Consider the following 144,179-nt stretch of genomic DNA (forward strand, 5'->3'; position numbering starts at 1 on the left):
TTTGTTTGTTAATTTATTGAGGAGAATTCATAAAGTAGTGAATGGGTTTTGCTGGAAGCTGACGTTTATGATTTTTTTATTTTTAAGCCTAGAAAACAGATATGTTAATTAAATGATATGGAGGTTTTATGATATGGAAAAACAATTCTTTTTATTGTAAAATTTTATTCATTTTATCAGGCTGATGAGCTATAAAATAATTTTGTCTAGAATTTTGGATCATTGTTCCATTATTTTTCAGCATGAGTTGCTTAACTTCTACTAAACAATGATATCATGCTTTCTAAATTCCATTCTTTACAATGTCTGAATCATTCCTTCAACAGGATGTTGTTTCCTTTCTTTTGCTGCTTATCCTAAGTTTGTGTATTATAGTCTAGTTTACACTATAACAAAGTGTTTTTAGTTACTTTGTGAAATAAGGTTTTAGAATTCTCTTTCTCTCTCCTAAATATCTTCTTTGTCTGTATAGAGTAACATGAGATTGAGAAATAGGGAGTTACATTTACATTTTAATACCTGCTTGAGCCTGAGTCATGATCATCAACAACCCTAATCAATTTCCTTTTGTTTTTCAAACACAATGGACAGGCAACCACACTGTCACTAAGGGAGCACACACCTGCCGACAGAAGCCGGTTTTCCACAGAGGCCTGCCTTTGCATGGCCTCCGGTTGTGCAGGGGTAGCTCCTCATGCTGCCTTCTCAGTTACGTCTGTAACAGAGAGTTGTGCTGTGACCTATTTTATGTCATGCAAAAATGCATAAAACTCTGGGCACACTGGGAAATTAGAATTTAGTTGTACCTGCAATATGCAAAGAAAACAAAGCCCAGATTCCCCTCTCTCACACTGACTTAGTCTATTTTTCACATAATGTCTAAAAGTATTTATTTTGTGAATATGTTTAATTAAAAGTAAGATTCAACAGTCCACTAGAGCTACGGTTCTATGAAGGATCTAATGAAATAAGCATCCAATTAGATAAACCATATATAAATTTTATTTGAAATTTTTGCTTTTATAAAAAATATTTTCTGAAGAAAGTCACCCTGAATGAGAATAAAAATTGATGCCTAGGATAGTTTTCAAGATAAAGTATTTCTACAAATCTGTTTTAAAAATACGAATAGAGTCAACTAACCTAGGCCCATGGAGGCTCACAGAGACTGAAGCACCAACCAAAAAGCATGCATGGCCTGGGTCTAGGTCCCTACACTTAGGTAGCTGATGCCCAGCTTGGTCTTCTAGCTGAGTCTGCTAGCCCCATGTGAGTCTTCTAGGAAGTGGAGTGGGAGAGGGGTTGTGGGGCTTTGTTGGATTAGGTTGAAGTGCAGTCTCCAGATAGCCATTTATTTTTGTTCAGTATTGTATGGTAGACTCCCTTTTCTCAGGGAGGTTCTAAAAGACCCTCTGACCTGGGTGACCCCAGATTTTGTAATGAGCATCGCATAGCCCTCAGGGAATATGACTGACCAGACCCTTTCCTGGTAAGCAGGGAAGCTCAGTTAGCTATCTGTTACTAGAGATACATACCCTATGCTAATATGCCTTAGTGCCTTGGCCTTCCAAATGACCATTGACTTTACCTGGAGATTTTTCCCTTGCCCCTAAGACAGTTAAGGATTATGTTCTCCTTGTAAGAGGGCCATGCTACTGCATGGAAAAGGAGGCATTCTGTCATTGCATGCATATCAAGTATCCTTAACCCCCTGACCCTGGTAAATTCAAACATGTTTACCTCTGAAATCCCTCCCACTGTCCAGGGATTATAAATGCCTGATTTTAAATAAACGTGTTGGGGCTGCATACATGCTTTGGGGGTTGCATGCTGCATGATATCATCAGCCTTCAATCATGGCTGCCTGAGAGTCTTCACTTACTCCCTGCCAGGCTATGTCTCACTCTTCCTGCCCTGTGCCCACCAAGCATGGGCTTCACCAGGCCTGGGTCTTGAATGCTAGCCTATACTTTCACCAGTACTTTCACTATGCTCAGCACAGCGGCTTAAGGAGGAACTGTAACACTTTGGTATTGGCACAGGCTTTGGAACCCCGGGGTTTCCACTGCCACTGGTGATCTCATTTTAAAGGGCTGAACTCATAGCCAAACTTTGGGCAGAGTGCAGAGAACTTTACAGAAGAAGCAGAAGATAGAAAGACCTAGAGGGGACAGGAGCTCCACAAAGAGACCAACCAAGCCAAAATACATGAGCCCAGGGGTGCCTGCTGAGACCAATACTCCAACCAAGGACCATGTGTGGAGAGGACCCAGAATCCCTGCTCTAAGGAAGCCCACAGGCTGCTCAGTTTCCAAGTGGGTGTCCTAGTAAGGAGATCAGGGGTTGTTTCTGACATTATCTCAGTGGTCTGCTCTTTGATCACCTCCCCCTGGGGATGGCGGTTGCAGCCTTGCCAGACCACAAAGGAAGATGATTCAGCAAGCCCTGATGAGACCTGATATGCTAGGGTCAGACAGAAGGGGAGGAGGATCTCCCCTATCAGTGGACTAGGAGAAGAGCATAGGAGAAGAAGAAGGAGGGAGGGTGGGAATGAGAGGAAATGCATGGGGGCTACAGAGGGGATACAAAGTGAATAAATTGTAATAATAACAATAACAACAACAACAATAATAATAAAATGAAAGGCTCTTCATAAAAAATAAAAGCTGAACTGTAACACTGTGGAAAATTTCCACATCCCCGATTAGCACGTGGGCCTTATCTTAAAGTGCTCTAGATGCTCCTTAGAGAAACAGAACCCCGACTCTCAGCCAGGAAGTAAGTTCCAGGTCCCCGCCAAAATTCAGGACCCATCCAAACAAAGAACAAGTTGGGTGAGCATGGACTCTGTTGGCTGCTATTGGAGCACTTTGGCCTAGCTGGGCTTCCTTACCTGGCCTCAGGAAAACAGGATGCACTTAGTCCTGATGAGACCTGATGTGCAGGGAGAGACTCCATTTTTGGTAAGGGGGAGACTCCATTTTTCTGAGGAGAAGGAGAGGGAGAAAAGGGGAGAGAGGGTGGAACTGGGAGGAGAGGAAGGAAGGGGCTGCAATGTAAAGTGAATAAATAAATAAATTAGTTAATAAAACAAAAATAAAATGTGAAATTGACTTTGTCTTTTATTCAGCAGAATTGACATTTGCTAACTTCCTAAAACTGCAATAAAAAACTTTATACATTAAAAATACATTCTCTGCATGAATAAATCAATGAATGGTCATCAATTCCAAGCCTGAAATAAAATATTCAATAATGAATATGCAAAATACTAAATTTGCAAAACTATGATAATTAAATTTATACATCCATGTGGCTAGGATATAGTACGTGGTTAAACTCTAGTCTAGACATTGCTGTAAATAAGTTTTAGGTACATGATTAACATTTGTTATTATTTAATATCAATATTTTCTGGTTGGTTAAATAGCTCATGATTCTATATGTTCATATGTGTGGATACACATATTCATAGAGTTCATGAAAAAATTTGCTTCTCCCTTTGACAGTGTGGATCACAGTGCTTCGAAGGATTAAAAGGTTGAGATTTAAGTACTCCTATGATTTTACCTTTTGAGCAATCTTACCAGCTCCTTTACATGAAAAAAATCATTATTGTTCCCAATGATACAGATAAGACTCATCCAATAGTGTAAAGGTTTTAAATTTCAAAACTGTTGTCAACAAGAAAAGCATTCTACCCCAGATTACACATAGAAATTTTAAACAAATTTCTTTTTCTCTTTATTTCTTTATTTTTTCTTTTTAAAATTTATTATAATTTATTCACTTTGTATCCCAACTGTAGCCTCTCCCTCATACCCTTCTTCTTCCCTTACCATGTTCCGCCCCAGTCCACTGATAGGGAAGGTCCTCCTCCCCTTCCACCTGACCCTAGCCTATCAGGTTTCATCAGGACTGGCTGCATTATCTTCCTCTGTGGCCTGGTAAGGCTGCTTTCACCTCAGGGAAAGGTTATCAAAGAGCCAGCCACTGAGTTTATGTCAGAGACAGGCCCTATTCCTCTTACTAGGCGACCCGCTTGGACACTGAGCTGCTATGAGCTACATCTGTACGGTGTTCTAGGTTATCTCTATTCATGGTCCTTGGTTGGAGTATCAGTCTCAGAAAAGACCTCCTTGCCCAGATTATTTGGTTCTGTTGCTCTCCTTGTGGAGTTCCTGACCCCTCCAGGTCTTCCTATCTTCTCCTTTCATAAGAGTTTCTGTACTCTGTCCAAAGTTTGGCCATGAGTCTTAGCATCTGTTTTGATACCTTGCTGGATAGAGTCTTTATAGAGGAAAAAGAATATACTTCAATAGGCAGAGAGGGAGATGAAGGACTCCTGGAGGACAAATAATACATGTCACTGTATGGGTCTGTTTCTAAATAATTTTACACTATAGATGTCCAGTGAATTTTATACATTATTTAAGGGCTGACTCTAAACCTATTGGAATATTTTTATCAGCTGATGGCCAATGCTGCAGCTGAAAACAGAAACTAAGCTGATTCAGTTTTCTGTTGATATAGAATTTGCATACTGAGCTTAAAAAGAAAATAATAAAATGTGTGCTCTACTGAATAGTTAGTATTAAAAATATTCTATAAGAATAATATGTAGAAACAGCTTAAGTTGATAAAATGTAAGAATATGAAGAAGTGTTTTGATAGAAATTAGATGTTTCCTATTTATATCTGAACATGAGAAATGTCTCTTCTCATTACTCCTATATACTGTTATCCATAAAGACTCAGGTTATTTTTAAAAGACAACAAAATTAAATAAAATATATAAAGATTCTGAAGAAAGATGTAATACCCTTGTACAGTTGCTGTGAAGAGGCATCATGGTTAAGAAAAAGCATTTAGTTGGATGCTTGTTTATAGTTTTAGAAGGTGAGTCCATGACCAACATGGGAGGGAGGATGGCAGAAAATAATCCAGGCAAATCACTAGATAAGTATCTAAGAGCTTATGTGATCCACAGGCATGAGGCAGAGCAAGGGCGAAGCTAGCTAGGAATAGCAAGAACTTTTTAAATCTCAAAGCCCACCCTCACTGAAAGACCATCTCCAACAATGCCACACCTCTTGATATTTCTCAAACAACTGCAAGACAGCCATTTTTAGGAGTCTATAGGACCATTCTCTTTCAAACCACCACTCCATCAATTCTTCAAAAGTGACAATCCTATGTTGTTGGACATTCAGAATGTTCAACATTCTGAATCACTGCTTGATCCATCAAGTTTACAAAACATAATTTTATTATAGAACTTGGAATTATTTTCTCTATGGCAGCAGCTGTCAGTTGGAATTTGGAACTGCAGCCAAGTCATATGAGCATACTCATGAAATGAAACACTTAGGTATGAGGTTAGAAAAGCTCTGAAGAAGAAAGCTACAGAAGTATGAAAGAACAAGAGGAGGTATAAATAGATCTGATATGGATGACTGAATATTATTGAAATGTTACATTAAATGAAACAGGATAATTTTAGACTGGTGACAGAGTGCTAGCTCCTTGTAGATCCTAAAGAATCACCCTCCTTTTCTATTCTTTCCCTAATTACCTGATGAATATAAAAGCTACTACAACAGATTCACTATAAGAACTTTAGAAGGACACAACCTTAGAAAGTTGGATCTTAGCAGGGAACTAAATGTCTTAATTTTTAGTATTTATTTTACATTGTGCTTGACTGTCACTCCCACCAGGATATCAAGACCAAGCATATATATTGTTCTATACCTTAATTTAATGCACAACATAGAAAAAATTGTGAGCAGGGTGATAAATATCGATCTATATGCATTTTTATATACGTAGACATCTAGTTAGACGAACACCTTTAGTTTAAAAAGCTTTCTTTTTTTCTGTTTTGTATTTCTGGCTTCTTTATAAAAAATCAGATGTCTGTTGGTGTGCAGATTTATATCTGAGTTCTCAATTTTTATTTCATTGATCAATATGTATGTTTTATGCCAATATCATGTACTTTTTACTACTATAGCTCTGCAATACAGCTTGAAATCAGGGATGGTGATAACTCTGGAAGTTCTTTTTTAATTATTATTATGATTTATAATGTATTCACTTTGTAGCCCAGTTGTAGGCCTCTCCCTCAAGTCCTCCTGGCCCCACCAGCCCTCCTTTTTCTTCTCTTATTCCTCTTCCCTCGTCCGCTGGTATGGGAAGGTCCTCCACCCTGACCGTCTGAATCTAGCCTATCAGGTCCCATCAGGACTCCTCGCTTAAAAGACTACAACCAGCAGGAGATTTAATCAGATGCAGAAACTTTGAACCAAACTTTGAACAGAGCACAAGAAGTCTTTCAGGGAAGTGGGATATAAAAGGACCAGAAGGGGAGAGGAGCCACACAAGGAAAGCAACACACACACACACACACACACACACACACCACAAACAAACAAAGGCCCAGTGCGGAGACTGATGCATCAGCCAAAGAACATGCACAGAGAGGACCTAGATACCCTGCTCAGATGTAGCTAACAGACTGCTCAGTCTCTATGTGGGTAGTAAGGGCAGAAAAGGCAGTCTGTCACAAGAACTAGGTTGCCTGCTCCTTGCTCACTTTTCCCTGGTCGGTGGTATAACCAGCAAAAGGAGGAAGAAGATCCAGGCAGTCCTGATGGAAGTTCTTTCATTATTCAGGATTGTTTTAACTATCTTGTATTTTTATAGTTTTATAAATACGAAGTTGGGTGTTGTCCTTTAAATGCCTGTAAAGAATTATATAAGAATTCTTTCATTGTTCACAATTCTTTTAGCTATTCTGTTTTTTGTTTGTTTGCTTTTTCCAAATGAAACTGGAAATTGTTCTTCCAAGATCAATTGGAATTGATCTTGTAAAGAATTGTGTTGGTATTTTGATGTATTTGCATTGTCTCTGTAGATTGCTTTTGGTAAGATGGCCATTTTAGTACGTTGATCCTACCAATCTATGAACACGGGGGATCTTTCCATCTTCTGATAACTTCAATTTCTTTTTTCAGAGACTTGAAGTTCTTGTCATACAGGCATTTCATTTGCTTGGTAAGAATTATCCCAAGATATTTCATATTATCTGTGCACATTGTGAAGGTGAAGGTTGATGCTTCCCTGTTTTTTGTTTGTTTGTTTGTTTTTTCTCAGCACATTTGTCATTGGTCCCTTAAAAGGTCCCTTGATTTTTTTTTTGACTTAACCTTTTATCCATCCACTTCATCAAAGGTGTTTAACAGCTGTAGGAGTTTCTTGATAGATTTCTTGGGATTATGTATTCTGTCATATCATCTGCTAATAGCAGTACTTTGAAATCTTTCCAATATGTATCCCCTGATCTCCTCCCATTGTCTTATTGTTCTACATAGAACTTCAAGTCCTATACCATATAGATAAGGAAAGAGAGGATAGCCTAGTCTTGTTATTGATTTTAATTAAAGTGCCTTGAGTTTTTTTCCATTTAATTTGATGTTGGCTATAAGCTTGTTGTAAATTGCCTTTATTATGTTTAGGTATGTTCCTGGTATCTCTACTCTCCTTAAGGTTTTCATCCTGAAAAGGTGTTAAATTTTGGGAAAGGCTTTTATTTTTTTATATCTCTGAGATGATAATATTATTTGTTTTTTTTTCTTTCAGTTTGTTTATATGCTGGGTTACATTGATTGATTACAGTATGTTGAATCATCTCTGCATCATGAAGTACTGAGTCATGTTGTATGATCTTTTTGATATGTTCTTAGATTCCACTTGTATGTTTCCTGTTGAGTATTTTTGAATCTATGTTCATAATGAAAATTGATCTGTAATTCTCTTTCTTAAATCTTGTGTTGTTTGGCTGTCAGGGTGGCTGAGATCTTAAAAATAAATTCGGCAATGTTCTTTTTATATTTTGCCAAGTAATTAGACAATAAATAAAGAACATATGTAAACAAAATATAACCACTGAGTGTTGGGGAAATAAAAGATCTTAAAGGTCAGAGAATATCATGAAAGAATGGACAGAAACAATGGAAAAGCCAGAGAAATAAGATGACTCCTATGAGGGTGCATCCCTTAGACATAACAGGGAAACTATATGAATGAAGTCACAACAACATGGATACATAAATAAGACCTGGATGAAGATGACCCCAATAGGCATGTTAAAACACAAGAAAAACTCTAAGGGTCCAAACTTTGGGAAGAAGAAACTATAATCAACTAAAGAATGTTGAGATTCAGAGAAATAGTAAGAATCTTCTCCAGGAAAAAGGTCCCTAACTGGTTATCCAATACCAAAAGAACAAACTGGAAATTATATACAAACAAGCATACATACAGAGAGAAGGTTGTATTTATTTATTTAAGAATCTTTTACTCATATGATATTCATATGGATGATGTCAGGGCTGATCACTTTGTCACAAAGACTGTCTTGTATGCCTCCAGTGAGCTGCTCCTTTGGTGAGCTTAGTGTGGATTTAAGAATGTAATACATATATGAAAATTTGATATTTGAATTCTCGGAATAGATCTCCCGAGGTTCATTTGCTATTAAAAGTAATAGATGAAAAGTATTAGAGTCAGTAAATCTCTTCTCTAATATTAATATTATAATTTATCTGGTAGTTTTGATCATTAATATATAAATGATTTTTTTGTATCTCAGTAGACAGGAGAGAGAGAGGGCTCAAAGAATTGAGTATTTACCTATATGTAATTGTTGCCTTCTTTAAATAAGATGGTACCAGAACTTGCCCCCAAATCTTTTGACTCAGAAGTAGATTTCCCTAACAAGTGACTAAGAGGGGATTTGTCTTCTGCAGAGTCAGAAAAGACAGCATGATAGCCTTCAAATAATTCAGAGCAACTTAAAATTCAAACCAGAAAGGAAAATATAAGTGACTTGGGGAGGGGCATGCATGAAGAAGGGGGTGGAAAGGTGGGACTGGGAGGGGAAGAGGGGGGGCTTATGGGGAGGATACAAATTGAATAAAGTGTAATTAATAAAAGTTAAAAAACAGTGAAAAAAATCTAAAATGAAATGCCATAAAAACTCTCATCTGCATTCTTGGTTTAGATAATTCAATAATGACTAGTGGAGTCTCTGGCACAATAATTTTCCATTTCCAGTGACATAAATCCCAATTGCACACATACTTGGACTTTTATAGGAGTAAGGTCCACATTTATTTCTGAAGGGAGACTAGCTTGAAGTGCGCCCTAACACCTAGGTTCTCTCCTGTGTCACCATCCGGCTGCTCCTTTGGTGATCTTAATGTGGTTTTGAAGATTATAACTTACATTTTTATTATAATTTGTTTATATGAAAATTTGAAATTTGAACTTAGGAAAAGATTTCCTGAACTTCATTCATTATTAAATATAAAAGCGAAAAAAGCCCCTTTGAGCATAAACATTGTAGTATAGGAATGGAAAAGCTAGTGTGTTTGTTTGATTTTTTAAGTTTTCAAAGGAAAATTAAAGCTAAGGAAAGGGAAACATTGTTTTCTCATTGGACAGAAATAAAAACAATGATAGCTTAATAGTATTGTCTGACCCAGCTAAAACAATAAGCTAAATAAATACTTTCACCATTTGAAATTAAACAAAATATAACCATTTGAAATTAATTGTAACACCTTAACTGCTACAAGTTTCTACAGTTCTCTAAGAACTATAAGTAATGCATTTGATATTAGTTGTAACTATATAAAGAATCAGAACAGCTGAAATAAATGCTATTGGTATTTTCTAGTCCCACTTTAGGGCTGAAATTAAATAATATACAAAATATGTCTCTAGGATATGTAAATATTAAATTCTCTAGAATGGTGAACCTTTCAGGGTGCAGTGTTTTGCACTGATATTAAATTATTTTCTTATTACAAATTTTTTTGTCTGAAAGTGGCAATGCATTGGATTTTTTCTTAAATAATAAATATAATCACAAATTCTAAGTAAAGTTGTGCATGATAGTCCGTATCTGGGGTTCTAGCCCTTGGGCTACATAGAGAAGAAGATACTCCACACATTGAAACCCCCCTGGGATACACAGTTCCCAGCCTGTTAGGGAATATAGTAAGACGCTTTGCCACAAAAATAAATAGACATTAAATTAATAAAACTTTATTACATGTTCATAATATTATACAAGACATTTTAAAGGTTACATCAGTTGAAAGTAGAGGAGTTAGTCCAAGTTTAAGGTGAACGGTGCTCAGTGTACTGTTGGTATAATGTTCTTTTGAAGGATCATCCTGAGTGAGTTGTCCCAGAAGCAAAAAGACACACACGGTATATATTCACTCATAAAAACATACAACATAGAATAAACCCACTAAAATCTGTACATCTAAACATACTAAGCAAAAGAGAGGACCCTAACTAAAATGTTCAATCCCTATCCTGAAAGGCAAAGAGGATGGACACAGAAGAAGAAGAAAACAGGAAACAACCTAGGAACCTGCTACAGAGGGCCTCTGAAAGCCAGAAGAAAAAAAGAGGAAACAACCTAGGAACCTGCGACAGAGGGCATCTGAAAGCCTCTGCCCTGCAGACTATCAAAACAGATGCTGAGCCTGATGGCCAACTGGCAGGCAGAGTGAATGGAATTTTATGTAAGAAGTGGGAAATAGCAAGAGCTGGAGAAGACAGGTTCTCCACAAGGAGAGCAACAGAACAAGAAAATTTGAACACAGGGAACTTCCCAGAGACTCATACTCCAACCAAGGACTATTCATGGAGATAACCTAGAACCCTGACAATGCAGCCACTTCTGATGAGAACTGATAGACTAAGATCAGAAAGAAGGAGAGGAGGACCTCCGAATCAGTGGACATGGGGAGGGGCATGCATGCAGAAAGGGGGGGGGACCAGGAGGGGAGGAGGGAGGGGCTTATGGGAGGATACAAAATGAATAAAGTGTAATTAATAAAAGTTAAATAAAAAATAAAATAAAATAAAAAGAAATGTATAAAATTTACCCTTGTTCATTCAAATGCTGATTTCTCTACCCCACTATCTGGTTTCAATCCAGACATTGCATTGTGATGCTTATTCTTAGCATCACCTGTCTCAAGTTTGTGTAAACATGTCACTATTTGTTCTCTATATTGTCAATTAAACAACCAGCCCCAATGCTGAGCAATGGAGACATCCTGGTCCAGAGGGAGAGAAAAGAAGCAGGAGGGAGGGGCAGAAGTCAGTAGGAGAGGTCTTAGAACCATGTGGTGAGATTAATGGGACCTAAGATATGACTAAAAGCAAGTATAATGGGTGAAATCTGAATGGTAGAAAATGATGCAGGCTTGGAGGTTTAGGATGGAGTAACTATTGCCCAGCATTGTGCTCTAGGTTAATTAAATAAATCCTAGTCTCTGTGTGGTGATTTGGGTATACAGCTTGTTTAGGAATAATCGCTGCTTAACTGAAAGATAAATCAATAATAAACATTAATTACCAACAACAGTGTACTGTGCCTGCAATGAGAACACTGAAAAATACTCTCACACTTATTTGGTCATCTTTTTCCCATGAAAAACTAGGCTATAATGCAATTAAAGTCTTGGTTTTTTTTTTTTTTTTTTTTTTTGTACCACATTTTACTTTGCATTTATCTGCTGTCAAGCAAAAGAAGACAACATATATAGTGATAAATTACATTAGATTATAAATCTTTTATTAATGACAACAGTGTAGAAGAATTTTAATCCAGCAACCTGGCTGCTCTGATCACATCCAAAGACCTTCTAGGTCTGTGTGATCTAGCTGGAATGCAGACACACCCCTAGCACACATCTTTAATCTCAAACAATGACATATAATTGAGTGACAGACGAAGTGAGAAATCAGAAAAAGATTTGGCAATATAGGATATGCCCAACTCTCAAGAGAATAGCACAGGAAAGAGGTGACTGTGGAGCACAAGGAGAGGTGATGAGTCCACAGCAGCTTACATCTGTTCAGTCAGTTAACTGGGTGTCAGTTTAGTGACTACAGTGCAGTGGAGATGAGTTCTTTTGTGAGTTTATGCAGTACAGGTCAGCAGATACAGGTGAAGCTACAGAATAAGAAGCAGCTGTGTCACCAGCTAGCAGTGACACCTGAATACCACCTGAGAGAGGGCTGGGCAGAGAGAGACAGAGCGACACAGAGAAGGACACCAAGTCTACATGCTGATCAAAGTGTCAATTTAATGGACGTCAGGTTAACACTTAAGTAGGCAAAAAAGTACAAGCAGTTTCTCACTTAGGAGCTTTACTTAGCCAGAACCTATGAGGGCTCACTCAAGGTTACACAGAGCCTGCTGTCTGGTTACTATGGTTGCACAAAGTTTCTCAGGGTCAGAGCAGTCTGCTGTAGGACCAAGGTCAGTTTATGAGAGACTGGACTTTGGAAAATAGCCAAGAGGCCAAATTCCACTGCTCAGATGCTATTAACTCCAAATTTGCCCTTAACTCCAAAAAGGCTGCCACAATTCCTCCTTTTAGAATTAAAACAAAGGGACCATGCCTGTCTTAGTTGGGGGTGATTCCCAATAAATATCTTACCTGTCATTGGAGAATCCCGGTTATAGGGGGATTTCCGTGTCTTAGGTTGGCAAATATCTGATCACCCAGAACCCATCATTGACTAACCGGCCCATCACATAGGAAAGGAGAGGTTAAAGCTGAAGTTAGAGCAGGGCAAGCAAGCCCCTACCTGGGGTGAGGGAGTCACAGCATGCTGCTGTTTCAATGGCATTAAATCTAGCTTGGCGCTGTTGAGCTAAGTGGACACATCTGTCAATAACAAAGATGAATAGTACCAGACCAGCCAAACAAAGGTGTGCTAACAGGTACAGGGAGAACAAGAGGGGGATTGGGTACCAGGGCCTAAAGGTGTAATTTAGCCTTCACTGGATGAGTAAGCTGCAGCAGGATCAGCAAAATCATCACTTGGGGAATGATCTTGTTCCTTGATGTAATCCACTTGTTGCACCAGTCTCTTTGGCAGCCATCAAGCAGCATCTTTAACCTGCAAAAAAACACAAACATATCCTCCTCCTCAAATTAAAATGGGGTTGGAGCCATGCCATGTATTATTCAAGGGGTTCCTCTATTTAACCATGGAGGTTTTAGGGTGCCAAAAATGTTTAGCTGCAGATTTGCCATGTTTGTCCAAAGTTAAAAAATTTAAATTGAGCTCTGGATGAAGGAGGAGGACATAATTCCCTCTTTTATGTCTTTTGTAAATATGTCTTAATGGTGGCATAGGCATGTTTAACCATGCCTTGGCCCATAGGATTATAAGGAATACTTGTTACATGCTTAATATTTAATTTTTTACAAAAAATTGAAAGGGTTTGTTGGTATAAGCTGTTCCATTATCAGTCTTAATTTGGTGTGGCATGCCAAGAACAGCGAATGCATCCACACAATGATGTATAATATGGCGTGCAGCTTCTCTAGAATGCAAGGTAGTAAAAATAAATCTTGTACAGGTATTAATTGTTACATGAATAAATTTTAATTTTTTAAATTTTATAAAATGAGTCACATCCATTTGCTTAGCTGACCTGGGTTCAGCCCTCCAGGGGCTAACCCCAAAATGAGGTACTGGATAGAAAACATCACAATTGTTACATTTTTTAACAAAAATTTTTTGGCTCGTTTTTTGGTAAGGCTGTAAGTTATACGTAAGTAGTGACTATTAAGATGATGCAATTCATGAGCCAATTGAGCTTTTTGTATAGGTGTTTCTTGAGCCAAGGTTATTAAGGCTTTATCAATAGTCTGGTTACCTGAAGCAAGAGGTCCAGGATGGCCAGAATGGGCTCTAACATGAATAATAGCAAAAGGATTAAGACGAGCCTGAATAAGTCTTTGAATCTGAACAAACATTTGACTAGCTCGAGTGATAGAAAGAATCTGGCCTGCTGTTTTAGCTTAGGAATAGCTTGAGCAATATCAGTATTATCAGTACTTAAGTACTATCAGTAAACAAATTAAAAGGCTTAGAAAAATGTTGTAAAACTGCGTGGATAGCCATCAATTCTGTAAGTTGAGCAGATAACCCTGGAACTTGAAAAAGAACTTTTTGTCTATTAACAGTATAGCCAGCTTTTCCTTTAGCATTACCATCAGAAATAATAGAACAAGCATTTTTTTAAAGGTTCATTTTTAACTGTGATAGGAAAAACAACACTACGTAAAGTAAAAAAGTGAATAATCTTATTGGAAAGATAATGATTATCTAGTTGTAGCCAAAGAAAGTAACCATTTATCTGAATTGGCATAAAGCCAATTAATTTAAATTTTACTATATGGTATAATAATCTTGGAAGGCTCAAATCCAAAGTAAGCCCTTGCCTGGTTGCGTCCCAACACAATGACTTGGGCAATAGCCTCATAATAAGGCAAAATTACTTTACTGGGACTAGCTGACAAGTGTATCCACAATAGAGGATTAGATTGCCCTAACAAGCCAATAGAAGTTGACTGTGTTTGAAATACGAGTAATAGGAGAGGAGTATTTGGATCCCAATATGTTATAATTTGATTTTTTTAAAGCCTTTTCCACTAACAATAATGCATCTTGAGCCTCTGGAGTCAATTTTTTGGGGAGAGGTAGGAGCTGTATCCCCTTTAAGAATATTAAACAATGGCATAAGTTGTCCAGTGTTTAATTTTAGATATGGCCTAAGCCAATTTATATTTTTTAATAATTTTTGAAATTTATTAAGGGTCCTTAAATTATCTTTTTTAATTTGTACTTTTTGATGTTTAAAGCCAGAGGAAATAAATTAAAACCTAAGTAACTATATGGATCTCTAGTTTGTACCTTTTATGGAAAAAATTTTAATCCTGCTTGGGACAAAGTCTTAGATAGATCTGTAAAGCAAGCCATAACATCTTGAGCTATAGGAAAGGCTAATAAAATATCATCCATATAATGAATGATATAAATTTTTTTTGTACTGGATTAATGGCATTAACTACAAATTGTTGACATAAAGTAGAACTATTTGCCATGCCCTGTAGCAGCATACTCCAATGATAACATTTCATAGGTTTTTTGAAATTAATAGAAGGGAGACTAAATGCAAATCTATGGCAATCCTCAGGATGCAAAAGAATGGGGAAAAAAAGCAGTCTTCTAAATCTAAAATAATTTTTAATTGTTTTGAGGAATCCCACTAGGTGATAGGAGTCCTGGTTGCAATGTTTTCATAATTATTATAGTCTCATTCACCTTTTTAAAATCTTGTAATAATCTAAATTTGTTAGATCTTTTTTAATTATAAATATGGGTGTGTTTCACGGTGAGTTAGAGGTAACTATATGCCCTATATTGGTTAACAATGATCTGAATATAACCCTGTATAACCCTGGGCTAATATGGAGCTGCAATCCTTTTTTTTTTTTTCCTTTAAAAGAGCATAAGCAAACACTTTGCATTGAAGAATCTCCAGCCTTTTTAAACGAAGAACAACATATTTTATAGTTTTTTCTGACATGATACATTGTAATAACTGCAGGCTTTTTTTAATTGGCTCAAACAGCATGGCTTGGTTTTACTTTGTAAAATTAATAAAAATAAATTAATAAAAAAATTAATAAAAAACGTCTTTTGACCTCCCCCAAAGGGTTGAGAAACTGTTTCAAGTTCTTTGTTAGACTGCCCAATGGTTATTATTTTAAAATACCTGATAAATTTTAAAATGTTTTATAGAATTTAACTCTGATGGTCCAGGACAAAACTCAGAGGTGCTGATTTAAACTGTTTCATATTCAAAAATGTCAATATCGTTAGTCCAAGTCTACAGATAAACATACATACACAGATAAACATACACACATACACATACATAAAGAACATAGAAATCTAGCATTGCCACCTTGGAGTAACCAGAATACCCAAATACCAGGACTTGACCAGCCCCTACCAGACACAAGTCTCACAGATTACAGAAGGAGTGGACCCCCTCAGGGGCCCCACCGCCCATACATAGATTCCAGAAGGAGCAGAGCCCCCATGGCCCTCTCTACAGCTTCCAGATGGAGAGCGAGCTCCAATAGCCTCTCCATCATGAGTAGGAGCCCAGTGACCCTCTCTCCTGGTCCCAAAAGAAGTAGCGCCTTTCCAGGCCCCTGGGGCCCTCTCTTGGCCCCCTCCCCAGAAACTGGAGCATCTGCCAGATTTGCTCGACCAGATTGGAAACTCTCGGAGCTTCCCCAGACCTTGCAAGCAAACTAAAACCAAAAACCAAAACAGACAGCCGGCAGACAAAAAAAAAAAAAAAAAAAAAAAGAGAGAGAGAGAGAGAGAGACAAAGAGAAGAAACAACCTCGGTACCTGCTTTTTAAATATATTTTTTTAAACCTGTTTTTGCAATATTAAAACAAAGCAACCTCTTTAGGAGTGAAATCATAAAGCATGTCAATAATTTTAAAAGTCAAAACCAAACTTCAAAATTTACCAGTGCAAACAATCCAATTTTTTAAAACCAACACCAATTTAAAATGAAACTTGTCTTTTCAGTTTAAAAGGAAACAAAATTTATGTTAACTAAGAGGTTTTATAATAATTTTTTAATCCATATCATATAGCAAAGATGACAGAGTTATATCATAAGGTTGCCTTTTAAACATATGTATTTACAGACCTTATAAACATATATGCATATATATATTCTAAACAACTGTTTGAATATAACTTTAAAATATATTTAATTACTTTTGATCTATAATCTAGATATACATTAACCATTTAAGATGACCATATATTTAAACAGACAAATAAAACTCTCTTTATTGGAATCAGCTGTAATTTTAACATGGTAGTTGAGAGTGGCCCAATATCAGCACCAAGTTTAATATATCCAGTTAAGTTTGCTTTAGCTGGATAGGGTCTGATAGCTGAATTAACATTCTCAAAAGCCAACTGTTGCACAAAAGGAAGTCCACTCTGAGTGAATATTCCTTTTGTGTTACATTAAAATTATTATTATTTATTATTATATATTTTTAATATTTCACTTTTTCAATTCTTTAAAATTGATTCTGTTCTCTTTTTAATTGGACTTTCTCTCAGAGAACAGTTATATCTTCCTGCAGTGATCCCGTGCCACCCGCAACCATGAGGGTGGGGGGGAAGGCCCAGGAGGTCAGTCTGAATTATGAGACTTGGCAGCTTTTTTTTTTTTTTTTTACTCCGTTTGATCTTCACTATCTAGCTCCTAAATTATTTTCTGCTCTCAAATTACACAAATCTGTTTGAGCTCCTTTATGAACATTTGAAATAACCTTAGAAGTACTTTTTTCTGCCTGTTTGCTGCTCTAATTTTTCAAGTAACTTTTTAGTTTTACAAAGTAAAAGGATTAGGGAGTTTTATTCTAATTCTCTGTGTCTTAAAAACCTATTTAAGGGATCTGATAGATCCCATCTTACTAGTTCCCTGCCCCTGATGGCCACCCGACTTTACCTTAGTCAGTTGCTTTGCTCGCACTCCTGTGGTCCATATAACTTGCCTCAGCTGGTCCTCCTTCTCAGGTTCCTGGGTTTTGGCACCATCTGTCACCGGCTAGCAGTGACACCTGAATACCACCTGAGAGAGGGCTGGGGAGAGAGAGAGACAGAGCGACACAGAGAAGGACACCAAGTCTACATGTTGATCAAAGTGTCAATTTAATGGACGTCAGGTTAACACGTAAGTAAGCAAAAAAGTACAAGCAGTTTCTCACATAGGAGCTTTACTTGGTCAAAACATAGGAGAGCTCACTCAAGGTTACACAGAGCCTGCTGTCTGGTTACTATGGTTGCACAGAGTTTTTCAGGGTCAGAGCAGTCTGCTGTAGGACCACCAAGGTCAGTTTATGAGAGACTGGACTTTGGAAAATAGCCAAGAGGCCGAATTGCTCAGATGCCATTAACTCCAAATTTGCCATTAACTCCAAAAAGGCTGCCACACAGCTGGAAGATTAGAAGAGATTGCCAGGGTTTGTTTGAGACTATTCAGAACAATTCCATGAGAATGGCTAGAATTTCTAGAATTCTCAGTTTTAGAAAGTGAGCAACGTATTCAAGGGAATTATGAGCAGGTATCTAAATGCCTTCAGGTAACCTAAGCCTTAGCTCATATTAATTGAGCATTATCCTAAGATAAGGTATATATAAACTTAAAACCCCATATATCTTCTGGCCTCATTCATGACTAAGTAGGTGATGGATAGATGGATATACAGTTAGAAGCTCTTACTACCTTTGCACAGGGCCTATTGCAGATTGTCAACATCTGCTCACAATTGCTTGCACCCATACCTTCAGGAGATCAAAAGTCTTCTCTGGCCTCCACAGCAGCTACAGACAACATAGTGTAAATGCATACACACAGATAAATACACATAAATGACAACAATAAATTTTAAAAACTACATGATTTAATAGTCTTGTTTATCTCTCATTCAATTGTGGTTACAAAATGATCTTGTCTGACAACCAATTTTTTCTTTTTTCTTTATTATTTTTTATATTAATTACAGTTTATTTACCATGTACCCCAGCTGTAGTCCCCATCCCTCATTCCCTTCCAATCCCACCTCCCTCCCTCATCTCCTTCCTGCCCCTCTCTAAGTCCACTGATGGGGGAGGTGGTCCTCCTCTTCCATCTGATCGTACCTTACCAACCTTACCAGATTTTTTCAGGGCTGGCTACAATGTCCTCTTCTGTGGCCTAGCAAGGCTGTTCCTCCCTTGGGGGAGAGGGGGTCAAAGAGCCAGCCATTGAGTTCATGTCTGAGACAGTCCCTGTTCTCCTAACTAGGAAACCCACTTGGATAAGGAGCTGAAATGGGCTATATCTGGGCAGGGATGGTAGGTTATAAATGATCATGGTCCTTGGTTGAAGAAACAGTCTCATAGAAGACCCCTGTGCCCTGATATGTTTTGTCCTTATGGAGCTCCTGTCCTCTCCAGGTCATATTAACCCCCCCCTTCTTTCATATAATTCCCTGCATTCTGCCCAAGGTTTGGTTATGAGTTGCAGCATCTGTTTTGATACACTGCTAGAAGAGTCTTTCAGAGGCCCTCTGTGAGAGGCTCCTGTCCTGTTATTGTTTTCTCCTATTTACAATGTCTATCCCATTTGTCTTTCTAAGTGAGGATTGATCATCTTACCCTGGGTCCTTTCCTGTTTATCTTCTTTAGGTGTACAGATTTTAGTATGTTTATCCTTTCTTATAAGTCTAGTACCCACTTATAAGTGAGTATATGCCATGTGTGTCTTTCTGCTTCTGGGATACCTCAATCAGGATTATCTTTTCAAGGTCCCACCATTTGCATGCAAAGCTCATAATTTCTAAAACCATTCAATGGAAAAAAGATAGCATCTTCAACAAATGGTGCTGGTCCAACTGGATGTCTACATGCAGAAAAATGACAATAGATCCATATTTATCACCCTGCACAGAACTAAAGTCCAAATGGATCAAAGACTTCAACATGAAACCAGACACACTAAATCGGTTAGAAGAAAAAGTGGGAAGAGCCTTGAACTCATTGGCACAGGAGACAACTTCCTGAACAGAACACCAACAGCACCGGCTCTAAGATCAACTATCAATAAATGGGACCTCATGAAACTGAAAAGCTTCTGTGAAGCAAAGAACACTGTTGTCATAACAAAACAACTGCCTACAGACTGGGAAAGGATCTTTGCCAACCCTATATCTGACAGAGGGCTGATATGCAGAATATATAAAGAACTAAAGAAGTTAAGAAGCAACAAATCAAGCAACCCAATTACAAAATGGGGTACAGAGCTAGAGAATTCTCTGTAGAGGAATATAGAATGGCAGAGAAACTCTTAAAGAAATGTTCAACATCCTTAGCCATCAGAGAGATGCAAATCAAAAGGAACCTGAGATTTCACCTGACACCCATCAGAATGGTTAAGATCAAAAACTCAAGTGAAAACACATGCTGGAGAGGTTGTGGAGAAAGGGGAACCCTCCTCCACTGCTGGTGGGAATGTAAACTGGTACAACCACTTTCGAAATCAATCTGGCGCTTTCTCAGACAATTAGGAATAGTGCTACCTCAAGATCCAGCTATAGTACTCCTAGGCATATATCCACAAGATGCTCAAGTACACAACAAGAACATTTGCTCAACCATGTTCAGAGCAGCGTTATTCATAATAGTCAGAACCTGGAAATAACCTAGATGCCCCTCAGTTGAGGAATGGATACAGAAATTGTGGTACTTTTACACAATGGAATACTACTCAGCAATTAAAAACAAGAATAGCTAATTTCTCTTTTCTGCCTAGATAACAGGCTGACACTGTAAGTACATTTATATGCTGAGGTAGGGCATCTCAAAGATAAAAGTTAGGAAAAAGAAGGAATGCATGTTTTAGTAACTCCATAGGCAATGTCTGTGAATTCTTTGTCCTGGTTTATTGTCTACTATTTGTTAATTCCTTTTAATTAGAAATAAAGTATTATGAAAATCAACTGAATATCATATTTATTCTTACTGTTTACTCTGTGGTACCTGTATTTTGAGTTACTGTCTTAAATATTATATTACCTTTCTAATTATAGAAGAAAAGGCCAAGTCACACATAATTACTTTTGCTTTGTTCAGAATATCCATGAATGAGTAACATCATAAAGGTATACTTTGACACAAGCACAGCCTGTGAAAGTTGGCCTGTGAAAGAATCCAAGAACAATTGGCCAATGGGAAATTGGCAAAGGTCAAGAAGGATGGCAAAGTTTTCCTCTGGAGTCCAAGTATGAATTGATTAGTGTGTACAAAGACTAACAACCGAGGCCTGCTCCTCCTGGATGTCTATCCCTGGAAACTGCTGTCCTACTTAGACTGCTGTCCTGTGCAGACCGCCTACCACGATGAGCTAAAGCCTCCACCCCATGCTGAACCTCCAAAACCACTGAGGTGTCAGATTGTGGTATTTTACCACCTTCAAAAAACAACGAAAAATGTTGAACCAAGGTTTTTGTTGTTTTGTTTTGTTTTGTTTTTGTTTCTGGATTTTGTATCAATATACTCTCTAAGTATTTACCCACAGATAATGCTGCTCAACGGCTTACTTTTTAAAAAAGGGGGGACGAAGGGAACATGAGAAGAAGAAAGTATTTGATGTGACAGGTTTGAAGATAAAGCAGCAGAATTAAGTGGACCCTGATAAGAAAATTATACACATATATACATATACAAACACACATGAATTTTTTTTTTTAATGGGGCAGATGAAGTGGAAGGAGAGAGCACAGGGAGAAATGTCTGGAATTGTGGGGCATTTGGGGCTGGTGTGGAAGCCTCCTGCAGTGGAAACTTTCTGGAATGTAGGTGGGTGATCCTAAGAAAGATTTATCCAAAATAGGGAACGAAGAGTCTCAACTGGCCTTCTCTTATAGCGATGGGGTGCACTCAACTGAGTTGTTGGCCAAGGGAGTGCCACGTAAATCCTCAAACAACCCAGGTTGCTGCTTTTACAAATGTACATCAGGGTCCCATTGCTGAGGACAACCACCACCCAACTCTTTGAACATGGAAAAGATGAGCTAGTTCCTACACAGAGCCATCACCTCTATATTCTCATCGATTTGGTGCCAGAAGGTACTCGGGAGGCTACTGAAAGAGAAATGTGGACACTACCCCAGCCACAAGATCTTACCAACAATCTGTCCTGCCTGAAAAATATGCTAGGGCAATAGTAGTACAGGGTTTGTGGGAGTGGCCCACAAATGTCTGATTTGATATAAGGCCCCTTCAAAGAGAAAGGAATCCATGCTTGGCACTGCTTGGGTAACCAAGCACCAGAGACTAGATAGGCAGAGAAAGAGGGTAAACCCAAATAATACTAATCTAAAAGAAAATCAATAAAATATCCTAATGATATTCTGCTATACTCACAGACCAATGTCTTATCTAATTTTCTTTTTTTTTTAATTTTATTTTTTTCTTATCAGTTATATTTTATTAACTCTGTATCCCAGCCATGTCCTGATCCCTCATTCCCTCCCAGTCCCTCCCTCCCTCCCTCATCTCCACCGTGCCCCTTTCCAAGTCCACTGATGGGGGGGGACCTCCTCCCCATTCATCTGATCCTGTTTTATCAGGTATCTTCAGGACTGGCTGCAAAGCCCTCCTCTGTGGCCTAAGGGGAGGCCAAAGAGCCAGTCATTGAGTTCCTGTTAGAAATAGTCCTTGTTCCCCTCACTTTGGGAAACCAATTGGTTACTGAGCTACCACAGGCTACATCTGAGCAGAGGTTCTAGGTTATATGCATACATGGTCCTTGGTTGAATGTCAGTCTCAGAAAAGACCCTGTGCCCAGATATATTTGGTCCTTGTGGAGTTCGTATCCTTTCCCCATCAGACTAACTCCCCTTCTTTCTTATGATTCCCTGTACTCTGCCAAAGGTTTGGTCATGAGTCTTTGCTTTGAAAACACTGCTAGTTAGAGTCTTTCAGATGCGCTCAGTAGACTCCTGTCATACATTCAATGCACATCCCATCTGTCTTTCCAAATGAGGATTGATCATCCTACCCCATGTCCGCTCTCTTGATTATCTTTTTTAGGTGTACAGATTTCATTATGCTTATCATATCTTATACGTCTATATAAGTGAGCATATACCGTGTTTGTCTTTCTCCTTCTGGGATATTTCACTCAGAATGATCTTTTCTAGATCCCACCATTTGCCTGCAAATTTTATGATTTCCTCCTTTTTGATTGCTGAGTAGTATTCCATTGTGTAGAAATACCACAATTTGTGTACCCATTCTTCCGTTGATGGACATTTGGGTTGTTTCCAGGTTCCAGCTATTACAAATAAAGCTGCTATAAACATGGTTGAGCAAGTATCCCTTTTGTGTATTTGAGCAAACTTTGGGTATATACCTAGCAGTGGTATAGCTGGGTCTTGAGAAAGCACTATTCCTAATTGTCTGAGAAAGCGCCAAATAGCTTTCCAGAGTGGTTGTACCAGTTTACATTCCCACCAGCAGTGGAGGAGGGTTCCCCTTTCTCCACAACCTCTCCAGCATGTGTTGTCACTTGAGTTTTTCATCTTGGCCATTCTGATGGGTCTAAGGTGATATCTCAGGGTCATTTTGATTTGCATTTCCCTGATGGCTAATGAGGGTGAACATTTCTGTAAGTGTTTCTCTGCCATTAAATATTCCTCTGTCGAGAATTCTCTGTTTAGCTCTGTTCCCCATTTTTTAATTGGATTACTTGGTTTGCTGCTTTTCAGCTTCTTTAGTTCTTTTTATATACTGGATATTAGTCCTCTGTCAGATAAAGGGTTAGTGAAGATTCTTTCCCAATCTGTAGGCAGTCGTTTTGTTTTGATGATGGTGTCCTTTGCTTTACAGAAGCTTTTCAGTTTCATGAGGTCCCATTTGTCTTATCTAATTTTCATCAGAGAGGTTTACTCTGGCAGAAGATGAGAATATATGCAGAGACCCAGAGCCAGGCCTTCTGCAGAGAGAAGGGCTAAATTTCAAGTCTCCATCAAATCCCTCCAATTAGAGCTCAGAGAATCTGGAAGAAAGATTGTAAGATAAAGAGGATGTGGAGGACACCGGAAGAACAAGGCCCTCTGAACAAACTAAGCAAGGCACACATCAGCTCAGCAATTGAAGCAGCAAGAACAAGGCCTATATGGGTCTATACCAGGTCCTCCAAATACATCATAGCTTTTTTTTTATTGACCTTGCTTTTTATTTTTATTTTTTTCTTTTCTTTTTATTATTATTAATTACACTTTATTCATTTTGTATCCCCCCATAAGACATCATAGCTTTTAGCTTAGTATTTGTGTCTGACTCCTGTCTATGAGAAGGAGTGTGTCTCTAAGTTTTGTGACTATTCTAGGGACTATTTTTTTCCTGTTGAGTTGCCATGTCCAACTTCAATTTTACAGTTTTTTATTCATATTATTGTATTTATTTAGTCATGTTTGATTGTTATTTATTAGAAGCCATTCTTTTCTAATAAGAGAGAAAGAAAAAGAATGGATCTGGAGGAGAAGGGACAAGGGAAAAACTGTAGGAGTGGAGGAAAGGGAAACTACCATTGAGGGTGAGATTGGGAAGGAATGAGGAAGAGGGCTACATCTTGGATACAAAGTGAATAAATGTAATTAATATAAAAAATTTAAAAATTTAAAATACAAATATATATATATGAAAAAAGAATCTATTATTAATAAAAGAAAAATAGCCTTAACTTCTTAAATTTATAAACCAATTTCCATTCCTTGAATTCTAAGAAATAATAATTTATTAGAATTAGGTAACATGTTTCTAAAGATCACATGTTAGATAAAACAAGTCATAATTTCAGGTATAGGTTTTTATTTTTAACAACAAATGGATCTGGAGGAGAAGGGACAAGGGAAATACTGTAGGAGTTGAGGAAAGGGAAAGTACCATTGAGGATGAGATTGGGAAGGAATGAGGAAGAGGGCTACAACTTGGATACAAACTGAAACATTATCCAAGTTGTTTTTCTAATATTTTCAGATTTCTGTGATATTTTTGCATTCTGTTCCACTGACTCAAGTGCTTATCCTTTTAATTTCAGTCTTGATGTTGATTACTGTAGCTATATTAAAATCTTAATACTCAAAAACATAAGGTTTTCTAAGAATAGACAATACTATTTTCCCTTTTATGTGAAGTGAAATTAAAAAAAGGACTTTTATTAAACACATGAGTTATGATATGTTTGTACTCCAAACACCAATGTGATGACATTTGGAAATGGTTCTTTTGGAAGTAATTGGGTCATGAGCATGGTGTTCTCATACAAATATTAATGCCCGTTAAAGAAGAGCTATGAGTGCTCTTCACTCCTTCTCTGCCATCTGTCAATGCAAACCACCTTACACTGCAAGATCTGCAGGCACCTAGTTCTTAGACTCAAGAACTGTAAATGTTAAATGTTCTTGATTAAAATGCCACGTTATATTAATTCATTTAGCATCCTAAACTGAATGAAGAACGCTCTTTAAAATAAAGGAGCTTTTTCGCTTGGAAGAGCCCTCATGGACAGAGCTCTGGCAATGAAAGCTTTCCTCAAAACAATACAGCTCTTAACATTGTAATGTGCACACATCCTATTGATAGGCAGTTCTGAGCTGACTGCTTGTAGATGGCAGATAATGGGTCTCTGAGCCTCTAGCTGCAAGGGACTCACAAGACAGATTCTTTCCCTAATGATTAACAGGCTTTTGTATGCATATATTCTATTGTATTGAGTTTATGTGGTAAAAATTTGCTGAATAGGTACCTAAAACCCGTTGCCTGCCATTCAAAAGAGGCCTGTGTGAGGCCCCAGCGGTATTTGGTACAGAGGCAGATACCTCTCTGCCTATTCTCTACCTGCCTGATCCACCTGGGGCACAGCCAACAGAGGTGAGCTACATGCTGTTCCAACCCCATTATCCACCATCCCAAGGAGGCCTGGGGCAGGACAAGGACATTCAGCATAGAACCCCCTGTAACTGAAGCACCCGGGCACAGCCAGCAGAGCAGATGCCTGAGGGTCCCTGGAAACGTTCAGATCCATGCACAGCTACCAGGAGTGAGCAGCAGGTGCTTCCCTGGGCTCCATCGTCAGGCCCAGGGCTCTGCTTGACTCCACGAAGAGTCGTACATCAGGAACATTTGACCAACACCAAGGACAGCCAGATGGCTAAAGGCCCACATAAGAACACAACAAGAGCCAGGGCAGTATGTCACCACCAGAACCCAGCTATCCTTCTATAGCAAGCTCTGGATGTCCCAGCACAGCTGATGCATAAAAAGGTGACCTTAAATTCCGCCTTATCAAGATGACAGAGGCCTTTAAGAAGGAAATAAATAAATTCCTTAAAGAAATACAGGAATATACAATCAAACAGGTAGAGGCCTTTAAAGTAGAGATAAATCTCTTAAAGGAATAGAAAACAACAACAACAACTAAACAGGTGAAGGAAAGGAATAAGATTGTTAAAGACCTGAAAGTGGAAGTAAAAGCAATAAAGAAGATAGAAACTGAGGGAATCCTGGAGATGAAAAGCCAAGAGAATAGAATAGGAACCAGCAAGCATCACCAACAGAACTAAAGAGATGGAAGAAATAATGTCAAGTATTGAAGAAATCAATACAGCAGTCAAAGAAAATGTTAAATCTAAAAAGTTTTCTGACACAAAACATCTAGGAAATCTGGGATACAATTAAAAGTCCTAAAATACAAATAATAGGAAGAGAAGAAAGTGAAGAGACTCAGCTCCAAGGATCAGAAAATATTTTCAGCAAAATCATAGAAGAAAAATTTCCCAATCTAATCAGAGATGCCTATACACATACTTTAAGCATACTAAATACCAATTGAATTGGACTAGAAAAGAACAATACCTTGACTGCTCAAAAGAGACTAAAAGCTAGAAGGGCCTGGACAGGACTTTCAGCCTCTAAGAGTAATAAGACAACTAAAGGAGAGGAAGGAGATTCGACTTGGAAAGGAAAAAGTCAAAATAGCACTCACAGATGATATGATAATATACATAAGTGATCCCCAAAATTCTACCAAGAACTTCCACAGCTGATAACAACACCTATAGCAAAATGGTTGGATAAAAAAATTAACTCAAAAGAAATCATTAGCTCCTTTTCATACAAATGAGAATCAGGCTGAGAAAGAAATTAGAGAAACAACACACTTCACAACAACCACACAAAAAAAGATAAATTATATTACTGTAACTCTAACCAAGTAAGTAAAAGACTTGTATGACAAGAAATTCAAGTCTTTAAAAAAAAAAGTGATCAGAAGATGGATAGATCTACCAGACTCATGGATCAGTAGCATTAACATAGTAAAAATGGCTATCTTACCAAAAGCAATCTACAGATTCAATGCAGTTCCATCAAAATTTCAACACAATTATTTACAGACCTTGAAAGAGCAATCCACAATTCATATGAAAAAGTGCAAAACCTGGGATAGCTACAAGAATTCTGTACAATAAGATAACTTCTGGAAGTATTGTCATCCCTGATTTCAAGCTGTGCTACAGAGCAATAGTAACAATAACAGCATGGTATTTGCAGAAAGACATACAGGCTGATCGAGAGAATTGAATCAAAAACACAGAAATAAATCTATAAACCTATGGACATCTGATTTTTGACAAAAAATAAAAAATAAGCCCAAACCACAGAACTGCACAAAGAGCATTTTCAACAAATGGTGCTGGTGTATTAGTATGTTTACATGTAGAAGAATGCAAATAGATCCATATTTATCCTCCTGAGCAAAACTCAAGTCAAGTGTATCAAAGACCTTCACATAAAACCAGATACACTAAATCTAACAGGAGAGCAAGCAGGGAAAAGCTTTGATTGTGTTGGTATAGAAGACAACTTCCTGAACAAAAGACCAACAGCTCAGGCATTAAGATCAAAAATTAATAAACAAGGCTTTATGAAGCTGAAAATCTTCTGTAGGGCAAAGAACACTGTCAACAGAACAAAGGGGCAACCTACATATTGGGGAAAAAAGATCTTCACCAACCCTAATACTTACAGAGGAGAAATACTCAGAAATACTAAAAAAGAACTCAAGGAAATAAACACCAACATATCAAATAATTCCATTAAAAATGGAGTATAGAGCTAAGCCAAAAATTCTCAATAGAGGAATCTGTAATGGCTGAGGAACACTTAAAGAAATCAATCAGTGTACTTGGAAACAGGCAGGGAGGAGATAAATGAGGGAGAATGGGATTGGGAGGGAATGAGGAAACAGAATACAGCTGGGATACAGAGTTAATAAAATGTAACTAATAATTAAAAAAAGACTGTATGTAAATAAATATATATCTATGCTTTTAAAAAAAAGAAATGCTCAAAGTCCTTAGATATAAGGGAAATACAAATCAAATGACTCTGAGATTGCATCTTATACCCTTAAGATCAAAAACTCAAGCAACAGTTCCTGCTGGTAAGGATGTGGAACAAGGAGAACACTTCGCTGTTGCTGGTAACGCTGCACACTAGTACACACCACTTTGGAAATCAATCTGGCGCTTTCTCAGAAAATTAGGAATAGATCTTCCTTAAGACACAGCTATACCAGTCCTCGGATTATACCCAAAATATGTTCCACAAAGATTCCTGCTCAGCTATGTTCATAGAGCTTTATTCAGAAACAAGAAACAATCCAGATGTCCCTCAATGGAAGAATGGATACAGAAACTGTGCTACACACAGGGCCTCTGAAAGACTCGACCCAGCAGGGCATGAAAGCAGATGCTGAGACTCATAGCCAAACTTTGGGCAGAGTGCAGGGAATATTATGAAAGAAGGGAAGATAGAAAGTCCTGGAGGTTACAGGAACTCCACAAGGAGAGCAACAGAACCAAAAAATCTGGGTGCAGGGGTCTTTTCTGAGATTGATACTCCAACCAAGGACCATGCATGGAGATAACCTAGAACTCCTGCACAGAAGTAGCCCATGGTAGCTCAGTATCCAAGTGGGTGCCCTAGTAATAGGAGCAGGGACTGTCTTTGACATGAACTCAGTGGATGCCTCTTTGATCACCTCCTCCTGAGGGGCCTGGGCTGCCTTACCAGGTCACAGAGGAATACAATGCAACCAGTCCTGATGAGACCTGATAGGCTAGGGTCAGATGGAAGGGGAGGAGGACCTCCCCTATCAGTGACCTTGGAGAGAAGCATGGGAGAAGATGAGAGGGGGAGCATGGGATCAGGAGGAAATGAGGAAGGGGACTACAGCTGGGATACAAAGTAAATAAACTGTAATTAATATAAAAAATTAAAAAAGAAAAATATTCTGAGTCAGGTAACCCAGGCCCAGAAAGTCATATATGGTATGTTCTCATGTATAAGCAGATATTAGCCTTATAGTATAGGAAAACCACTCTACAATCCACAGATCCAAAGACACTAAGTAACAAGACAAGCCTAAATGAGGATGCTTAATTCTCTGTCAGAAGGAGAAATAAAATAGAGATCTGAAGTGGATGGAGAGAGAACTATGAGAGTGGGGGTAGGAACAGGAACAAAGGTGGGGATTAGGTAGGAGGAAATTGGGCGTGGCAGATGGAATGACTGAGAGATGGAAACAGATGGGTGGGGCAGCTCTGGGACAAGCTGGAGAACCACAACGAGGTAGGCTTCTGGGCAGATATTGGTGGAACTCTAGCTGAGCCTCTTAGCAGCAGAGGGGATATGGAGACTGAAGTAGCTCCCTCCTATAGCCAGGCAGGGCTTTCAGCGGAAGGAGGGAGACACCAACTTTCCCACAAAATCTTCAACCGCAGCCCTACAAGGATAAAGATGCCTGCAGGGATTGCAGGGATAAAGACAGAGCAGAGATTGAGGGAAGGACCAGGCAATAATTGACCGAACTTGACACCCACCACAAGGGAGAGAGCCAATCCCTGTCACTCTGCGTTACTTGGAGGGCAGTTGCCAAGCGTAACAACCCTTTTACAGCCTCCACACATCAGGGGAATTAAACAGGCGTAGAGAAACACAGAATTAGCCAGAGCACAGAAAGTCTTGTGGAAGAGTCCGGTTAAGGACAGAGGGACCCAGAGGAGACAAAGCGCCACAAGAAGACCAACAAAGGTAAGTAGCCTAGCCCCGTGGGGAATCACAGAGACTGGACCCCCAACCGAAGAGCATGGAATGGACCTACGCCTCGCATACATATGTAGCTGTTGGGCATCTTAGTCTTCAAGAGTGTCCCTTAGAAATTAGGGTGGGCGCTATCTGTGACATGGATTCTGTTGCCTGCTCTTGGATCACTTTTCTCTCCCTAGCTGCTGGGCCTTGTTGGACCTCAGGGGAAGAGGATGCACTTAATTCTGATGCAAATTGATGTGTTGGTAGTGGGGAGCTCCCCTTTTCTGAGGAGAAGAAAAGGGACAGAAAGGGGCATAGGGTCGGAACAAGAGGAGAGGAAGGAGGAGGCTGTGATATGCATGTAATGTGAACAAATACATTTAATTTTTTTAAAAATAAACAAACATTTTGCTATATAAATAAAGAAAAAAGACACATCTTAATGTAGTTATACACCTTTTATTTTCTGTTTTGTAATGTAATAATGTAATATACATTGTACAAAATGATTAAATTTGTGATTTGTTAAATAAGTTAAGTCTACACAATTGAATATATTATCACATATAATGTGCCATTACAAATATTGTTATTTTAAAAATCACTTCCTTTAAGCATATTCTAGTTATATGCATACGAGTTTACAGGTCTAGCTATTGCATAAAACATATTATAATTATTCAAATGCTGTTAAACCTGCTGAGCAGACGCCTCCAGGTTGCATTCATAGAATGAGATTAACATTTCTTTGTATGTACATAATAGAGAAGTATTTAGAAAAAGACTGTGATAACTCTATTTTAAAGAACGTAAGAGGTCAGGAAAGATGGAAGCAGAGGAAGGTGAACCATGGATCTGATATCAGTTCCTCCTCAGAAATTCAAACTTATGACCAGCTGATTTCTATTGGTTCATCAAGAGTAACATTCTTATTTTTCAGGTCAATTATTAGTATCTAAAAACAGAAAGTAAAGTTGCAATTAATTTAGGGTAGCTTAGTACCAAAGTAGTAGAAAGACTATATTCTAAGTTGCAAGGTAAATCCAACATGCAGAATAGACTTCAGTGCTAGCACAGCAAGTGTTCAGACTGAAGTAAAAGAACTTACACTCTGGGCTCTCTTGGACTCTAACATCCTGGGGAATTCATTAGAACCTAATCTTTTCAAAAGTTTTCTTTAAAACTGAATTTGAGCAACCTGTTATTCTGTGAAAACAATGTTTCCTCACAGGTATAGTCACAAACACATGGCCTACTCAGAGGAAATACTGGTAGCTGATTTCTTAAGTATATATTGTATTAAGTCCAAACTTATTGGTTATAAATTCACAGAACTTGGATGCAAAGTAACTTAAAGGTCAAATACCTGTATATATTTACTAACTTTGGAGGAAAGGCCTAAAATTATAGTGGAAAATAAAAAGCCCTTTCGGGCAGTGGTGTGCCTCACACACAAGAATCCTGAATGTCTGGCTCAGGGTCTTGCCACTCTCATGTCAATATTCATGGTGCTAAGAGGAGCTACATTGACTTTGAAACAATTTTCAGAGGCTTTTTATGTAAGATATATTCGACTCTCAAAAGTAAATCTTACTATTGAAAAGAGTATTTGAGAAATTGTTCCAGGTGAGAGAAATTTAGAATTTTAATCTAAATTAATATTGCTTATTTTATGTAAGGAAAATTATAAAATAGCTGCCGTTAAATTGATTGGTATGACAAGTTACTGAGGATATTAATACATAAATAAATATATGAGCGTAAAACATTAAATAAATGACAAACACCACAGTTACTTTGAAATTCTGTTTCTTTAGTCATGGCAATGACCATGAAGAATCATGTATTTTGCAGTCATGTTGAATAAAGCACATTCTTATGTCACTCACCTCCTTGGCTTCATCTTGAGTAAATGTAACTTGTTGTGTATTTCCACCATAAATCAAATTAACCTCATTGACTCTGGCTGTTCCTTTTCCCCAGACATTAATGTTTCCAAGTATCATCTCGTTTTTGTTTCTATACCCATATTTCAATACAGTGCTTGTTAAAGTTGTCTATAAAGTCAAAGAAAGAGAAACAAAGTCTCCATTAAAGTTTCAAGTAAATAGAAAAAATACATAGCTGTGAACCAGTATGAATCTCACTGAAAAACAAATAAGTGACTCAAGTATATTAAGTAATGTGTTTTATATGATGGACAAATAATAAAACTTCATACATCATTTAGTAAAATTGATGATAAAAGATATTACATACCTTATTTAAATTGAATTGTATCAAGGTATATAGATCTTTTTCATAAGTGTCTGTAGAAAGAGAAAAATGGTACCATATTTTATTGATACTTTCTTGTTAAAGTCAAACAAACACACAAAACAAATAAAAATGTTATTTACATCCATGACTTTATCTAAAGTCTATCTTGCCATAATCATAATATTGCTAACACTCACAAAAGCCTATGTAGCAAATTTTAGGTACAAGAAGAGAAATATTATAGAAAATGTATATTGCCATTATCATAATTGTCATTATTATTGTAGCTATTCTCATTGTACAGTGAAGAAATCTATTGTGAGACAATTAAACAAATGAATTTTTTTAAATATTCTTTTCCTTGTACTTATACAAGAACTGAGGATTTATAAAATGGCAGAATTAAAATATAGTCATATATATCATAAAGACAGGGACTAGTGTAATGTCTAAAAATTGATATCTCTCAATTCCACATCTATTCACACATGTCAGAATGTGCAAATTATGGTCTATTCATGTCATCAATTTTCTGAAAATTACTTTTCTGCTAATTTTTCAGATTCTAAATCTTATATTCTGCCACAAACACTTTTCTTTCTGCTTATGCACATAGACATGTAGGTTCTTATGTACGTGTCTTCATACAGGTATGTGTGTATATGTGTATTTCATGTGTTTGTGAAAGGTGAGTGATTCCAACTGTTTTTGGAGACGTTCTCCCACTAGCCCAGAGCTTGTCATATAAACTAAACTGCTTACACCTCACCCCAAAGTTAAGTCTGTCTCCAGTTCCTCAGTGTAGAATTGCCAGGGCACACTACTACAAAACAAGGTGAGGTATGTTCTTGGGTATGTTTTCAAGGCAAGCTCTTGAGTAGCTGTTTTCCCTACTCTCACATTATATGCTCTTAACAAAGCCTATAGATGTGCCTGATGCCAGTGTAGAGCAAAGCATATATTTTGAGAGACTTAGCTATTTATTCCAGCTATTTATGTTGAGACACCATTATGCGAACAATTAAAATAATGTAACTTTAAGATAGTTTACCATGGTAAGGTAAAAATAAGAAGCAAAAACACCAGCAACAAGGACAACATGGAATGTTAAAAGGAAAAGCAAAATCAGTAGCAACACAGTAAGGTGATTGAACTTATTTCAGCATGCTCTGCAGAATATATGCTGGACTTAGAGTATGTTGTTTTGTTTTGTTTGTTTGTTTGTAAATAACTTCTGCCACATCGGATGTGGCATGGTCAGCCCATTGACCTATCAGGTCAACCTAAATATCACGGTGCTGGATTCTGCTAAAGGTAAGCCATGCCAGCACAACTCACCTAGCTTATCCTTTAAAGCAAGCACTAAACATCTTTAAAGCAAGAAAGGAGCCTTTGCTTTTTAAATTTTTTATGTGTGCTGTTTCCAGCAATAATTATACTGTTTTCACATTAAGTGATATGTCTAGGCTTTTGCTCCGCTTTCAAAGGACAATAGTTAACACCGGGTGATTACGTCAACTCCGTGCGACGTAAGGCAGGCTGTCAGTGCACCCACCTATGGTCTCTCCATCATCCCAGAACAGAGTTCCTTGTGCCATTTGGTTATCGTCTGCAGCAACGATGAGCTTCATGGGATTCTTTCGACTACAAGAAAGAAATATGTAACCATATCTAATTTTTGGAGAATATTTGATATGATATATAGGAATATTAATTATAACGGAAGTTAAGAAAACAAACAAATATCTAAACAGAGAAAATGAGGAAGTTTCCTTCTATAAAATGAGAAGAGATACAGAAAAGAAATTCATCATACTCAATGTAAAATACCTCAAATATCATTTGCTTTAAGAGTTCACCTATTGCCATTAATCAGAAGAGGACTCAGTCACAGTAATTAACGACATTAAGCGTATGGGTACCCTTACTTTTATGCATCATTTCTTTAATCATTCTCTCTTTTCCTCCCTTCTTCCCTCCTTTCCTCCATTGCTCTCTCATAGTACCAGTGTCAAACACAGGTGTGTCCAGTATTCTACCGTTAACCTGTAGCCTCAGCCTTATTATAGAATTTTTATTACCTCATGCTTAACGTTTCTTCACATTTCTACATATAAATCATTCAAATATAAATTGCATATTAAAATAATGAAAAGAATAATCAGATAGTTCTAGATTTTTAATTGATAATGTCTTTCAGTTTATGCTTATTAATCTTATACTTATTTCAGTTTATCCTTACTTATGAACCAAGTCCAGCTCACTCTACAGCACTGTGTGAGAAATAACTTGGTTTGACAGCATCGAATTGTTAAAAAGGTATTCTCTAAACAAACTATTCTTTTCTGTCTTGGTATGGTAATCACAGATATTGAAAGACACACTGTTCTGAAGTTTCCTAACAAAATCAGAATTTTAAAACTCACATTTTCAGTAATTTCTTATTTAATTTTTAGGTAAGCATGGCAATGCACAAATATTTACACATGTAATAATTAATATTTACTTAGATAAGATAAATTATCTCTTATAAATATCCAAATATCTGGTTTAGTTATATGCATAGTAGCTTGTATATTTAATTCCATGTTCCCAGAATTTGAAAGACTGAGGCAGGAATATCATAGATTCAACATTCAGTTCTGCTGCATATAGATACTGTTCTGAAAACAAATACAAAAATCTAGTTAAAGCCACAGTTTAAAAAACAATCTGGGCACAGGGGTCTTTTCTGAGACTGATACTCTAACCAAGGACCATGCATGGAGATAATCTAGAACCCTTGCTCACATGTAGCCCATGGCAGCTCAGTATCGAAGTGGGTTCCCTAGTAAGGAGAAGAGGGACTGTCTCTCACATGAACTCAGTGGCTGGATCTTTGATCACCTCCTCCTGAGGGAGAAACAGCCTTACCAGGCCACAGAAGAAGACAATGTAGCCAGTCCTTTTGATAGTTGATAAGCTAGGGTCAGATGGAAGAGGAAGAAGACCTCCAGTATCAGGAGTTGGGAGGACATGAGGGAGGGAGGAAGGGAGTGATTGGGATGGAATGAGGGAGGGGTGTACAGCTGGGATACAAGGTGAACAAAAACAAAAGAAACACAAAAAATACTAATGAAAATTATATTAAAATGTATTATAGGTTACACTCTACTCCGTGTAAATATAATGTTAGTCCCACATCTAACTTGTTGACTTGTGACCCTCAGCACATAAATAAATAAAAAATAAAAAAGGAACAGTGAGTTTTATCCTCCTGTACCTACTTCCTGAGTGCTGCTCAGATTTCAGTTATGTTCCATCTTTGCTTAGTTCATGTAGGACTAGAGTTCATACACTCAGAGTTTCATGCTTGCTAGGAAACCTGTCTGAGGGTTCTTCATGGCACAAATTATATATTCATGTGTATAAATGGAGAGATGGCCCAAGCAGGTAAGGTGTCTGCTCATGGCCTCTGGGGTGCCATCATGTATCTTTTCAGGAAAGTGACCAAAGGAAAGAATGAGAAGTGAAAGGAAAGAGTCACTGTTACATCAGCCACGTGCCACAGAATGTACTCATGATCCTTGGAGGTTGACATATTAGTAGGGGTCCTTATAAATTTTATTAACTTATGAATATAAACAGTAAAATTCAAAACAGCTACGTCTCCCTTATTGTTCACAAAGGATAAGGCTTTAGGAAGATGGAAGATACCTCCACACACGGGGAGACAGTGCATGAATGAACTGTTGTTAACTATATTGCTAAGTGATATCAACAATATCTATTATTAACAGTCAATTAACTCTGTTAATGGATTCTGGATTTTCACAGAGATAAGTCAGAAAATATCTCACAGAACAGAAATGAAGAGATAGAGGAAGTGAAATAAAATGGAAGGCAAACTGAAATCTCCCAAATAAGCTTCATAAAATTGAATATTATTCAGTGATATAAATAAATAAATAAGATAAAATGTTAAGAGATGCAGGGAGTATGAATGAAAGTAAACCAAAAAGGCTACAGGCTGTGTAATTCCAAAAACATGTCATTCTATGACATGCAAATGGTGAATGCTAAAGGCTCAGTTCATTGCCATGAGTTCTATGAGGTTGAGTGGGTAGAAAATAAAGGCTATTTAGAGTGATGAACGTGCTCTGTGTGATATTACTCACTTGCTTAAAACCACAGATCATAAAAGAGCAGACACAAACCCTGGTATAAACTATTGACACTGGATGATATTGCTGGGTCCAAGCAGGTTCACCAAATATGGTGGGACTGTTTTTAAAAAAGAGGCTATGAAAATGACAAAGACCGTAGCTTTTCAGGTCTCATCAAGACTGGCTGTGCCATCTTCCTCTGAAGGCTAGGGGCAGATAGATAGGGAGGACGTCCTCCTCTGTCAGGGGACTAGAGAAAGGGCATAGAAGGAGAAGAGGGAGGGCATGTGGGACTAGGAGGAGAGAAGGGAGGGGGCTGCAGAGGGGATACAAAGTGAATAAAATGTGATAAATAAATTAATTTAATTATTTTTTTAAGAAAAGAAAATGGCAAAGGCACTGAAACCTCTATACCTTCCTATCAGCTTTCTACAATACAGATTTGTATTCTAGAAAGTCTTTATAAAATATAGTTTTCAGTTGCTAGACTGAAAATTTGCTCAGCATTATGAAATCCTGGATGTGTGAGCTCTAGTCCTACATGATCTAAGTAAAGGTGGAACACACCTACAATCTGAGCAGCACTCAGGAAGTAGAGACAGGAGGATCAAAAATTCAAGGTCATCCTTTGCTTCATAGGGAGTTCAAAACATGTTTATACTATATAAGACAGTGCCTCAAAAATTAATAATGCTTTTTAAAAGTTGTAGTTATTTCCATGTCATAGTTAAAAATAAAAAAAAGATGATGGCCTTGCTTAAGCAGCCACTCAAAAGGCAGAGTATTCATTGTGCATACTGATGCATATTAGAGAGGTCATTACGTTTTGGCCTGTACTCAGGAAAGCCTTACTTCTGAAGGGCATGTAACACTGGAAGACAATTTTACATGAGTCTTCATGCTCACTTCATGTTGAGAGATACTAGCAACTTTTCTTTTGAAATTACATTTTAAACAAATAAGTCAGGTGATATTGAAAGAAAGGATCTTAAAATTCTATGAATTACTACTAATGGTTATTATGTTTACTGTTCACTATAATAAAGTGACAGTGTGTCTACTTCCAAGCTGAGGATGAGTGGGATGGCTTGAGTCTCATAACAAAATATTCATTTCACCTAGGTTAGTGCATGCTTAACTGATTCTAAGCTCCAAGTGTGACATCTACCAGGATGGCTCTCTGTTATCCCAGGGGAATGAGGTAGCAGGGGAAACTGAAGTTCATCAAAAGTCTCATTTTCTGCCATCTCTTCTATTTATGACTAAGCACCCACGTTTGCACAGAAGGATCGCAGGCAGAAAAGCTCAGGTCATTTCTAACCACTGACTTTTAGAGCTGGACATATTACAACGAGGAATTGCAGTTCTAAAAGGAGTTAATGTACCTGAGATGTGTGTTCCGACTGGGTTCTTGACATGGTAGAATATAACCTCCTCGGACATGTAGACTGATTTCATCAAAAGGAGCTGGAAAGACTTGATATTGTCCTCTGACCTTTATATCTTCCCCCTGGTAACGAGAAAAAGAAGAGGAACGAGATATAACAATCAGTAATGCAAAAATGTAAGAAGGCACACTTATGAAATTAAGTGTTAGAATTTTTCACTTTAAAAACTGACAGAACTATTACAAATAAAGCTGCTACAAACATAGTTGAGCAAATGTCCTTATTATGTACTTGAGTATCTTTTGGATAAATGCCTAGGAGTGGTACAGCTGGATCTAGAGGAAGCACTATTCCTAATTGTCTGAGAAAGCGCCAGATTGATTTCCAAAGTGGTTGTATAAGTTTACATTCCCACCAGCAGTGGAGAAGGGTTCCCCTTTCTCCACAACCTCTCCAGCATGTGTAGTCACTTGAGTTTTTCATCTTAGCCATTCTGGTGGGTCGTTTTGATTTGCATCTCTCTGATGGCTAAGGACATTGAGCATCTCTTTAAGTATTTCTCTGCCATTCTATATTCCTCTACAGAGAATTTTCTGTTTAGCTCCGTACCCCATTTTTTAATTGCATTGCTTGTGTTATTGCTTTTTAACTTCTTTAGTTCTTATCCCAGATGTCCATCAATGGAGGAATAGATACAGAAATTGTGGTACTTTTACACAATGGAATACTACTCCATAATTAATAACAGGGGAACCATGAAATTTGCAGGCAAATGGGGGGATCTAGAAAAGATCATTCTGAGTGAGGTATCCCAGAAGGAGAAAGACACACATGGTATATACTCACTTATATAGACCTATAAGATATGATAAACATAATGAAATCTATACACCTAAAGAAGATAAACAAGAAAGAGAACGTGGGGTAAGATGATCAATCCTCACTTAGAAAGACAAATGGGATGGGCATTGGATGTAGGAGAAAACAAGTAACAGGACAGGAACCTACTGCAGAGGGCCTCTGAAAGACTTTACCTAGCAGTGTACCAAAGCAGATACTGAGACTCATAACCAAAATGTGGGCAGAGTGCAGGGAATCATATGAAAGAAGGGGGAGTCAATATGACCTGGAGAGGACAGGAGCTCCACAAGGATCAAATATATTTGGGTATATTTTTTATGAGACTGTTTCTCCAACCAAGGACCATGTATGGATATAACCTAAAACCCCTGCTCGGAGGTAGCCCATGGGAGCTCAGTATCCAAGTGGGTACCCTAGTAAGGGGAACCGGGACTATTTCTGACATGAACTTGGAATTGGAAGGGAATGAGGGAGTGGGATACAGCTGGGATACAAATTTAATAAAATGTAACTAATAATAATAAATAAATAAAAAGAAAGGAAGGAAGAAAAGGGAGAAGGAATCTGGAAGATTAGGGTTGAATACATTCTCTGTGTGTTTGAAAGTGTAATGAAACTCATTAATGTGCACAATTAATATAGACTAATTAAAAGGCTGAGGAAATCTAAAAAAGGCAGCAGATATTTGTAATATAGTACACCTTTCTGTTTCTTTGCTAGAACAAAACATGACTGCATAAGACACTAAAGGAGACTATATTAATTGTATCAGGGAATGTTAATTTGATTCAACTATAATTAAATGCACATAACTCATTCTGAATTTTTAAGTGGGAAATAAACAAATGCATAAATTACTTTATGAATAAATCAACCAAATATGATATATTTGTGTTTATTTAATTCTCAAAATTCTTTCAAAACTCACCGTATGGTAGTTAAACCACCGAGCATTGGGGACATAGCCATTCACACTGTCCCTGAACTGGAAATGAAAAAGAAAGTCATTGAGATCATCTGAAATAAAATTATATCATTTAGATAATACAAAACATGTTTATACATACAGGCTCAAGGACGGGGGTCACCATAAAAGCTGGACCCCACAGGAACTGCTTGTATATTTCCCAGGTTGTCTTATCATCAAAGAACCTTCACAAAAGAGTAACAAAGTATTCAATTAAACTTAAGAATTTAATCTCTTCTTCTAAAAAATTAATTTATATTTTTGTTAATTACAATTTATTAATTTTGTATCCCAACTGTAGCCCCCTCCCTCATACCCTTCCAATACCATCCTTCTTTCCCTTTTTCCTCCCAAGCCACTTCCCCATTCCACTGATATGGGAGTTCCTTCTCTCCTCCTATCTGAACCTAGCCTATAAGGTCTCATTAGGACTGGCTTCATTGTCTTCCTTTGTGACCTGGTAAGGTAGTGCCACCCCCCCTCCCCCGGTGGGGCAGGTGGTCAAAGAGCACTTGGACACTGAGCTGCCATGGGCTACATCTGTGTAAGGGTTCAAGGTTATCTCCATGCATGGTCCTTTGTTGGAGTATCACTCTCTGTGCCCAATTTATTTGGTTCTGTTGCTCTCTTTGTGGAGCTCCTATTCCCTGCAGGTCTTTCATCTCACCTTTCTTTCATATGATTCCCTGCACTCTGCCCAAAGTTTAGCTATTAGTCTCAGCATTTGCTTTGATACCCTGCTGGGTAGAGTCCTTCAGAGGACCTCTGTGTTGGGCTCCTGTCCTGTTCCCTGTTTTCTCCCTCTTCTGATGTCCATCCAGTTTGCTTTGCTGAGTGAGGACTGATCATCTTACCCAGGGTCTTCCTCCTTGATTAACTTCTTTAGGTGTACACAATTTAGTATCTATATTACTAATATAGATATATTACTAGTATAGATATAGATATATATATGTGTGTGTTTCTATTTCTGGGATACTTCACTTAGGATAATCTTTTCTAGTTCCCACCATTTGCCTGCAAATTTCATGATTCCCTTGTTTTTAAATGCTGAGTAGTATTCCACAATTTCTGCATCCATTCCTCTGCTGAGGGACATCTGGGCTGTTTCCAGCTTCTGGCTATTGTGAATAAAGCTGCTACAAACATGCTTTGAGCAAATGTCTTTGTTGTGTACTTGAGCATATTTTCGATATATGTCTAGAAGTGGTATAGCTGGATCTTGCGGAAGCACTATTCCTAATTTTCTGAGAAAATGCCAAATTGATTTCTAAAATGGATGTGCAAGTTTACATTTCCACCATCAATGGAGGAGAATTCCCCTTTCTCCACATCCTCTCTGTCATGTGTTGTCACTTGAGTTTTTGATCTAAGCCATTCTGATAGGTGTAAGGTGAAATCTTAGGGTCGCTTTAGTTTGCATTTCGTTGATGACTAGGGATGTTGAGCATCTCTTTAAGTGTTTCTCTGCCATTCAGTATTCCTCTATTGAGAATTCTCTGTTTAGCTCTCTACCCCCTTTTATCGGTCATCAGAACAAAATGCCAGGGTACAGGCTGGGGAAGGATCTTCACCAACCCTACATCTGCGAGAGGGCTAATATCCAGAATATATAAAGAATTCAAGAAGTTAAACAGCAACAAACCAAACAAATTCAAAAACAATAAAAAAATAGGGCACAGAGATAAACAGTGAACTTAATCTCTTTTCAACACCATAAAAGGCTTTGTGAGATCCAAGTTACCTGTAAAGTTGTTTTATTTTGATTTCTTTGTGTAGTCAAATGAAAACCATGCTCAAAAGTATTTAAAACAAAAATCTGTTCTATTACTTGGAACACAGTGTGGAACAGTGCAAACTTTATTTGTAAAACCAAATTTTGTCTAAATAATCTAAGAAAAAAGATTGTTAATAAATATTTTAACAGTTTAGTGACAGATCAGCATGGGCGAGACTTTATAGAGAAGAGTTGATACACCTGCCTAGATATCAACTTTGTCTAGTGAAGATCAACAACATTGAAAGGAGCAATGACAAACATCCTGCAAAGAGATTGGAAAACTCTCACTGTGTGGATGTTTGTTTATTTTAACCAAAGAGTTTTTAAGAGAAGATGTATGTTTACACCTGCAATCCTAACACATGAAAGCTGAGGCAGAAGAATGTGAGATAAAGAGCACCTGATTGCATGAGTTCAAAGTATACAAAGTCAAGTCGTGTTTCAAGAAACAACTAATCAAGAAAGTAAAAAAACAAACAAATGAACATGTTAAACAGGTAAAGGACTAAGAAAATAGAAATATATATATATTTTAACTTATTTATATGAGTTAAACTTTTATATATATTAATTTATATATGCTACATATATCTATAATTAAACATATTACATATATACAACTATAGTTCAAAATATAAAAAAACTAAAAATTAAGAAATTAATAAAAATCACAGTGGAGAGAGGAAAAATTGCCTTAGAGCATTTTGTAATGACTGACGTATTGTTATGACAACAAAGATGTAAGTTGGTTTCTAATATTGAAAATAATCATAAAAAATTTAATGTAAATTAGAAAATAGTTGTTATCAAATGTTCCTGTTTCTTATGCTATTGAAATTAAACAATTGATCATTTTTAAAATTAGTTTTAGTTTTGCTTTTGTTTCATTAGCAACCAGGAATAGTGGTAAGGTGGCCCTTGGGGGTTAGCCCTCAGTGAACTCCTCATGAGAGTCTTAATGTTTCTGGTTAATCTCTTGCATTTCTAACCTTTGAGAGTTTGATTATGGACTTAGAACGTTTTTCTGTCCTGCTGAGAGGCAGGGATACAGCTGGGACACAGAGTTAACAAAATGTAACTAATAACAAAAATAAAATAAAAAAAAAAACAAGAAATAAGGGAGGGAATAGTTAAGATGAGAGAGGGAGGGTGGGACCCCGAGGAGAAGGGGGAGGGAGCTATGATCAGAATATAAAGTGAATAAACAAACAAACAAAAAAGAATCAGGGCGCCAATACGGTGTAGAGAGAAACAGCAGGATGGCAGTGGCTGACCTAAGAATGCGACCTCAAAGGAATGGAGGCGTGCACTCTCTGCTATAACCTTGATTCTCTTTTTATTATTATTATAGTTTTCCTGAGAATTTATTTTGTATTTTAATCATATCCACAACTACTAGCTCCTCTTATTTCCACATCTTTTAATTTTTTACTTACTAATTTTATTCCCCTCGTTTTTCTTATAACAACCTTTTGGCTGCAAAAAGTTCTGCCTGAGTCTTGAGCCTATGGCTAAGCACTGGAGTATGTTTAGGCCACCAGGAGAGAAACACTTAATTGATACCCCAACCAAGGACCATGCATGGAGAGGACCTAAAACCCCTGCTATGTAGCCATAGACTCAGTCTTCAAGTGGTCTCCCTAGTAATGGGAACAGGGACTGTCTCTGACATAAATTCAGTGCCCTGCTCTTTGGTCATCTCCCACTGTGGGGTGCAGCCTTGCCAGGCCACAGAGGAAGACAATGCCACCAGTCCTGATGAGATCTGATAGACTAAGGTCAAATAGAAGGGGAGTTGGTTCTTCTCTATCAGTGGACTAGGGGAGGGGCATAGGGAGAAGAGGGAGAGATCGGGAGGAGTAGAGGGGTTCACAGCCGGGATGCAAAGTAAACAAATTGTAATAAATAATAAATAGAAAATTTAAAAAGAAACTTTAGATAAAAATTAGAATAAAAACAATTTTAAACTAAAAACAACAACAACAAAAAATGTCTCTCAGTTTCTTTTCTGTCATGAATAGCTCCTAAGCTGAAAAAAAGTCTAATTTCCCATTCCATGTTTGGATTTTTCCTGGCTTGAGCTTGCAAGTGTTTTGTGCACAGTCACAACACTGTGAGTTTACATGTGCAGCTGCCCTGCTGTGTACAAAACCGTGTTGTCATCTTCAGCCTGTAGCTCTTCAAACCTTCCTCCCTCTCATGTACTGATTGTCGGGCCTCGAGAGAAGGAGATACTGTAGGTGTCCCATTTAGAGCTGAGCTCACTGCAGTTATTTTTATTTGCTACACTTTTTAAATCTTTAATCCAAAGTGAAGGTATACAATTGATATTTATTATTTTGATGATTTTATTTTGAGTACTAGTTCTTAAGGTATGCAGCTGTGAGTTTTATTAGTTTATCATAAGGGAAATCTGACAGGACACCTCATTCCATTACTCAGTAAATATTGGAGAGTTGAGAAGCAAAGTGCCTTATGACTAAGTTAAAGAGATATTTCTAAAGTAAGTATTATATTTTAATAATTAAAGCATCTTATATACTGACTACATTAGTGGGCTTATTAGGCTTGTTTATGTAAACGTTTATTAATTCAAAATATACCATACAGCACCCACAAAATATTGTATAACAATATATACTAGATTAAAGTAAATAAAGCTACTTGAGGAAGAAAATAAAATCTTGCACTTACTCGTGCATTAGGGGTCTGATCACAGTGCCACCATGAGCATGGACTTCATGCATCTGTGTGTAGAAATAGGGCAGCAAAGTGTATCTGTGTTCTAGAACCTTCCTTGACATTTCAGCAAAAGTTTCATTCCAGGAAACAGGATCTTGCCTCTGAAAATAAGCACAATGTATCAGGCACAACTCATCTTTTGAATCTTGATATTCAAAGATATTCTTGAAGAATGAAAGTAGCAAATAATTAACAATATCATTTGCTATGTACTATCTTTACAGAAACCCCTAATGCTCTCTTAGTTCTTTTTCATATCAAGAGTGAAAGTGGTAGAGTATTAGGATTTTAATACATTAATGTAAATTATATCCAGAGCTTGATCTGGTTCATACAGTAAAAGATGATAAATACATTGCCAGCTATGGTAATACTCAGTGTTGAGAAGTGAAGTCTACAAATCAAAACATATTGTTTGTTACACAAACATGGCCTGAAATATCAAGGGATAAATGGGATCACCATACTAGCCTCATGCACTGTACAGTGTCATGGGAAATGAATAGATTACAGTATTATTAATAGCACAGAAGGAATATGCCCATTAATCTTGAACTCCTCCAAGTCTTCTTTGGAATACACTTCAAGACAAAAAGTAATATTGATGGTGCAGTATTAAGAATCTGCTGATAAACCAGAGTCAGATGAAAGGGGAGGAGGTCCTCCCCAATCAGTGCACATGGAAAGGGGCAGGAAGAAGATGAGGGAAGGAGGGTGGGCTTGGGAGGGGATGAGGGAGCAGGATACAGCTGGGATACAAAGTTACAAACTGTAACTAATATTAAAAAAAGAATCTACAAAAATATTATTGTTCTTATCAGAAAAAAGAGAAATTAATGTATATTTTAATATGAATCATAGACGCAAACTACACTTCCTTATAATTACAAAGGGCATCTCTCTTATGTTTGTTAATGGCAATAGTTAAGAGACTTTTAGAGCTACATCAGATTTATGAAGAATTTAACTTTACTAGATTTTGGAAATAAGAAATTTGGAATGATAACCTGGTGTTTCCCCTGGCAAATGCACTATTAGATTAAGCAAAGACTTGAAATTACACTAGCTCTAAAATTATTAAATTATGCATGATCCTATGTGTAATGATAGTTATTAATACATAGTATATTTCAATAGTTTCAGAGTCAAGTAGAAAGAGACAAAGATAATAGGATTTTGCCAAATTACGTAATCGCAGCTTTTGTTCTGTTGATACATAACCATGGAGTGCTAACTTCAATTTTATTGATTCGTATTTAAACAAGTTAAGTTTTAATTTCTGGAGATATTTATTTTAAAATATTTTTCTTCTGTCCTTCCTTCTCTACGTTATCTTTTTTCCAAAATTCTACCAATGTTTACAGCTTTTGAATTTGAAATTCTTTATCTGGAATTCACCTCCTTAAATATATTAACTTTTTTCCTCATTGACACCTCTGTTCGAATCCATGCCCTCAAGAAACTTCCATTTAGGTATAGAACCTCCATGCATCTCTTCAACTGTATTCCCCATACTTAACACATACTTAATAGACCTTAACTCATTTTAAATATAAATATAAACAAACCTCCTTAGAATATAATGAATTATTAGAATAGGAAAAGTAAATATTTAAGTATATATATATATATATATATATATATATATATATATACACTCTCCATAAATATTCCCTAAATCACTCCCTGTCCAGACTTCTCTTAATCCCTGCTGTTTTTATCCAGTGTGGTAATCTCCTAAATCAGTAGCAACATTGTGTTAAACTTTTGACATTTCTCCAAAATACTTCTCCACAATTTGCCTGTCTTTCAAATTGCTTCAAGACATCCTAACTTGCTTTGCATCCTTGTCTTTTTTACTATTAAAAGTTAATAAATCCCCTTCCTCCAGTTCCAGTAAAATATGGATGCTTTAAAGTTCCCCCAGCACAGCATGCATGTTTTGGTTAGGAAATATGCTTGGACGATGACCTTCTGATGTTTTTTATTGTCAGCCTTTGACTGACGTGCTTTCTGCTCCAGTCATCTTTGCTCTGCACTATTACCTAAGAGTGTACCACAAGCTAGTGCTTCGTAGGATATGGCCTCTAACTGTACACAGTTCTCCAAGAAATTAGGGACTGTCTAATGCAGCACTCAAAAATTGTATGCACAGTTAATAATGTTAATAACTCTCAGTTATTGCCACTGCACAGAGACCTGCTCCTGCAATCATGCTATTTTTTCTTGTTTCTCAATTTAGTAACATGTTTTTTAAATATTTGCTTTTAAATCTTTCCATTCCATCCTTTATTTCAAATGTCTAGTACTTCTCATCAATTCAGTTTCAAGTCGAATTTTTGTTGTTGCTCTGTCCCGTTTTGAAATGCATCCTACAGTTAGACATTTCCCCCCCTAACTTTTCCAAAATCTTATAGAACAGCTATAGTGTGTGTGTTCCCTAACCAAGCCATGATGTCTGGGAATACATCAGGTCATATTAAATAGTCTTTCATAAATACAAAAAGATTTGAAGCATTCATTTAGAACATTGTCAAGTAAAATACAGTTGGAACAACAACAAACAATTTAAGGCTGCATGGAGAAAAATAAATAAAACAAAATTGCCATGAATGTAGTAATTACATACTCTAGTAAATTGAATGTTGTGATTTCTCGCATATGGATAAAAGGCTCCAACTTGCATCCAACGAGCACAGAGATGGTATTCTGAATCATTGAAGAAACCACAGATATCTGCTCCAACCTAAAAGATAAGTTATATTTAATGCATATTAAGTACTTTTTCTAAAGATGTATAGACTACAATTATACAATGAATAGATCTACTTACATATGGTATCCCAAAAAGATTAAACTCCAGCATACCTAAAAAAGAGAATAAAGTTTTATAAAAATATTTTCATTTATTTCAGTATTTTACTTTTTTTATTTTATTATTATTATTTTTTTATCAGTTACATTTTATTAACTCTGTATCCCAGCCGTGTCCCAATCCCCCATTCCCTCCCAGTCCCTCCCTCATCTCCACTGTGCCCCTTTCCAAGTCCACTGATAGGGGGGACCTCCTCCCCATTCATCTGATCCTGTTTTATCAGGTATCTTCAGGACTGGCTGCAAAGCCCTCCTCTGTGGCCTAACAGGACTGCTCCTTCCTTCAAGGGTGGGGAGACCAAAGAGCCAGTACTTTTATTAACGAACATGTTCTCTTCAGATATCATTTCTTATTAAATGAAATATTTGGTATTAATAATAAATTATTCTCTTATAAAATTTATAACACTTTTTGTGCTTAGTAGTGTGAATGATATTCTCAAAAATAAGAGATCCCATACTTTAAGGCAATAGCACCATAATGTAACTTAAGCACAAATAAGTTATAAACATACCATGGGGGCATAAGGCTAAGTGATAGTATTTTCCCAATTTCAATTAAAAATATATTTTCTGCTACTATTTAGCCATTTATTTTATCATATAAAATGTATAATTACTCTTATTGAGTAATATAAAAAATCATACAAAATAGAATACTTCAACAAAATAGAATACTTCTCATTTCTCAGCTCTTTTGGTAAATAAATATTCTAATCATGGTTTTAAGAATCTTTCATTCGTCAATAAGGTTTAAGTCTAGACCCAAACAGTACTTGTCTATTCACGGTTTGACCAGTCTTTTACCAGAAAACGCTTTAGCTGGATGTGTTGCATTCTTTACCATCACTAGGTGATTCTTATTCTCTAGCAGAAAATATCTACTCATTTCTTTGTTAGCTGTAGAATAGTGGCTTTTCAAGCTCTTGACTTTTCAACCAGTTACATAGTTCAAGATATATAATGGTATTTTTATCCAAATAAACTAGCTGAGTTATCATCAGTCATTCGTTTTTCTGAAGCATCACTGATTATAACTCCCTGACTAATGATGTTTCAGTAGTGTTCTGTTTCATAAAAAGGATGTGACTATTTTAATTCTTACGAGTTAGCAATGATACATCCAGCATAAGGCAAAACAAATATTTCTGAAAAGCATAAAAATATGATACAAGATAATCATTACATACCAATGAGTGATTTTTCCATATTATCCCAGTTTGCATAATTGTCTCCGAGCCAGTGTCCCCCCCATCGACCAGCAGTGGGATAAGTGGACCGAGAGATGACTATTCCTCTCAGGCCAGTGGTCTTCTGTAATGCACTATAAAATGAAGAAATATGTTGTACGTTGACATCATTTGTTTTCTTTAAATTTTTGTTTGTTGTTTGTTTTCAAGACAGAGTTTCTCTGTGTAGCCTTTGCTGACCTGGAACTTGCTTTGTAGACCAGGCTGGCCTTGGACTCCTACATGAGAAACCGCTTGTACTTTTTTGCCTACTTAAGTGTTAACCTGACGTCCATTAAATCGACACCTGGATCAGCATGTAGACTTGGTGTCCTTTTCTGTGTTGCCCTGTCTCTCTCTTTCCCAGCCCTCTCCCAGGTGGTATTCAGGTGTCACTGCTGGCCGGTGACACCTGGAGAAGACAAGAGCTCCACAGAGAGAGCAACAGAACCAAAATATCTGGGCAAGGGGGTCTTTTCTGAGACTGATACTCCAACCAAGATTCATTCATTGATACAACCTATAACCCCTGCTTAGATGTAGCCCATGGCAGCTCAGTATCTAAGTGAGTTTCCTATTAAAGGGAATAGGGACTGTCTCTGACATGAACTCAGTGGCTGGCTCTTTGACCAACCCTCCTGAGGGAGGAGTAACCTTCTAGGCCACTGAGGAGGACACTGCAGTCAGTCCTGATAAGACTCAGATGGAAGGGGAGGAGGACCTCCCTTATCAGTGGACTTAGAGAGGGGTATGGTAGGAGATGAGGGAGAAAGGGAGGGTTTGGGAGGGAATGAGGGAGTGGGCTACAGCTGGGATACAAAACAAATAAAATGTAAATAATGTAAAAATAAAAATTTAATAAGAAAAAAATTTCTACTTTGACAGCTTCTTGAAAACCTAGCACTTACTTTATGATGCAGGTTTCCTAGCACAGTCAGAACTTCACAGCTGAGCAGTCCCTCACTAGGTACTAGTACCCTCCCAGGCCTGGACAGACCGTTTCCTTCCCTTTTAACGTTTAATGCAGTGACACGCACAGATAAAACATAATTTTCCCTTTTTAACCATTTGATGTTTGTAAGTTATCTCTAATACTAACTAAGCTAATAACCAAATAGGGCATTTTATTCTTCTTAAATGTGTAATATCCAATAGAAGTCTAGATATGATAACTCAATGCAGCTCTTCTCAGTTATAACTTATATTGTACACATTACTCTAAAGAATGTATTTGCTAAAGAATTCCCTGCTTTACAGTATATAAAGACTAGAAGATTTTATGGATTGTTTTGTTTTTCAAAAAAGTAATCATTGTACTTCAGTTATGCAATATATCCCTTTTATCCTTAGATAGTAGCTTTCATGACTTTTGAATATTAAAACATATTCCTGTTTGGAATACAATATAATAATACATTAATTTCTATTATCTGTATCCTTTTATCTTTTCACCTTTCCCTTTTCATCTTTCATTGTGCAAGTTTTCTCACCTATCTCTCTATTTCATGTGTAATGTGAATATAATAGCATGTATAGGTATATATTATATGTACACCTCACATTAGAATGGCCTAGAATCCTTTGGAATCACATGGAAAAAAAAACATAACATAATGATAAGAAGTAGATTATTTGATTGTTTACCTGATTGATAGGTAGAAATGGATTTTTTTTCTATAATTAATGAAAGAAGTAATTTACAAAACTAGTTGAAAAAGAAAGAAATTCATCAAGGCTCTTGAAGTATGATTCTTTGAAGCTAATATCATCAATATAAAAAAGCCCAGAAAAACAGAGGAGAAAATTCCAAATATTACTTACTCCAGAGTGGGTTTCACTTGTGACCATCCATATAAATTGTGCACATCATAATGCAGAACTGGTGATCCATCGCTAAGAATCTGTTCCGTTTCCATGCACATGGTTCGGAAATGTAGCCCCTCACTTCTTTTTGTGAGCTCTGGGAAAATACAGTAATACTTTGAAGAACATGACTCGGAATCTGTAGCTCATAAATATATACTCTTTAATATTTAATTTTCAGATTTAAGTTTTAGTAATGAATTAAAAAATACTTATGAAGTATAAAGTAATACTTTAATTCATCTATAAGCTGGATAACAATCAACTCAGGGTCATTACCGTGATGATCACTCTAAGCTTTCAACATTTCTTTATGGTGAATAAGTAAAAACTGTTTTTATAAATATTCGGAAAAAGTATACATCACCTGATTAGTTATATTCACCTGATGTGCCATAAAAAATGACATATTCTAATAAATCATAACATTGCACTGACTCACATAATTTTTAGATAAACAAATTCTGAGATTTAAAATAATTACATACTTTTAATCATTTGTACACTTTGTGTATACAAATTATAGGTGTCTGTAGTGATCTGTGCCATACTAGCTGAAACTTGTGAGTTTATACATATCTAAAATGTGTGTATATTGTCTGTTACATGTAATTTTTAAGGTTTTCTTTTTAATTTTTATTTATGTGTATGTGTTCATGTGCACATAAGTGCTCATGGAGAACAGAAAGTGGCATTGGATCTTCTGGATCAGGAATAATATAAATAAGTGATTTCAAGCTGTCTCAGGTGGGTTATATAAATAGAACTCTGTTTCTCTGAAAGAGCAGTTGGCACTCTATCATTAATCCATCTCTCCATACCTGAAATTTTTACCAATTTTTGTTCATTTAAATGTAAAAATACTGATTCAGAATATTTTAATTAAAATAATTCAATTAGAGAACACATTTCAGAACCAAAGCCACTGTTGTCTTCCACAAGCTTTATTTGTGTTTATTGCCTTCTTTCAAGCATCAGCTATCACCAGATCACAAATAAGCAGAGAATGTATTTTCTTCCACTTTATCCTTCCTAAGAATAATTGCTACACATTTTTAATGAGTAAATGGAATTATATAATTTAATTTAGAAATTCTTAAGAAACCACAATAAAAATTTATATTAACTTAGAATTATGAGTATAAAAATAATACATTTACTTTTCTCCTCAAAACAGTGCTCAGCTGTTGGATATTGGACATGAGGTTAGACATATTGTGCTGTGTGAATATTGAAAATTTAGAAAAATTTTACAGTTACTACAACTTGAGGTCTACATAAACAATAAATAATAATAATGATATCACATTATAAAAAGTATAGCCATCTAATTGTACCTGGAACATAAGGTGGGTAATTTAGTGTATCATTTCTGCATTTATTAGTAACTGTTCCATTTACAAAACTTGAAGGCTCATTCATATCCTTAAAGAGAAAACAAGTTAAAATGAATACTTTTGAAACTGGACAAGAAGCTGGACAAGCAACATTTACATTCTCCTGCATGAAATATTCACCTATAGAAAAGGGAACTCTTTTTTTTGGGGGGGGGAAGGACTCTTTTTATACTATCTCAAAACTATATAGCTAAAATTTGCAAAGTGCTTGGAGGGCATTACATTTGCTAGTAGTTGAGTGTGACTTTTGTTTATTTCTTGAGACAGGGTTTCTCTGTGTAGCTTTGGCTGTCCTGAACTTGCTTTTCCGACAAGGCTGGCCTTGAACTCACAAAGATCAGCCTGCCTCTGCTTGCCTGAGTGCTTGGATTAGAAGCATGCACCACCATCCATGGCTGAATGTAAGATTTTTGCCTTAGATAAATTAAGTAAGTGCTTAATTTCTTTTTCAAAACTAGAAGCAGAGGCTATTTTGGCTACTTTGTCAAGTTGAGAAACCCAGGAAGTAGCAGTCATATATATGTATTAAATTGTTAAAGGTCTGTGTTTTGTGTAACAATCTTCAGCAACAAAAGAGTGAGCTAACCTACACAAGGTTCTATAGGCATTATTATTAGATTTGCAAAACCACTACAGAATAAATTTGAGATAAAACATGAATAGCTCACTTACAATCCACAAGCCATCAAACTTCATTTTTTCATTGTAGAAATCATCAATTTCTTTTGCCCACCACTCTGCTGTAGAATTCCTGAAGAAATCTGGAAATGCTACATGTGCTCTGGAAGCCTGAACAAAACAATGAAAAAGGCACAGGCTCCCATTTAAAAGCCCTCAGAGAACATGCATAAGTGAACAGAACGTTGCTTTCCGATTCCTTAGTGACCTGAGAGTAACTGTGAATATAGTTTCTCTCCAGCATCCAGTGGCATGGAGACAGGCTTAAAAGTGCAAAGAGAAAGACAGAGCAACACCCAGTCTTAAGTGGGCGATAAGAACACTCCGAGGATCATTATGAAAGACAGAACGTCCTAAGAGGCAGAGAACGTAGATAACTAAAACAACTTTTTTTTTTTTTAAATAAAATAGAGCAGATGAATCACAGGGGTTGTGCAAGCTCAAACCAGATTAAATACAAATATGAACATGGAAACTGTGCACAAAGTCCATGCCTCTGGCTAAGGAGCATATGGCAAATGATATCTGCTGGGAAAGAGAGAGCCAGGTAAAACTCTGTCTTTCATGAGAGCTTGTGTTTTAAAATATATTTTTTAGTAGCCCCATGGGCAGCTCAGTCTCCATGGGGGTACCCTAATAAGGGGAGCAGGGGCAGTTACTGGCATGGACTTGATTGCCTGCTCTTTGTTCAACCCCTCTGGTGAGTTGGACTTACTAGACCACAGAGAAAGATGATCCAGATAGTCCTGATGAGACCTGATAGGCTAGGGTCAGAGAGTAGGGGAGGAGTGTGCCTCACCTAGTCTCATAAGTGGACTAGGGGAGGAACATGAGGGAGGGAAGGATATGAGGGAGTGGCCACAGCCAGGATACAAAGTAAATAAATTGTAGTGAGGAAGAAGAAGGAGGAGGAGGAGGAGGAGGAGGAGGAGGAGGAGGAGGAGGAAGAGGAGGAGGAGAAGAAGAAGGAGAAGAAGAAATATTCTTTGAGATGAGCACGATAATACTTCTCTTTTTATTAATTATCACAGAATCTAGGAGTATTGTTCTCAATGATAAAGGATAATGAAGGAAAGGAAAGTATCTTTACATACAATAACATCTTACGTTTGTTGAGATTCAACAGCTAAGGTTCCTGTAGGTCCTCCCAGTACAACTCAGTACCTGCAGCGCGCTCTCTCTCTCTCTCCTCTCCCTTTTTCTCTTCTCTCTCTCTCTCTCTGCAATTCTCCATTTTTTCCTGCCTGCTTTCCAATTTCCCCTGTTTTTCTATCTCCCCATTTGCATAGTTGCTTCCCTGATTTCCTCCTCTAAGATCAATGAACCCTCCAATAGAGAGCTGCTCCCAATAAACTTGACATTATATACTCTTCATTTGGCTGGAATTGGCTTATAGAGTAGGCAGAGAAAACCTATCAAAGTTAAACAGCTATCCCAGCTTTTTGTCCTGGGATTGAAACCATACATTAAGCATTATTATCATAATATGACAATCTTAAATATGACTGTCCTATGAAAACAATGTAAAACATACAATTGTTTCAGCTAGTTACTCATAAAATTTCATATTTCAGGTAAAGGCAATTAAAAATAATCTATAGAAAATATTTAAATAAAAGCTTCCTCCTTTTAAAGAAAATATTCCAATTCAATCATATGTTAATATGACTTTTTATTCCAAATTCTGAATTTTTTTTTTTGGTATAAAGTTTAGCAATACAAAACTTACATTAACAGCTTCATCTTCTGTTATAGTCTCATCTATTTCAATGTTAGGTAAATCTGGCCAAACCTGTAAGAAAGTATTAATGGAATAATAGTTCAAGATGAATAAGGTGTGTCTGCAACATAAACTAGGAATATGTTATTAGAGGCACTGCCAGACCACAATTTATGCAGAAAAACAGTTTCCAGGTCTGAGTAAGCCATTACTTTTCCACTTCCAACTCTCAGCTACAGCCTCTGAGTCCAAGCAGTCCTTTTTCTACAGCCTCAGAGCTGTCCTGCTGGTCCCTCCCACACCAGTGAATGTCTGATAAAACAGAGATCATTCTGAGTTTTCATTCTTTTAAACCCCTCATCCTGTTTAATCCTTAGGAATACTACATGGAAATCAAATGCGGATATTTCCGTAATTCACTTGGGTCTCAGTATTCGCGCTTGTAATGTTTAGTGAGTGATTTTCCTCGTTCACTTTAGTCATGTAAGTTTAGTCCTCAAAGCAGAACAAAACAAGACAAAAAGACAAAGCAACAGCAGAAAACAAAGAACAAATCCCCAAACTATTACTCTTTTTTATCGATAAGACGCTTTTAACAAAAGTAAATATGTGTTTGTCACAGTACAGCCACTTCACTGTTGGAATTTTAATTAGAAAACACAAAACATATTTTAAAATTTAATAAATAATAATTTAATGATAAAATATTTAGTTTTTATAATTTGTATGAATTCTATATCTGTGCCTAATAATTCAGATTAGATCAAATAGTACTTATATTTTAGTTATTACATTTATATATTAATATCTCATTCAAATATGCTTTCAAAATATTTAATGAAATATCTAGCATTATTCAACTTAAGGATGTTGAGTACCTTTGCCCAACAAATATCATCTGTGTTAGGCCATTTGACAAAAACATCTTTCTGTATTCCTCGGTCAAAGGCAGGGTAAGGATCTGTTTCGTTTCCTGAAATTGCTGGATCCTAAAATTAAAATAACAATACAAAATTAAAACAAAGTAAATGCTGAACAAATCTACAACTTGTTGGGTGGCCATTCAGAGACATTGTAACTTTCTACTTTTGTATTAACACTACCTTCTGCTCCCATTTGGAGAAAAGACCCCAGTGCCACAGCTGTATTCTAAGAAACTCTCAAAAGAACCTGCTAGGAACTCTAGCAAGCTTACTAAATGCTTTTTTGGTTTCATTTTTGCCTGAAGAATTTTCCAATTGTCTATCTTGCTCCCTAAATTGACACACTTATCTTTACACTAATTATTTTTATTTAACACAGTGGTGACCAAATTTTACACAAGCAAAAGAGCAGAAAAAAATTCAAAAGACTATCTAAAAATTATATAGGTAAAATATCTACTTTCATTTCTCTAAGTTGAAGCCTGTTTAAGACTTGATTGGGAACTAGAGCACAGTTTGCCTTTAATACCTGCCATTTGACTTGCATATTTATATATATGCTTTACTTTAGAATATTTGGTAAAAGTCTTAAGTAAATAAAATAAAATGTTACTGGGGAATAAGTTTATATGTAGGAGTAAAGCTTGGAATTGGTGTTTTATTATTTTACAGTTTGCGTTTATTTGTGTGTGTGCCACTGGGCCATGCATGCTGCAGAAGAGAGAAGAGAGTACTTCATTCCCACGGAGTGGAGTTATAAGTCAACATGGGCGCTGAGCTTACAACTTGGGTCTTCTTAAAACGAGGAAGTTCCTTTAGCCAGGTGAGAAATCCAGTGGGGGAAAGGGTTTAAAAAACTGCTCATAAAACCTTCGACCCAAAATTTGTCTTGTCTACAGGAAGTGTAGCACTAAAGTTGTAACAGAGATTGAGGGAACGGAGACGCCACGGGAGAGAGCTAACCCCTGACATTAATGATCCTCTGGTATGCTTACAGTCAGGAACCTAGCATAACTGTCTTCTGGGAGGCCTCATCCATCAGCTGAGGAAACAGATGCAGAGACCCACAGCCAAACAATGGCCTACTCGGGGAGTTCTCTGAGAGAGTGGGAAGAAGGCAAGAGACAGCTAGAGGGATCAGAGCACCACAAGACCTACATAGTCAACTAACCTGGGCTCAAGGAGGCTAGCAGAACCTAGACCTCCTACATGTATGTGGCAGATATGTGGAGTGGTTAACATGTGGGTCCCCTAAAAAAGGGATGAGGGGTTGTTTCCAACTCTGTTGCCTGAACTGGACAGCTTTCCCTTAGCTGAGATGTCTTGTCAGGCCCAGTGGGAGAGGATGTGTTTATTCGTGCTGTGGCTTGCAGTGCCAGGGTGGTTTGTTACCCTTGGAGACTTCCCCTTCCTTTCTCTGAGAAAAAGGAGACAGGGGAATGGGAAGAGAGGGCATGAGGGTGGGACTTGGAGGAGGGGAGGGAGGGGGCTGGGATTAGGCTGTAAAAAGATTAAATAAATAAATAAATAAATAAATAAATAAACAAATGAATGAGAGGAAAGCTGTTGACTACTGAGACTACAATCTTTTTCTTTATGAATATCTTTTCATGTCCTGGCTTTATAAAAATAAATGCAAATAATATAATTCAGTTAGAAATAGATACTGACCAGTATAATGATATATTTCATTCCTTCATTTCTTATTCGGTCAACAAACTGAGGAAGTGTTTGAAATCGTTCACCAATTGTGAAGTCTAGTTGCCTTTCCATATAATTAATGTCTGTATACTGAACATCCTAAAATAGAGAGTAATAACAATTTGGTAAGAGCTCTTTGAATGCTGTGCACAGCTTCACCTGTATAGCAAAGGAGAAAAAGAAAAGGTGAAAAAGAATGAAAATATACTAACAACTAATTTATATGCACGATTGGATTGGTCAATGATTCAACAGTAATTTTATTTGAGAAGTAAACATTCTAAATCAGCAATACTTCCGTATTCATTTCCATGGAAAATGGAAAAAAAGGGTTTTTAATGCTTTGAAATTATAGTAATACGGTCAGTTAAAAACTGAACTTTCAATGCGTAGAAAAAAAAATGCTTTTGTACTCATGTTAAGTAAAAATCATGTTGGGATAATTTAAGATAATTCTGGCAGTGACAAAAGAAACAAAATATTTAAAATTCCATGGGTTATTATAAAAGTTTTGTTCTTAAATAATTTTAAAATTGATTTTGGAAATAGTTTAAAAGTATGCATCGTTTACAATTAATTATTTGGAAATATATTTATACTCTAAATTTACTAGTAAATTTCAAATGAGTCTCAAATAACTAATTTTTCAACCATTTTCTCTCAATCCACACTAGCCTAAATTTCTCCAGTTTATGAAAAAAAAAGAAGCTGTAGTACTAGGATAATACTGAAAATATTCAGTAACATATATATATATGTGTGTGTGTTTTATATGCAAAATGAGGTCTTCTATTAAAAGACTTATGAACTGCAGAGTTTATATGTGTCACTAGAATTATAAAAACAAGCAGATTTCCTAAGTATTGTGTAAACAACATATTCTGTAAAGCATGCCATTTAGCCTTACTTATTCCAGTTATTTATCTTAGGCCTCAAACCACATGGCTGCATGTCAAACTACTTCAAACTCATTATACTAAGTGATGCCATACATTACAAAAGCATGAACAGCACACATCCAATACATATGAATAAGCATTTCTCAACTTACAAATAAAAACATGTAAACATGTTTGTTTAGAACAAACCAGGTTCTTGGTAAAGTAGGAAAGCAGGGAAGGGGGGATATTATAGATCCTTACTTATGTATCCGGCAAAATTATGTAAAGAAATCTCACATCTAATACATAAGATGCTACCAAAATATCAAAATCGTTATTGTAATCCTAGAGAAAAGAGCGTATAAATAGCCATTCTGTATTTACCAGATCTATATGTTATTTATATACATACATAGGGGATTTGAGCAGCCACCATGTCGTTATACAGTTGTTCAATCTCTGAAGTGTTTCTGTATCCATAACGACATAACTGGAATCCTAGAGCCCAGTAAGGTGGCATGACTGGAAAGCCAATCACCTGTAAAAATATTGTGAGTGTAACTAAAAGGAAGAGCGAAACTATGCAAATCAGCAAAATCAGAAATGAACAGGGGGAGATAATGGCAGGTACTGAAGAAAGCCAAACCATCCTTAGGTCTTACTACAAAAGACTATATGCTGCAAAATGTGAAAATCTAAATGAAATAGACAATTTTCTTGATAGAGTCCATTTACCAAAATTAAATCAAGATCAGGTGAATAAACTAATTTGTCCCATATACCCCAAGGAAATAGAAGCTGTCATCAAGTCTCCCTTCAAAAAAAGCCAGATGGTTTTGGCACAGAATTCTACCAGACCTTCAAAGAAGAGCTAACTCCATTTCTTTTCAAACTATTCCGCAAAATAGAAACAGAAGGAATAGAATCAAATTCATTCTATGAGGCCACACTCACCTTGATACCTAAACCACACAACGATCCAACAAAAAAGGATTAACTTCAGACCTATCTCTCTGTAAACATTGATGTAAACATATTCAATAAAATACTTGCAAACTGAATCCAAGAACACAAAGATACCACCCACCATGACTAAGTAGACTTCATCCCAGGCAGGGGTGGTTCAATATATGGAAATTTATCAATGTAATCCACCATATTAACAAGAAAGGAAGAAGGAGAAAAACCACATGATCACCTCCTTAGATGCTGAAAAAGCATTTGACAAAATCCAATACCCATTCATATTTAAAGTCTTGGAGAGATCAGGGATACAAGGCACACATGTAAACATAGTAAAGACGATATACAGCAAGCCTATAGCCAACATCAAACTAAGTGGAGAGAAATTTAAATCAATTCCACTGAAATCAGGGACAAGGCAAGACTGCCCACTCTCTCCATATCTATTCAACAAACCCAAAAACCTTAACCCCGGGGGTGGGGGCTGCAGAGACTGATACTGCGACCAAGGATCACGAATGGAAAGAACCTAGAATCCCTGCTTAGTTTCCAAGTGGGTTCACTGGTAAGGGGAACAGCTCTGATATTAACTCATCTCCCCTGAGGTGTGCAGCCTTGCCAGACCATAGAGGAAGATGACGCACCCTGCCCAGATGAGACTTGGAAAGTTAGAGTCTCATAGAAGAGGAAGACTTCCTCTCTTATTACTGGACTAGGGAAGGGTCATAGGGGAAAAGACAGGTAGGTGGGACTGGGAGGAGAAGGAAGGGGCTATAGCCAGGATACAAAGTGAACAAATTGAAAGAAAGAGGGAAGAAAGAAAGGAAGGAAGGAAGGGAGGGAGGGAGGGAGGGAGGGAGGGAGGGAGGGAGGGAAAGAAAGAGAAAGAAAGAAAGAAAGAAAGAAAGAAAGAAAGAAAGAAAGAAAGAAAGAAAGAAAATAAAGATTTATAGTTTTTGAATGAATATGCAATCATACTTCATGGTATTGCATTGTTGCAACTTCTGGAGTTGGTCCCAAAAACATGTAAAAATCCAAGATTCCTCCAATTGTGCGGTATGTTAAAGCAGGTGTTGGTTGGAATGTAACATCTGAAAATCCAAAATAAAACTCAATTTTTATCTGTTATTTGTTATTATATCACATTTATCCATTTTATATAATAAATTTTACAAATAAAATTTTACCCATTCCATTGCTGTTCAGTAACAGAACTCCATGAGCATTGCTTTCATCCTCCAAAGCCATATGATAGGGATGGAACCCATAAGAATTTAGTTTATACTGAAATATAAAGAAAGCATAATGCATATTTAGGATCAATAGTATATGAACTAAAAAATGTTGTTTAAATTAATTAAAGTTTAACCTATGAATTAGTGTGTTCCTGATTAGCATATTCAACTCTACTTTAATAAAATAAATTTGCTTCATTTAAAATATTACTTCTTGTGTTTGAACTGATACTTCCATAAACCATGCAAATGAAAATATGTAACATTCATAAACTATGTGATAATAACTGACAAGCAGCCCCAATGTTAGTTATGTTAGAGTAGTTAAGAAGTCAGGTGTCGTGCTCTCTGTCACGAACAATTCCACATTTGGCTAAGGCTGAGGATCTGGCTTGCTTCCATGTATGTGGACCTATCTGCATTGCCCACGTGGCACGCTGGGGTTGGCTACCCAGAGGCTATTTAAGCTGTGGGCTGGCTTTCCCCAGGGTCAGATGATTGTTCAAGGTTCCTGAATAAACTGCATAAAAAAAAAAGAAGTCAAGTGTCTCATTTCATTTGTAAGTTGGCTTTTTTTTTTCTGAAATAAAATGTCCCAGAAATAACTATAGTGATGTAAATAATCAAAATGACAGGAAGAAAAAGTTTATAAAGGTACAGACTTCCATACAGAACACAATTTGGGTTGCCAAACTTGAATTTCAGCAATATATTAGCATGTGATATCAACATCAAGTTAATCAAATAATATTAATATTATTTTTAAGAGTTCTTTGGAAATAATTTGATATAGCCTTATTTCAAATAGATGTTGTTACAATTTCAGTATGTTAAAGATAGCAGTTAATTGTGTATATCATCACAAAATGAATACAATATTAACTTATTATTAATTTATTGTTACTAAATATATCTTCCAAGTAGCAATTACAAGTAATAGAGATGGTGAGCTAGTTTTAAGAACATATTTTATTCATGATATATTTGAAATGATGGCAATATTATTTTTTAATAAATGTGTTCTGTTATCAAAACAGAACTCTGGGAAGTATGAAAACATACTAAAAAATTAAAGGATATAAGTTGTAATTTGACCACATAAAATGTAGAGTTTTAGCTGTGGGATATAGGGGGATAGATTCAAATCACTATTAATGAACATATATATTCATTATAAATATACTGTAAGCATTTTATTTCAGGAATATGATTTTCTCTATGTGGCTGAAAAGTTAAGAAACTAGCTTTCATAAGTGCTAGGACGAGCTTTGCAGATTCTTGAGGATAGAAAAGACATCAATGGTCTTAACCGATGCTATCACCTACATGATATACTATTGACCAACCTGGCAAGATGCAAGATGGAAGTGACCACCTGCTGTCTTGATTGGATTTGATATCTGCCCAAAGGAGGGTTTCAGACCTAATGTTGTGAACATGGTCAAAAACCATGTCTAGGAAAGTCTTGGGCTCTAGCAGAGAACCTGCCCATGTTGATTTTCTAAATGGTCATATTGTCAAATTGCTTTTCAAATTTACATTTATCTCCATAGATTTGAGCCACTAGGAACCTTGGTCATAGAAACATCATAGTAGGTAGTGTGCTTAATAATGCACAGATGTTTATCAATGTTCAACTGGTGATTATAAGCAATTGTGACTACTCAATATTAGGACATCCACATCTCTATAGAAATTTTCAGGGCTCACATCGCATTTCAAAAAGGAGACATAAAGGGTGTAAAAGAGGCAGGGATGGAGAGTAGTTCTGTGAAATGCTATACTCTCAGCATACCATTGTTTCTGCACACACAGACTTGCAGCAGCTGCATTTTTCTGTCAAGGATCTGTATATGGACTGTGGAGGAGAGCCATAGTGCCCCGTCCTTGGATGAGGACTTAGTGGCAGTTAATGACTGCAAAGAAGACAGGGTCACTCTTTACAAATGGCCACTGGTGTGTTTTGCAGGCTCCACTAGATAACCCTACGCCCATGTGTACATAGGAAGCACTAATTAAAAACAAACAAAATTAAAAATAAAATCAAAGAACTAAAAAAATGTTCAATACGCTTTTTTAAAATAGTAAACATACTGTATATTTTCTATTTTTTATGACTTTTGACAACATTGCTTTTGTTTTCAAAAAACCACTCCATCAGCTCTGCAGATCTTTAGTACTCTTTACATTAAGTGTTTCAGTCTTGAGCTATCAGCCTGCGAATTAGTAAACTAGATTCTCATCACTATCTTAGCTGCCTCATTTGATAGCAACAAATTGGTACCTACTCCAGGAGGCTGATCTCTTGTGAACATCCCCCAAGTATGCCAATTTAAGTCTCGCTTGAATGCTGTGTGTTCCGCTTCCCCGAAGCCATATAAATATTGTGATGGCAGACGAGTAGATATCTGAATGAACTGATCGTTGAAGGTAAAGCCAGGTAGCCGAGAATCCCAGCTGAAAACCAAAGGAGCCAGTTAATCTCTGTGTGTGTGCAATAAAAGAGGAGTAACTAATGCTTTTTGTTGTATTGAAAGAAACTAAATATATGTATGTATACACAAAGCAACATTGCAAATAATAGTGATAATTCTTTGTAATCTGAAAAGTGATAATTTTTCCTGTACCTTTAATTATATCCAGATATCAAATGAATATAGGTAATTACTATGATATATTTTCTTTTGACTAAGTTGATTACCAAATAAGTAAAATGTTTGTTGTATTATTATATGAAATATAGGAAGAGAATATAATTATATGTATTCATCTTTAGTCTAATACTATCTTAAAATTGATCAAAATTATAGTGAATTCTTCACTTACATCCTAAATAAATGTAATCTATTTTATCTATTCTTTAGTATAATCATTGTTTTGATTTTTTTAATTTGAAAAATAAATCCTATCAGGAGGTAAAATCATAACAGATATTTCAATTGTAGTTTTTCCCTGTTACTACACTCAGATATTTTTTTACTGAATTTTGTGTTAATAATGCATGGTTTGTAAAAAATATATTTAAAAGGAATGCATTGTTATGTTAATTATTTGTGAGAAAATAGAAATGAGGAAATAAAAGTGAGGAGAATGAAAAGAGATATTACTATTATAAAAAATTCTGAAATTCTCTCAAAGATTTTATGTCACTTTGAAATTACTGTACAGGAGAGCCTGAAGAGTCCCCAAATGTTTGTTTCTTAAATGATTTTGTTTCTTACTCCTTTGAACTAAAAAAAAATTATAATAAAATTTTATAAAGCCAGGTTAGTCAGAATTTTTTTTCATGTCTTTTTCTTTTTTTATTTAGATGTTCAGTTATTTTTTTAAAATATGCTGAATAATAAGAAATTTATAGTATCACCTGTAAATAGAAATACCAAATACATTCCATTTATGGCAAAATAAAACCTTAAATAAATAGAGTCTAGAAATGTGCTCAAGAATACAGTATCACATTTGCGGTAAAGAGAAGTCAGTTCCTGCAAAATATCTTAAGATCACAGCTAATAGATGCATCCATTCTGCCTATGTAACATCTATGTAACAAAAAATACTATAATTTTTGCCAAGCTAGAAGCTAAGAGTGGAAGTTGTAACAAGACAGGGAAATACATAATTGTGGACTCGATTGAAAGGTGCAGGAATCCCACTTTAACTAGATATTTATTTTTTGAAGAAATAAATACAAATTAACTTGAATAAGATGACACTGGACAGAAAAAAAAAAAGAAATTTTGACCTCTTTGTACACAGTTTTGATGTTTCTCATTATGTTCTAATGGCAAAGTTGAGTAGTCACTTAACCAGAAGAATGAAATGTCTTAATGTCCACAGTGAGTAGGTTGTGCTTACAGGGAAGGAGAGTGGGGACAGACAGAGATGGGAATGAACACAGGAGCTGTCACTTACAAATTAAAAAGATGTTCGTGGTAGATGGGAGCAGTGGCTGATATGAAGACCAGAAAATTTAAGACAGTAAAAGAAAAAAAAAAAAACCTGCTGATAACTGACAGCATCTGACATCATTTTAAGAAGGTGTGAGGAGCTTAAATAAAAATGCACTTTAATATCTTGTAATCAGGAAAAAATAGAGTGATCTTTTAAGTAAATTCATTCACCATAATATTAATTCAGATTTTCCTCAATATATTTTCACCAATATGTACCAGATTCCAGATCTCACAAATAGTCTCAATAGTTTTAATATCACATTTACATAACATATTCCTAATTTTTATTTTACAAACACTGTGTATTTTAAGATGAGTCCTGTATTATTATTAACATTTTATAATATTGAATCTAATGTTTATTAACAAAAGTAATCATACCTATAAAGTAAATACAGTTTTAGATGAATTCTTTACATGATCCTATGAATATGTTAAAATCAGGAAAATATTTAAGACAACTCCAACAGTTAGCATATTGCTTTTTTAAACTAAAAAATTTCTCCATGTCTAATAATGTAATCACTTACATAAGCCTTCCACTGCTTCTCCTTCGAACCTGGATGCCAAAAGGCTTTTCCTTGATTTCTACATCATAGAGTCTGTTTTCATAAGAGCTTTGAGGGGTGTCAGGAATGTTTAGTGGTACAGGAACTTCATATCTCTTATGATTGGCATCGTAAATCTATTGCAAAGAAACAGTGATAATACATGAATGTTTGTTCTTACTGCCCATTGAGCACATATTTTAAGCCATCTTTCCAAAAAGGAGCAATTAGAATTGTTGTCCAATTCTGCATGTCTATCTTGTATCTATCAACATGCAAAAACGAATGAAATCAAGTAGATTCTTAAATTCTTTAACTTTTTCTCCTAAAAAATATATATATTAGACTTACCTTAAATTGTAGCATGTCATTCTTGTGGTATTTTACTTCCACACGGAGAGTGGATATGGGATTAGATGGAAGATTTATTCTGGTATTTGCAGAATTTAACTGGAGTTCTGCTGTTATACCCGTTGGCAAGTATTGAGTTGAAGTTAACAAGTAGGGATCATGTTCTGGAGGAAAGTAACAGTCGGGCAGGTCGTATGGCACATTCACCTAAAAGCAACACATGTTCAAATCAGAAGGTGTAAACACTGAAACCTTTAACAGCAAATCCATCTTAATATCAACACTGTGATTCTTTTTCAAAATACTGTTTGTAAAAGTGGTCACATTTGGAGAGTTTCAGATTATGACTCTATCAGAGCAATGTTTTTTTAATTTCACAATATCGCTTTTGTTAATAGTTCCCATCAGAATTAATATTTTAAAGTAACTATATTCTTTTTTATTTTTTTATTATTTTTTAAATATTAGTTACATTTTATTAACTTTGTATCCCAGCTGTATCTTACTTCCTCATTCCCTCCCAATCCCACCCCTGTCCCTCATCTCCTCCCTGCCCTTTTCCAAGTCCACTGATGGGGGGACCTCCTCCCCTTTCATCTGACCCTGTTTTATCAGGTATCTTCAGGACTGGCTGCAAAGTCCTCCTCTGTGACCTAGCAGGGCTGCTCCTCCCTTGGGGGGTGGGGAGGTCAAAGAGCCCGCCATTGATTTCATGTCAGAAATAGTCCCTGTTCCCCTTATTGGGGTACACACTTGGATACTGAGCTACCATGGGCTACATCTGAGCAGAGGTTCTAGGTTATATCCATACATGGTCCTTGGCTGGAGAAACAGTCTCATAAAAGCTCCCTGTGCCCAGATATATTTGGTTCTTGTGGAGCTCCTGTCCTCTCCAGGTCATATTAACTCCTCCTTCTTTCATATGATTCCCTGCACTCTGCCGAAGGTTTGGTTAGGCAAATGGTAGGATCTATAAAAGATCATTCTGAGTGAGGTACCCCAGAAGGAGAAAGACACACATGGTATATACTCACTTATATAGACCTATAAGATATGATAGACATACTGAAATCTATACATCTAAAGAAGATAAACAAGAGAGGACCCGGGGTAAGGTGATCAATCCTCACTTAGAAAGACAAATGGGATGAACGTTGGATGTAGGAGAAAACAAGTAACAGGACAGGAACCTACCACAGAGGGCCTCTGAAAGACTCTACCTAGCAGTGTATCAAAGCAGATACTGAGACTTGTAACTATATTCTTTCATCATTAGTTTAGGGACTGTTAGAGAGATGACTAACTAATTAAGAGTACTGGCTTCTCTTCAGGGGCTTGATTCTCAGTACCAATATGGCAGCTCACAACCTTTTGAAATTATATTCCCATGGCAAATGACACTCTCTCTCTTTTCTTTTTTTTCCTTTTGGTCTTCACATGCACTGCATGCATATGCTTCATAGACATAAATGCAGGCAAAATTAATAATATAAAAAATAATGAATAAAATTCCCAAAAAATCCTGTATAACTATTCAGGGAGAAAATAAATATTTTTGCTTCCCAATATATTTCTAATTGCCTAAATTTAATTTTTCTGTTCTTTTTATAAAATCCCAGTTTATTTACTTTACATTGGAAGTATGCCACCTCTTTCCTTTCCTTCAAGTCCTCCTTTCTTCTTTCCCCTCTCCCTTCCTCCCAGAAAAGAGGGCCCCACCTATTCCTGTAAAACCCTCCCCAGCATATCAAGTCACATCAGGAATGAACATATCATCCTCGCCTGACGATGCCAAGGGGAAGTGATGCAAAAAAGCAGGAGTCCATGTTAGAAACAGTCCCCCATGCCACCCCTTCACTAGCCAGGCGATCCACCAAGCTGCCCATGGGCCACCTATGTGCAGGCGGCCTACATAAAGACCATGCGTGCTCCTTAGTTGATGTCTCAGTCTCTCAAAGTCCCCACGGGTCTGGATTAGTTGTCTCTGTTGGTCTTCTTGTGAGGTTCCTTTCCCCTCCAGGTCCTTCCTTCTTTCTCCCAAGACTCCCACAGGACTCCTGGAGCTCTGCCCCATTCTTGGCTGAAAGTTCTACCATTTGTCTCAATTCCCCATAACCTGAGACTCACCCCATGTCAGAGAGCCAGTCGCTGATACTATTAAGGGTGCTCTGCTATACTTGCAGACAGCACCTTAAACTGACTGTCATCTGGGAGGCTCTAGCCTAAACTTAACGTATATAAAAGTGTTTGCTTTCATACAAGCTGCCTCTGCGGCAGTAAATCTGTATATTTTAGAAGTAAATAAGTTGCTGTGACATTGAAAGTACAAGTTCTGAATATATTAGATATGAGGTTTCTCTGTCAGTTAGGATATTTATGGTTCAAGAAAATTGATGTCAGCTTAAGTACAAATATGAAGACTGTTGACTGCCTGGAGGACTTAAAAGAAACAATAATGTATCTTAAGTTCTAAGAAAGATCTACATTTTCTGATGATATCAGTGATTTCTTTCTGTATTGTCTCCTGAAGCTAGATTTTGTGATTGCTTCCTTATCAGCATAAGCAACATGATTTATATACAGTCTGAATACAGCTGGATTTACCACACCATTCGATGCTATCTTGTTTCTCTTTTTGTCTTTGACACCTTCCTTATTAAGCTTACATCTTTCTCCATCACAAAATTCCCTCATTTTTAATTGGCATTTAACCATGTGTCCTTATTAGTGTTCTCAATATAAATTAACAGTCCTGAAAAATTAATTTGGATTCTGCATCCACAATGCAAATGCTGGTGAGTGAGGTAATACAGAGACATGTAGCTCACTCACTCTTCTTAAATTGCAACAGACCCAATGGGTACTAGTGTTGCAACCATAGTTGACTTCTTCATGGCTCATTCTCTCACTAACCCTGCGCGAAAACATACATTCTTCACTGCGGAACAACAAATTTCTTATTTTTACATGACACTATAGTCTTTCTTATCCTTTGAGTATGAAAGGGAGAGCAATCAGAATAAAATGCAGAATGGAATATCACATCTATGTACCATGTCATTTCCCATCACATGGTGTGTACTGTCTGTTATATATCAAATATGAAAATATTTTAGTTGTGTATCCAGTGCCTCTCTGATTGAAGACATTTCTAATCCAGCTTCACAGTTTCTATTACATGGCTATCTATTCAGATAGGTTATTCTTTATAATATTATGTGATTGGACTCTACCCATTTTGAAAGCAAAAACACTGTCACCCAACAAATCTTCCCCTCATAGCTCTGTGTTTTTTTGACAGAAAAATAGAAATTTATCATATTCACTACCTTAAAATCTCCAGTTTTTCACTTTATTCTAGTCTGAGTCCAATCAGCTACAAACACCATTCAAATTTTTCTTGCCAATAATATCAATGACTTCTATCCTCCCAAATCCAAGTGTCAATTTTCAGTCTTTATCTCATAGATATATAGCTGTAATTTGAATAATAAATCATTTTATCGGGCTTAAAATGCATATTTAACTTCCAGTCTAGGGGCCACCTTTTTAATTAATACTTATATTACTTTAAAAATTTTCCTGATGGAGAAGTATGAGGATTCGGGTTTAGTTTTGACCTGGTCATTCCTTTTCTGTCATGTTCACTTCCTTGATTTGTTCATCCTCTCCCAACTTGAACACTGCACATGTGCTGATATGTCATGAGAAAATATTCTTTAAGTGGTTTAGATGCACACTGCCACTGGACAGATGTACTTGAACATCTATTAGTAATATCAACCTTGATTTACATGAAAACAGAAGCCTGCCTCCCAGCCTGCTATCCAACTACAGAATGTCAATCTCTGCTAACACACTGCTTCCTTGTCCAGTTGTTCAAATGAATGACTTGAAGTCAATATTTAGTCTTCTCTTTTTTCCACACTTAATGAGAAAATAAAAATTCTTGACTTTTGTTTAAAATATGTATAAGATTAGACACTGACTAATCCCAATATTATCACACTTAATTAATTCACTGGCTTTTTATCAATCTCTTCAACATGGCAACCATGATGGTAAAACTAAAATAGAAATTCAGTCTAGGCTTATGTTTATCTAATATCAACACCCTTCAAGCTGACTCATTGTTCTTAAAAAGGACCACTTGGGTGATTTAAATTATCTATGTTCATGACACAATTTCTTTTATTTTTTAATTTTTATTATTAGTTATATTTTATTAACTCTGTAAACCAGCTATATCTGCTCCTTCACTCCCTCCCAATCCCACCCTCCCTCCCTCATCTCCCCCCTGCCCCTTTCCAAGTCCACGGATTGGGGAGGACCTCCTCCCCTTACATCTGATACTGTTTTATCAGTTATCTTCAGGGCTGGCTGCAAAGTCCTCCTCTGTGGCCTAGCAGGACTGTTCCTTCCTTGGAGGGTGGGGAGGTCAAAGAGCCTGCCATTGAGTTCCTGTCAGAAATAGTCCCTGTTCCCCTTACTATGGGAAACCAATTGGTTACTGAGCTACCATGCACGACATCTGAGCAGAGGTTCTAGGTTTATCCATACATGGTCCTTGGTGGAGTGTCAGTCTCAGAAGAGACCCCTGATGACACAATTTCTTGATGTTGTTCCGCCACTGATCTAGTTTAAGAAGCACTAGTCTTTCTGCTTTTTGTGAACCCTAGCTTCTGAATAGCCACTGTTTTCATGACACCAGTTGATATTTCTTCTAAAATATTTCTGATTCTGGGAAAGTATATTTCAACACATTTAGAAGTTATTTGTGTTTGAGTAAAAGTGTTCCTATTTATCTTTTGCATTGTGACTGCATTAAAAAAATGTGATTCAGAAGAAAAGAGTAACAAACATCATTTGAGATGGCTCACATTGACTTCAGAATTGCTCCTCTCCTCAAATTGTTCTTTACTTATCAAATACCTAATTGTTACTAATTTTAAGAACTGTTCAAGAATTTTCACTGATAAAGAAAAAAGGTCATTTTTTTGAAAACAAAATTGTCATGTATTTCACATAAGAACAGTCCCTTGAGAAGCTGATGTCTGATGTTTTTTACCTTTAGTTCTTTGATACTATTTAATTACCTTGCTTTATGGAATAAACATTGCCTGATTTCAAAACTTAGAGATGTAAGAAAAGGCTGCAAAGTGAGTAACAAGCACAGGACATGAGAACATTTCACATCCTCTTTCCTGTAGCAGTGACACAAACACCCAAACACCTGCTATGCACAGTAATCATCCTCATTTTTCCTTCCCAAAGTATGGTGAAAATAACTAAAGTATCCCTTATCCAAGTTTTTATAGGTTGAGAAATTGTTTATGAAATACTAGCTACCACTGACAAAATGTCTTGCCAATTTAGCTAGTCACCTATAGTCAATGTATAGTATAGGTAAAACAAATTTGCTTCTCTGTAAGGGAAACATTTATCATCCATTGTGCATGAAAAGTGGTTTGTCTGCTCACCTCATCAGTCATCTGCTAAGCTTTATCTTTAAATAATTAATTCATCTAAAGCTTGATGGTTTATTAAGTGTGCAAACTTTAAATACCAAATGAGTATTTGGTATTTAATTTAAATACCAGTATTTGGTATTTAAATACAAATGAGTATTTGGTATTTGAATACAATTTATATTTTGTTGAATTTAATATTTATGTTTAAATGTGTTGCTGATGTACTTCTATGAAAATCATATCTTTACTCAGAAAGAAATCTGATTACCTCTTTCCATATGCAGCCTCGCTGTACACACGCTTGCTCAGTTGCTGTGCCTATATCTGGGTAACAGGAGAATCTCTCAGTGTCTAAGAAAATTTGATTCCATCTAACTATAAAGCTCTTTCCAAGGTTGAAGTTGAGATCCGTAATTGAGAGAACCTATGAAAGGAAAACATTAACGATTAATTTTTAACTTGATGATGTGTGTAAATTTAGCACTATGTCAAAATATAGGAAACAGTAATTTTTCATAATTATTTATTACTCAGATATATTTTTTGAAGAACAGAAAATAAAGAGAAAACCACATGCTGTTTGAATATTGAGAACTCCAAGGTGAGTATTAGAGAACATGAAAAGCATGTCAGACACTTTAAAGTGATCAGTTTACCTTATTGGAAGCATCAAAAGTGAAATTGGAATGAGCAGTCATTTGCTGCTCATTTTCTCCTACTGTAACCTCTGTCACACTGTCCGTCAGCCCAAGGACTTTAATTGTTTTAAATGCAAGGGCAGTTCCTTCTGAATATGATGAATGTGTGCAAGTAACAACCAAGTTATTCTGAGGGAAAAAAAGTGTACAGCGTTAGATGTTAAATCCTTTGATATTAACTATATTGAGGAAAAGAATAAAAATGAAAGTAAATGGTTGAGTTAACCACCTCTCCAACCCACCAGTTGTCACTGTGAAAATAACTCATTTTGTTTGTATGTATGCCATAAAACTTTATTTTTAGAATTAATGATGAGATCACATATGAGGTCAGTCGTATGTAATACTTATTATTCTAATCCTTATATCGATCAGTGATAACTCAGTATTGTTAGAACAGATAAAGAAATCAAACATCTGTGAAAAATTTCTTATTCATTATTAAAACACTTACATTTTCAGATATATGTTCATCCTTATTACCAAATGAACATTAGTTATCACTGTAATTGACATATTAAAATATATGGAATATATTAAACATTATTTTCCTAAGAATGTTGTTAAAATAGACTTTCAGAAGGACAAAGACAACAATGCATGCATGTTTCATTATAAATTTAATCTAATTTAGTTAATAAAAAGTTTTGTTTGCTCATGATGAATAACACAAATTTAACAATTAATTTGTCAATTTTTTATGCTGAGTTTTTTGAACACTGCATAAAAATTTAAGTACTTCCCAGTTGTAGCCTATAATAAATCATAAACTTAATGTTTACAATACATTTATTTTCCCCAACATACTTACATTAGAAACTGAAAATTCATATAGTATATAGTTTCCCTTTTGGATGGTATCTAAAATTTAAAAATAAATAGTTATCAGATAAAACTGAACCAATTTTTTTCTTATTTTCCATTTTATAACAGTCAGTTATTTTTAAAATTATAATAATAAAGAGCTGTAAACAATTTTTATTTTTACATTTCTAATAACTAGTGCTAAGGAAAAAGGGCAGAAAATTAAAGTGACTTTGCTTGGGCAGCTCCAAGGGAGGCTGAAGAGAGGCAGTGTGGTAGCTACAATGTGGGGGAATGGCCCTGATCCCTCAGTCCTACCCAAGCAACTGCAAGCAACTAAGGAATGCTGAGAGTGGGAGAAAGCATTCTCCAGGGAAGAGGACAGTTACTGCTTATCTTCTACCAAGTGAAAACGTATATGAACACGTAAGATGATACATAATGAGCAGAAGATAGTCACACACACAAACGAATCCATACACACATATGTATGTATGTATGTACGTGTGTGTGTGTGTGTGTGTGTGTGTGTGTTTATATATGTAAGCACCAGAAATCAGTAAAAAAAAAATTAGGCCATGAATTTAAAAGAGAACATGAAGGGATATATGGGAAAGAGTGAAGGGAGGAAAGAAAAAGGAGAAATTATATAATTGTAATACAGTTACATTATAATAACAAAAATAAAAATATCATGTACAAGTATCTATTTTTCAAATAAGTAAGATATTAATTTTTGATATTTCATTTTCTTATTCACAAAGTTATTAAATATATTATCCGGTTTAATTTATCCATATGCAGAAAAATGATCTAGAAATCCAGAAAGAAACAAAACTTATTCTAGTCAGGTGTATTGACAAAGCCTTTAATGTCTGTTTTGGAGAGGCGGGGAATCAGAATTTCACCCAGTCTAAAATACGCAGGACCCTCTCCCCACTAATAAAGCAATAACAAAAGAATACCATGTTATTATCATTTCCTATTTCACGCTATGTTTATACCCTACGTTCTACCTACCTAAAAATATACAATTTTATGAAGAGGTGACCGAGTAGAGTGACATAGCAGAGTTATAGTTCACATCTCTTTATTATTTTTCATTATGTTAGATAAGAGAATAAATCTAGAGTGCTGCTAAAAACTAGATTTAATCTGTAAATGAAGACAATAATATCTGTATAATGCATTGGCTAAAACGTTCTAAAATAACTGTTATAAAGAAAATGAAGATAAAGATGAAAATGTGAAGGGAAGTGAATATAATAAAATTTAAGGATATACGAGTTCAAAGTAAAACTATATGGTATTTGTAGACACATATAAAACTGTTACTATCTAAGTGTCCCATATTAAAATGAACGAATTAGCTATTTTTCAGGATAAATTTAAAGATTATTTAAATTTAAAAACATAAAATTAATAGGGATGATTTACAAAGTTAAATAAAATGTCTCATGATTGTTTTATTAATTATTTAGTTTGTTTCTGGTTGCACTAAATTTTCAAAATATAAACTAAAGGCGTGTGAATAGTGGTAATTTAATTTCTTTAGCTTAAATGATTTGACACTAAATGATTTGACAGTGACATTAATAAAGTAAATAAAAAATAAAGCTAAAAGTATTGAGTTTACTTTTTTGTTTCATTAATAAAATTTTATGATTAAAGTTTACAATGAATTACCCAAAACATTTGAAAACATGATGCAATTCCTAAACTTGAAACTGACAAGTTACAATATTAATGTAACAAAAATTACATGCATTTTTTAGAGAAGTCTTATAATGTGCAGTTCACAAATTTGATATATTAATCACGTATACAAGTCAAATTTTATAAAGAAATACTAAAAATATCATTACGAATGCAATTTGTATGACTAAAGCTGAAACAATAAGTCATTAAGAGCACACTGTTAGACTTGCCTTTAGTTTCCCCATCATCCCAGAAGAAGTCTCCTTTTGCTGTCTGATTTTCATCTAATGCAACAATAAGGCCTAGAGGATTCTTACGGCTACAATGTAAAATGAGGTTTGTATAGAATTAAAAATCATTTTGTAATCAATCTGTAACTTATAACAAACATCTTTCAATCTGAGAGGTTTTAATTGATAGGGGAGGACCTCCTCCCCTTCTATCTGACCCTAGGGCAGAGGGGGAGAAGAGAAAGGGTGGGTGGGACTGGGAGGAGATGACGGAGGGGGCCATAGGGGGCCCAACAAAGTGAATAATTGTAATAAATAAATATATAAATAAAATTAAAATTTAAAAAGTTTTTAGCTGGTTATTAACATAAGAACACAGATATATATACATTTTGTTTTCATACTTTCAATAAAAATGCAAGTAAAGACAATTTATATGTATTTTAAAACATAATATGAATTATGATACTTTTTAGTTGTTGAATGATATCACATCTGCAAAATTTAAACAATTTTAGATTGTATTCAAAACTAAAAAATTAAGAGTGAAGAATCTTCAACTTGGGGTGCTGGTGAGATTGCTATGTGTTAAAACCTTGTGCTGTTAATGAAGACGCATATTTGGGTGCCAGCGCCAGTAGCTAGATGAATCACAGCCATCGGTAATGTCAGTATCAGGAATCCTACAGCTTCTTCTGTTTTCTGTGTGCACTTCATACATATTGTGCGCATAGAAACAAGTCAGCATGTATACATACAAACAAAATGTAAAAGTAAACAAATAAGCAAGAAAGCTCATTTCAACCAATATAATGGTAAAGTGAAACACATTGTCTCCAGTTACATGAAGGTACAGATATTCTGTCCAAGTTTCATCAACTTGACACAGGTTAGAGTCATTTGAGAAAAATGTCTCCATTAGATCTGGTGTTGGAAAGCGCTGTGTAAGACAAATGAACCCTTTCCTCTCCAACTTGCTTTTGGTCATGGTGTTTTATCATAGCACTAGTAACCATAACTAAGACAATGGTATTTTTAATTGTTGAAGAAATGTAAAATGACTTCAAAAATGAAGTCAGCTGTCATGGAAATGATTCATGAGGCCTGTTACACATCTTCATGCTGTATCACCATAAGAGAACACTTCTGAGGAGATAGGGTTCTAGCAACTGTTCCGCACATAACATTTTACATGCAGTACACATTAATGAAAGTTTGATTCTGTTGTTCAGGGAGATCTGGATGATGACTGATATTTCTGTGAACGTATTCATGAAACAATTTTACAAGTAATCAGTTCTGTAAAACCAATCTATGAAACTGCTAACATAAATGATATACTCACTAATATTTCTTCAGCAAATATTTTCAGAAAATAGGTACTGGGCACTGTTATTGTTGGGATAAAAATTGGTAAAACTGTGAGTCCGTACACACATGGAATCAGTAGTCTAGGCACCAGGAGTACTTTATACAAGACAACGTATGATGAACCAACATGAATGTATAATGGTCCTGTTTACCTCGCTGTGGTTGTTACATCAGGTTGTTGGGTAGGGATGACATAACCTCCTCTAAGATGTAATCCTATTTTATCTTCTGGAAGGTACATGTTAACCCTTTGTTTCCTCCATGGCCTTTTTTCACCCTAAGAGTTAAAGAATACATATTATTTTTATTGTTAATGCATGTTTTAAAGCGTTCTTGAGTTATACATTTTATTTACTTATCATTTATTTATTTATTACTATGGACAGAAATTAATTTTTGTTTTGTTTTCTATGCATAGGAAAATAAGTTTATTTTCTTCTAAAATATAAAATAGCATGTGTTGAAATGTTTTCTTCCTACAATAATTAACAATTACTCCCATATTTTATGCTCTCTTTTATCATGCTTCTAGTAATCATGTTTCTTCATTCAGACTGATATCTTTACAGAGAGTGTGTAGTATGCCATTTTCAGTGTGGCCCTGTCATTCAGCCGAATCTCATCTGGTCCTACCCACTATACTGCAGAAGACAAGCTTTCACTGTTTTAAATGTGTGAATAACAATGCATTGTATGTAGACCACATTTTCTTTATACATTCTTCAACTGGCATACATTCAGCTTGATTTGATATATTACTTTGGGAATAGTACAGCCATAAACATAAGAGTATATCATTTTGAAACATTCTGCCATTGTCACATAATTGAATCATAAGGCAAATAAATCTAGCCATAGATACCAAATGAACTCCTGTCCTATTTTACAGAAGGGAAGGTTAAGGGAGGTTCTGTAGGAGATACCAAAACACAGTTGATGGAAGAAGTAATAAATAAATACTATTTTCTATACCAGAGTAATGTAACTATTGTTCAAAATGGAGAGTCAGAATGACAAATTTCAATTACAAAAACTTTATAGCAAGAATAACTATTAGTCGAGAAATAAACAAAGGGCAATAAGAAGGGAGTGAAAACAATTATGATGTTAATTCTACTGGTACGGAATAGACCCATACAGGGAAACATTACACCGAACTCATATATATGTATATTTTGATATGTCAATCAAAGTATCATGTAGAGTGCTTGAAATGCAAGTATCAACTTATTTTTTCAGTATACATTGCACCCTTTTATAAAGTTATCATGTCACTTCATAAACATTGTAATTAAAATAATAAAGAAGTAATTAACAGGAAAATGATGCACACAAAGTTTGCTTGCCTTTAGAAAGTCTTTTCAAACATTCTTTCAAACAAAAGTCCTGCACAATCAATGTGTGAAAAAATTGTCACTTTAAAAATAATATGAATCTGAAGAAGTTTTAGAGACTTCATTTCTAAAAAAATTTAAAAAAATGAATCAAAGAATCGTGTTTAGGACTTTGCAAATGTTATTATTTTGGCTGTTCTAGTTGATCTTGAATATCATTCCCCCTATGCCCCTCCCCTAGTCCACTAATGGGGGAGGACCTCATCACCTTCTATCTGACCCTAGCCTATCAGGGCTAATTTTTTTGTTGTTAGGAAATTCTTTTAAAATTCCATTTATCTATCTATCTATCTATCTATCTATCTATCTATCTATCTATCTATCTATCTATCTGTCTATCTATTACAATTTATTAACTTTCTATCGCCACTGTAGCCCCCTCCCTGGTCTCCTCCTATTCCCACCCACCCTCCTTCTTCTCCCCAATGTCCTTTCCCTAGTCAGCTGATAGGAGAGGTCCTCCTCCCCTTCTATCTAATCCTAGCTTATCAGGTCTCCTCAAGGCTTGCTGAATCATCTTCTTCAGTGGACTGGCAAGACTGAACCTCCACACCCCCGCAAACCCTCTGTTCAAAGGATAACTTAATTTTTTTATTAAAAACATGTAAGCCTTCCTGGTGAAAAGACAAATGTAAATTATAAGAAAAGAATTAAGTAAGTTTCCATTCCTGTCTAATATATTTCAATAATTTTATTTAAAAACAAAGTATATTTGTTTGCCAAAACATAATTTCATGTTAAAAATCTGGTTCATGTGTAATGAAGAATAATTGCACACCAATTTTTATACAGGTCTGCAATTGGGAAATATTTTGACAGTAATCTCAACATTCTCAAGTATTCATGCACTATGAGTGAGGAAAAGGACTCATGTGCAAGATAGATAGATAGATAGTAGATAGATAGATAGATAGATAGATAGATAGATAGATAAATAGATAGATAGACAGATGACAGACACACACAGAAAGAATATCTAGGCTACTTACTGTTTCATAATCATACCAGATAGCATCAGGAATGTATGCACTCACGGTTGTGAGTCCCTGAATTAAAGAAAATTAGAGTAAATATACAAAATATTGAATATATTCAGAAGATATTAAACAGAGTTTTGAAATCCCAAAGCTTATTTTGGAATTATTCTTTTTTATTATTATCTTTTTTTTTTTTACAATTTATTAACTTTCTATGTCAGCTGTGCCTCCTCCCTCATCTTCTCCCAATCCCACCCTCCCTTCTCCCTCCCTCCCTCATCTCCTCCCATGCCTCTCACCCAGTCCACTGATAGGCAGGTCCTCCTCCCCTTCCATCTGACCCTAGCCTATCAGGTCTTATCAGGACTCTTTGCATTGTCTTCCTTTGTAGTCTGGCAAAGCTGCACCCCCCCCAGGGGGGGTGATCAAAGAGCTAACCACTGAGTTCATGCCAGAGACAGTCCCTGCTTCTCTTACTAGGGACCCAAGTTGGAGACTGAGTTTATGGGATTTATCTTAGCCGTGGTTTTAGGTCTATGCATTGGCCTTATAAAAACTGAGCTCTAGAAGCTTTGAAGAGAATGATACCCCAACCAAAGAAATCACAATTCTTAAGAAAGAACTTATTGTTTAGAGTTCACTTTTGATATTCCATTTTAGATATTTCAGGTACTATTTTAGATTTTCCATTTTTTACCAGAAAAAAATGCTTCTTTGTTATTTTGCTCCAGTAGTTCTGAATTATGAGCTTTCCATCTTCATGTAAAATACACACTTGTGTCAAAGGGAATAGTGCTTAGATGACATTTACATTTCATGTTTGCACTTGTATTGTTAAAAACCACATGTTTGCTTATGTAGAAATGAACATTTTAAAACACTAGAGTGTAGAAACAGGAGACACATATATCTCACTCCTCTTTTCTTTGTTTCACATATTCTTTTTTTAAGATTTATTTATTTATTTATTTATTTATTTATTTTAGGTATTATGAATGTTCTGACTGCATGTACACATGCAGCCAGAAAAGGAAATAGACTCCAGTATAGATGGTTGTGACACATGCATTGCTGGGAATTGAACTCAGGATCTCTGAAAGAGCAGACAGTGCTCTTAATCACTGAGCCATCTCTCCAGCCCCTTGTTTTACATATTTTTTATTATTATTATAATTTATTACAAATTATTCAATTTGGCTCTGGTCCCCTCCCTCATCTACTACCAATCCCAGCCCTCTCTCTTCTTTCTTTCCATATGTCCCTTTTCAAGACCTCTGATAGGGAAGGTCCTCCTCTCCTTCCACCTAAGTTGCAGAGATGATCAAAGAAGCAGACACTGAGTTCATGTCAGAGACAGCCACTGTTCCCCTTACTAGGAATACCACTACAGGCTCTTTTATATGGCAGTTTAACGCACATCTTAGAAAAATTTCAATGTTTATGTCTTCCTAAGTGTCAGCTAATTAATATTATTATAAGCTTTGATTGAATGTAATTAATATAAATTTCAATATAAATCTGATTTTACACAATGCCCTATGTTATTTATTATATATTTAATAATCTAAATGTATCAAAAACTGTGTAAGCCTCACATAACTTGGCCTTCTAAATTTCAGTGAGAGATTATGAACTTGCAGTAATTCATTGAGTATTAAGTGTTATCCATGTTCATCAAAACTATGTACATATTTGGCTATGCAAAATTTTCCTTAAGTAATAAATATAAAACATATGTAAAGCCTACCGGCTTCAAAACAGGAGTGATAAGTAGTGCAGGGCCCCATAGAAATTCCAGGTCCTCAATCCAGCTGTTTGGGTCTTCATAGAACCTTGGAACAATTAGTGCATTTGAGATGTAATATTACAAAAGAAGCAGAGCTTCTTATTTTCTTTATCTTTTCAGTTCTTCCTTAAGAATCATTATTTTAAATTTATTTTTAACAACTCATCGTGAAGCAATAGTTCTAGTGTAGTTGATATGACATACATGAAAGAAGACAGGCATAGAGGAAGAAATGACAGGTGTAAATTCTTTTCCTATTTAAAAACAACAACTTTTAATGCCTAATAAGCAACTTATTGCTTATTATTTTCTTATAAGGCAAGTTCTAGAATTGTTTCATAATCTGTTTTCAATATTTTCACCAAAATCTGTATGTTTAAAAGGAACATTTTTAATTTTCTAAGAAACATTCTCTTTGATCATAACATACAAGCATGTAGACACTGTGCAATTTTGTAAGTATACCTCAGTATTGATGTATTGTAACAATACAGCATTGTTGCTTTTTCAGTAATTTTAGGTTTAATATTTCTTACTAATAGGGTCTCCCCAACATAATTATATGTAGTTTCTGATAAATTCTCTATTTTATACCTTAATCTTGTTTAATTATGTTTAGGACAATAATTACACATATTATAAAAATTTCTATGCAACTACAAAATAATAATCTCAGGTCTACTTTGTATATTCCTTTATTATTAGTATTTAGCAAGTGTCTGAATATGCTTTCTATTATGATACGGTGTGTGTGTCTGCATGTGTATATGATGTGTTTATGTGGCATAATATGTTTAAGTGGTTTGCGTGTGCACATGCCTGTGTGTGCATGTATATGTGTACATGTACTTGTATATAATGCGTGTGTGTGTGTGTGCTGCATGCATATGAGTGAGCAAGTACACATAGCTATTCTCACATGTAGACAACACTACAAGTTTTCTTCCTCTATTTCTTCCTTGCCTTATTGCTTTGATCAAGATAGCTCACAGAATCAGTAGCTCACCATTTAGACAGTCAGGAAATCTGTTCTGAACCCCCCCTTCTATGCTCCCTTTAATACTGCAGTTATGTTCACAAGCAGCCATGTCTACCTTTTGGGGAGTCTTCTTGAGATTAAGGGATGTTGTGTGCAGAGCGAGATTTCCGAGACAGCTTTCTAAATCCTTACATCACAGTTCTTATTCAGAATTCTCAATACTCACTCATGAAGAAATGGTCTTGCAACCGTTTCACCAAACACGTGGGCTCTGTAGAACAGGGTGTAGAGGAAAGGTAGTAAAGTGTAGCGGATGGTTAAGTAGTGCCTGGATGTCTTTACCAAAAGAGAGTCTAGTCCAAAAACTGCAGGATCCTGCTCCTGTAGGATATTTAAAAAATACAAATGAGAAAAGAAAACGTAAGTAAACATTAAAGAAATGAACCATTTTAATCATTGTTGAAAGCAAATTGTTTAAATTTGAGCTCCTCTATGAAAAGTTGTGAATCATCCCTATTATGATATCATTATGTCTGAACGTGTCAGGTTTTGTATCTTCAGTTATATTTTAATTAAACTCTATTTTAAAGTATATATTTATCACTTAGTTAAAAAGTTTAAAAAGATGTAAAATAACCAACATAAGTTTTCAAACTCTCTGTTCCTTTGGGTTCCTTCTAATGTTTCATGTTCTCAAAACCTTTGCCAAATAATCTGTGGTATGTTCCAGTTATAATACGTACACTTGAATTTTGCTTAACTACACAGCATACTTTGACCGATAGCATTCATGTAACGCATTCAAGCACAGGCCTTAAATGTGCTAAAGGATTTCTCCTACACATAACCATTGACCTTAGAAAGGACCAAAATAATCCACTGTTCAGAAGCACAAGGGACAAGGTTTCCTGGTCAGTTAAGCAAACTTAAGCTTTGAGGTTCAACACTCCTCCTGAGACCAAAAGATTCTCTCCCTAGGAGACAACTTCCTCCCAGTGCCAAGGAGCACTGCAAGGAGAAAGTTTTGTTTACACAGTTTGCTAAATTTACAGTGAAATAATGCTTTCTGTTTGCTAATCCCAGCCACAGAGTATAGAGTGGGGCTGATATGGCTGACCCTTCTCTACATCCAAGACTCTTTCAGTGATCCTCTTCACTTCAACATCTTTCTCAATGACTTGGCAGGTTCTGTTAGAACTCAGCAGCAGGATGACTATCCCAGCCAGGTCACCATCCTTCTGTGAGCTTCAGGAGGCTCAGACCTGATCAGAGGATTGACAAATCTCAACACTCCATTGGCTCACGGTCATGGTTATTCTTCACACACATTTTACCAATTAATTGTTACTGTATTCTTCCTGACTTGCAATTTACTTTCTAGAAAACCCAAATGACTGCAGAATACTTGGATAAAACTCTCCTGTGGATATGGATTCTTCAGTATTTCCCTTGTGCTCCTTTTGGCTCTGCTCTCTGATGTTCCTTGCAGAGTGTGAACTCTGCAGCTGACACATCTCCATGAAACTAAGGTTTTGACTGAGTGCAACAGGCGAACACTGAAAACTGCCTTGATCAGCTTGTCCTTAACTGACTTAAATACAACTTAACTGTTGTATTTTGTTATAAGGCAAACTGAAACATGTTTCAGTAAGAATCCAAGACAAAAATATGATACAAATGCATTTTGCTTAGTGATTTCCAAGTTTGTCCACCATACACGTAAAATACATTGGCATTGAGAGGTGAATTTCAAACATTTATGTATAAAAAGTTACATACTTTTTGTGTTACCTTGTTTATATAAATGGAAGATCATTGTTTAAAAACACAGTTGTGCTTTCCACAAAATATTAGACCCAGCCAATAAAGGACTGGCTCAACTTGAGTCCCATGATATAAGAGAGATCCCACCCCTGACATTGTTATTCCGCCACTCTTGTAGACAGGAGACCAGCAAAACCAACCTCTGAGTGGCTTCACCCAGCAGCATATGGGTAGAGATTCAGAGAGACCCTCAGCCAAACATTAGGTGGAGCTCGGGAAATCGTATGGAAGAGGAAAGAGAAGGCTTGAAAGAGCCAGAGAGAACAAGGACGACACAAAGTTAACTAACCTGGGGCCATAGGGGTTCACAGAACCTGAATCACCAACCACAGTATCTGTGGGAGGGACCTATGCCCCCTTCTCCCCCTCTCATTTATGTAACAGAAGTACAGCTTGGTCTTCACTTGGGACCTCTAGCAGCAGGAGCAGAGGTGGTCTCTGACTCGGATGCCTGCATTTGGATCCCTTTCCTGTATTTGGACAACCTTGTCTAGCCACAATAGAAGATGCACCCAGTCCTACTTGATATACCAAGACAGGTTGATGTCCATAGACGGTCTCTGTTCTCTGAAAAGAAAGGGAGGAGGCATAGGGGGAGAGGAGGGGAGAGAAAGGGACTGGGTGAAGAGAGAGATGGGAAGTTCCAGTCCAGATTAATTAATTAATTAAAGTTAATTAATTAATAAATTAATGAAAAATAAAGATAACATAAATACAGTTATGTTGGTTTCAAGTAGTGAGGAACAAGTGTCACTTACCGCATAACCTTCTGCATTGTGGTTTCTAGAAAACGGATAAAAGGCTCCGAGTTGCATCCATCTTCTGCAGAGTTCTTCTGTGGTATCAGCTACAAATCCGCAGATGTCTGCCCCTACCTAGACAACAGTGTAAGGGTCACCACTGTGCTTTCCCTGGGCATGCCATGTTATGCAAAGAATAGTTAGTGTTGTTCAGGGTCTACTTATTTTATTGCCTTTATACACATCCTCTAAACTGATTTTCTCTCCACGTTTGAGCTTCCTTTTATATCTATCCACATCATCTTTATTTTCTGCTCCCAATCTCCTTCCTTTCTTTACTTTCCCCACCCAAAACATTCCCATTGCTCATTTTCAGAATTATTTTCCATAGTCAGGCTTCATTTTATGATAGGTTTGCATGAAATGCATCTCACCAGTGTTTAGCTTCATTTTATTTTAATTTAATTTCTCTGGTTTCTGTTTAAGCTGAGAGCTTTTGTAGTGTTTGAGTATATGCAGGTTTTTCTCTTAGTATTGCTTGTCAGACACATTTTTCAAAGTTCTTTATTCTTGTTTTCTGTAGATTTATATGAGGTATTATAGGTTCAATGTTAATCAATTAAGATTATGTAAATTGAAACTGTAATTTTCCTGTACGTTGGCTGCTTTCTACTTTTAATCTTAAAGATAGTTTTGATTAGCAAAACATTTGATTTCATTTTAGTCCAATTTATCTACCATTCCTGTGTAAACAGTGTCCATTCTATTTTGTTTGAGACACTATTTTTCTGACATGTCTTAAATTAATCACTTATGTTTTCTTTGAAAATGGTTGAACTTTATTCAAATCACATGCCTTTTATATACCTGGTACTAATTTTTTTAAAGACTATGTAAGAAATAGCAATGTGTTATTTTGTTCTCTAATGTGTAATTAATAATCCATATGAATATTTGATACTTTCTTTAGATATCTGCAGTGAAATGGATTACTTAGAAGGTATATGTAAATACATGAGCCTGTGTCTTTTTTTTTTTTTAATAATAGTAAGCCTAATTGAAAAACCATAGACTGTATTCAATGTGTTAATTACTATTTCTTTATCTGGTAGGGAGAAATCCTCTTCGGTGAATTTAATTTCAATTTGAGAAAAGTTCTTGTTTCTACTGTATCAGTTCTTATTTGCAAACGTGGTATAATTTAATTCAGTTCATTTAGTAATCTTTTACAGTTTCTGACCTTTGCAAATCTTAAAGATAGAAAGCAAAGAAGGCAAAGAAAAAAGACGGGTATTGGAATACATGTGACTGTTCAGGTGAAGAAGGTGACCCCACAAGATTTGCTTTAGGAATCAGAACCCCGCACAGATTGGGAGTGGCCAGCAAAGTCCCACCCCTAGCTGGGGAACTAGTGACAGTGCATTGCTCTTGAGGAAGAGCTGGTTTTCTTCAGGGATGTGACCACTGAGAGGCTCTCCATGCTTCTGTAGATTGCCTTAAACCAATGTACATACTGACTGCACTATATGGACTCAGTATGTTTTAAAATTCACACAAGACATTGGGCGGGGAAAGTTGTGGTGACTGAGGGGGAAGTAGAAAGAAGAAAATGGAGAGTAGATTTGATAAAAAAAAACAGTATAGATAGATATGATAATTTCAAATTATAAAAAAGTTTGGGGTCAAGAAAGATGAATGAGAGCGTGGGAGGATAAATAAGAGCAAAATATAGTGACACATATAAAATTGGTTAATAAAGAGGATTCAAAATAAATGTCTTATATCCTTACTGTCAGTGTTTGTTTAAGGAAATTGCTTTGAAATCCTATTTTATGTTAGCACATGTTTTAACTTAATGTGTTTGTTCAAATTTTCAAATAATAACTTTGTATATTTGACTATATTTCAATTTGTTTCAATGACTAATTTATTTTATTACTATAAATTTTAGGTTAATTAGTTTTATTTTTCTATATTTGAATTAATGTTCCAACGTTTGCACAATTTGTGTCTTTGACTTTTGTTTTCCTTTGTCTATATTTATTTTATTTCATCTCATGTTGTTTATTTTTCTCTTCATGACAAAGTCTTGCTATGTAGTGCAGTTTGTCCTGGTACTTGATGCTCAGAAACCTAGTCTCACCATGACTATAGCTTCCCTAATCCTGAGACTGCACACATCCCGACATTGGTCACCTGACTGGGCTTTGGTTTAGTATCTCTGACTGTAAATTTTCCATATGGTTGAAACCATTCAAAGTTTGATTAAGAAAAATCAGCTTACTAACATTCATTCGTTGAATGTTAGAAAAAATTGATTTTTCTTCTTTTTCTAAAATTCAGCTGTTTTTGCGGGTTGATGCCCCAGGTCCCGCCTCTGAGAAAAAGGTATCGGTCGGGTCTGATGCTCTTTGGGTGGATGACACCTAAATGAACATCAGTACAAAGTCCCAATTTATTTCTAATATCAGAAACGAAATAGAGATATCAGAAATCAGTAGAGATCAGACCTCTACTCTTGCCTGATGCGTCTAAAACAAAAAGGGGGAACTGTAGAGAGCTGCGGAATGCTATGCCTTAAAGATGGAGCTGGTTTCCCCCTTCTACCTTCCCGATGGTGAGTGCTCTCTGTCACGAACAATTCCACATTTGGCTTAGACTGAGGATCTGGCTTGCTTCCATATATGTGGACCTATCTGCATTGCCCACGTGGCACGCTGGGGTTGGCTACCCAGAGGCTATTTAAGCTGTGGGCTGGCTTTCCCCAGGGTCAGATGATTGTTCAAGGTTCCTGAATAAACTGCACTGAAAAAAAAATTCAGCTGTTTTGTCTGTATTTACACACACACACACACATATACACATACATACATATGAAGAGTTTGCATAAATGTATATGTATGTATATGTGTGTATATATATATATATATATATAATGTATATTCTTACTTTCCAAATTCAACATTGTCTGTGCATGTTATTTCGTTTCATTGAGTTTTGGGTGTTCACTTTATTCATGTGTATGAAAGGAAATGTGAGAATCATTATAAATACGCTTCAAATATTTTAAAATGACTTTCTATAATCTTGAGTATGGATTTTATGCTAATTATTGAAATTATTATCAGCCTTTTCATATTCCATATTTAGAACTTACTAAATTTTTTCTACCTTAAAATTTTTAAACATTGCTCTGTCCCTGTCTTTTTACTACTAGTAAAGCTTTATACCAAAGGCATGCCGAATAGACCAAACTCCAGCATTCCAGTGATGGACCATTCCATCTGCTCCCAAGAGGCAGTGTTGTCTCCAAGCCAATGAGCAGCATGCCTTCCAGAGCCGGCGAATGTCGACCGCGTGAGGATGAAGCTTCTCTTATTCGGAAAAACTTTTTCCACAGCTCTAAAATATGACCAAATTAGAAACTAAGTTCTGATCCGAAAAATAAAATTGACACATTAATTTTAAAATACTAGTTACAAATGTATATTTTATCTTTTCTCTGATAGAAGGCAATATTTAGAAAAATTGTAAAATTTTAACATCAGTCGCACATTTAGCTACCAAAATGCAGCTCACTTGAGTACATTCTGATTAAACACAGAAGAAGAATGTCTTTGAAAATGGCTAATAGTTTGAATAATTTCACCAATTTATTGCCAAACTGGAAACATAACATGCATGCTTGAAATTAGCACATTTCTAGGATCAGAGGGAAGGGGAGGAAGACCTCCCTTTTCAGTGGACTGGGAGAGGGACACGGGTGGCAAAGAGGGAGGGTGGGATTGAGAGGGGAGGTGGGAGGGAGGTACAGGGGGGATAAAAAGTGAATAAATTGTAATTAATAAAAAATAATTATAAAAAAGAAATTAGCACATTTGAGGAACATTTTAACATTTTTTAATCATCTACTATTATTTTCCTCTACCAGCACTGTGTATTAACAATATTTTTCTCTCAGAGAGAAGTGGTCAGAAAAAAAAAAAAAATCAACCTAAATGAACTTCAAAATATGATGTCAGCCAGGCATCTAATGTAAAAATACGGCATCCTAACATACATTTTCCACATATAAGCTGTTTATATTGAATCATAAGACATTGCTCTTTTTTCATTAAATAATCTCCCTACTCCTACTTAAAATATGTAATATTCAGCCATGTATGGTGGTTCACACCTTTAATCCCAGCACTCAGAAGGCAGAAACAGAAGGATCTCTGTGAGTCTGAGGTCAGCCTGGTCTACAAAGAGAGTTCCAGAACAGCCAGGGCTACAAAGAAATACCCTGTCTCAAACAAAATGAAACAAACAAAGAAAAACCCCAAACAAACAAATAAACAAAAGATAATGTTCTACACTGCATTCAGGTTCTATTTATATATTTTGAAAGTCATTAATTGGGTTCTATTTATTTAATTTAAATGTTATTAATTAAAATAGAAATACAGTATTTTCCCCTCTCTCTTTTTCCTCCAACCTCTCTCATTCTTTGTCCTTCACTTTCAAATATTTATAGCCTATTTTTCTTTGATTGTGATTATTACACTTGGGTGTGCACAAAGAAAAGTAACAACACTATAAAGACAATATACAGTCTTTTTGGTGCATTAGTACTTACTTAAAGAGAAAGTTACAGATATACTGATACCAAGATTTGGGTGTTAGCAGTTACTGCTCTGTCAAACCTTACAGAACACTAGCAAAGTAACAGAGAATCAATGTGTGCTGGTTACCTGTTCCTACATTGTGCATTTTCTTTGTCCTGTTATGCTCTACTACTTAGGAACTAAATTGTAGTTGAAACACTTGTTTTGGGAAGATAAAGAGAACTTGCTGTATCACCATTTTCTTAAGCCAATTGAAAGTTTTATGACTGATTAAAAAAAAAACTATATTGTTGTTTTCCATAGAGAGCAAACAGAAAATTCTTTTTATAAAGAATAACCTCTATTAATTAAGCAAACCAATGGTAAATGCACATTTAATATAATTCTTGATAACATATTAATATTGATAATTAATAATTACTAGACAGTTAGCTTATGAATGTTAGTAAAATAGAACAATCTTTTAATACCATGGAGTTTTTACCACAAAAAAATACTCTTTTTTTTCTTTTTTACTCCTGCAACTTTCCATCGAAATTGCTAAACTTCCAGAAATACATGTAAACAAAATGTAGTGCTTGATTGAGTTTCTGCATTCAGTTTTACTCACTTTTCTGTGGCGATAGCCATGCTGTATCCATACAGGCTGTGGACATCATACTGTTTCCCCCAGTGCTGCACAGCGTCCATGCAAAGAGTTTTGGAATACAAAAGTCTGTCAAGAATACCTTAGAGAAAACCACATAACAAACATTCTTGTGAGATATTTTATGGTAACATTTGTAACTGTTCTTACAATGTGTTCTGCAGTACCTAATTAAAAAAAAAAAACTGACAGAAGATTACATTTAGTTAAACACTATCCAATTTAGTTCATGCATTTCATTCCGTGGAGACCGTAAAATGATTTTAGATACAATAAATATAAATGCATTATACTTTAATTACATTACATTTTACATTTGATGTGATTTAATTTGACTAAACAATATTACATCATTTTAAAAATAAATAAATCAATGGGAAATAGTCGTTGATGAGTAAATTGCCTTTACACATTGATATTTTGGAGTAGTTATCATTTATTAGTACACTGGTTGATTTAAATGTGATCATGGTTAGGAACTTCAGAGATGGCTCAGTAAGGACCATGCTCAGCACAAAAGCCTGAGGAAGTGAGGACAGATTCTCATCAACACAGGAAAGCCACTCCTAGCAGTGACCACCTGCCCTCTAAACACTGAAAGGTAGAGACAGATGAATCACCAAAACTCTCTGTATGCCACTGTGTGTGTGTGTGTGTGTGTGTATCTGTCTGTCTATCTCTATGTCTTTCTGTTTCTTTCTCTCATATAGTCAATCAGCAATCTCTAGCTTTAGTGAAGAAATCTTGTCTCAGAAAATAATTTTTGGGGAAGGTTGTTTCAATAACTAATAATGCTTTCTGTGCAAATTCAAGTACCAAATTTAGGTTCCAGAGGCCATATAGTCAGATGGATGTACAGTGCAGGTTTATAACTCAGTGCATGGAAAAAAGTGTCACTAGGGTTTGCTGAGAAAACATGAGCCCCAATTTCAGGGAGAATACCTACCCCAATAGAACAAACAGAGAGTGATAGAATAAAGCAAAATCTTTCTTCTGGGCTCTGTGTATTTGCACAGGTATATGGGCCCATGGACATGTAGCATGTACTCATATAGTCATAATAAATAAATAATTTTACAAAATAATTTGGAGAATGATAAAGGAAGAAATTGGCATCTTATTTTTCACCTGAATTCATGTACACACATGCAATCATATACATGATCAAACAACACACACACACACACACATACACACACAAATAAGGTAGAGAGCAAGAAAGAAGACCCTCATCATCTCACATGTGAGCAATAAAATATGTACACATGCATACAACACGCACATATCTAAGTGGTACATCAGTGTAATCATAAATGGGTTATATTTGGCAAAACGAAAGAAAAATCATTAAATTTAGGATTAAAAGTTATAACAAAATTTGTGATTTAGAAATATGTTTTAGAATTTATTAGCTAACAAAAGTCATGACTCAACTGTGGGTAATTAGGTAAGAAATTGAAATTTACCAGGAGTAAAAGGAGGATAATTCAGTTGATTGGCAGCACACCCTTTCAGAGAACCTTGAATAAAGCTGGAAACTTCATTCATGTCCTAAATATATAAACAAGGAAAATTACCAGCAATTATCAATGACGAATAACAGATTTCCCATGTTACTTAATAATAAGACATCTTTGAAAATGTTTTATTCATGGATTATATATATAACATACATAATATGTATATATTATTACATGTATATTATATACATATATAATATGGATATTATATACAAGATGCATACATTAAAATAGGTACTTTAAACTGCAGTGAAGAACTTTAAATGTTTCAAATACTTCTAATTTTACAGAATTATAAATCTAAACAAAGTGCATCTATGATTACAACAAATATCTTTCATATAGTTGTGTCAGTCTTTTAACTGTAATTTACTTATACCCATTTCCAGCATATTTATTCATTACACGTATTTGATGATGGCAGTCAGTTATCTACTTTCATAGTGATCTCATCCCATTGCTGGTACCAATATTCACTTAGTCTACAGCTTCTAAACTGTCATTTGTATGTATGGACTATTAGAAGCATCATAAAAATCCTGATTTTTTTTCAAGGAAATTTAAGTTAGTTTGATTTTATTCTAAGATCTTGTTAAAAAAGTTTATTTTTGAAAAAGTGTTGAGGAATTATTTTAATGTAGATGTGATGAGTATTTTTGGTTGTCAGTTGGATTACAACTGCAATTAACTAAAACTCAAGCAACTCAATACATCTCACAGGGGTTATTCTTAATTGAACTATTTGAACACATTTAATTAAGATCCACCTTAAATCTGGGCCACACCTTCTGGTGGCAGCCTGTATAAAGAACAGGGAAAAGGAAATGTTTGCTCTTTGCCTGCTTTCCTTGCTTGTTGCTTCATTTTGTACAGTAGCCTGCTTTTCTCAGGTTTCTGACATACACTGATGATTTGCTGAGACATCCGTCTTTGTGGATGGAACACCTATTGGATTGTCAGACTTCCATTTGGAAAGTGGGAAAGAAAGATGAAGTGAGCTTGAATTGAGGCAAATGATTCTGGGAGCAGAGGCTCTGCCTACATAAGGACTCCACAAGAAGCCTTTCCTGACCACCTTAATCTACAGTCAGAAGCTCCAGGGTTGCAGCTGATGACAGAAGGTGGCTCAGATCAGCATGGCACCCCAGAGTTAGATGCTGCAGACTCCCTAGAATGAACCTATACTGAGAAATGTAATTTGTTCCTATCCTTTATGAAGCTTCCCACATGGAAACAGACTAGGGTCCCTTAAATGCTTGACAAGTAGATCCTGTCACCAAAGGGCCTCCCATCCTGAATGTCCTACAGGCCAGGCTTTCATTCCATTCCTGTTAAAAAACAAAACAAAGCAACCTCCCCACCACACACACACACACACACACAAAAAAAAAAAAAAAAAAAAAAAAAAACCTCCATATCCCAGGCACTGATTGCTGGGCCCAGTGCAGAACCTGGCCAGGAACACTGGTCAGCGCCAGTGTTCCTCAATGGTGCTGGTCTCCAAGCTGGCAGAGGGTTCTGATGTACAGCACTTGGAAACATCATCAGCTTCCAAGTACCCATCCTCATCCTCCCTGCCCTCAAGAAGATTTTGAGAATCAAGCCATATTAAGTCAAAATATATTCATCTCTTGCATGCTATTTACATTGAGGGGTGCCTATGAATTTTTCCCAGTTTCTAGAAATATTCCATTGTTTTCCAAAGAAAATCCATACTTGAAGTCTTTGTTCTGTTTTAATCCTATAAGCTCCAACTATGTTTTCACCTTCATAGTTTCACCTTTCTCCTTTATTTTAATTTTTGTTAATTTTTTTACCAGCTCTCTAGCATATTATTTAAACTAATTACCCCTGTTTTGACAATTTAGTCGTCTTTTGTACTGCCAAAAACATACACTAACACTTCTGGACTGATTTGCTGTGCTAAGAGACTGGTAGGATCCCTTCAAGAGTAATAAACATGGTGTTTGCAACTCCATAAAGATGAAATATCTTAATTACACTATAATTCGTTCTTGTTCCACAATATTTAACAGTAATACCCAGGTATGACTTGTCACTAGCTACACTTTCGGTTCTCCTTACCCCAGTGTATTAAAGAGAGTTATATCTATTATCCTCAAGCTACTCTCTTGTAGGTATTGAAATTATGAACCTGAAGAAGGTCTAAGACACATTATATGAAGTTAAATGAAGAACTCAGAGTGTTGAAATAGATTCCTCATAGTACATGAAAGGTATTTGATCCCCTTCAAAAATATATTCTAAGTAAGTATGGTTGAAAAAAGTATAAAAAGACTTGAAGCTTCCCTAGCTTTTAGAATTTTCCTCTAATATTATTTTCACTTCTGTTTGTTTCTAAGAAGTGAAATTAATTAGATGTATTTTTACAGAAACCAAAAGTGTAAATGAAACTTTTTTCATGACTCTACTGGTTAAATTAATGAATAAGTAATCTAAATACGTATAGTCTGTATTTAAAATTGGTGAAATAACTTAGTTTTTATACAAAATACATTATGCTTAAGAACAATGTATTCAAACAGCTCACAATTATTTGTAAGATATATTGGATCAGAGGGAAAGGGAGGTGGACCTCTTGTCAGTGGACTGGGAGAGGGACAGGGGTGGGGAAGAGAGAGGGTGTGACTGGGAAGGGAAGAGAGAGGGTGTGACTGGAAGGGAAGAGAGAGGGTGTGACTGGAAGGGAAGAGAGAGGGTGTGACTGGGAAGGGAAGAGAGAGGGTGTGACTGGGAAGGGAAGAGAGAGGGTGTGACTGGGAAGGGAAGAGAGAGGGTGTGACTGGGAAGGGAAGAGAGAGGGTGTGACTGGGAAGGGAAGAGAGAGGGTGTGACTGGGAAGGGAAGAGAGAGGGTGTGACTGGGAAGGGAAGAGAGAGGGTGTGACTGGGAAGGGAAGAGAGAGGGTGTGACTGGGAAGGGAAGAGGAGGGGCAGGGAGGATATGAAGTGAATAAACTGTAATTAATAAAAATTAAAAAATAGGACAAATTTAAATGTAGAAACATTAGTATGAAATTACTAATTTTTCAAGTTAAGAAAACATTTTTGGCTATGAGTCTCAGTGGCTGGCTCTTTGATCACCTCCCCTGAGGCGGGAGCAGCCTTACCAGGCCACAGAGGAGGACAATGCAGCTAGTCCTGATGAGACCTGATAGGATAGGGTCAGATGGAAGGGGAGGAGGAGATCCCCTATCAGTGGACTTGGAAAGGGGCAGGAAGGAGATGAGGGAGGGAGGGTGGGACAGGAAGGGGGCAAGAGATGGGGCAACAGCTGGGATACAAATAAATAAATGTAATAAATAAAAAAATTAATAAATCTAAAAAGAAAACATTAAAAAATAGAAAACATTTTTGAACTTGACATAAAAACAAAACCTCCTAAGTTGAATAATAAATACATTTTCTCTGAAAATTCATTCTATTGTGAAAAATAATCTTTAAAAAGCATTAAAAAAAACAAGATGTAGCAGTACAATTTGATTATTTAAGAAATGGAAACTAAAACACCCAGTGCTCATAAGCAGTATGTGTTGATATGTGTTGAGTGCTGAGTGAACACTTTTCATGTGTTGTTGACTTCATGTTTTGAAGATTAATTAAAATGTGTGTGTGTTAATAAGATAGTGGAAAACTGTTCTTCTTCAATATGGTTTCACCTTGTTTCTGCTTGCACTGTGGTTGTTCATGATTCAGCAAATAGGGTATCAGCTCATACAGCATAACCTAGCATTTTCACCATAGTATCTCGTAATTGTTTCCTAAAGAACACCGTTTTCTGGCTGAAGTAGAAGCCTATGAAAAATTTGAATTAAAATTACTAACTTGGAAGCCAGTGTGAAAAATGAAGCTAAATTATATCATGAGCAAGTTATTATTCTTTCCGTTGAGTAAATATTAACAGTGTGACCTCTTAGAGTTACAGTAAGCATCTTCTCTTCCTCATTCTACCGATGTCTGCACAGGAATTCTGTCATTGCAAACACCTCGTTCCTCAAACACACCTGATGTGTAAATAATGTAAATAAGTCTTAAAGAAATCTCTTCCTGATTAAATGAATTAATGTATAAATAACTCTATATACAGTGAGCTTACTAAGAGAGTAACAAAGCCAAACAACCTTAGAAAACACACAATATCCATTAATCTATAGAGTTGTTACACCTTTCCTAAAACCTCTGTTTTTCTTGTACTCAGATTTATGAGAAGTTTATTCTAAACTTGGGGTTTAGAGTCTTTTTTCCCTCCACTTGGGTTGTGGTCACCATAAACTCAAACTTACATTGACTATTACCTCATGTGCATGTCCTGTAAATGGCAAATTGTGATTAATTAAAATCATGAAAATGAGAAAAATCATCCCAAGAAATTTCCCAAAACTATGTTTTTCTTTAGTGACTTCATAAATAATTTGATATATTTTGATATAAAATGCAGGCCATTGCCAATTTTAGCTTGCTGTAGTCCAACAGCAGGTGGGAAGGGAGCCTCCGGTGGCAGCCAACAGCAGTTCACACTGCTGCAGTTGTCCACTGCAGATTTCCCTAAGTGCTTTGGTGCTGTGCTACTTTAGGCCGGTCCCCACATGAATAGTTTCTCAGATAAGATATGACTCTTTGTATTTAACTGAAATTTATTCTACAAAGTCCACCACTAGGGAGAAAATATTCTAAATTTACAGTTTTTATCCTTTGTTCCTTTCTTCCGGGTGTATGATGTTTACATGTTTCAGTAAGTGACAGGGAATCTTTACATTTCATTTAGAGTACATTCTGCTGAAAGGGTGTGCTTACTGATATATTATTTACATATTATATACATGAAACCATTTGTTTACAAAAGCTACTTACAATCCAAAGTCCATCGTATTCCACTAGCTGATGGAAAATACTGCATTCATTTGCCCACCAGTCCATGGTTTTGGGATTAGTGAAATCCGGGTACACTGTTAATCCTGGCCATACCTAGATGAATAGATTATTCATGTGTACAAGTGAATAAAGGGAGAATTTTAAAATGAGTGGCATTGCAAACACATGTAGTTCATAATATTAACACTCTTAAATGGTGTATACTCTACTTCAATCGATATGAATGCCTCATGTGCGTCCTACATTAAAAATTACCTCAAATTTATGTTAATAAACTCCGTTCAGGGAAAATAGTTCAAGTAAATATGAAGAAGAATCATTGAGCATTTAGAAATGGGAAAAAAATTAAAAACAAGGGATAAAGTTGCCATATGAAGTAAAATAAATGTGTTTCTGAGTATTCTTGTAAATTAGGTCAATAAGCGAAAGTACTGTAAGATATCACATTTCATTAATTAAAGGCTTATTACTACACTTACAAACACATCTACTTCCAAAACTTGACGGGGAGAAAATTTCATCGTTATGGAAATATAGGCTAGGCATCCGCCTAAGCATTCTAAACGTTTTTATAATGTTTACATAGTATTCCCTAGAAGTTTGGAGACAAATATTTTTTGCCGTCATCTTCCAGATAAGGTTAGTTAATTAAATCCATCTTGAAGGTGAGACAAGTGAAGCAGAGGGGTTTCCTGGGATGTGTAAGCCCATACTCCGCAAAGCCGCTCAGCAGGAGTTTAAACTCAAAGCCTCAAAAGCCTGATCCTATGATATCAAAGATAAGCTCTATTCTGTCGCCTTTTTTATTTAGGCATTTTCGAGCTACGTCTCGCTAAGTATTCCTCCAATTACACCATTATGTAAGTTTAATTAGGAATACTTCATATAGTTTTAAAACAATAAAGACACAATTGTTTTCTTATCTGCCCAGGGTCACAGTGACAAATGGGAGGTTAAAGGCAGGGACATTTGTGGGTCTGGTGCAACTCATAATCATGGGAAGAAACGTTGCCCTGAAAATTTTGTTCATAAACTGCAGTAAGGAAAGATAGGATATTTATCATTGTTTTAAATAATTCTTCAATGAGTGCACATTTAAGATTGTTATTTCCTCTAATTGTTTTATTTAGTTTCATTAATCATTGCAGTGAATTAACAACTCTGTGTCTAGTCATTGTTTGCTTTTGACACGACTTAAGATTATGCTTCTAATACTACTTATTCTATCCAAACATACACATCAAGGTCTGGGCAGATGACTGCATCAGTAAAATCTTTGCCACATAAGATTTGCATTCAGATTCTCAGAAGAGGAGCACATTCTGAAATCCCAGCACTCGTAAGGTGAGCTGAGAGGCAATGGGAGATCCTGGGAAGCTCCTGAAACAGCTAGCCTGACAAACATAGCAGCAAACAAGGGACCATGTGTCAAACAGGGAGGAAGGCAAGGACTGACACCCAAAGCTATTCTCCGACCCTTACATACATACCATGATGCAATATGCCTGCACTCATATGCATACAGAATGACTGATGGACATTTTGGGGGCCATTCTGGTGCTTTTTTTTTTCTTATTTTAACCCTCAAAACTTGGATACACCTATCTTTACTATGTAAACCTGCTCAAGACATTATTCTTGATTGGTTGATTAAAATGCCTAAAACCTTCGCAGGGCAGAATGGGGTAGTCATGGCTGCTGTTCCCAGGGGTTGGGGACTGGAGAATCACAGGAAAGGACAGACAGACAGGAAGAGAGGAGAAAGGCAGAAGCCTTGGTGGGTTAGCATGGGGAAGGAACAATGTAAGCAGGGGGAAGGACACCAGCAATGTCGAGGAAAAGCACAAATGAGGAATACGAGCAAATACTGATAAGATTATGGATGGAAGGTAGCCCAGATAAGGATGGTGAAAGGCGGATGGCATTGGATGGGGGCTGGGAGGTGGATAGTGAGGTTATTAAAATAGCAGAGGGGGAAACATTTGCCAGCCCAAGGAAAATAAGGCAATTATAAAATCTAACAGGTGTCTGTGTCTTATTAATTGTAATAGTGGGTGATATAATGCCACCATAATAATTATAGGGCTAATAATAAATGGTGTTTAACCCAACATAATTTTTATTTACAACTTGGAGAGTTATATTTGTAAATACATATATAGGCAAAATGTAGGCACCTTTTAATTTCTGTTCATAATAGTCTCTGTAATCTTTGAAATTTTAATTCCATTTTATAAGTTTCAGTTTTCTTCCTTGCAACAATTTCAGTAACTAAAAATTATTTTGAGTTTCAAATATAAGTCATAAAATGAAGTGCCTAGTATATAATTATTCAGCTTGTATTTATAAATATTTTGTACTAAAATTTCTATGCAAACATTGCAGAATTTTTGTAAGAATTTAAACAGTATATCCTATTTATTGTATTGTTGACTTAAAATGATCTGTTATGGGGTGCTTCATCTGACTAAAGTTTCGTTACAGAAATCACAATTCAAAATCCAAGAGGAAAGCGCGCACACACACACACACACACACACACACCATTTACAGAGAGTTTACCAAATAGGAAATAAGAGCCACGTGAATTTACTGGATGTGAAACTCACCTCTCCAATGAGTGGTGTGGTTCCGTCTGGCTCACTCACCCAAACATTTTGTTCATTTCCCCTCAAGTATGTCTCATAGTCTGCTCCATTGGCACGCTTATTTATAGATATTGCAGGGTCCTGATAAAGAAATAAGGTTCTGTAGCCAATAAGTTAAAGTACAAATGTATACGAATAAAAATGTTTTATGACACAATTTATCTTTACCAGGATAATCACGTATTTTTGTCCGTGGTTATGTAAATCCTGAGCAAATTCAGGAAGCCCTTTAAAAGCAACTTCATCATAAGTAAAGTCCTTTTTGTCTTCCATGTAGTCAATGTCAGTGACTTGTGCATCCTGAAAATTAGCAAAGTGTGTTTCAGTGAGAGCAGAAAGAACTTTTTAGTGACCACAATCTTTAAGCACAAGAAAACAAAGAAGTTAACAATGAACTCAACCCAGCCATGAGAGAGCATGTTAATGTAATTTAATCTCAGAATTTAGAGAGTGAAGTAGAAAGGCCTCAAAATCCAGGCCATCCTGGGCTACAGAAAACTGTTTCAAGAAAAAAAAAAGATAAATTAATTTATAGATTACTTTATGAAAAGAATGTTATTTATAAAACTGTGTTTACTTTTGTTCATATTGCTAATTTTGTCTCATTTTTCAGTGATGGTTATGAAAGCGAGAATTAAGGAATGCTCTAGTATAGAGCTTTAGTCCTAGATTATCTCATTTTTATCTGTAAAAGCCTTAAACGGCTATTCATTGATATCTTTCATCGGTAATTTCTATTCAAGTCATATGTGTGTGTTTATTTGTGCATGATATCTGTATTACTTAAACTACCAGAATGTTACTTTGTTCACACACACATTTGTTTCCTACTGGGCTATTTTCCTAAACATGTATAATTTCCAACTACATCATCATATCCACAGATAAGTCTAGCCTCCTCTCCTAATCAAATAAACATCTTTTGCAACCAAGAGAGATGTTAACAGCTGCTGAAAATGCAATAGATAACCAACCTTGGTGTCCCTAATGGAGACTGATAGATCTACATGCAATGCCTACAGAGTCAAGGAATATTGCAGAAGAATTGGAAGGAGGATTGTAAGAGCCAGAGGTCATCTACTGTGAGCCAGGGCCTCTAAATCTGACAGGAAGTGACACCCTGAAACCTTAACAATATGGATGCCTGAAAATGAGCTGCATAATGACAATTGCAGTAGAAGCATCACCACAGAGGGACAAAATCTCACAAAGCCCCAACCCCTGACCCAGAGCCCTGGTAATAAATGGCTGCTGTGAGAGGAGAAATGGTTTTCTTCAGGGAGGAGACCTGGAATATGTTATTTAATCCTAAGTTGTTAGTCCTAATTACATACAGGCAATACTAAGTGTACTCAGCAGGATGTTTTTATATACACATATATGTGTGTATAAGAATAATTGAATAAGAGGTTATGAATTTGAGAAGGAATGGTGGGGACACAGAAGTTGTTAAATATAACACTCATTTGTGAATTCTTAAAATTTAAATTAAAAAATTAATAAATTAATAAAGAACTTCTGATAAGTTCTTGAAAAGTATGTATTTCTGAGCAGTTAATAAAAAAGAGGCATCAAATTAGGCCAATCATTGGTGCCATTTCCTCAACCTCTGTTTCATCTTTTATTCCTGCACATCTTTTAGATAGGACAAATTTTGGGTCAAGGGTTTTGTGGGTTGGTTGGTGTCCTCTCCCTCTACTGTAAGTCCTGCCTGGCTGTAGAATGTGGCCACCTCAGTGTCAGAATCCCCTGCGCTAAGAGTCTCAGCTAGGGATCACCCCCATATCCTCCCAGGAAACTTCCCTTCCCACGTCTCTAGCTTGTCCCAGAGATGCTCCTACATCAATTTCCCTTCTTTCTCCAAGCACCCTCGTCCTCCATGCCCACGCTCCCCATGCCTGATCCTGTCTTCCCAACCTGTTCCCCACTTGAGACCCACCCCATGAGAGAGACCCAACTCCTGACACTATTAATGATACTCTGCTCTTCTTGTAGATAGGAACCTAGAATAACTGTCATTTGAGAGGCTTCATCCATCAGATAATGGAGACAGATGCAAAGACCCATAGCAAATATTAGGCAGAGCTCAGGGAAGCTTGTGGAAGACTTAGGGGAAGGATTGAGAGAGTGAGAGGGGTCACGGCCTGTACAAGAAGCCCCCCGTGGGGGCTCATAGAGACCGAACCACCAACCAAAGAACATGCATGGACTGGTCCTAGTCTCCCTATACATATGAAGTGATGGCCTGCTTGGTCAAGTGGATTCTCTAACAATTGGAGTAGGGGCTGTCACTGACTTGGACTCTGGATCCTGTTTCGATAGCAGGGCTGCCTTGTTTTGCCTCAGTGTAAGAGGAGGCACTTAGTCCTGGTGCGACTTGATGTGGCAGAGTAGGTTGTTACCTGGGAATAGGTTGTTACCCTGTAGTGGGGGCTATGGGGAAATGGCAGGCAGGTTAGGACTGGGAGGAGAAGAGGGAGAAGGGTTGTGATTGGGATGTAAAATGAACAAATGAATAAATAAATGAAGAACAACTAAAACTTGACAGCACAGTAAAACAAATAAAAAAGAGGCAGAGGCCATTAATTGAAAAACAAAACAATAAGGTATATGTGATAGGTTCTGGAGGAAGGGGGGGGGAAGTGAGAAATTATAAAAAAGCTCAAAAACGAAAACAGTTTATAACTTTAACCAACTATAAACATCAAATGTGAATATATAATAAATTTACCATTAAATCAGTTTTATAAGTATTTATAAACATAAATATTCTAGACCATCAATCTAACATACTTATGTATGTATGTATCCTGACACTGTGAGTCATTTCTTATTATGTGATAATGATTATCCTCAAATCCCCCAATCCCTCGCACTCCTCACTCTTCTTACATATGGGATTCCAGCTTCCCGGTTTCTTCTGACTACTTCTTTGACTACGTCTAGTGACTTGTAATTCCAGCGACTCAGTTGAAAGCCAAGACTCCAATACGCTGGCATTGCTGGTAATCCAATGAGCTTGAAGAGAGTGGACAGGCAGTTAGTTTCAGCAAAGTGAACTGTCTTGAGAATGGCTAATATTAGTGTGGTTAATGCTCTGCTGTGCCTCTAGTGTGCATTTAATTTCATACTGTTACTAAAGAACCCCATCTAAATGCTATTCTTTTCTTGTAAAATCAGCCAAAACTTTCTTGTAATACATTTAGTTTGTTGTGTCCCACGTCTTTTGTGGGTTTTGTGGTAAACAAATTCTCAAGAAAATGTTTGCAAAGATGTGCAATTCTATCATGGAAAATTAAAGACAAAAATAAAAGTAAAAATGAAATAATAATACATAGGGCTGGAGAGATGGCTCAGTGGTTAAGAGCACTGACTGCTCTTCCAGACGACCCGGGTTCAATTCCCAGCAACCACATGGCAGTTCACAAATGTCTGTAACTCTTTTTCCAGGGGATCTGATACCCTCACATAAACATATATCCAGTCAAACACCAATCTACCTAAAATAAAATTAAAAAAAGAAATAATATTACAAAAGTAACGTACTTTGTCATAACCTCATTTACTATTTTGATCAACTTGTCAATGATCCACACTTTTAGTTGATATTCCTGTTATCCAAAATTAAATAATTCCTTTTGCTTTATTCTATCAAAAAATAGCATGACTTAGTAAAGTTTTAATAGGTAACATCAAATAAATAAGACTTCTTAGCTCAGTTATCTGATCATAAATTAATCTAAATAAAAATAGACATTTAAATATATGCAGGTTTTGTTATACAGGAGAGAAAAATCATAAATTTCTGTCTCTGAATACAAGTAAAATACATGTAGGAAAGAAGGCCCATATATGCAAGTTATTTAACAACTCATTAAATAAATTATTGTGGGAAATAATTCACAAATTCAGTGTAAAACAAACCTCTTGGTATTGTTGAACTACTTGTCCTGGTGTGTCCCCAAGAAATATGTAAAAGTCTAGAATGCCACCAGTGACTCTGTAAGTAATTATTGGAGTTGGCTGGATGAAAATCTCTAGGAATAGAAAGAGGAAACAATAGTCACAATTTTTAAAATGTACATAATGATAAAACAAGTGTAGCACACATTTCAAAAGTATCTTGTTAACCACATTACTGCACATAATGTTGAACTATTAAGGAGAAGTAAGCTACTGAAAATAGGAGAAAAGCAGAAACCTGCCACTTGTGAGGTCTGTGACAGGCCTTGTCCTTTTCAGAGTTGGCATAACTCCTCCGGAAATCACATAGAGCAACATAAAGGTTGATTCCTAACAAGGGCAAATGTGTTGCTAAGGGCAGCTCAATCTCCAAGTGAGTTTCCTTGTAAGGGGAACAGGGGTTGTCTCTGGACACGAACTCAGTGGTGGCTCTTTGATCACCTTCTCCCAACCCCACAGAGAGGAGCAGCTTTGCCAGGCCACAAGGGAAGACAATGCAGCCAGTCCTGATGAGACCTGATACATTAGGGTCAGATGGAAGGGGAGGAGGACCTACCCTATCAGTTGACTGGGTGAGGGGAATGGGAGGAGATGAAGTAAGGAGGGTGAGATTGGGAGGAAATGAGGGAGGAGGCTACAGTTGGGATACAAAGTGAATAAATTATAATAAATAAAAAGAAAAAAGTGATTCATGGCTGCAGCAATCCATGTTGATAATCCTGTGGCTAATCCTGCGTCCACTCCGGTAGAATTTACTGTGACAATGGCCACTCTCAGCTGCTCCATCGTAGTATCGAATTCTCCAGTCCAATTACCTAAAATATAGCTCGACAATTGTTTAGACAGATTTGCAGCACAGGAATGGGCGGGCATGGGAGTGTTAGCAGGCCTTCTGGTGTTGGTCTCCTTGGTTTGCCTGTGGTATATATGCAAGATTAGAGTCTCACAACAGTGTGATGCAGCCATGATCATTCAGGCCTTTACAGCCATTGAAGCAGGACATTCTCCCCAAGCATGGTTGGATACCATAAAAAGCTAAAATGTTACGCTCAGGATGCGAGGCTAAGCACTGCACTCAGGGTCAGCCGCTTTGGACCCAGAGAAGAGCATGTCTGATTGCATGCGGGTTGATGCCCCAGGTCCCGCCTCTGAGAAAAAGGTATCAGACGGGTCTGATGCTCTTTGGGTGGATGACACCTAAATGAACATCTGTACAAAGTCCCAATTTATTTCTAATATCAGAGATCAGACCTCTACTCTTTCCTGATGCGTCTAAAACAAAAAGGGGGAACTGTAGAGAGCTGCGGAATGCTATGCCTTAAAGATGGAGCTGGTTTCCGCCTTCCACCTTCCTGATGGTGAGTGCTCTCTGTCACGAACAACTCCACATTTGGCTAAGGCCGAGGATCTGGCTTGCTTCCATGTATGTGGACCTATCTGCATTGCCCCCGTGGCACGCCTGGGTTGGCTACCCAGAGGCTATTTAAGCTGTGGGCTGGCTTTCCCCGGGGTCCGAGGATTGTTCAGTGTTCCTGAATAAACTGCATTGAAAAAAAAAAAAAAAGTGTCTCCCACTTAGTTACAGCAATTTAAGGTTAATCGAAAGATCATATTACCACACATTAATTTCAAAAAGAAAAGAAAAAAAAAAACAAGTATTTGACTGATTAACTATAAAAAACACTTCACTTGCTGAACAACTATAACTTTTCATTAACATTGAGCCACAGAGGAAGACAATGCAGCCAGTCCTGATGAGACATGATAGCTAGGGTCAGATGGAAGGGGAGGAGGACATCCCCTATGATTGGACTAGGGAAGGAGAGAGCATAGGGGAAGAAGAACGATGGAGGGAGAGGTTGGGAGGGAATGAGGAAGGGGGCTACAGCTAGGATACAAAGAGAATAAATTGTAATAAATAATAAATTAATAAAGATACTCTATTCACATCACTTAGAAAACAAAAGATTTTACATTTCTTAAAATGAATGTAACTACTTCAATGACCAAAAAGACCTTTCTGTTTTTTTTGTTTCCTCTGAGAACAGTGTTTTAACTGATCTTGGCAGTGAGGCTAAGGAAAGCACCTCTTTGTGTGCATGCATTTCAGCTTAATTCTGAAGGGAAATAGATAATCTGTGTGTCACAAAACTATGTATACTTTGCCAAAAAAGAAAAAAAAAAACACATTAAACCTATTTTAAAACTTTCCAAAAAATTCCACACACTGTCACTATTGACGTAGTAGTGTATTTTGAAATCAGATATCTATAAGAATCAAGAGGACTTACACGCCAAGTTATATTTTATAGAAACATGTCATTGAATGAGTTACACTTACCCATTGCATTGCTGTTCATAAGAAAAACACCGTATGACTTCCCAGAGTTATCTTCAATGCCCATGAAGAATGTCTGATGCCCATAGAGATTGTGATTATTCTGCAAGGCGAAGTATCAGGCTTTAAATTTTGAACAGAATCAAAATGAAGACAAAATATGCTTTACAAACTCACTTGCTTTTTTATTTTACCATTATTTTTATTTTACATTCCTTTTTATATATCACATAAATATTTATGGTATAAAAAATATCTACTGCACTTAATAATCTTTTGAGCGAAATAGGATATGAGTGTGTTAATATGTTGCAACTACACAATAATGTCTCCTGTTTTTAATATATATTTGCTTTATTAGAATTAAATATATTTGAATAAGCTATATTGATGTTATGGCAAACAGACACACACACACACACACATCAGGACTCATTTTTTTCCATGGGGTACAGAAAGATGTCTATCCTAAATTTCTGCAGTGTACTTGGCAGGCATAGATGAGAACATGAGATAATACAGGCAAATCCTTAAAATACTGACAATGGAAAGGTAAGTATTTTTTTATAATTTTTATTTTTTTATATTAATCAAAGGTTATTTACTTTGTATCCCAGCCATAGTTTCCTCCCTCATTCCCTCCCAACCCTACCCTCCCTCATCTCCTAAGTCTTTCTAATTCATGTTAGACAGAAGCTTAAAAGAAAGCCTGGATAGAAAGATGGAATAAAGTAGCTTTCATCCTGGTGTTTATTTCAGATGGCAATGCTGTTGCTACAAAAACAAAGACTGCTAGAATTTATCAGTACTTTCATACTGAGTTCCTTAAAACCAACTATCCATTTACTCATTTGGAGAAATAATAGTGTTAGCATTGGTATAAAAATAATGAAGGTAACTAAGCAATAAGTAAAGCTTAATTTAGTGATTGATCTTTTATGAATTTCACATTAATAAAGAAACAAATCCATGCAAAAGCTAGACATTTTGACTATCATCCTCTTTTGAAGCGTTGGAAAGTCCTGGAAGTTTAAATTTTGTTTAAATTTTTTCTTTATTATTATTATTTATTACAATTTATTTACATTGTATCCCGGTTATAGTCCCCTCCTTCATCTCCTCCTGGATCCGCCCTCTCTTCCTCTTCCCCCTCTATGTTTCTCCCTTAGTTCACTGATAGAGGATGTCCTCCTCCCCTATGACCTGACCCTAGCCTATAAGGTCTCATCAGGACTGTCTTGTTTCTCTTTCCCTGTGGTCTATGAAGGCCACCTCATAAGGAGGAGGTGATCAAAGAGCCAGCCACTGAGTCCATGTCAGAGACAGCTACTGCTCTCCTCACTAGGGAACCTCCATAGAGACTGATCTGCTCATAGGCTACATCTGAGAATGGGGTCTAGGTTCTCTCCATGCATGGTCCTTTGTTGATTCATCAGCCTCTGCAAGAACCCCAGATAACTTGGCTCTGTTGGTCTCCTAGTAGAGCTCCTGTCCCCTGCAGGTCTTTCTATCTCCCCCTTCTTTGGTAAGATTCCCTGCACTGTGTCCAAAGTCTCAGCATGTGCTTCAATAACCTAATGGGTAGAGTCTTTCAGAGGTTCCCTGTGGAAGACTCCTGTCCTGCTACCTGTCTTCTCCTACTTCTGGCCTATCCTGTTTGCCTTTCTGAATGAGGATTAACCCTCTTCCCTAAGATCCAAAAAATAAATACATTTTTAAAAATATTTTTTATTTCGATAAAAATATTTTAAAATGTGCAGTGTATCTTTATCCATTAGGAACATGCAAATTAAAATAACTTATATTTTATATCTTTTGAATAAGATTGTTTATCATCAAGAAATAAAAGATAGCTAGAGAGTTGGCTCAGTGGATAGGAATACTAGAGTCCCTTGCAGAGGACGTGAACTCTATTCCCCACATCCACATGTAAGCTAAGAACTAGTAACTCCAGTTCTAGGAATTCATGACCTCCTCTCACCTCTGCAGGCACACGGTACAGACATGAGTGCGCAGAAAATTCATGTGCATATTAAATCAAAATACAAACATTAAAAATTTAAACAAACAAAAAAAAAATTGCTGAAAAACCAAATGGGAATGTGTGTAAAAAGAACACATATTCATTGATGTGGGGAGGATAAACTGGTACCCCCATTATGGAAATCAGTGCAGAAGTTCCAAAAAAAAAAAAAAACGAAAACAAAACAAAAAACCCCACGAAGTTTCCATATTACAGATCTATACCAATTCTGGTATATATGCGGAGGGATCCATATCCTACCCAAAAGATCGCCTCCACATTCATCGCTTACTGCTACACAACGCACTCCACATTCATCGCTTACTGCTACACAACGCACAACAGCAGGTGCATCAACCGCACTAGACGTCCCTCAGCTAAGAAATAAATTATAAAAATGCCATAAATATACATGACAGATTTTTATTCAGTTTTTAGAAAATGGTAATTTTAAGAGACATATAGGAGGCTGGAAAGTACTATAATAAGCTGTGTAACCTGGACTCAGAAAGACAAATGCTACACATGTCCTTATGTTCCCTCTGGTTTTAAACCTCCATCCTCTCATTTTTCTTTCACTCTCTCATTTTACAGGTCATGCAAACAGAAAGATGACCATGAGAAGAAGAGAAACAGACTCTGAGAAAAGAAACGGGTAACAGAGCATATAAGCCAGAAAAGAGAAGAAAAGCTACAGGGGTAGAAGGATACAAGTTGAGGAACAAGAAGGTGAGAGGTTTCCGAGAAGATGAAGGAAGGTCAACCGAACACATTATGTTTGAAGATGCTGTAAAACTTGATAACTCCACCACTCATGGTTATACCCTAGAACCCCTGCTCAGATGTAGCCCATGCCAGCTCAGTCTCCAAGTGGGGTCCCTAGTAAGTGGAACAGGGACTGTCTCTGACATGAACTCAGTGGCTGGCTCTTTGGTAGCCTCTTCCTGCGGGGGAAGGAACCTTTCAGGCCACAAAGGAGGACAGTGCAGCCACTCCTGATGGGACCTGATAGGCTAGGGTCAGATGGAAGGGGAGGAGGACCTCCCCTATCAGTGGACTGGGAAAAGGGGCATGGGAGGAGATGAGGGATGGAGGGTAGGATTGCAAGGGAATGAGGGAGGGGACTACAGCTGGGATACAAAGTGAATAAACTGTAATTAATATAAAAATATAAGAATTTTAAAAAGAAAAGGTGTATACAATGCAGCATGTATTGCTTGTATAAGACAGTCCCTGGTTCTGAAAATTTACTCTTCGTGTACAAATATATTATTCCCTTTTATTTATACTGAACCCAAAAGTAATATAGAAATGTAATAGACAGATAAAAGTTAAAAATAAGTTTGATTCTAGGGTAAATATTTCAATTATACAAATAATGTAATCAGCCCTGTCACCTAACTAATGTTGTGAAAAAGAAGTGAATGCATTAACTTCCCCAGAGTACAGTGTAATCTATAAAGCCCAGGTATCGTACATCACCAGGCAGTTCATCACGAGTAAAGATTGGCCACGTCTTCCAGTATAAGTCATGACGAAATCTCTTATGAATATGTTCCCCGAAGCCATAAATATATTCACTGGGAAGTTTTGTGGAAATCTGCAGATACTGGTTGGAGTACACCAGCGGACCAACACTGGTATCAAACCTGAGGCACAAAAGGAGAAGAAAAAAGAGAAGGTACGTTGTTTTTAGTTTAATGTTGACATTATCTAGGGCATTTTATTCCTTAAGGTGTCAGCCTTCAGCTGTGATTATGAATGGAAAAAGTTCAAGTTGTTCCAGAAATGGAACCTGTTTACAGCATAAACAGAACACGGTTTTCCTCGACACAATTTTCATAGACGTCCTCCCCTGTAGTCCTAGTCACAGTCCCAGAATTTAGCTACCACTATCACCAAGGTTATACAGATGTAACCTGTAAATCAATAAATAAACAGCAAAGCAAGTGGTGTTTTTAAAGATCGTGTATCGTATTCTGCAGGCCCAGGTTTAAACAGTGCTTTGTTGAGCTGGGCACTGTATAATGCATCACTCTATTTGCTTTCATTCAGCCAAACTTAATTTCAACTGTCAGTTTTTCCCAAAACAATAAAAGTGTCATGAAAAACATATTCTCAGTGTTTGAGCCATTAGCAAAAATCTCCTATCCTTTGCCACCCAGACCGAGATAAGCAATCGTGTTACTCTACGTCTGTGGCTAGACATTCAAGATTTTACGTGGAAGTGATTCAGTGAAGTGTGTCTCTTTCTCTGCTTAGAATTTAGGATATTTTTATGATATAGCACAAAGCAAATTTTTAGGTTATAGCACAAAGCAAACTATAAAAATGTCCAAATACCTTTAGTCAAAGTAAATTTATGAGATTTTATTTTCGGCATTGTTTAACATTGTATTATGTGGTAACATAAGAGCCTGCATCTTCACATTTCCTTTTAAAATTTATTTATTTTAGTCTTAATATAATTCTTTCTTTTATGTATGAGATTATAATATAATTATATCATTTCCCCTACCCTCCGTTCCCCCAAATCTTCCCATACATCCCTGCTTGCCGCTTTTAAAATCCATAACTGTTTATTATTAATTCTTAATATGTGTGTGGGTGTGTGTGTGTGTAATGCTAACCATACAGATGCTGTATTTTTATAGGAAAATGCTAAATTTTACTAAGTTCTTTGCAACAATTACTCCTTTACCCAGACAATACATTCGACAGGTGTGAGAAAATGATTTTGATATTGCCATGGAAATTCATCTCTCACTGAATAGAAACCATCTAGCTCTGAGAATTGTTTTAGAGAAAGAAATAACAAGAGCAAAGTACATGGCCATTCTTCCATATGAGTAAATATTGGCAGTACAAAAATTTACCCTCCATTTCTTCCATTTCTTTCTTTGATTGGCTAGCCGCTGGTGTTTTCATGTTTGTGTTTTAGTTTATTTCTTCCAGGGGAATCAAAACTATTTTATCATTATGTGATCTATAGATCTCCACCTCCTCTTAAGGGGAGAAAATTGTATACTTGTGATTTGGCACTGGCATTAAGATGTTCTTACTCTCTGGCATCAGGATGACATTGGCCACCTATTTGGACCAATATAAATGCAAAATACAAGCATCACTTACAAGACTCTGCCATTGCTCTTCCTGATCACTTTAATGCTGAATGGCTTTTCTGAGAGCTGAACATCATAAAGTGCGTCAGCAGTTGGGATTCCAGGAACTTCTTGTACAAACTGATGTGGCACTTCATATCTCTTGTTATTTGGATCTGTGATCTGCAAGATTTTAATGCAGAAACAGTAAGTGATTGTGTTACTCCCATCTCTGATTTATTGCATACAAACTGTGAAATACATACACATATAAATCTATATAATATAGTTTTATAAAACGTCTATTAATGTCACAATGTAAATTTAACATTTTAATGGTTGAGCACATATAAACCATACAAATAGTTAAGAAATAATTATATTTAAGTGCTTAAGAGTTGTTTATATGATTGAATAAATATTATTTATTGGCAAGATAAGAGAGATAGGGTCAGATAGAAGGGGAGGAAGTCCTCCCATATCAGGGGCCTAGGGAAAGGAAATAGGGGAAGAGGAGGGAGGGTGGAGGGGACTGGGAGGGGACAAAGAAGGCGGTTGCATTGGGGATACAAAGTGAATAAACAAATAAATAAAATTAAAGAAAAGAAATCCTATATGGACTACATTTAATACAAACATTCATTAAGCACCAGTTATTCTCAGGACAATAACCTAAAATAAATATGTTTATGAATTATTGAAAAATGGCTACAGAATAAACTGCTATTATTGATAAAATCTTCAAGAAGAGAATGATACATAAAAGGTAACTACTATTGTAGTTATCTTGTTGAAATAAACATTTCTCAGGGTAAAGAACATATGGAAAGGATAACCCTCCTATTTTCTTTAAGTAAACTTTATGACAAAACCTTTCTTAAAGATATTAAAAGGCAAGGGCTGAAGAGATGGTTCGGTAGTTAATATCTCTAGCTGTTCTTGCAGAGGACCTGCATTCAGTTCTCAGATCATTCATGATGCAGCAGAACCGTTTATAACTCCAGTTCCAGGAGATCTATTGTCTTCTTCAGGAATCTATGAGTGCTGCTCTCATGTCACACACACATACAAACACTGGTGCGCACACACACACAATATGCACAAGTAAGATAGATAGATAGATAGATAGATAGATAGATAGATAGATAATAAATCTGTAGAAATCATAACAGACAAACCTTGAAGCGAAAACGATTCTTGGTCTGACTCTGAGTTGTAAGGAGGACACTCTGGATGTCTTCTCCAAATAGAGTAGGGGAAGATATCCTGTTCAATTTGGCTTCAAGTCCTTAAGAAAAGTAGGTGGACACTTATTTTTAAGTAATTCATGGATATTAAAAATTATTAACAATCTATCTCATATTAATAGTTTTATTATACTATCAGAAATGACTATTTCTTTTCAAACTTTACATGATGCAATCTTGAAGAAAAACATCTCAAAATAGTACTTAAGAGATCTGGTGAATGTACATATTAGATTCTATTGCAGATACTATTTTCTTTCTTGCTTATGTGTTTTTATTAATTATAGTTTATTCACTTTGTAATCCAGCTGCAGCCCCCTCCTTTGTTCCCCTCCAATCCCACCCTTCCTCCCTCATCTCCTCCTATGCCCCTCCCCCAGTCCACTGATAGGAGAGCTCCTCCTCACCTTCCCTCTGACCCTAGCCTATCATCTGGAGTGGCCGCGTGGTCTTCCTCTGTGGCCTGGTAAGGCTACCACCTCCTCCTCAGGGGGAGGTGATCAAAGAGCCAGCCACTTCATTCATGTCAGAGACAGCCCCTTCTCCCATTACTAGGACACCCACTTGGACACTGAGGTGCTATGGACCACATCTGTGCAGGGGTCTAGGTTGTCTCCATGCATGGTCTTGGTTGGAGTATCAGTCTCAGAAACGACCCCTTTGTCTGGATTTTTGGTTCTGTTACTCTCCTTGTGGAGCTCCTGCCCCTCTAGGTCTTTCATCTTACCCTTCTTTCATAAAATTCCATGCACTCTGCCCAAAATTTGGCTATTAGTGCCAGCATCTGATTTGATACCTTGCTGAGTAGAATCTTTTAGAGACCCTCTGTAGTAGGCTCCTGTCCTGTTCCCTGTCTTCTCCCTCTTCTGATCTCTGTCCCATTTGCCTTTCTGAGTGAGGATTGATCATCTTACCCAGGGTCTTCCTTCTTGTTCCGTTTCTTTAGGTGTACAGGTTTTAGTATGTTCATGCTATATTATATGTCTAATATCCCATTATAAGAGAATATATACCATGAGTGTATTTCTGCTTCTGGGTTACCTCACTCAGAATGATCTTTTCTAGTTCCCATCATTTGCCTGTAAATTCCATGATTTCCTTTTTTTAAATTGCTGAGTAGTATTCCTTTGTGAAATTGTACCACACTTTCTGTATCCATTCTTCAGTTGAGAGATATCTGGATTGTTTGCAGATTCTGGCTATTATTAATAAAACTGCTATAAACACAGTTGAGCAACTGTCCTTATTGTATACTTGAGCATATTTTGGTTATATGCCAGGAATGGTATAGCTGGATCTTGAGGAAGCACTATTCCTAATTGTCTGAGAAAGCACCGATTGATTTCCAAAGTGCATGTACAAGTTTACATTCCCACCAGTAATGGAGGAGGGTTCTCCATTCTCCACATCCTCTCCAACATGTATTGTCACTTGAGATTTCACCTTATACCCATCAGAATGGCTAAGATCAAAAACTCAAGTGACAATTCATGGAGGTGAAGATACTATTTTCAAAGAACAACTTAAAATAGTCTCTTTCAACTTCAAAACTTATATTGAATTGTCATGGTAGGGACACTCCTTACCAGTACTTTTTATGTTTAATGCCTCAGTGTTATAGCCATGATTATTTACAAAGAAGCACCAAGGAATGATAGAGTTGTTCCATGGGCGCCAGCAGCAGCCACGCTCTTCACATTGTGCCTGGAAAAAGATTTTTAATGAATAACGCGTTTGGCATTCTAATCCAATATGCTAGTGTTTGTTTTACCTACTGTTATCACTCTAAGCTCACACATTTTACGATCTTTTGCCCTCTCAATAATTCTGTTTTTTTTTCTTCATCATGATACTAAAAAAGAAAAAAAATCTAATACTTATGTTAATTAAATATCAAATGCAGGAGAAGTTGTGTCAATAAAAATCTAGATTTAATTCAAGCACATCTGATTTTTGCAGCCTTGACTAGGGTTAAAACACAAGTCATTTTTTGTGCATGCTAGGCAACTGCTTGACTACCTAATCACAGTCTCAGCTTGGATTTTTGTGACAAGTTTTCAACCATTTGTTAGCAAAACATTTTAGTAAAGTTATTTTAAATAGAGCAAACTACCATAATTTAATAAGTATTACAAAACATTGACCATACAGTAATTTTACTATGTAAATCATATAAATTAAAAAAAGTCATAAATGCATTCTTAAAATGTTGAATGGCATGGTGGCATTTTTCATTCTCAACAGTGAAACTGAATATTTATATAATAAAAATTTCAATTATGACATATTTTTATAATCTGGATACTGGTACAATGTTTTGAATATTTTTTGGAAAACAAGTTTTCAAATTATAAATGTTAATTAAGCAAAGGTAGACATTAAACTCTTATCTTTATATCACATTAAAATGCTTCATATACAGTAACACACACACATATATATATATGCATTACATAAGATTGGAAAAGGATTAATTGACACCTCTCATAACATCATGTATGTGCAGTTGTGCAGCCTTTCTTTGGACAGTCTTATTTCCCGTTATATAACCTATCAAAAGGTCCAGAAATACACAAAGTCATACTCGAAAATAATGGACAGTATACAGCCTTTCTAAGATGTTTTGTTTTAACTTAGTTCAAAGACAAAATTAGAACCAGACATAGGCATAGCAATCCAAAAAGGTGTAAGGTTATGTTTTAAAAACAAAAATAACACACATTGTAAGCACATTTTGACAAACTGAAAAGTTAGTAAAGTAAAATTATAGTAAATTTCTCAAAATACACTCTATTAGTACTTTTCCGGAGCTGCCAGAAAAAAAATAATAATAACAGGAAATAAAAGGTGGCTTAAAGCAATGGAAATGAATTCTCTCATTTCTGCTGGTGGACACCCTAACTCAAGGTGTCCAGGAAGGCATGCTCCTAAAGAACCCTTCCGTGTTTGTATGACTGCTGGTGACCCTTGGCAGAGTGGGCTTGCCTTGGCTTTAATCTTTATTCAATTTTATCCTGTCTGCTGCTCGTCAGAATGCCTCCGTATAAAGACACCAGGTGGAATAGAATTGTAAAAGCCCTTTGCTAAATAAGATCTTGTTTTGTGACTCCAAGTTGACATAAATACTTGGCAGTCATAATGTTACCCACAACACACATAAATTATAGTATTAGTTTAAAAGTAATAATTTATTGATTTTAGCTTATTTTTCAATTTAATGTTTCTTTTGTTTAGCTGCTCCCTCTATTCATTATAATCTTAAGAGTTTTCATGTTTCTTTCTGATTTGCTTGAAAGACAGAAGGTTAAGGCACAGTTATTAATGGGCGTAATTTCATTAAACTCTCATAAATAAAATGGCAAAAATATCATTAGTTCTTTATTTTTTGGCATGAGTACATATATATAGTATAATTAGAATCCTAATATATACTCATATACATACTAAGTTGAATCAGTATGCAGTATAAAGAATGGTATAAAGAAAATTTTCTCTCAAACTTAAATATTGAAGAAAGGCCTTACCTCCCCTTCCTATCTTACTTTAGTTGGTGATAAGGACCTTTAGGCAAGAGTAGGAGCTACAGTAAAGTCATAGCATGGAGCCTTCAAAAGCTCATTCAAAGCTATGGGTGTCCTTACTTAGAAAACAATCTGACTTTTGGAGTACATTTTGAAGAAGTGTTCTGTGGGGATGGCTAGAAACACCATCTACAATAATAGTAGTAAAGTTCTCTTTAGATACCCACAGTCAGGCCAAGCTATCACTCCTCATCAGTGAAGTAAATGTCTTTTTGCAGCACATAGAGTCCGCAACCTTTAACTTTCCAAAATATGCAGATCAGGTAATGGTGTAGACTACCTCCACTTGATACATCTACAGCCTAATTCCTACAAGTAAGACTCGATAAGCAGCATCTTTACTGTGGCACAGTGACCTCTAAATATGACAGGGAAGACACATCCATAAAATCCGAACAATATGGTTGTCTACACAAAAGATGGAACAATAATGCGGGCAGGACGAGCCAGCATGGACGGAGAAATCTGAGAAGATTACAGGCAATCAATGATTACTGAGAAAGGGTGATCAGTCTTCCTAAAGGATAAGCCACCTGTTTGGTTATCCACTACCAAGGTGTCGGCTCTGAAAACACAGAGACAAGCAACACCAAATGGACTCGTCTATGCATATGTAATAATACAATAATACAAATTAAGGAAAGAGTCCAGGAATGTGAAGGAGGTAGGAAAATGGGATTTGTTGGAAAAAAAAAAAAAAAAAGGAGGTACGGGAATGATAGAAATAAGCATATAGACTTAAAAACAAATTGAAAATCCTCACTAGAAATTAGTGAAAATGTTTTTTTTTTTTTTTTTTTTTTTTTTTTTTTGGACAACCAACCTCCAGAGCTATGGAAAATAAGTGCAGAAGCTGTAGACTCTGAGATATTTGATTTGTTAGGGCAGCTATGCTGACAAAAACACTGGTAGTGAGAATATAGCTGTTGTTTATATTACTAGCTAGACTTTTCCATACTTTGTCATTATTGAACAGTAAGTGTACATGCCTTATATACATAACATGTTTCATATTTTAAATTTAATATTTTATTTAAATTTAAATGTCATATTTTAAATTCAAAATGTTGTCAATAATAATAAATCATTGAGTATAGAATAACTAATGTAACTTTTTATAATTAAGAAAGCTCATGGAAATTAACAGAAAATAATTCTTTTGACTAATTTATTCTTAAATGCCTTGTTTTGGCTAACTAATATTTATTTAAATGCTAATTTCATATTTAGGATTTCAGGAATATACACTACATTAATAAACTACTATTTCAGGTTATCACTTAAGAGAATGGAAAGCTAATAGTTCAAGTATCTTGACATTTTTATAAGGTTTTATTAGGAAAATATTCTTGAAACACAAAATTAAAAATTAGATTATGAAAATTCATGTAACAGTGTCCTAGTGAGGGGAACAAGGACTGTCTCTGACATGAACTCAGTTGCAGGCTCTCTGATCACCTCCCCCTAATGGGGGAGGAGCCTTACCAGGCCACAGATGAGACAATGCAGCCAGTCCTGATGAGACCTGGTAGTTTAGGGTCAGAGGGAAGTAGAGGAGGACCTCCCCTATCAGTGGACTTGGGGGGGTATAGAAGGAGAAGAGGGAGGAAGGGTGGAATTGGGAAGGGACGATGGATAGGGATAGGGCTATAGCTGGGATACAAAATGAATGAATTGTAATTAATAAAAAAATTAAAAATCCATGTAACAATTTGAATAAATGTTCTATTTAAAATATCTACTATCATTTAATTGAGCGAAAGAAGAAAGAATGTTTAGACCATTTTCCTGATTTCTGGCACATTCTATTTTTCATCCAGTCATCATTTACTTTATCAGTTTTCTGCAGAAAAAATCCTATCTTTGAAAATCAACTAATTAAAAACATTTTAAGACCCTGGTTAATGATTAATGCCTATTGAGTATACGGAACATGAGCTCAGAGTGAACTTTGTACACATTTTTGGAACTTCTCTGACCTAGTCATTTAGCCTTGATAAATTTTGAATTTGCAGTTAAGTCTAAAATTCAATGAATGAGAGTTCATTTAATAATAGAATCTTATTTAAACTATTTTGACTAAATTGAAAGGTTTTTTTTCTATCTAAATGTCAAGAAACTCCCTTCTTGTTCCTGTCTCCATCCACCTTGACTTCTTTTCCTGTGCCTAAAATCAACCAGACCATGCAATGCACTGTAATTGCTCTACCACCGAGGTGCATTACAGATATATACAGATATATATACAGTCTTGGCTCATTTACCATGCTAACCTCAGACTTTTATCATCTTGCCTCAGCCTCTCTAGTAGCATGCAGCAAGATGTTGGGCACACAGTTTCTTGAATGACAAATGTATGTGTGTTTGCTGAATTAGATTTTGTTTACTTCTTGAGCTCGATTTATTACTATGCTCATGAGTATGGAGACATTCTTCATCAATGTGATAGATTGAATTAACAATAAAGATCTAAAGATGACATAAATACTAAATCCCTGCCTGTTTACGTATCAATTTCCTGAAAGACTAGTGTTCTTCTTAAAGGGATTCAGTATTAATCTTCCAATGTTCCTTGGGAAGAACAGGAAGCATTGCTCTTTACAGCTGTGTCATCAATGGATAAAAGAAGTTATTACTATTGATGCATACTTTATTGATTTAAATATTTTCTAATGAATTAATGAGAAAGTTTTGTATAAATTATGATTCTTAATAGGTCTGGAAAATATTCCATTATTTCTTCTGATGGAGAGTGTATAATTTAGGTTCAAACACAAATACAGAACTTGTAAGGTATGAACACAAAATGCATACATGCATTGACTTTTATTTTCACAAATTTTATGAATTAAAAGTCTGAGTCAACATATGGTTACATGAATCCAATCAGCTTCTGTATTAATTTTTATGGAATAAAATATAAATATATTTAGAAAAGTGAGTTATATATAATTTTCTGGGTATTCTTAATGCCTCCAACTACAAATAGTATAACTTAAAATATGCAAGTAATATTCAAGGGCCTTGCATTTTCACAGATTATACATTAAGAAATAGGAAAAAGGGGCTTATGGGGGGATGCAGAATGAATAAAGGGTAATTGATGAAAAATTTAAAAAAAAGGGAAAAAAATAATTTAAGAACCTTAAACGACTTTCAAAAGTGGAGGAAAACATGGAGTTAGTCAATTGGCATGGAGCACGTCTCGCCCCTGGGGGCAATGGTCTCCTGAACCTACTCAGACCTCGGACACCACCACTGCTAGTTCTAGAACTGACGCAGGATGTTCCAACGAGGGGGTTAAGGCTTCTCATAATATTTCCTATAAGTCCACACCTGTTTGTCTATATCCCCCATTTTTATTCATTATTAGCCAGATAGAGCCAAGTAATTGTGGTAATGATACTTGCTTTTTTGCCCAATGCTGGAATGCTAGTAAATTTATGTATGCCCTGGTTACTCGCATGCCTCACTGCGTGCCTGTGCCCGTTGATGCCCCTCACGCTATGACTCTCTTCAGACAGAAAAGGGATCTTGGAACTACAGCCACCATTGTTACTACCATCTCATTGGCGGCTGTTGGAGCTACCACCGGGGCATTAGCCATGAGTCATACTGGGCAGACTGCTCAGACCCTGAACAATCATTTAGCCAATGTAGCTCATGACTTAGTTGTACATAAAGGAATTAATGCTCAACTAAAAGGAAGCTTGATGGTGTTCAATCAGAGGATTGACCTCGTGCAGGAGCAAATTGATACCCTATGGCAAATCGCTCAACTTGGCTGTCAATGAAAATATACTGGACTTTGAGTCACTAGCATATAACATGAGAATTTTTCCTGTGCTGCAAATCTGTCTAAACAATTGTCGAGCTATATTTTAGGTAATTGGACTGGAGAATTCGATACTACGATGGAGCAGCTGAGAGTGGCCATTGTCACAGTAAATTCTACCAGAGTGGACGCAGGACTAGCCACAGAATTATCATCATGGATTGCTGCAGCCATGAATCATCTGAAGGAATGGGCGGTCATGGGAGCGTTAGCAGGCCTTCTGGTGTTGGTCTACTTGGTTTGCCTGTGGCATATATGCAAGATTAGAGTCTCACAACAGTGTGATGCAGCCATGATCATTCAGGCCTTTACAGCCATTGAAGCAGGACATTCTCCCCAAGCATGGTTGGATACCATAAAAAGCTAAAATGTTACACTCAGGATGCAAGGCTAAGCACTGCACTCAGGGTCAGCCGCTTTGGACCCAGAGAAGAGCATGTCTGGTTGCATGCGGGTTGATGCCCCAGGTCCCGCCTCTGAGAAAAAGGTATCGGACGGGTCTGATGCTCTTTGGGTGGATGACACCTAAATGAACATCAGTACGAAGTCCCAATTTATTTCTAATATCAGAGATCAGACCTCTACTCTTGCCTGATGCGTCTAAAACAAAAAGGGGGAACTGTAGAGAGCTGCGGAATGCTATGCCTTAAAGATGGAGCTGGTTTCCGCCTTCCACCTTCCCGATGGTGAGTGCTCTCTGTCACGAACAATTCCACATTTGGCTAAGACTGAGGATCTGGCTTGCTTCCATGTTTGTGGACCTATCTGCATTGCCCATGTGGCATGCCTGGGTTGGCTACCCAGAGGCTATTTAAGCTGTGGGCTGGCTTTCCCCAGGGTCAGATGATTTATTGTTCAAGGTTCCTGAATAAAGTGCATTGAAAAAGAAAAAAAAAATAAATAGGAAAAAAAAATACATTTTTATAAAGGTTTATAATGTCAACAACAGCTTGTTAAATATGGATGGATATTAACCTCCTAATTTGAAATAACCAAAAGCATTCAGAGGTAGCTCCTTAATATAAATTCTGTCTTTCATTTATATAGAAAAAATGTCAGCATAAAGTTTATGTTGAGATCTTTAATAATATGGAATTATTCTATACTGAGTAGTTTTCTTCATATAATGGCATATAAATTTCTAAAATCATCCAGAGCATTTTTGGCAGACCTTTGTTGGAAGTTGTTCTGGGATGCAGTTAATTCTCTCGTTGATCGGATCATCTTCTGCGGTGGGACACCTTCCAGGACTGGGAGTTGGACTTTGTGTTTCTGGGTGAAGAAAATATTAAAATTATTTTCACATATTTCTCAAGGAAATAATAATTTTTAATAAATGGATTCATTTCTATATAACTAAAGTGAAATCAATTTTTGATACTAAAAGACCCAAAAATTCTAGCCTTGGTCAGTATAACAAAAGAGTTACATAATAATTTTAAATATTATATATATGGTCTGATTTCTAGAAGAGAGGAATACTGACATTATAGAGCTGTCAACAATCAAAACAGGGTCTGTAGCTGTTGCTTAACATGACTTCAGCTTGTAGCAGCCTTTTCAGTTCTTATATATCAGGAGAGAACAGAAAAGGAAGAAACAGTTTGGATGTCCACAATCATGTGCAGTGACTCTGATCAGGACAGGAAAAGTCACTAGAAACCTAGAGCCTTAATTGCTTTCCTCATACTTTCTCATGTGCTCCTTATGTCATTCATCATAGCAAGGACAAGAACAGTGACTACACTATCCATGAGCTCTTCAAATTCTGAAAACCAAAGCAAAAACCTTGCCATCCTTAAGAGTGTCAGAGAGAGTGGAAAGATGGAGGGAGAGAAAAAGGAGGGAAGCGGAGAGAGGGAGACAGAGAGAGAGAGACTTTTTCACTGGCAATTTATTCAACCTATTTTAACATTTCCCCTTTTTTCCTCATTTCTCATTTTTAAATAACACACTGGGAAGTCCAGTGATGTTAAAGTTCACAGATTCCTTAATACAGTGACTCTATTGAAGACATGCGACTCCACTGGACAGAAAATGCTGTAGAAATTTTGGAACTTACACTGTGTTCACTGTCTTCACATTTCAAGTCACTTATCATAAGTTACTTTAAAAATATTTTATCTCATTTATTTATTTATTCATTTAACTGGGGGAGGGTTTGCTTTGGTGCTGCCACATGGTTGCGGAAGCAAGGGACAACTTAAACCTCATTAGAGTCAGTTCGTCACTTCTCCCTTGCGGGCTCCAATGCAGTTTCCAACCCACAGCAACTGCAGAACAAGTTTAGGCTGACTCCCCTCCACTGATTAAAGCCCGTGATATTACTTACCTTCCACAGCAGGCACCTTTGTAGCTAAAACAACAACAAGAGCAACAGCTATTATCGTTACGATGATAAAGAGCACAATCAGAGAGATTTCTAAGCCACTGAACTTCTTCTTTGCCATCTGAAGAAAGAAAGGAATTTGTGTTTAAATGAATTTTTTGTCACTAAGCCACAATTAGTTATGAATTTTTATATAGTAATTTCTAAGCTAACAAAGCTGTGAGCGTTCGTATATGAAACAACAATGAAAGACAAAGAAACCATGAACTTGCAAGAGACCATGGGGGAAAGTGTTGGACAGAGGAAAAGGGTGGGGAATATAATGGTTACATTATATTGTAATCTCAAAAAATTTAAAAAACATATTTTACAACATCTAAAATAATACAACCAAAAGGCATGAAGATGCACAGTATCATGGTATCAACCCTCCTTTATTTAGAAAACCAGAATAAATGTTATATATAAAAATCAAATTAGATATGAGTAATCAAAAACATAAAGGTCTAAAATTATCTATGGTCTGTGGGTGAAAATTATAGCAATTATTTCTCAGATCATATTAATTTTAAACAAAACTTCATGGGGAAATTATAATTGATAACCAATTTTACATTAATAAAAATTTATTACATGGTTGTATGATGGATGATATTTTTAGGTTCTGGTATAGATAATTAAAATTTAAATAAATCTAGAAGATATTCTAACTATGTAGATATTTTTAAATAAATACTTTTACAATAACCAGGATATCCCAATATTTTCCAAAAATAATTTGAATCTATTTTCTGCTATTGGAACATATTTAAACAAAACCAAGATTCCACTTATATTTACACAATTACACCTATTAGCGCAAGCCAGCAAAAAAAAAGCGCTTATATTTCACAAAATTTGAATTTGTTCCTTTGCCTTTAGAACAAACATCATACTTACAATAAAACTCTACTATTTGAATATGTTTTAAAACTGCTGATATTTCTAACATAATTTTAAAAAGCATATTTGCTTAGAAACACTGCCGCAGTAATAAATGGGACCTAGAGACTTACCTTAGCTCACAGCCCGTGCTCTTTGCTGTTGTGTTGGAGTCCGGCAAGGCTGTTAAAGTAATGATCACAGAAAATTGCTCAGGTATATATTGACTTCTCATAAACTTTTATTGCGCTTTCACAACCCTATCAATGCTTAATATTCTTCTGTTCAACATTTAATTGCTGAAGCCTTAGCCCTGAAAGCAGTTTATATAAATATACCCCTTTGACATGCCAAGTTAATTAATAACTGGGTTTTAAGATAGCCTTTGACTTCTAGATGGCAGGAAATATTGAAACAACACATAATCTTTTTCTTTTTTTAACTTGGCTTTCTTCTTTGAAAAACATCTGTACTTAGACGTGGATTTAAGAATATTTATCTAATTTTATCTCACTTTAAATTTAGTTTGAAACATAGAAAAATTTGAACAATATAAAGTATTTGTAAGGACAAACAGCTAATTGGCAGCTTTTCATTGTTATAAATCAGAGGCCCAAGGGGATTCATAGAATCATAGGACATGGCACAAGACGATCTTCAAAATCGCTTCCAAGTTTCCTGAGTTGTCAGCCATGCGGTGCACTGGAGTGGCTTCTTTCCTGATTTTAGATTTTGTTCATCCTTATGTTTACTTTTCACTCTGTAAATAAATGAATAAAATCATATTTGTCACTATAAAAAGAATGAAAAATAATATCTCAATATAAAATAATGATTATATAAGGCTTAATCATGTATATCATAAGCCCTGAGGCTTTAAAACTGAGAGAATTCATAAGAATAAGCACAAACTTAAAGCCAAAATATATATTTATTTTTATGTATGAAACTAATTTATTTCACAAAAATATAATGTAAGTGCTTCTTAGATCATTCTGAAAACTTACATAATTCATGATTATGTTGCTAGTTAAAAACATTATGAGCATGATTTCAGAGAAAAAAAGATCTATATCATCTAAAACAATCTATGAGCAATTATTGAAGAACACATGTATTTATCCTATCAAGAAACTGCCTAACAGTATGCTTTGTAAAAGAATAATATCATTTGTCATGGTCTCTTACAACTGCTTCACCTTTACTGTAACAAGGAGGGTCTCTCTTTACTCTTACATAGTAATTGAATTCAATATAATGTCTCACTTTGTTTTCAACAGAGTAATATTAAAATAATGTGATCACAAAGGCTATAGCAGTCTGAGTATAAATGTGAACATAAACAATAAAAAGCCAGCATGACTGAATCATTACAAGACTCTGGGGAGAGACAAAAAAAAAAAAAAAAAAAAAAAAAAAACAACTCTGCTTGCAAGGAAATAAGATGAGAAGTGGCCTACACTGGTCTCCATGAACATTAAAATAAGTTCAATATAACCGAAAATTTGACAGTATTACTCTCTACATGTAGTGTATATATAATGAATGAACATAATTAGAAAATCCTAACTCTCCCCAAGTCCCCTAGAAATAATGTGTGTATGACCAAAGTAGTTAACGGTAATACATAAAAGTTCATTAAGTTGCAAGGTAACATTCACCATTTGCAAGCTTAAACTAAAATGAATATAAATATAAATAAAAAGGCATCCAATCACTCTACAAGAAAAAAGACACTTATATGGAACGCAGAAATATTTTCAAACTATTAGAAGACGATCTACTCTAAAGACTTCAAACTATTGATAAAAGAAGGACCAAGTAAAACAGTAGGTAACATTTTCATTTATTATCAGCTGCCATGTTCTATAAAATAAGATATAAAATTTCAAAGTATTAAAATAAATTTTTCTACTACTTATCTATGTTGTATGTAGATATTGTATTGTAGATGTCTTAATTGGCACTGTGTAGGCTACAGTTACTTATTTTCTGTGTGGCCAATTGAGGATCTTGGCAATTGTCTCCATTTGTTGTTGAGAGGAAGTGAGTGAAATAAAGAGTGAAATCTTCATTCATCTGTGTGTATAAAGATAAATTTTAGAATACAGTTAAAACTATATTGTTTTAGTAAAATGGAAGTAGTAGATTCTCTTCTGGGTCTATGAGCTCTCCTGCCAGAAGTAGTTGGCTGCATTTTAGTGCAAGGCATGAATTCCCTCCTATTGAACGGACCTTAAGTCTAATTAGACAGTTATTAGCAAGTGCTTACATAAAAGTGCCACATTTAGCCATTTGGGGTATATTTCTGGGACAATCATGGTCATGGTTGTGAGAACGTTCAGCTGTTTTTCTCCTTTGGCAACTTGCAAAGCTCCTTTCAGCAATATTAGAGCCTGTAGTAAGAGAGGAGACTAAGGAGTCATTTTCAGAACAATTCCTTCAAGTACTGTTGAAGGAATTCAACATTCATGAAGTGTGTTGTTTCTTTCTCCTTTTTGTAATTAAATTTTTGGTTTTTTATTTTTAATTACAGCTTATTTACTTTGTATTCCAGCTGGAGACCCTTCCCTCACTCCCTCCCAATGCCACCCTCCCACCCTCATCTCTTCCCTGCCCCTCTCTAAGTCCACTGATAGGGGAGGTCCTCCTCCCCTTCCATCTGACCCTAGCTTATCAGGTCTCACCAGGACTGGCTACAATGTCCTCTTCTGTGGCCTAGAAAGGCTGCTTCTCCCTCGTGGGGAGAGGAGGAAGAGGTCAAAGAGCCAGCCATTGAGTTCATGTCAGAAACAGTCCATGTTCCCCTTACTAGGGTACCCATTTTGATACTGAGCTGCCATGGGCTACATCTGAGCAGGGGTCCTAGGTTATATCCATACATGGTCCTTGGCTGGAGAAACAGTCTCATAAATGACCCCTGTGCCCAGATATATTTGGTACTTGTGAAACTTCAGTCCTTTCCAGGTCATACTAACTCTCCCTTCTTTCATATGATTCCCTGTACTCTGCCCAAGGTTTGGTCATGAGTCTCAGTATCTGCTTTGATACACTGCTAGGTAGAGTCAGAGGCCCTCTGTGGTAGGCTTCTGTCCTGTTACTTGTTTTCTCCTACTTCCAATGTCTATCCCATTTGTCTTTCTAAGTGAGGATTGATCATATTACCCCAGGTCCTCTTTCTTGTTTATCTTCTTTAGGTGTACATACAGATTTTAGTATGTTTATCCTCTCTTATAGGTCTAGTACCCACTTATAAGTGAGTATATAACGTGTGTATCTTTCTGCTTCTTGGATACCTAACTCAGGATGATCTTTTCTGGATGGTTTTGTTTCTTTCAATGGTGTCTCAAACTTGAATCTGGGAGTCAACCATGGACAATAGAAACACTGCCAATTGCTTTATGAGTCTCTTGGACTATCCTAAGAATTCAAAAGTAAGTTTCCATGACAAGCCGGCACAGCTGATTTGTTATGTAGTCTAAATCTCTTGTGGGGAGAAGTAATCCCCCCATATGTCTTAAATTCACTTAAATTATATCTGTATCTATTTAAAGATACATATCTTTCTATCATCTGTGTATCTCATTATATAGATATATTGATATCTATATGTATATCAATAAATTTTCAAGTTCTTCCCATATGCTTATAGTTTTAGTGATTCAAATTGTTGTAAAAATGTACCACATGTTCATTACACCAGTCAGAATGGCTAAGATCAAAAACTCAAGGGACAACAGATGGTAGCAAAGATGTGGAGAAAGGGGAGGCCTCCTCTATTGCTGGTGGGAGTGCAAACTTGTACAACCTCTCTGAAAAATCAACCTGGTGCTTTCTCAGAAAATTGGGAATAGTTATACCTCAAGACCCAGCTATACCATTCCTGGGCATATAACCAAAAGACGCTCCTCCATACAACAAGAACATTTGCTCAATTATATACAGAGTGGCTTTATTTGTAATAGCCAGAAACTAGAAAAAATCTAGAGGTCCCTCATCCAAAGAATAGATACAGAAACTGTGGTACATTTATACTGTGGAATATTACTCTGCTATTAAATATAAGGAAATCATAAAATTTGCAGGCAAATGCAAGGAGCTAGAAAAGATCATCCTGAGTGAGGAAACCCATTCCCAGAAAGACATACATGGTATGTACTCACTTCTAAGTGGATATTAGACCAATAGTACAGGTTAACCATACTAGAAGCCACAGACCCAAAGAAGCTAAGTAACAAGAGTAACAAGGGCTCAGGGGAGGGTGCTGGAATGTCACATAGAAGGGGAAATGGAATAGATAGTAGAAGTGGATGAGGAGATGGAAAGGTGAGGAAAACTAGGGTGGGGATCAGAGGTGGGAAAAACAGGGGTAAATGTTGAGAAGGCTGGGAATAAGATGGGAAATTCGGGAGGGGGCGGCGCATCTCTTTGACAAGCTGCTGGCCTGCAACAGGCTAGCTCCTGGGAGGATATGGGTGTGACTCTAGCTGAAACTCCTAATGGAGAGGGTGGGGGGACACGGAGACTGAAGAGACCACCACCTAGCCAGGCAGGAATCTTGTAGGGAGGGTAACAACCGACCCCCAAATCTTTGATCTAAAATTATCTACAAGATATGCAGGGATAAGGAGGAATCAGAGATTGGGGGAATGTCCAACCAATGATTGGCCTACCTGAGACCTATGTCACAGTAGAGAGCCAGCCCGTGACACTCTCAATGATGCTCTGCTATGCTTGCAGACAGGAACCTAACATGACTGTTACCTTGGAGGCTCCACCTCTCAGAGAATAGAGGCAGATGCTGGACCTTGCAGCCCAGCTTGGGATGGAGCTCTGGATATCCCGTGGAAGTGTTGGGGGAAAACTGAAGATGGCAGGACCCTCACAAGAAGACCAATAGAGACAACTAACCCAAACCCACGGGGCTTACAGAGACTGAGACATCAACTAAGGAGCATGCATGGTATGGTTCTAGGCATCCTGCATATGTGATTAATGGTCTTCATGAGGGTCACTTGGTGAGTGAAGCAAGGTGGGAGTGCTGTTTCTAACATGGACTCTGTTGTCTGCTTTTCGGTCACTTCCCCCAGGCAGGGCTGCCTTGCCTGGCCTCAGTGGATGAAGATATGTGAGGGAGGGGGCTCCCCTTTTCTAGAGAGAAAAAGAGAGGAAAGGAAGGGGAGGGGTATTGGGAGAAGAGGAAGGAGGAGGCACACTTGGGATGTAAAGAAAATAAATATGAATAAAATAAAAATTAAAAAATGAAAAGTAAGGAGGACTTTCCTGAAATTAATCTGATAATTAATACAGTGAGACTTCTCAGAGTTAAACATATAGAAACTTAAAACTACATTCCTTTGACACATACCCTAATATCCCTAAAGGTTGTTTGAAAATTCATGTTTTACATACATGAAAGGTGATTTCATATGGTTAATGACATACAGTAAAACTGGCATTATGCTCTCCTAGTACACCATACAATTTATCTTAAATTCTAAGTTTTTTAAAAGTATTTAGTAATGATAGTAAGTTACCAAGGAAACATGTACAAATGTTCAATTTTTCACATTTGGAATCTGGGTGGTGAGTTTTGTTGTTAGCCTGTTCATTTGATACAGGGTTGAGTTATTTGGGAAAAGGAACTGCAGCTAAGAAAATGCCTCGATCATATTGTTTATAGCCAAGAATATAGTGCATTTTCCTGATTAATGATTAATGTGGGAAAGCCCTTGTCACTTGAGAAGTATTACTTCTGAGGAGATGTTTCTGGGGCGATAGGTTGTAAAATAAATCAGTGTAGCAACCAAGCAACGAGGAGAAATTTAGTAAGCAGCATACATCCCATTATCTATGCTTTTGTTTCTGCCTCAGGTTTCATACCTCTACGAGTTCCTGCCTTGACTTCCATTCATGAAGGATGATAAACTTGTAAGATTAAAAAAAAATCCTTACCTCCTCCACATTTTTTTTTGGTCATGTTTTATTTCAGGAAGAGAAAACAACTTATAACGTGCTTATGTGTTAGTTCTCAGTGACCACAGTCGAATTTTAAATGATTGTCATAGTACAATGTTTACAGTTACAAGAAAACCTCTTAAAATGACTATATCTACAAGATATTTTTAACATTACATCTAGCAACTCACAAGACAGGCTTTTGTATGTCCACATCAACGGCCATTTCAAGAATATGTTTCCAGAAAGAAAAGGCAGAAACAAAGGGTCATTTAGCTCATATGTTTTCTAAACCAATGAACAGCTATTGAACCAAGAAACCTGCACAGCTCAATTATTAGTAAGTGCCACCGTCTGAGATTTTGTGACCATGGTTACATGTTAATGTGTAAAGAAAGGCCAGTTCTGTGTGAGGGCAGAGAGAGGAGAGTAACACTCTCCTCATAGGCTTGTTAACTATGGAGGAGTTTATATTTGGAACAAAATCTTCAAGTTATAGAGTTGTTTAGGAAATGATTTTTTTAATGTCCAATTTAAATGAAAACAAAAAATGATGAAAATACTTTATGCCAGTGGCTTCTCCGGAGTTTTTGTCAGTTTTACAAAGTAAACCTTATAGTATTAACTTCGTAATTATTTTTCTCAGAATGTTTGAGAAACTAAAGCTACAATGTAAAGTCATAATGCTATCTGGGATTAAGTTTAGGGTTATACTACATTATGTAGAATAAGCATATATCATAAATATTATAGTATATAATTTTGGAAAGTACATTTGAGTATGATTTCTCAAATAGATTGTTTTATTTAATATTTCTAAATGTGGCTTCTGTTTAAAATACAGACTATGGGATATAAGAAAATGCTACCTTATCTTTATTTCTTATTGGAAATAGATAACTTTTTCCTACAATACATCCTACCCACAGTTAACACAGTCTCCACTCTTCCTAGATCCTGCCATCTCCTATTTTCCCAGATCCACTCCCCATCAGTTTCCTCTTCAGAAAAGAATAAGCCTCCAAGAGAAGACAGCCAAACAGAACAAAAGAAGAAATAAAACAAGTCAAAACCCTCATATCAAGGCTAAACAAGGCAACCAAATATAAAGAAAAGAGTACCAAGAGAGAAAAAAAAAGAGTCAGAGATACCCCTGCTATGACTGTAAGGAATCCCACAGATACACACAAAAATCCTGATACCCATAACATATACACAAAGGACCTGGTGCAGACCCATGCAGGCCCCTTGCTTGTTGCTTCAGTCTCTGTGCGACCATAAATGTCTTGTTTGGTTGATTTGGTGATGCATGGTCTCATGGTGTCCCTCATCCCCTCTGACTCAAATAATCATTTCTCCCCATCTTCCTCAGGATTCCCTAATCCTTGAGAAAAAAAACCTGATAAAGAACTCCAATTAGACTCTTTTTCTACATATTGTATGGAGGTGGTAGCACTGAGCACCTGTTCCCATTTGCTGCCAGAGAAAGCCTCTTTGAAGAGGACTGGACAAGGCACTTATCTCTGAGCATAGCAGAATATCAAAAGAAATATTTTGATTTTTTTCCCACTTAGGTTTGGTTCTGCTCTAGCTCTCTGAGCTATCTACTCTCTGGTTCCTGACTAATCAGCCAGTGTAGGTCATGGGTTCTTTCTCTTTGGATCTTAAGTTAAACCAAACATTGGTTAGCTAATACCAAAAGTTCAGCCTAGGTTGATTAGGGATCTCTATGGGACTCCCATATCAAAAAACTAAATATAATGAACCCAGTGCCACCCTGGAAACCTTGCTTGGGTACGAAAGATAGCTAGTTCCAACTCTGTGTTCTCATTACTAGGAGTTCGCATGAGGGCTAGGTTACCTCACTCAAAATATTTTTTTCCTAATTGTTTGTAGTTGTTTACATTTGCCCGCAAATTTCATGATGTTGAACATCTGAGTACTGCTCCATGTAAACATGCCACATATTCTTTATCAGAAACATCTAGGTATTTTTTTCAGTTTCTGACTATTATGAACAAAGCCTCCCTGTTGGTATAATATTCTTGTGGAACAAATACAATTTACCCTTGTTCATTTAAGTACTTATTTCTCTACCCCACTATCTGGTTTTAACCTGGACATTGCATTGTCTCAAGTTTGTGTAGATAAGCTACCATTTGTTTTCTGTATTGCCGATAAAAAAAACAACTAGCCAATATTGAGCAATGGAAGAATAGGGTGAGACATTCTGGTTCTGAGGAGGAATAAAAGGCAGAAAGTAGGGAGGAGAGTTTAGAGAGGAGAGGACTGGAAAACATCGAGAGAAATGAATACGACCTAAGACATGACTAAAAAGCAAGTATAATGTGGGAAATCTGAAACGGAGGAAGCTATGCTGGCTTGAAGATTTAGGATGCAGTAATTATTGCCCAGCATTGTGCTCTAGGTTAACTAAATAAGTTTTAGTCTCTGTGTGGTGATTTGGGTATACAACTGATTTAGGATTAACTGCTATTTAACTAAAAGGTAAATCAATATTAAATATTAATAATCACCAAAACCTCCACAATGAACACAGTTGAGCAAGTGCTACCTCTTAAAAAGATAATTTGGATACTCTTCCAGATTATAACATAACAGACAACTCCTTTAGCCTTTTCCATCCTAATGACATTCTCAAACACTGTATCCTTCAGTACTCTAAATTTAAATATATATTTATCTATATGTGTGAATTTTATTAGAGGTGAGTGCACATTCTGTGAGTGTCCTCTTCTCTGGTGGTTCGTGGCTACCAGCCTTCATGGTCAGGAGGAACCCAAGGCTTGTGAGCATGACAACATGACAGAACAGCCTCCAGGAATTACTTCAATGAGGCAGCAAAACATTGTTAGGGATGAATAAAAATCTTTATAGTCTTTGGTGTAGTGGATGTTTTGGTTGTGTTGTATTGACATATTTATGCTGTAGTCCCAACTGTGGGGTGCAGGAATGGTTTGCCCATAACTGATAGCAGTCTTGTGAGGGACAGGTGATTTTTGTCAGCTGATAAACAGCTTTGTAAGACAGCTTGTGATTCTTGTCAACAGGAAGCTGCCTCATGCAGGGATTGTGCTTTTTGCCAGTTGAAAAGCATCCGGGTATGGACTCTGCAAAGGTATACATAGGAACCCACAGACAGAAAGAGATCGCTTAGCTCTGCAATGATTTCATCACTTTGCTTCGCTTTCCTTTGCTCCTAGAGAGAAAAGCTCTGGAGAACTCAATGTGCCTTGTCTGCTGAATCAAGCTGCTGCTGCTGCTTGTCATGTCTCTGCTGATGATTTGTGATGCATTTGCTGTTTGTCTGGACTACTAAAATTCTGAAGATGAATAGCAGAATCACCCCAAGGAACTACATCTAATGAAGTCCACATTCTCCATCCCTATTAACCTTTCTCTCCCCTACCCAAGGTCAGTGGGTTGGAAGGGACGTAGAGGTTAAGAAGCCTAGATTAGATTTAAATAGATTTTAAAGTCCTTGGAGAGTAGGTAGGGGTCTTTCAGGATAGGTGTACACAATTGGTGGAAACTAGGAATTCCAAGGATACTTGATTTGCATTTTTTCAAGAATGAGTACTAGAAAATGAGAAATTCATGTTCACATCCAATCCGGGATCTTGGATAAAAATATTCTCTGTGTGGAGTTTACCTAACAACTTCTGGAAAATAAATATACTTTTTCCCTTTCTCTAAAGTCTTCTGTGTCAAAGGGATAAAGTATTTGGATGAAATAAATTCTTCCATAAGAAAAGATGTGGCTAGCTTATATACAGACGACTTGCTGCTTTGTTAAAAGTAGGCAGGTTTAAATGGAATTTGATATAAGCCATTGTTTCTGAGATAGGTGTTTCAGGAAGCAGTTTTGCTTTCTGAACATGGACGCTTCATATTTTTCATGATTGTCAAAAGAATATTGAGCTGGATATCAAAAAAATAGATCAAAAATATCAAAAAAATAGATCAACAAAAAATTTTATTGGCTTTTAAAATTACTTTATACCCATGGTTTTTTCTCACAATCCTATTCCTCAGAGAACTCATCCTTCAATTGTCATCTCTTTGTTGAAAACAACTAAACTTGTTTTTCTACTTTTTCTTCTCACCTGAACTACAGCATGCTGAAGTTCCTCCTCTATATTATTTCTGCTTTCATCTTCTCACAATGAACACAAACATATAACATTCTACTGGACATTTTTGCTTGAATGTGCTTTCATCCCTCAAGGTCAACAGTTCTGGAATCGAACACTTCATCGTTTCTCTTGGCTTTCTCTTAAAACTTTCCAAGAAACTTTTGTGCCTTAATGCTTTTAGGTAAAGTGTTAAGGATTTGCCTTTTGTCTTTCAAGCTTTCATTATTATGTTAGAGTTGCTCATTCAGGCCAGGAGGATGGCTTGGTAGAAACAGGATGTCTGCTGCAAATTCTGAGTTCAGTCCTTAAGGCCAAACGTCAGGGAAAAGGAAGAAACTCACTTGTGCAAGTGGTCCTCCGACCTCCACATTCGCTTTGCGCCTCATGCACAAACACACACACAAAATTCAGCTCTCAAGGAATTTCCCTTCTTAGAATTTTAATTGTGTCTGTCTGTGTGTGTGTGTGTGTGTGTGTGTGTGTGTGTGTGTGTGTGCAAGTGTCTGTGAGAGAGAAAAAGAGAGAGAAAGAGAGTGAGATTTGGGGGTTAATATAACAGATAAAACAAAATTACTTTAAAAGTATCTAAGACCCCTGCACAGATGTAGCCCATGGCAGTTCAGTATCCAAGTGGGTTCCATTGTGATAGGAACTCTGACATGAACTGATTGGCCTGTTCTTTAATTACCTCCCCCTGAGGGGGAAGCAGCATTACCAGGCCACAGAAGAAGACAATGCAGCCACTCCTGATGAGACTTAATTGACTAGGATCAGAAGGAAAGAAAAGAAGTCCTCCTCTATCAGTGGACTTGGGAGGGGGCATGCATGCAGAGGGGGGAGGAAGGGAGGGATTGGGACGGGAGGAGGGAGGGAACCACAAGGGGAATACAAAGTGAATAAAGTGTAATTAATAAAGAATTTTAAATATATACATATATATTTAACATTAGATACATTTTATTTTGTAGCCTAGTGATTTAAATGTGTGGCATATACCTATAAATATTATATGTTGTCCTTCTTATACAAGCACTAGTTCATATCAAATCCTCCTAAGTTGAAATTGTATTTTACACTATACATATAGGGAACTAATATATCTATCTCAAAATCACACATAGAATTTCAGTTTAATTATACTGTCATTTACATAATATTTTTCTAAATATATCTGAGAACATACTATTAAACTCTACTTCTAAAAATAATTCAGATATTAAATAATAGTTATTATTAAACATTGATGAATTATAAAACATAAATCAATCTACTAGATAATAAAGGAGACACCAGCTTGCAAGGATAATAAAATCATTGTGTGTACATGAGTATATTCTGGGTTATTTACAGTCACGATTAAGACTCATCAAATCGTATATAATATGAAAAACATAATAAAGTCTGAAATTAAATGTCCAGTTGCCAAATGTCAACATGTGAAAAGCCTATACAACATGATATTAGAAAGGGTGCTTAAGGACAGCATTGATCAGTTTTAAATGTACACAACCTCTGATATAAAGTAACATTAGTTTCACCATTTTGGTAAACCATACAGCATAACAGACTCTACCTCAAACAGGGACATCCATAAGAAAGCATTATTTTTAACATCTTGAGAAATCTTTTCTGTTACCTTAGATGTAAGGACCATTCCAGATAGTCTCTTTTGCTCTCAACAGGAACATTAACTGTGAGAGACAGAAGCAGCAGAGCTGTGGGCCATGCAGAATGGGCAGAATTCTAAGCTTCAGCATGGTTTATTTCAAACAGTAACTAGGGCACTCTGGATTTCAACTATTGCCCCAATTTTATTTTCATTATCAATGAAGGTTGGGCTAATATTTTATTTTATTTTTTTTTTTGAATTTTATTTTTTTCTTATCAGTTACATTTTATTAACTCTGAATCCCAGCCATGTCCTGATCCCTCATTCCTTCCCAGTCCCTCCCTCCCTCCCTCCCTCCCTCCCTCATCTCCACCATGCCCCTTTCCAAGTCCACTGATGAGGGGGACCTCCTCTCCATTCATCTGACCCTGTTTTATCAGGTATCTTCAGGACTGGCTGCAAAGCCCTCCTCTGTGGCCTAACAGGACTGCTCCTCCCTTCGGGGGTGGGGAGGCCAAAGAACCAGCCATTGAGTTCCTGTTAGAAATAGTCCTTGTTCCCCTTACTTTGGGAAACCAATTGGTTACTGAGCTACCACAGGCTACATCTGAGTGGAGGTTCTAGGTTATATCTATACATGGTCCAATTTTTCAATCCTGCTAACAACCAAACTAGTGCCTGTTAAAGATTCCATGCAAAAGCTAGGTTTGAGACCTCTTGAGACTATGCACAATCTCAATGTTAAAACAATATTTAAAAAATTGGATAATAGAAAGTGATTCACTCCATATGATGACTACCAAGATGTGCCCAGTTAGTAATGTGACTTCAGAGTTAATATAAAAATGTCAGATGAAGTTCAATCTTTATCAAAATTAAATTTATATTTAAATGCATTAATCCATACTGGAAATTAGTTTTTTTTATACAGTAGTTCATTGAACATGACAGCCTTTTTGTAATCCACATCAGTGTCTAGTTCATTTACTTCAGCAATTTTTCTGAAATACCATTAGCCACAATTGAGAGGAGAAGCTTCTTGGTCATCAGCATCACAGAACATCATCAGTCAATATAACTATCTACCAGTGATGGGAGAATTAGCCCATAACACACCTTCACTACCAAGGTTTTAGTAAATCAGGGGAGTTAGAAGCCTCTGTTAGACATCTAGATGTTAAAAGAAGCAGATAGCCACCAGGTCTCTTCTGGATTCTGGTTCAGGCTCCAAGAGGTACCAATTAGGTATGGCAGATAGATAAGCAGGTGAATAGGGAGGAAACTGGCTTAGGGTATCCTTAACTGAGTTCAGACTCGGGCTCCATATGGCACTAGAGACTAGTTGTGCTGAGAGTGGCTAATGGAAGAAGGTGGCCTGGCTCTGGGAATTGCAAGTTCTTGTTCAAAGTCCTGATCCAGAATCCAAGCAATCCCAGATCAGTACATCTTAAAATAATTTAATTAATTAATTAGTTTTAAAACTAATTACTTTTAATGAATGAAAACCTAACTATTAGGGGAAATGTTAACAACTGAACTGTTATTCATACCTGATGGGAAAGGAAAGTTAATTTTCTTCAGTAGAGTGACAGTGGGTATTTCAGCCACTCCATGATAGGCTTCTGTTTCAAGAGTAGTTGCCCGACATAAAATGGAATTCTCAGATTTTGCATTATTTTTTTAAAATTTGGTTACAATTTGGTGGTTTGTTTGTTTTTGTTTGTTGCTATTGCTTTTCATCTTCAATGTGGTTTTATTTGGGGTTTTTGCTGTTGCATTGGTTTTTTGCTTCTTTTTGAAAACGAATTTAAAGTTGGTTGGGTAGGAGATGGAGAAGATCTGGAAGGACTTGGGGAAGAGAAAGAATATAATCAAAATATGTTTAAATTTAAATATTTTCTGAATAATTTTTAAATGGAGGTAAAACAAAGAAGGCATAACCATCAACATATCAAATGCAGTGTGAACAGACCCATTCATACTATAAGAGATCCTACGGTGTTAGAATATTTCAGGAATGGAATCCTATGAAGAGAAGTCTTACTCCTAGTAAGAAAAAAAAAAAAAAAAAAACAAGAGTCCTATGACTTCATTTTCTCTAAAACATGAAATTGTTCTTGGAATGTATTTCTTGTTTCTCACAGATGTAGGGATTAGGTGTGAGTTTACTTCTGATTACTCATTATTGCTTTCTGCTGTTTTCTTTTACATGCCTCTGTGGAAAAACATGCTTTGCCAAGTGCACCTTGTTCTCCTGATTGTACACTGCTTGAACTCCTGAGAACTTTACTCATCTGACATTTCTTAATCATCACTGTATATCTATCTGTTGCTCTGAATAAAGCTGGCTATTGCATGAGATTTTAGTCCACCTCATTTATGGGCTCCATCCTTCCAGGTCCTACCACCTCTAAAGTGGTGACACTAGAGAAATCTTGAACTGGAAACAAGTAGTTCTGCAACATGACTTAAATGCATAAAAATTAAATATATAACCAGCAGTAAAGGTAAGTTTTTTAAAAAAAACATTATAATAAAACTAAGAAGAGAATATGAGAGAATATAAATAAAGGTCAGCAGGAAAAGAAATAGAATAGAGGATAATGTGATATATGTGACATGAAAAGAAGAGGGACCACCAAAAATACCAGGGATAAGAACCAGAGTGGGCAGTGGGATGTAAAAAGAATAAAATGTAAATATATTACATACACTAATTGTTATTATATATCATTATATTTTGTTCATATATATATATATATATATATGAAGATCTCACAATAAAAATATTTCCATTATGTGCCAAATTCAGGTCTCGCCTCTGAGAAAATGGTATCGGACTGGTCTGATGCTTTTTGGGTGGATGACACCTAAATGAACATCAGTACAAAGTCCCAATTTATTTCTAATATCAGAGATCAGACCTCTACTCTTGCCTGATGCGTCTAAAACAAAAAGGGGGAACTGCAGAGAGCTGCGTAATGCCGCGCCTTAAAGATGGAGCTGGTTTCCGCCTTCCACCTTCCCGATGGTGAGTGCTCTCTGTCATGAACAACTACACATTTGGCTAAGGCCAAGGATCTGGCTTGCTTCCATGTATGTGGACCTATCTGCATTGCCCACGTGGCACGCTGGGGTTGGTTACCCAGAGGCTATTTAAGCTGTGGGCTGGCTTTCCCCAGGGTCAGATGATTGTTCAAGGTTCCTGAATAAACTGCATTGAAAAAATAAATAAATAAAAATTTTCAATATGAGCCAATTGTAGGGATACATCTTTGTTGTTTCAGTTCTTAAGAGGTAGATGAGGGAGAGTCAAAAGTTTAAGATCTCCCTGAGCCACAAAAGACTTTGTCTTAACAAACAACCCCCATGTAAGGAAGAAAAAAAGACAGTATTGGTGAATAATTTCTCTCTTTTAGTCTCTGACTATTCAAGAAGTTATTAATGGTCATAAGTATCTGTAGCACTGTTACGCCAATAGCATAAGAAATGTCATATGTTTGACAATACTGTTAAAAAGTAACAAAGATGAATTAGTGTGAGAAAATTAAAGCAGATGAAGTTATATTATACCTTGAATTCACAGGAGCAGTTGAATAACACAAACATTGATTTAAAGATTAGTACAACATAATTTGTAAATAAATCATGATCTTCTTTTAATCTTCAGTAACTTTAATATACATAAATTTCTATGAACTGATGATTATTTAAAAGAGAGAGACACACACACACACAGAGAGAAAACTAACATTAACTTCTGGTCTCCACATGCTCATATGTGGGTGATAGAAAAGAAATATCTGCATTTATGTGGACAGACACAAACAACACACATGAAATAGTAGACACAGATATGAGTTAAATGAGGAATAATGATTAATTTAGCAGTAGGTTATTTAATGTTGTATACATGTTACAGAATTTAAAGCAGAGTTCACTCATTACTGTGTTAGGTTTTCTGGATTTATTTTTAAAGCCAGAAAAAACCTGTGTTAGTTAATATTCGTTTTTTGTTTGTTTGTTCGTTTTGTTTGTTTTGTTTTTTTTGTTTTTTGTGCTTTTTGTCTGTGGGAATTAACTATCCTAACCAGTTAACTGACCCAGAGACAAGAGATTCTGTTAAACATATGAATGCTTATATCTGAGTTTGAGCAACTCATTTCACATAATTCTCTAGTTTTGAACTGATACGATAAATTGTAAGTTTTAGGTCTAGCATCCTTTGAAATGTAGCTTTGTGCATGCCATATAAATAATGATTTCAACTATTCTTACTATTTGCTGCAACAATAAAATACTGTGGAAATTGTCACGAAAGACCTGGAGGAGACAGGAGTTCCACAATGAGACCAAGAGAACCAAAAAATCTGGACGAAGTGTGTCTTGCTGAGACTGATAAATCAACCAAAGACCATGCATGGAGAGGACCTATACCCCTGCTAAGATGTAGCCCATGGACATGTGGGTTTCTTTGTAAGGGGAGGAGGGTCATTTTCTGACATGGTCTCAGTGGCCAGCTCTTTGACCACCTCCTCCAGGCAAGGTGGCCAAAGTAGGCTGCAGAGAAAGAGAATTCAGGCAGTCCTGATGAGACCTGATAGGCTGGGGTGAGATAGTAGGGGAGAAGGACCTCCCCTATCAGTGGATGTGCATGGAGAGAGAGGAAGGGTGGGACTGGGAAGAGATGATAGAGGGAACTACAGATGGGCTGCAAAGTGAATAAATGTAATAATTCATAATATAAGAAAAAAATTAAAATAAAATACTATGTCTAAAACTAGATATTTATGGTATGTGCATAATCTGAATTTATGTATGTTTTGTGAATTGGTCTGAGTCTAAGGCTTGTGGAACCACCTATTAATGGAAAAAACAAGTCCCAGACTCTGAGTTAATTCTTATTGTGTCCTATACTCTTTACCCACATCTTTGTTCTTCATAATGATGTGGTTATCCTTTGTGGCTGATTAATCCCTTCCTTTTTCTCTAGTCTATCATCCTGCTGACAATAGGTCTACTGATGTATACTAGCTGTTGGATAGCATTTTGGCAGTTAGGATGACTGAAGAAATTAAGAAGGACTGCACATTAAATTGATACTATTGTTTTATCTCTATTGATTGGGAAGACCACAAACTTGGATCAGATATGTCAGGATACATAAAAAACACAGGTGTATCAAAATGAAGATTGAAAAATAAAGTAATATTAACCTTGTGACTGAATAATAACTTAGAAAGTGAAAATAGAAGCACATTCTACAAAATAAATAGTAATTCATCTATTTGTGTATTTCTGGTTTCAGTATCTGCCAGTAAACATGAATGAATACAAGTTGGATGTGGAAAGGATCATTCAAAATTATTCATTTTGCAGCTTTTCTGTAGTTCAACATTTAAATCATTTTTTACATTAAACATGAAATAAAAATGTGCAAGAAAAACTGAATATTGCAGTATTGTATTAGTAATATTGAGGTATTTAAAAGAAAATATAAAATACCTGATATTTATTTGGAGATAATCTGTATATTTGAACAGCCACACATAGATTAATGTCTGGAGGACTGTAAATTGTTGGGAAATAGTTAGCCATATTTTCTCTTTCAAAACCAAAATTATACAAACAATTAAAAAAAAAAAAACATCCAAACAAAGTTGTAAGAAAGAAGTTAAATACAGACATGCAGAGGTGAGACCACCAGAAACACAAGAGAAAATAGTGAGAAATAATGAGTCATTTAAATTGTAAAATTGGTCAATGTGTTAACTCTTTCATAGAAATCTGGATATTTGTAAAATAAAAGCAATTACTTGAAGTGACTTGTTTATTTCAAGTTACTATCTAATTACATTCCTCTTTAAAAAAGTCTACATGAAAAGAATTAGATTGCACAAAAGATTTAAAATTTAAAATGCCTTCAAATTACTGTGTTGTAGTTGTATGAAGTTAGTCGTTATACCAGATTGTGGAGTAAATTAGAAGATCTGAGATTATGGAAAAGAATGCTATTAGGGCAGAAGAGAAAAGGAAAAGTAAATCACATGTGTATGCCACTTGGCCTTTCTAAAAACAGAAACAAAACTACTATATTAGTCTTTTATTTAATCTATACTTAAGGGAATGGGATGGAAGGAGACATAGGAAGAGAAAAGAAGAGAGTGAAAAGAAATTTATAAGTAAAATGTGTATTTATTGATCACTTGTTCAGCAGCTCTGTAGTTCAATGTCCATATTAAGTAGAAATGTCATAGATTTATATCTCTAAAGGCATGCTCTTTCCATCAATTATGAGCAACTTTGGAGTTTAACCTGTCATATATTTTAAATAATAAATTATAGATCCTGTACAATGTTGATATTAGAAAGAAAGCTTCTTGTCACTATCTGAATAACCCGAGCAAAGTTCCAAAGTTCCCTGGGTCACTTTTACTTAGAAGAATTCTTTATCTTGGTGTGATAACACACATTCAGGAAGCACGTGCTATCGTGCAGTGGTTTCAAATAAGCTCTTTATCAAGACAAGCTAGTTTCATTTCCCTCTTGTCATAGTAATTAAAAAACTAGACGTAAGCAAAGATGATTGACAATGTATTCAAATGACAAATATATTGGGCCAGCAATATGTTTCAGTTGGTAGAAGACTTACCTAGTATGCATTGTATCCTAGGTTCAATGCCTACCACCGCAATAACCAGGCATGATGGTACAATGCATTCATCTTAGCACCCAGAGAAAGGAACCAGGCACAACAGAACTTCAAGGTCATCAGCTACTGAGCTAAGTGGTAAAGATGTAGCCTAAAACATAAATAAAATTAAATAATTGAATTTACCAAGCAAAGGCAAGACATACAACGGTAACTAATGAGATATGAGGGCGACTCTGCAGGACTTGAAAGAATCACTTGCTTAACAGTGGGAAAGGCCTTCCTTTATGCAGGTGGACAGTCGTAAGATGTGGGTAATCTGCCGGCAGACATCTTGTGACTGCTGTGGTAATCTTAAAGCCAAAACTGATCCACGAAGGCAGGGAGCAGTAAGAGGAACCAACGCTGAAAATGATGCCGTGGTTCTGGGCTACCCAACCTTGGGTTGCCCACCTCTTTGATTCTTTGGAAATGAAAATAGGAGAGTGCAGTTAATGACACAAAATCTGTCAGAGTCTAACTGAGCAAAGGCACTAGGGAAGAGGTAGATACCAGAATAGAGCTACAATTCTGTCAGCAATGGAGAACAACAGAGGGATGTCGGAAGGTCATACCGAACAACCAGCAGAATCGCCATAAAGGAAGTACAAAAAAATGATAACAATTTACTATAAACCCAGGATAGACCACCACATTGTCCTAATTTAAATGTTTGTGTTTTTTAATGAGGTGGTAACCGTGGATCTGCTGCATTTTGTGTATATTTTAAGATTTTTAATTATTTTATATTCAGACTGGAATCATTTTCCATTTGTTTTTACATCTAATAATGTGCAAAATGTTTCTGGTGGAGTTTACATTTGCATGAACTCTTATCTGGCAAATTAAATATAATGTCATCTATCCATAAGCAATGTTCAAAATAATTTCCAGGGAATGATGAGTTGGCTCAGTGAGTTAAGGTGATATTGCCTAGTCAGAAGACCTGAGTTTGATTTCCCAGACCCAAAAGATGGAAAGAAAGAATTGACTGCTGAAACTTGCCCTATGACCTCCACATATGTGCAGTGGGATGCATGTCTCCCCAGCAAAAATTTAAAAATAGCGAATATAATGTTTTTAAAGAGCTCCCAGGTGTAAAAAGGATAAAAGTTATTAGACCATAAAAGGAATAGAGAAACAGTAAGACACAGTCTTACTTATATTCTTCTTTATTAAAAAAAAAAAAAAAACATGATCAGGAAGGTATCTAAATGCATTTTAGAACTAGAGTCCCACAAAGAAAAACATTGAGAAATTTAATAGATTAAAAACAGAACTATCTTACTTATTCAAAATGTTGAATTCAATAGACAAAGAAAAAGTTGCAAAATTTCCACATCAAAGTTTTTTTTTGTTTGGTTCTTTTTTTTTATTTTATTAATTACACTTTATTCATTTTGTATCCCCCCATAAGCCCCTCCCTCCTCCCTTTCTGATCCCACCTTCCCACCCCTTTCTGCATGCATGCCACTCCCCAAGTCCACTGATAGGGGAGGTTCTCCTCTCCTTTCTGATCTTAGTCTATCAGTTCACATCAAAAGTGGCTGCATTGTCCTCTACTGTGGCCTGGTAAGGCTGCTCCCCCCTCAGGGGGAGGTGATCAAAGAGCAGGCCAATCAAATTATGTCAGAGGCAGTTCCTCTTCCCATTACTATGTAACCCACTTGGACACTGAACTGCCATGGGCTACATCTGTGCAGGGGTTCTAGGTTACATCAAAGTTTTTTAATGAATTTTCCTGGTTAGTTACTTCAACTGTGCCTCCTTATATTTTAAAATCCTTTATAAAAATTAAGATAATAATAGCATCTATTTCAAAGCAATCCAGAAAAAATAATGTTTACAAGGGTCTAAATACTTTTTCCTGAAGGAGACTGTTACAAGCAGTAAAATTTTGGTTTAATTTTAATAATGTATTCACAGCTACATAGAATACACTCTCAAAACACACTATCCATTCCAGAACTACAAAGAGATATGCGCACACATGCAATTTGTTATACTGATTTGACATGAGCCCTATAGTTATTATGTAACTTAAAATGTTTTTAAAGACTATGATATTATTAATATATTGACTTTAGAGTTTCTTATTAACTATTGATTGTGTTAGACAGGGCAAGCTGAAATATCTTGTTCTCATTTTTATCAAACATTTCTCCATTAAGTATGATATGCTTTTGTCTTGGATTCTTGGGAAGTGGAAGGAATGGAATTTGAAGATAAATTGTAGGACAATTGAGCTTATAATTAATAACTTGAACATTAACATTAGCTAATTAATTAATATTAAATTTGGTTGAACTTATATACTCATATAACTCATATGAGTACTCATATAACTTATTTAGTTCCATCTTGGATTTATTCTGAAGATCTTTATGTTTATTTTCTCCAAAAAATTTGAGCTAAGATACCGAGATAAATGTAGATAGAATTATCAAATCAGTTTAGTAAAGTAATAAATATGGTCTTTCCAAGTAACTCTAGCTGGACAACATGAGAAATTTATACACTTGGCTAAAATCACTACATTATTCAACACATATAGTTTTTTGATGAACTTATATCTGTCACTGTATATCATCAGTGATGTCATGCTCAAACTTAAGTCCATCAAAAAAATGTGTCTTTAAATTTTCCTCTTTAAATTGGCTAATGTTCTGCCAATGTTTTGTAATTTTTTTCAAAGAACCAATTCTTCATTTCATTGATTCTGTTAATTCTTGTGTTTCTACTTTATTGATTTCCACTCTGAAATTTATTTTTCTTCCTGTCAACTCATTTGGGTATTATTTATTTTTTGTTTTTCTAGAACTTTCCACTATGCCATAATGTTATTAATATAATATTTTGTTTATTTTTTTATGTAACTACTTAGTGTTATGAACGGGGCTCTTAAAAATACCTTCATTGCATCCTAAAGAATTGGTTATGTGGTGTTTTTTCAATGTCCTTCATAATTTCTGTTTTGACCCAGTTGTTTTTTTTTTTTTTTCAAGTTTGAGCTTCTTAGCATTCATCACTTTGTATGTGTTTTGTTGTTGCTATTGTTGTTGAGCTTTAAGCTATGGTGCTCAAATAGGATTCAGGGTATTATTTCAGTTTTCTCATATTTGCTGAGATTTACTTTGTGTCATAATGTGTGGTAAATTTTACAGAAAGTTACATGAGCTGCTGAGAAAAAAGTATATTATTTAGTATATGGGAATCTCAGAGAAAGAAAATTCAGTAGCCTGGAAACAATCAAAATCTAATTTTATATAACTAATACAATCTCAGTAAAAGGAAGAGAGTGAAATTTTACACATGCACTTTCAAACATTTCTTAGATACTGTCAAAACTGCTAGCTATGGCTATAGGTTCCTAATTGAATTAGTTATGAAAGCTTTTATACAGCATGCACCTAGCAAACAAACCCAGCATTAATTGTTAGTCCAGTTTTTACCATATTATTTCCCTATGAGCAGGTATAGGGACTTGTTATACAGAGATTCCAAGATCAATCAGTGACAAATTGAGTCCCTGTTTATCAGCTATATTAACTGATCTTAGGATAAATTAAACTGTTATAAAACTGTTTTCATTAGTTCATTCCCTCTTAATATAAATCATTGCTCAGCAAAGGTTTCTAAATAAAATCATCTTGCTCAAGTTTCTATTATCTTTGAAATTAACCAACATTACATGGACCTGTTTTCTGGATATCAGATATAGCAGTATGCATAGATCCACTGCAATAAGAAATTCAAAAATAAATAAATAAATAGAGAATAAATAGGAAGGAAGACTAAAGATCTCCTCCTTTGGTTCATTACATCAGGTAATGGAGTGAAAGAAGAGAAAAATATGACACCGTCATTGCCAATGTCACCTTCCTAAGCTTAACAGAGCAGTAACACCAGCCTTCCTACCTCTCAACTTATAATGTATTTTGCAAAAGAAAAAAAAAGTTGAGAAAAGACTTCAAACACCTTGAAGGTGAATTACTATCTACACAGGAAATCAAGAATAATAAGCACAGCGAGAGAATGCTTTAGCATTACACTGGTCATTTAGAAATGAAGATTTAACAGGGCTGAGGCCCTGATCCACTGGTAATGCGCACAAGGCACTGTTCACAAGCTCCAGCACTACAATTAAAAGTCAATATTTATTAATTCAAAAACATTTTTTTCTTTTATTATTATTATTATTTTTATCAGTTACATTTTATTAACTCTGTATCCCAGCCGTGTCCCAATCCCTCATTCCCTCCCAGTCCCTCCCTCCCTCCCTCATCTCCACCATGCCCCTTTCCAAGTCCACTGATAGGGGGGACCTCCTCCCCATTCATCTGATCCTGTTTTATCAGGTATCTTCAGGACTGGCTGAAAAGCCCTCCTCTGTGGCCTAACAGGACTGCTCCTCCCTTCGGGGGTGGGGAGACCAAAGAGCCGGTCATTGAGTTCCTGTTAGAAATAGTCCTTGTTCCCCTCACTTTGGGAAACCAATTGGTTACTGAGCTACCACAGGCTAGTCTACTGAGCACATCTGAAAGACTCTAACTAGCAGTGTTTTCAAAGCAAAGACTCATGACCAAACCTTTGGCAGAGTACAGGGAATCATAAGAAAGAAGGGGAGTTAGTCTGATGGGGAAAGGATAGGAGCTCCACAAGGACCAAATATATCTGGGCACAGGGTCTTTTCTGAGACTGACATTCAACCAAGGACCATGTACGGATATAACCTAGAACCTCAAAAACATAATTTAATGGTGTCAGATTGCTAACTTATGTCTCAACTTGAGAGCTGTTCTTATAAACAATTACTGCAGACATATATGCAAGCATATGACTGTTACAGTGTAGCCATAATGATTTCGTTAATATTTTATCATCCTGACAGATTCTAAATAATTGGGGAAATTTGATTAGAGTTTAAAAAAATGTCTGGACTGGATACAATAGGTAACAAGTACTTGAAGTTTCTGGTACCAGAATCATTTCTAGAGAAGCAGCCTCTCCATGTCTATAAGCAGCAAACCTGTTAAGATTTTCTTAAAGTAAACCAAATATACTACAGCAGGATAGCCTAGAATTTCATCAAAAACAGGCTTCTGGGCCCCAAATACGTTGTCTCAAAACCTTGAGCTCAGCAGCTCAAGAATCTGCATCTTCATCAGATCCCAAGGCAAGCCATTTGACAAAACCCCTCAGGGACTCTTTTTGTACTTAGAGAACTCTGGTGCTTGTCCAGGTAGGATTTTGCTACTGCCACTTAGCTCTCAGGGACAATTCCAAAGACTGTCATCCATATAGGAAACTCTGTGACAATGTAATGCCTACTGACTTTGAAGATCTCTCTCAGATAATAACTAAATTATTAGGAAAACTTTCCTGAATATCATTTAATATTTTTTGTGTTGTTGTTGTTTAGTTTTGGGTTTTTTTTGTTATTGTTTTTATTTTTTTACTATAACTTCAGAGGACTTATTGCAGAATCTGAGAGAAAATTATTCCTTCCTTGAATCTCACAGCATGAAGTGTAATGCTTTGTATTTCACACCTGCCAAACTTCTCTTGCACATTGCTTTCTGGCACTGATAGTTTTACTGTATGCTCTACAAGTTTCTCACTCTTATATTTCCTACATTGTTGCAAAATAATAAATCAAATTTCAGATGATCAGCTTATCAAATTTCATGACATACTTTAAATACCTGTTTTGTAGAATAAGATTGGAACTAAGACTGTCCCCTTTTATAACAATCTACAATACAACATTTTCCTGACATGGTTTTAAACTGAACGTTGACCATTTGGCAAACAGTATGATAATTACTGCCATAAAACACTCTAGATAGTGCAACTATGGAACAGCTTTTGTCCACGTGAGACAAAAAAAGTGATTTCAGGCAACATAAATGCTAATTCAAACAAAAGAACAAGAAAGAAATAAAGTCACATGACAAGTATGGTCTCTGCTCACCAGGTCTATCAGGAGCAAATCAGTTCAGTTTCTTTCTATAATTTTTCCTGGTCTTTAATGGCA

At 36.2% G+C, this 144,179-nt stretch overlaps 1 protein-coding gene across 1 annotated transcript; it reads right to left on the reverse strand.

Annotated features, from left to right (window-relative positions):
- Positions 1–30,089: 30,089 nt before the first annotated feature.
- On the reverse strand, positions 30,090–120,022 carry Si (sucrase-isomaltase). Its single transcript, XM_060378437.1, has 48 exons — positions 119,862–120,022; positions 118,810–118,927; positions 117,649–117,749; positions 110,648–110,765; positions 108,993–109,102; positions 107,846–107,997; positions 106,191–106,362; positions 102,694–102,793; positions 100,314–100,426; positions 99,282–99,407; positions 96,558–96,689; positions 96,351–96,470; positions 93,721–93,834; positions 88,796–88,880; positions 87,294–87,411; positions 85,307–85,478; positions 82,095–82,211; positions 79,739–79,893; positions 78,495–78,579; positions 76,760–76,816; positions 74,529–74,653; positions 73,006–73,094; positions 71,085–71,134; positions 70,232–70,402; positions 69,844–69,999; positions 64,105–64,311; positions 63,736–63,890; positions 61,541–61,709; positions 59,205–59,301; positions 58,996–59,108; positions 57,467–57,592; positions 56,144–56,272; positions 54,428–54,538; positions 53,559–53,621; positions 51,824–51,940; positions 51,092–51,179; positions 49,713–49,851; positions 47,853–47,986; positions 46,622–46,656; positions 46,418–46,534; positions 43,741–43,889; positions 39,367–39,451; positions 39,228–39,284; positions 37,436–37,560; positions 33,461–33,549; positions 31,906–31,955; positions 31,536–31,703; positions 30,090–30,601 (listed from the first exon to the last, which is right to left on the reverse strand). Exons 2-48 carry the CDS (start codon positions 118,925–118,927, stop codon positions 30,533–30,535), a joined length of 5,448 nt encoding a protein of 1,815 aa, XP_060234420.1. The 5' UTR covers positions 119,862–120,022; the 3' UTR covers positions 30,090–30,532.
- Between the last annotated feature and the right edge of the window lie 24,157 nt (positions 120,023–144,179).

The sequence above is a fragment of the Meriones unguiculatus genome, chromosome 2 (genome assembly GCF_030254825.1).
Source record: "Meriones unguiculatus strain TT.TT164.6M chromosome 2, Bangor_MerUng_6.1, whole genome shotgun sequence".
Taxonomy (NCBI): Eukaryota; Metazoa; Chordata; class Mammalia; order Rodentia; family Muridae; genus Meriones; species Meriones unguiculatus.

Bases quoted from the DNA above. Each gene is read 5' to 3' on its own strand.
- Si (XM_060378437.1), bottom strand. From the start codon at position 118,927: ATGGCAAAGAAGAAGTTCAGTGGCTTAGAAATCTCTCTGATTGTGCTC. The intron at 110,766-117,648 runs GTCTGCCAAAAA...ATCTTTTTCCAG, and splicing joins CAGAACAACTTCCAACAAAG to GCACAATGTGAAGAGCGTGG. The intron at 33,550-37,435 runs GTACATTAACTC...TCTTTCTTGTAG, and splicing joins AGTCGGAACACACATCTCAG to TCGAAAGAATCCCATGAAGC.